At 40.7% G+C, this 124,503-nt stretch overlaps 1 protein-coding gene and 1 long non-coding RNA gene across 11 annotated transcripts in view; one reads left to right on the top strand and one right to left on the bottom strand.

Moving 5' to 3' along the window:
• LOC122563145 overlaps positions 1 to 4,889 on the bottom strand; it is an 8,367-nt gene extending 3,478 nt beyond the window's left edge. Inside the window, exons 1-3 of one of the 2 annotated variants that reach the window (XR_006315500.1) lie at positions 4,451 to 4,889; positions 2,901 to 3,004; positions 43 to 221 (exon numbers count right to left, since the gene is read on the bottom strand). This is a non-coding gene — a long non-coding RNA (uncharacterized LOC122563145). The remainder of the gene's footprint in view (positions 1 to 42; positions 222 to 2,900; positions 3,005 to 4,450) is intronic. The other variant, XR_006315501.1, reaches the window with a different exon arrangement.
• Positions 4,890 to 27,455: 22,566 nt separating this feature from the next.
• Positions 27,456 to 120,734, top strand: LOC122563144 (TBC1 domain family member 30-like). Of its 9 annotated transcripts, none has more exons than XM_043716603.1 (16): positions 27,456 to 27,684; positions 35,679 to 35,856; positions 38,183 to 39,513; positions 53,162 to 53,223; positions 53,373 to 53,444; positions 57,953 to 58,018; positions 62,010 to 62,135; positions 69,085 to 69,270; positions 87,702 to 87,870; positions 92,795 to 92,963; positions 102,959 to 103,055; positions 107,387 to 107,484; positions 107,580 to 107,701; positions 110,673 to 110,867; positions 113,659 to 114,397; positions 118,306 to 120,734. In XM_043716603.1, the coding sequence occupies exons 3-15, from the start codon at positions 39,348 to 39,350 to the stop codon at positions 114,369 to 114,371; spliced, it is 2,241 nt and encodes a 746-aa protein (XP_043572538.1). In that variant the 5' UTR covers positions 27,456 to 27,684; positions 35,679 to 35,856; positions 38,183 to 39,347; the 3' UTR covers positions 114,372 to 114,397; positions 118,306 to 120,734. The 9 variants fall into 9 exon arrangements, with proteins under 9 accessions (XP_043572538.1, XP_043572539.1, XP_043572545.1 ...); XM_043716605.1 differs by lacking the exon at positions 27,456 to 27,684 and having other exon boundaries at positions 34,286 to 35,856; positions 38,183 to 38,383; positions 39,342 to 39,513; XM_043716604.1 differs by lacking the exon at positions 35,679 to 35,856.
• The last annotated feature ends 3,769 nt before the right edge of the window (positions 120,735 to 124,503 follow it).

Raw genomic sequence — 124,503 nt, forward strand, 5'->3', positions numbered from 1 at the left:
AGATATACAAACAAATCTTTCTGAAACTTATGAGAGTCTTACCAATGGAAGCCGTTGTTAATGCTGAAACAAAAAACTAATGTTGATTGTTCTGTTGAAGGATTCCATTTTCTAAGTTCTTTATTTCTCTCCAACCCAGGAAATTAATGTTTACCCTGAGCAGACCTGTTCAAACCAGTTTGAGATGTTTGGCAGGCTCCAGAAGAGCCATTAAAAGTGATCTGTCCATATAGGAAAACATGTGACTCACATTTATTCATCAATGGTTAGGAAAAATCATTATAAGCAATTCGTTAAACGGTTGCAGTTTTTGTTATAAAATTGTCAGAGAGATAGGAAAGTTCCATTAACTCTGAGAGAAAACACATATTTCTTTTAAATGATTTTGTGTGCCAAAACTGTTCGGATATTTTTCAGCCAAAGTATATCTGATGATTTCTATGAAGCAGCTCTTAATACTTGATCAGTTTAGATTTGGAAATTGTACACGTCTAATTATCGTACTTAAGTTGCATATTTTACAGACCCTGACATTGATGCACGTATTTGGGTTGCACAAGTAAACATTAACAGCTCACAATACCCCAGCTCAAGAGCTGATTGAATCTGGATGTGGGATTTTATCTATTTTATTTTATGTTATCTTGTTACGATTTTTCCAGCTCAAATATTAAGCTATCAAAAGTGCATCAAGAAAGCATTACTTGGAACTGAACACTGTTAAAACCCAGATTTGATTTCAAATTGGTGTCACTGGGTATTGTATATAGTTATGATTCTGTAGCAGAGCGTTATATGCTATTGAAAATTCTGATATTAATGTTGGGACTTCTAAGCTGTAAAATTCATGAGTGAAAATTGCTGAGGTATCCATTGACCTTTACATTAGAAGCTCTAGTTTATTTTTATTGTTAGCTGAAACTGTAGATGGGATACCCAAATAACTGGTTTGCAATGGTATGTACTTGGGATATCTCAATTAACTGGTTTGCAATGGTTTGTACATGGGATATCTCAATTAACTGGTTTGCAATGCAAAGGGATACTAGCAGGGTGGGTTCAATTCCCAAACTGGCTGAGGCTACCATGAAAGACTCTCCTTCTCAACCCCTCCCCTTGGAGGCATGGTGACCCTCAGGTTAATCCATTACCAGTTTTGTGTGGTATCTCTCTCTCTCTCTCTCTCTCTCTACTAGGAGGTCAGCCCTATAACCTGGTAAGACTTTATCTTATATGCACAACATTTAAAAGGCACATAGATAAGTACACAAATAGGAAAGGTTTGGCCAGGAGCAAGCAGGTAGGACTGGTTTAGTTTGGGATTATGTACGGCATGGGCTGGTTTGACCGAAGGGTCTGTTTCCATGCTGTATGACTCTGAGACTCAATGATGGCATGCTACAGAGCAGCATATTTCAAGTGGCATTGGGTCCAATATCTTCATAGAAAACTAACAAAAGGTGACTGAGGTCACAGCAATAGCGCAAACTACTTAAGAGACTCATCTACATCTTCATTAAACCCTATCTCTACAACCACTTCGCAACATATTAACCAGGTTTCTCTCCACAGATGCTACCTGCCTTACTGAGATTTTCCAGTGTTTTTCCAACTTGGCTTTAAAATATTTGTTCAGAGTTCTAATTTTTCAACTTTGAACTGCAGATTGTTAAAGAGATAGAAAAATATCCTGTGCAGATGTTGGTACTGCTTGACATTAGTTATACAACCTCTAATTAAACCTATGTAGCACTTTTTAGCATCATAACACATCCCAAGGCACTTCACAGGAATGTTATAAAACAAGATATGATACTTGATTCACATGAGGAGATATTAGATCAGCTGACCAATAACTTGGCCAAAAAAGTACATATTGAGGAGCATCTTAAAAATAGAAAGTGAGGTTGACAAATAGAATAGAAAGTGAATTCAAAAGGTAGAGAGGTGTGGAGAGGAAATTCCTATGCTTGAGGACTAAGCATTGGAAAGCGTGATTGTCAATGATACAGTTAATATCAGGCTGCTAAAGAGCTCACTATTAGAGGAATGCAGAGGTCTTGGAAGGTTGTGGTTGTGGAGGTAGTTTCAGAGATAGGGAAGGGCAAAGCCATGGAGGGATTTGAAAGTAAAGATGAGAATTCATGGAAAGTTCTTCACAGGTTCAAATGTGATACTGAGTTTGCAAACAATCTGCTTTAAACTCAATGCTGCTAAGAATCAGTAGGGAGGGAATGGAGTTTTGAGCAATGACCAAAATCAATGGCTCAGTCTCTCTAATATACAATTAAATATGATGGCAATGTTTGCAGGGAAGTTATAGAACAAAATTGACAGGGATAAGGAAAAGAAATTGGAAATCTGAAGCAGCAAAGTGTGGAAATACCTAGCTGGTTAATCAGCTCTTTAAAAAAAAATCAACATTTTTGTAATGTATTTTTCAGCAAATTCTTCGGAGCATTGCTTTGGCACTACGGTAGTTCAAGCAGAGGTAATTTAACAATTTAATGATGATGAATTAAATACTGGAAGAAGAGGAAGTTACAATGCTAAAGAGAGAGAGTAAGGCAGTGGGGTGAGTCCCAAATCTAATGAACAGCCAGCTAAGATATAATGGAATGAACAGCCTTTCTTTGAGTGAGCAATGTCTATAGTCTACAAAATGAATACCTGAACATAGAATTCAAAGCCATTCTGTTGTTGCATTTATAGATAATTGGTAACACTGTCTAAAAGCCAGGCCAGGACAGACAATTGTTGCGCATTGGCACTGTCACGAACAGGAGATCTTGGTTTGAGTCCCACCTCCTCTGAGTAGGCTGTTTTTTTTAAAGAAGGCACTTGTGCTGCAGTGTTAGTGTCCTTATCTCTGAGCCAAGAGACCTGGGTTCAAGTCCTACCTGCTCTAGATGTGTGTCATGACATCTCTGAACAGGTTGATGAGAAAATATTTTCGAAACGAGCCAGAGTCGGCTTAATATTTTTCCTTCAGAACTGAATGATTCTATAATAACCAACAAAGGAAAAAACAAAAGTAGAAAAATAAAGCACAAATAAAGGTGTGAATGCTACATTTCCCAAAATAATCTTCCCTAAATGTCGATAGATGGAATGGTGAAGAGCACAACTGCAAATTTCAAGGTTTAGATCAACCTTTTATCCCTCACAGGAACAGAAATAGGCTATTTTACCTCTCAACATTGTTCTAGTGTTTACTCAGAACCTGGCTGAGCAGCCCATCATTAGATTCCTTTAGATCTCCATTGTCTGGTTCAATCATAACAAATTCAGAAGCAGCTTTTTGCTCCAGCCTCCCTCCCAGGAGTTGACATCTGAGGAGGAGGAGGAGGAGAGACTGACCAGAGATTGTCATCTGCCAGGATCTCTCTCCCTGCTGCTTTGTCTGCTGCTGTGAAGTCTCTCGGCACACAGTCACACTCACATCGCCAGGAGATCACACAGTCACACTCACATCGCCAGGAGATCACACACGCACACTCACATCGCCAGGAGATCACACAGTCACACTCACATCGCCAGAAGGTCTCACAGTCACACTCATATCACCAGGAGATCACACAGGCACAATGGGTGCAGGAAGCCAGTTTCTTCCATTCAACAGATTTTACAGGTCTTTCTACAATTCCATGCGTTTTGTTAACACAAATTCACTGTAACCTAGTTGACAAATTCGGGACACTGTTTCTAAAGCATAATCTTTTAAAACGTGTGTGAGCTGTAACACAATTTCATCACAAACACTTTAAGCGTTGTTTCTGGAGAGCGATTTTTCTATAATGTGGGGTTGCACAAGAGTGCAACCATTGTGTTATAGAAGAACTAGCTGTATTTCTTTCAGAAAGCACACCTGGGAGCTAATGTCAATGATAAGGACTCTTGACCCTTTATGCAAATACCCTGTGAATTTGGGACAGGTAGAGGTTGGGCGATCTATTGGCTAAAATTCCCAATCTGCCCTATTTAGGTGGCCATGTAGGCCTCGAGGAATTTTAGTTCATTTTGTCTCCCTTTTGGCTTTCAGGGTCAGTATAAAACATGTCTGAGCAGTTTCAGTTCATACAAGAATCTTCAAATGATTCTACAGACAGAATTTCCAGCCTACTGGTTATTTGACTCTAAGAAGTGACATCCAGTTGGTGTGCAACTTGAAAGTTTATCGCATTGAAGTTGCATTGGGATAGCAGCTTTGCCAATGCTGCTTGAATGTCTTGATAAGCCCTTGATACTGATATTTCAAGTGTTAATTCTCTGTACATCAAGAAATCTTACTGTTCATGAATTGACAACTTATAGACATTAGAGTCATACAGCACGGAAACAAACCCTTCAGTCCAATCAATCCACGCCAAACATAATCCCAAACTAAATCAGTTCCACCTGTCTGTGCTTGGCCCACATCCCTCCAAACATTTGTTATTCATGTACTTACCAATATGTCTCTTAAACATTGTAGAGTCGGTTCTGATATAACATGATCGTTCCGTTCTCATGTGATCTCCTGTTCAAAGAACATTGCAAAATAGCAGCACCATTTAAACTAATGGGGCTGAAATCATAAGTTTTGAAAGTTTGCATTTTACAAATAACAGCCTAAAATTTTCAATTGTGTTAAAGCCAATTTGCGTTGAAGAAATATGCATTATTGCAGAACAGACTGTAACTATACCCCCATTCATCAGTCCCTCTGGAAGTTCGTTCCACACACGAACCACTCTGCGTAACCTCATGTCTTTTTAAAACTTTCCTCCTCTCACCTTAAAAATATGCACCCAATTCTTGAAATCATCCACCCTAGGTAAAAGACACCTGTCATTCATCTTATCTACACCCCTCATGATTTTATAAATCTTTGTAAGGTCACCCCTCAACCTCCAACACTCCAGTGAAAAATGTCCCAGCCAACTAACCTCTCCTTATAACTCAAACCCTCCATTCTTGACAACATGCTGATAAATCTTTTCTGAACCCTCTCCAGGGCAACCAGAACTGGACACAGTACTCCAGAAGAGGCCTCACCAAAGTCCTGTACAACCTCAACATAAAGTCCCAACTCCTACACTCAAAGGTCTGAGCAATGAAGGCAAGTGCTAAATGCCTCCTTAACCATCCTGTCTACATGTGACGCAAACTTCAAAGAATTACGTAGCTGAACCCCTAGGTCTCTCTGTTCTAAAACATTATCTAGGACCCTACTTAAAACAAGGTGTTTCCTTTTCTTGCACTCAGTTCAATAAGTAAACTTAAAAATAACTTCTGCCCTCAGGCTATATGCCTGACATGGAATGCATATTGTAAATTTCAAGCATATTACAAGAGGTACCTTACAGTGAAACATGTTATGCAGAAGCAAATTGAATTCTATTGCATTTTCTGTAATTTTCGATGTGAACTTTTTTTAATGTAGTTTTATAAGTGTTAGGATTAATCCAAGATACAATCACCAGACCAAAGGGCTGCTCTGTCTTTAGAGAGAGATGAATGGTGGTGGTTTAAACTGAGGGTCACCACACCTCAGCTGAGGAGTTAAGAAGGAGAATCCTTTATGGTAACCGCAGCTGGCAAAGGTAATTGAACTTACGCTGTCGATAATCACTCTGCATTGCAAACCAGCCAATTGAGCTAAGCCAACTCCCTAAAATAGAGTATCCATCAAAACTTAAAGAAGTGTTTTTTCCTTAAAGGCCTGAATGAGTAGGATATCTTCTCCTGGCGGCCTGAAAATATGTTTTGAGAAGTATGACATGAAAATCCCCAATACTTCTAAAATTTCACTTCATCAGGAGAAGGGCTATGCTCTGAAAGCTTGTGATTTCAAATAAATTTGTTGGACTATAACCTGGTGTCATGTGATTTCTGACTTTGTCCATCCCAATTCAACACTGACACCTCTGCACCATGTCCAACATTTCAGTGAGAGCATTGTATTTTACATTAATTAGACTACTTCTGCTTTGCAAATGTTGGTATTGATTTTTTTCCCACTTTCATGTGATGCTGCATCATTTTAAATTATTCCTTAATTATTCCATGAAGATTCCTATTAATTAAGTTGTGAGCTTTTATCTAGTCAATTTATTTGTGATAATCTTTACTCCTTTCATCTCTTCACTATCCTTTTATTCTTAAAAGAATTATTCATTAAAGGTTTACCAGTGAAAATGTTACATTTTTGTATATGGTTATTCCTTTCATCTCTGCCTTATTCTTTCAATTTTAAAAGAATTCATTGTACCATTTGCCAATAAAGATGTTTCATTTATCTAACTTTATGAGCATGATTTATTGTGGTTTCTAATGGCATTCATCTGATAAGGATCTTTGCCATCCATATCAACTGGATGCTTCTATCACTTCTCCTGTAATTAACATTTCACTTTCACACCCAGGTGAGATGTTGCCATGAGATTTTTAAGCTCATCTTTTCTATTAATTGACTATTGGGCTGGCACGGTGGCTCAGTGATTAGCACTGCTACCTCACAGCACCAGGTTCCTGGGTTTGATTCCTATCTCGGGCAACTGTTTGTGTGGAGTTTGCACATTCTTCCTGTGTCTGCATGGGTTTCCTCTGGGTACTCTGGGTTCCTCTCACAATCCAAAGATGTGCTGGTCAGGGGAACTGGTCATGGTAAATTGCCCATAGTGTTAGTCAGGGATAAATATAGATTAGGAGAATGGGTTACTATTTGGAGGGTCGGTTGTTGGGCTGAAGGGCCTGCTTTCATACTGATCTATTGATTATACTTCTTGCTGTTTGTGTTGATTAATTAATTAAATTAATTTAAAGTTATTTAATTAATAGCAAATATGTGTTTCTTCCATTTCCTTTTTGACATTTTTTTCCCTGCGATGACATTTTTCATGGCTCATTCCTACATAAATATTTATCTTGAATTGTGTTTAAAATCTATGTGTGCCTTACCAAATTAGTTTATATTTGTTTCTCAATCAAACCTACTGGATATCATTAAATAACCATCAATCGTGCAGCACTGAAAATCAGGAAAATGCAAGAAGCCAGAATTGGAGGAAGACTGAATCCTGCAAAGTCGGTGATCTGGAGGAGGTCACAGAGATAGGAAGCAGCAAAAACATTTAGAAATTTGTACTTAAGGATAAAATCAATGTATTGCCAGATCAGGAGCCAACATAGTTCACAAAGCACAGGAGCTTTGGGTGAAGGAAGCAGACCCAATGAGTTAGGTCACAAGCAGCAGACTTTTGGATGATTACATTTAATAGAGTGAAAAATGCAAGGAATGTGTTGTACTAGTCAAGACAAGAGGTAACAAAAACAATGATGAGAATTTCTGCAGCAAATGTGGTGACGCAGGGATGGATTTGGGGGACGTCACAGAGGTGGAAATTGGCCATCACCATGACGGACCCAGTCGGCATTCAAAAGATCAACTTGGCAGTAGATGGGACACCAACATTGTGAACAGGCATCGATTGGTTGTCATTGGATGGGATGGAGTTTCTGGCTCAGAAATAGAGTTTACAATGAGTCCCAAGAATAATGCCTCATTAATCTCCAGAGGAATCTCGATTATCTGAAGGACACGAGTGGGGAGTATTTCGTTTGGTTAATCGAATTCTGGATAATTCAATGCCAGATAACATAGTGTAGCCAAGCATCGGGACCTTGCGATCTTGCCGGATAATCCAATATTCAGATAATTGAATGCCGGTTAATCAAGGTTCCTCTATAGTTTGAAACAATATTTGTTCATCGAACAGTGAACATTTGGACAAGTAGTATAATGAATCAGAGGTTGGAGAAGCAATGGGGGAATTGGGATAGCAAGGTACAAAGTTAAAAATCACACAACACCAGGTTATAGTCCAACAGGTTTATTTGGAAGCACTAGCTTCATCAGTGGGGTGAATTTATACTTGCAGAATTACATTGTACTTTGCTCAAAAACTGCTTGAATCCATGTAAGATTCTGTAAATCTGTTTTTTAGATTAGAATCAGTCTGACCATTGTGGCACAGACAGCCTCACAGGGAGCTAACACCTTCAATACCTTATCAAGGCCGACACAACACCAATTGTTAAAGTGCACTTGAGAATGTAACTTTTAAAAAAAGTTTTGCCATTTACACATGAAAGAACTGAAACCAACGTGATCTTTCTAAAAGATGAGAGACTTAACAAACAATCCGGGTCTTTTTCAATATATAATTTCAGTTACATCACACTGTAAACTTTTGCTATAAATTCTGTCTTACAATCTTATTCTCCACAATCACCCTGATGAAGGAGCAGCGCTTCAAAAGCTAGTGCTTCCAAATAAACCTGTTAGACTATAACCTGGTGTTGTGTGATTTTTAATTTTGTACACCCCAGTCCAATACCGGCATCTTGAAATCAAGTTAGGAGTATGCATGAAGAATGACCACCACATAGATGAGAAATAGAGGAGCATGAAGGATTGATATTTGAGCAACTCCAAAAATAGTGAAATAAAAGAGAAAGTGCTAGACAAACTGAACAGGTCCGGTAGCATCTGTGACAAAGTTAAAAATCATACAATACCAGGTTATAGTCCAACAGGTTTATTTGGAAGCACTAGCTTTCAGAGCGCTGCTTCTTCATCAGGTAACTTGTGGAGCAAGATCATAAAACACAGAATTTATAGAACAAGATCATAGTGTCATGCAACTGATACAACATACTGAACAAACCTAAATCGCTGTTGTCTTTCATCTTTTAGATGGGTTGCAGGTTTAGATTTATTAATATGTAAACTCCAGAACTTCTTTCAAGTCACATTCCTATGATAACTTAAAGTTTTATAAGAAAAGGTGACATCTCAGTTCAGACAATGCATTAAAGGTGTGAGGTAACATCTGTCTGTATTCCAATCTTCAGTCAGACTGGTTCTATTTCCATAGTAGAAATTTTAAAGATGTCACATGGATTGACTGCTGACAGATTGTGCTTTTTGAGCAAAACAGAATATATAAACAAATACAATTCTGCATATGAAAATTCATCCATAGACTTATATGTGTATGTACGTGTATGTGAGGTAGAAATAGAGTGTGTGTGTGTATGCATGCTTGGTAGAGTGTGTGTGAAGTATGACGGAGTATAAGCCTATGAATGGGTATGCATGGGTACGAGTGTGTGGGGTATATGTGTGTGTGTCTGAGAGACAGCGTGTGTATGAAAGAGGGTCAATGTGACTGTGTGAGTACATAAGGGCGTGTGTGTATGTGAGCTTGTGTGTGAGTGTGTGTGTGAGACAGTGTATAGTGTAGTGGGGTCACCTGTAGTGTAACATGAACCCCAAGTATTAATGAATTGAAACCTGCAATGAGTTCTAAAATATGAAAGACTGAACAGCAATTTAGGTTTATTCAATATATCAGTTGCATGACACTATGATTTTGTGCTATAAAATCTGAGTCTTATGATCCGGCCCCACTAGCTATCTGATGAAGGAGCAATGCTCTGAAAGCTTGTGCATCCAAATAAACCTGTTGGAATATAACCTGGTGTTGTGTAATTTTTAACTTTGTCCATTCCAGTCCAACACTGGCACCTCCACATCATAGCACCTGTGAAGGGAGAAAGAGAGTTAACATTTGAGTCCAGTAGAACTCTACTTCAGAATGTAGCATTTTGCTTTTATCTGATGGTAATCATGTGTGAGATCAAAAAGAAGCCATCACAGATGATTCTCTAGCAACACAGAAGAAGTAGGAATGGAATCTCAGTCAACTTGACATCAGAAAAGAGGCAATGGAGAAAGACAGCACATGGCAAAGCAACATTAATTTTGGGAAGGATGAGGATGGATAGGTTATCATGGTCACAGTCACAGAAGTTTTGTTTGAGACTTGAATACAGGCTATTTCAGCACCATGGCAGGGAAATAAAACTGTTTGGACAAATGCAAACTCAGAGATAGAGGAAAGAGGGACATGGAATTAGGGCGAGGTTTTCAGAGAGATGGGAGTTTGAAGGTGGAGCAAATACAAACATGAGGACGAAGATGGCAGATTTGAAAGATTTGAAAGTAAGGAAGGCAGTATGTGGGAAGAAGGAACTGAAAACAATATCAGCTCAGGTGGGTTATCAGCTCATAGCATGGTTACAGCACAGAAGGAGGCTTTTCAACCTATCTTGTTCATAATAGTCTCTGTAAGATCAACTCAGCTGGTCCATTACCCTGACTTTTCCACATATTCCTGCAAACTAGTTTGCTTTTGGAGGATCCTGAGAAAAGAAGATTTTAATTATTTCCGTTTTATTTTAAGTAGAATAATTCATTGAACATGTTAGTGGTTTGAATTAGATATAAAATTGGCTCGATGGCAGACACAGAGAGTGATGGTGGTGGAGTGTTGTCTTTTGGACTGGAGACCTGTGACTGGCAGTGTCCAACAGGAATCAGGACTGGGTCTACTTTTGTGTATCATTTATAGAAATGATTTAGATGTGAATATAGGAGGCATGGTTAGTAAATACCTAAGATTACAAAGAGATCTTGATCAATTGTGTCAATGGGCTTTGGAGTGGCAGATGGAGTTTAATTTGGATGAATATGAGGTATTGTATTTTGGTAAAATGGTAGGACTTATACAATTAATGGTATGGCCCTGGGTATGTGTTGGAGATAAGAGGGGCTGAAGGGTTCAGGTACACAATTCCTTGAAATTTGCATTACAGGTAGACAGGGTGAGTAAGAGACATTTAGCATACTTGCCTTCATTGCTCAGATCTTTGAGTATCGAAGTTGGGACATCATATTGAGGCTGTATAGGACATTGTAAGGCCTCTCCTGAGTATTGTGTGCGGTGGATATTATTAAATTGGAGAGAGTTCAGAATAGATTTACCAGAATGTTGCTGGGATTGGAGAGTTTGATATATAAAGAAAGGCTGGATAGGCTGGGACTTTTTTTAACTGGAGCATAGGAGGTTGACAGGCGTCTTTCTAGAGGTTTATAAAATCACAAGGGGACTAGATAGCAAGAGTCTTTTCCTCAGTATGTGGGAGTTCAAAATTAGGGGGCATATTTTAGTGTGAAAGGAGAAAGTTTTATAAAGGACATAAGGGGAAATGTTTTTACGCAGAGTGGTTCGTGTATGGAACGAACTGCCTTAGGAAGTGGTGGATGCAAGTACAGTTACAACATTTCAAAGACACTTGGATAAGTACACAAATAGGAAAAGTTTGGAGTGATATGGGCCAATGCAGGCAGGTGGGACTAGTTTAGTTTGGATGCGTTGGAACAAAGCGTCTGTTTCCATGTTGCATGGCTCTGTGACTGCATGGCTACAACTCTCCAAAAGGTTCTCTTTATGGTTGCTGACTGTCGCATTGCATTCATATAATTTTCTGTTTTTGACTCAAGCTTCCAGGATTTTTATCTTATTATTTTAAAAGTTACTTCAAAAATTCACCAAGTGACATTTATATAGAACCAACTAGCAACATATGTATGTTTAAAAACTGGAATGTAGTTCTTATTTGCAAATATTACAAACAGTGCTGTGTTAATAACAGCATTGTAAAAATTAGAGCATAATTGCATTTTCCAGTTTTCAGCAAAATGTTGTTCCAATGAAATTCATGGCTGGTCATCCTGTATGGCTTCTGTCAACTTTTCTCAAGCAATCTGCTCCTCAGTTCATTAATGAATGAGTGAGTGAGTGAAAATAAACTAAGGGCCATAGGATGCATGTGATGTGGGTATATGACAGGCGTGAATGATCTCATGGACAAAGCGGCCAGGCAGAACAATACAAGTCCTAAGTTCCCTAAGCTCCATAGTAAAGTCCTTGATGGATGAACTGATGTATGAGCTTATTCAAAAGCAGTCATGACGAGATGATTGGGATGGTGGTTTGGGAATGCACAGTTGTGTGGACCAAATATGGAAAAGGATAGAGTCTGTGGAGCATCTGGGGACATTGTGGTGAAGACAAAGTTGTCTGAAAGCCTGGAGAAGTGTGCAGTGAACTGCTGCTGCAGATTATCGCTTTGGCGTTCATGTGGGAAATTGGTGCTGACTAGTGTCTCAGGGAAACAAGAGGAGAATTGGAAAATGCACAGAAATGAAGTGAGTTTAGCTACTAATAAGATACAAATGCATTCAAATAAGATAATGACCATTCATTGACGAGATTTTGAGCTCACTGTTTAAAGTCAAAGGGGAAACTGGAATTTTTTTGCTCAACATCGAAAATCTGATTTTTCCATTTTTGCCATTTTTTTCCAACTTTGTCATAATTGCCCATACTGTTCAAGGGAGGGGGGAAAATTTGTTCTTTCTGTTTGTATAAAATTCAGCTGTTTTGTAAATAGCATTATTCTATATAAAGATGAAGAATAAGTCATTTTACAAACCTTAGATGTACGTATAAAATCCAAATTGGGCAGACTATAATTAGACTTGCAATTTTAGTTTCCAGGAATAATGATTTGCTATTCATCAATGATATCAGTAACCACAAGCTGAATTAGAAAATCATTATGAAGAGGAGTTCAGATTGTTTTCATTCATGTGCTGTATATTTATCTCTGACAGGCCTACAGTCCTAGAGTAAGCAACACCCAGATTTTATCAAACCTGGGTTTTATGATTGTTAATACTCCACTCCTGCTCAGCTGGGTGGGAACCTCAAATTGAATAGTTGTTGACTGCAAAGCAGAAGTGTGTTCAAAAACAACTTTCATAACTCCCAAATTCTGCAACTGAGCTCTCATTGTGAAATAAGTCACTGTGCTATACAGAATGCCAAATGGGGTCCTGTTTTCAATACAATAACAGTGTTTTATCTGGATCTGGTCATCTACTTGACAGCTCATACTATAATTGCGTTGCTGCACAATATATTATTATTTTTGGCTTTGTAAATTACCCAGTCTGAACATCCGGTTGACTTGGAGGTGATGTATCTTGATTAACGTAACAGTAAATCCACTGAAAAGCATGTTCTCTTCCTAGCAACTGACCAAACTTGAGAATTTAAGATTACAAGCATTGTTTTTCTCTATTATACAGTCCAATATAATATTTTGTTTGAAAGATACTCACATGTGACAGCAATGTCCTACAAGATGGTAGTGTAGTGGTAATGTCTCTGGACTAGCAATCCAGAACCCTGGGCCAACGTTTTCTGAAGAAATTGATTTTAATTCCACTGTGGTAAATGGTGTAATTTGAATTCAATAAGATCTGGGAAGAAGAGTGGCCTGATGGTGTCTGTGTAATTATTGTCGGTTGTTGGGAAATCCCATCTAGTTCACTAATACCCTTTAGAGAAGGAAATCTGTCATCCTTATCTGGTCTGGTCTACATGTGACTCCAGACCCAAAGCAATATGGTTGACTCAATAGTCCTCAGAGTCAATGATAGGCAATAATGGCGTCGCCAATGATTGAAAAAGAGCTGGTAGGCACTTATTGGAAGTACTCCTGCTGTACCCTGTTTAATGCACAAATCTTTATCCATCTTTGGATCCTGATTAGCATTTGAATTGAACTTGATTCGAGAAGGCTGCTCCAACCACGCAGGGGATTCATTGCCTCTCTATTTTCTGAGGAAGCATTTCTAAGTCAAAGGTTCTTGACAAACAGGGATCACGAGGGACAGGTAAGAATATGGAGTAGGCCACAGTCAGATCAATCGTGATCTTATTGAATGTTGGAGCAGGCTCGAGGGGCTGAATGGCTCCTTCTGCTCTGAATTTACAAATGTGCATGTGTGTTCTGACTGGACTGAACTTGAGAAATGTTGAAAAATATTTTCTTAATGTCAGAGCTATAAAGGCACACAATCATCTTCTGCAGAACTGTCTAAAATAATTCTAAGAATTCAAAAGGGCATGGCTAACTAATCTGAGTTCAGAAGGTTTTGCAACTCGAGCTGACTGTGCAGAGACAAGCAAAAACAACTTCTCCAAAAAGCTCGACAAATGCTCTCTTTTGCTGTTTAACCTGTATTGATGGCAGTTTAGATCCTTTGAATGGATGCACTAGAGACATGAGAATGCAACACAAAATTAAGGACTGAACTTGAGTTGTTATGGTTATTATGAATATGTTTCATTTTCTGTTTCTGGCCACCAGGAAACATCGTTGAGAATTATATTATCAAAGGCAAATACTTTAATGTGTTAAGTTTATAAGAACTTGAAATATATACACCCACATTCAATTAACTGACATACCACTACACACTAAGGTTGTGATAGTTCTTGCCGTGTAATAGATTGATATTTCTCATACCTATGTTGTATGTGGTGATAAATTCTAGGTAAAGGAAGGAACAACTTCTTTTTGACAAGTCTTGCATAAACTCTCAAATTACAGCAATTGTATTTATAGTCCAACAGAAATGTTGATCTAAACATATATTCAGACGTCAGCTAAAAATGTTGCAGCTTTAGATTTATTAGGGTCTGTGCTGAATTCTTCAATTAACATCAAAGGAGCAGCAGCACCAGTGAGATTTTTAATGAGCTGCCATCCCTCATGTAAATACTTTATATGCAGTAGTTCCAGTGAGTTAAAATTGCTGATTGACTGTTTTCAAAAGAAGACAATGAAGTATTGCTTGCCAATGGCACTACCTCAGAAATTCATTTGTAAAATTTTGTACCATTCATGATACATGCTGACACATAAAACAGGGGATCTTGATTCTCATTTTATCCATTTTATTCCTATTGCATGTTCTATAATTTTTAATTATTCGATAGATAGTCAAGTTAAATCTGAGGTAGATAATTGCTGTTCAACATTTGTTCTGGTATTTTGCCCTAGGTTTCAATTTGCAGTCTATATTCTGTATCGATTTTCCTGATTAGATACCCATTGATTCAACATACTAGATGGATTCATTATGTAACATTTTTTGCCATTTAGTATTTACAGAAGAGTTAATTCAAATCTACTTAGATGTTGGCATTATGTACAGTAACTATAGGCCTGTGTTATTGTACAAACTGAATATATCTAAATATCAGAACTTTTGACAAGAGTTAGCATATTCGTGTTCAAAAATGAAGTATTAATCATTTAGGGATGTGCCTAGAGCAGGATCTTCCCAGGTACGGGGCATTGGTGGGAAAGTTGGGAAAATCCCATGAGGTAACCAGAGGAACTTCTTAAGCTTTCCAATCAAGTATTGAATGATGAGATAGGATTCTCAGTAGTAAACAGTGGAAGCCTATTTGCAGGAACTAGCATGCATTAACATCTCCCTATTACCCAATCTCATTTCATTAATATGAAGTTTTTCATTCTTCCATTCACTGGATAGAAACTAGATGGTGGATAGTTCCAACATCGAGGCCAGAGCCATAACCTGGTGACTCCAGCTCACTGCTTGCTCCTCTAGGTCTCCATCTTGAACACTAGTCACCAACATCGCAGGGCACCCTACATGGGCAGTGACTGCACACACACCCTGTCCATAGACCTTGGCATCAGACACATGCCTGTTTCTCTACAGCCTCATGGTCCATCTGTAAGCTACTTAAAATGTGGTTCTGCAATGTAATGCTGCATTTTGGAGTGCACAAGCATCTTTAATTGGAATGCTGCTGCCAGGTCATGTTGTACACAGGGACAGGCACCTAGCTCATGGATTTGAACAGGCTGCATCTCACACGCCCTGCTCCCGCTTGGATATATCTGACAACTTTGTAGTGATTGTAACGGGATCAGCCAGCTGGCCATCATATGAGTTCCCATCATATATTATGATTCAGCTGTTAATCATTTCATAGTATCGTAGCGTTCCTACAGTGTGGAAACAGGCCATTTGGCCCACCATGTCTACACTGACCCTCCAAAGAGTATCCCACCCAGACCCATTTCCCTACCCTATTTCTCTACATTTCCCCTGACTAATGCACCTATCCTACACATCGCTGGACACTAAACGCAGTTTACTCTGGCCAATTCACCTAATCTGCACATACAGTCATAGAGATGTACAGCATGGAACCAGACCCTTCGGTCCAACCCGTCCATGCCAACCAGATATTCCAACCCAATCTAGTCTCACCTGCCAGCACCCAGCCCATATCCCTCCAAACCCTTCCTATTCAAATACCCATCCAAATGCCTCTTAAATGTTGCAATTGTACCAACCTCCACAACTTCCTCTGGCAGCTCATTCCATACAGGTACCACCCTCTGTGTGAAAAAGTTGCCCCGTAGGTCTCTTTTATATCTTTCCCCTCTCACCCGAAACCTATGCCCTCTAGTTCTAGAATCCCTGACCCCAGAGAAAAGACTTTGCCTATTTATCATATCCATATCCCTCATAATTTTGTAAACCTCTTTAAGGTCACCTCTCAGCCTCCGACACTCCAGGGAAAACAGCCCCAGCCTGTTCAGCCTCTCACTATAGTTCAAATCCTCCAACCCTGACACAATCCTTGTAAATCTTTTCTGAACCCTTTCAAGTTTCACAACATCTTTCCGATAGGAAGGATCTTTGGACTGTGGGAGGAAACCGGAGCACCCAGAGGAAACCAACACTGACATGGAGAGAATGTTCAAACTCCGTACAGATAGTCGCCTGAGGCTGGGTTGAACCCGGGTCCATGGCACTGTGAGGCAGCAGTGCTAACCACTCAGCCACCGTGCCACCCAAACCTAGTCCATTCAGGGAGTGCCAGTTGACATAAAGGGATGAATACCAGGGATATTGAGTCCCTGAATGACAGACAGTGTGAAAATCAGTGGTTTAGTCAGGCTATGCACTTGTAAATAAAGGGTGATTGGTGATGGAATGCTACCTTTGAAGGCTTATTTCAAACTCTGTCTGGCTTGCCTTTTTGTACTTTGTCCCCTCAGCCAGATTGTAAAGTACTTTTGTGTTGCCTTGCCTTTTAGTGCAGACACAAAGCTTGTTATGGTTGTCAGCAGTGATCAGTCAATGGGTGGACATGCTGCTCTACAGTACATATTAAGCTATATCAATCTCACACCTGCAGCAATGCCAGCAGGAAAACACGCTGGATGTGCTTCAAGTGAAAACTATACCCCAGTATCAAAGGAGAATAGTCCTCTGTCAGGTCCAGGGGGACTCTGTCAGTCAAGGCGTCTCAATGCACAAAGTCAGGGGCATATTCTGACCTCTGTGAAGGGGCTCAGTTAACCACTTAGTGTGCTTATGGTTGGGCAGTGCATGTCACTACAGTCTGGGGTCCAGTGTAAACAGACTGGAGGTTCATTGTCCGTCTAGGGGCTGCACACACAGCAATAGGGTGTGGTCACAGATCGGCCTGTGCTGTCTGTCAGTTGAATTTGGTCAGCGAAGTGGGCAGTGATCAGTCCTGGGGGAGGTCAGCTCAATGAAGGTCAAGGAGTGAGGGTGGTATCGGTGGGTAAAGAAGTGGGACAAGTTAATTTTGGGGAGTGGAGGCAGTATGCTGGCATGTAGAGGGGGTAATAATCGTGACACGGAGAAACACAGTGTCAAATTAGGGGAAACGGACGTATTGGATGACAAGACATACAGTGGGTGCGAGTGTCATCGATGGTCACCATTGCTCTGGCAAAAGTGAGGACTCCAGATGCTGGAAATCAGAGACCTTCAGTCCTGATGAAGGGCTTTTGCCCGAAATGTCAATTTTCCTACTCCTTGGATGCTGCTGGACCTGCTGTGCCTTTCCAGTGCCGCTCTAATCTAGGCCACCACCCTGGCCTCACTGAGGGGGGCATTGCAGCACGATGGTGGACATCACTAAATTGTGGGGCTAGTTCTTAGTGGGTGTTGCTGAGGACTGAAGACATACGTCCATGTGATGTGTGGGATCCTGTGGAGGTTCAGCACTGATCGACAGGCCAGGGAGGAGTCAGGAAGAAGGGCACATGGAGGTTTGATTGGCCCCCTCTGTGCCAAATGCAAACTGTGCTCACTTCTATACTTACGCAGGCTGTGAATACGCAGACCAGTTGGAAATGGCTGTGACCACACCAGAGTTCACAGTGAGTGTTTCTTTTCCTGACAGGCTCTACCTGTGAGTGGCGTGAGGTCTTTCAAGGGACAACTGCATTCATTAAAGATTTCCCCGGTACAAGTTGAGGTCATGTGTCAACACAGAATTGTGCATGTGAAGTGCATCCAACCACACAGGATACATTTCCTGGGGTTCAAGTCCCACCTTCACCAGAGATGCGTCTTAGCATCTCTAGACAGTTTGATTAGAAAATATCTACAATTCCTGGCCACAAGAAACCTTGACAACATAATTGGCTGTTGCAGATCGAACATCGTCATCTCTCTGAAGCAGAAGTGGTCACCTTAAAAGTGACAGTAGCGGGTCACAATTCACAAAAAAAATTGAATGATTCTTATCGGCTGCAAGAAATAAGGGCAAGGGACTGATTTCCTGTCAGCTCAAATTGTTAATATTCAACAACATTCTTTTATGTGCAATTGTAATTGATTGGGAATGTAAGACTTGGAGAACAGAGTCTCAGTCCTTATACAGCCCATGCAGTTTTTTTATTATCTCAGAGCAGCAATAATTCTGAGGCATTGATGTAAGGTTCCTGTGTAAAAGTTTTATGTCAATCATTCCATGGCTCTCCATGTCAGAGTCCTCCATGTCCCACGGTATGGAGATACAGGGTATGAATAGGTTCTGCAACTTAACAGACTGGAGATGAATTAGTTAATTATACCTTTGTCAATGATAATTCATTAATGAGAGATGGCTAGTCTACCTTTCTGGTCACTTCCTCATATCCTATATACCCAACCACTTCTAGAAGAATACAGCGCAGTACAGGCCCTTTGGGCCTCGATGTTGCGCCGATCCAAGCCCACCTAACCTATACTAACCCACTATCCTCCATATACCTATCCAATGCCCACTTAAATGCCCATAAAGAGGGAGAGTCCACCACTGCTACTGGCAGGGCATTCCATGAACTTACGACTCGCTGAGTGAAGAACCTACCCCTAACTTCAGTCCTATATCTACCCCCCCTTAATTTAAAGCTATGCCCCCTTGTAATACCCGACTCCATACGCGGGAAAAGGTTCACACTGTCAACCCTATCTAACCCCCTAATCATCTTGTACACCTCAATCAAGTCACCCCTAAACCGTCTTTTCTCTAATGAAAACAGCCCCAAGTGTCTCAGTCTTTCCTCATACGATCTTCCTTCCATACCAGGCAACATCCTGGTAAACCTCCTCTGCACCCGTTCCAGTGTCTCCACGTCCTTCCTATAGTATGGCGACCAAAACTGCACACAATATTCCAGATGCGGCCGCACCAGAGTCTTATACAACTGCATCATGACCTCAGGACTCCGGAACTCAATTCCTCTACCAATAAAAGCCAGTACGCCATATGCCTTCCTCACCGCACTATTTACCTGGGTGGCAACTTTCAGAGATCTGTGTACATGGACACTTCTCTAGTTTGTGTAGGAAGAATGTAAATTTCTTTGGAGCCCATATTTTGCTGTTTGTTTAAGTCATGAAAAACATGCGTCTGAAAAGTGGCTTGTGTAGAAGTTATCTCACTGCAGTTACTGAGTAAAGACAAAACCATCAATAAATAACAAATAATCCAACAGTTTCTTTCCAGCTTTAAAGTTTTATTTAGTGTTTTGCTGAACAGTCAACACACTGTCACATTAGGAAATAGATTAGAGGGAATGGAATGAATGCATGTAACCAAAATGAATTTGCTTAAAAATGTATTGCTGGAAAAGCGCAGCAGGTCAGGCAGCATCAAAGGAACAGGAGAATCGACGTTTCGGGGATAAGCCTTTGATGCTGCCAGACCTGCTGCACTTTTCCAGCAACACATTTTTAAGCTCTGATCTCCAGCGTCTGCAGTCCTCACTTTCTCCTACCAAAATCAATTTACCAACCAAATGCCCTGAATCAAAGGCTGTTTATGATTAATCTCAGCCTTTTACTGCATTTGTTTGGACCAATGTCTCCAATAATAGGATATTCCAGTTCTGTTCAGTTGCTGAATGTGCAGTTTGCACCCTCTGGTGGAGAAAGGAAATTCCACATCTCGTGGTTGAATTGCGAGATTGTGGACTGAGACTTGCCAAGTCTCCATGAATTGAAGATCAATTAGCAGGACACGATTGTGTAGTCCTGGAGAAATATCACAGGCACATGAAAAATCACGGGTAAACAGGGTGTTTAAAAAGGCGTTTTGGTTCTCCTGCCATCATCAATCAAAGTACTGATACAGGAGGGGGGACATCATGTTACAGCTGTACAAAATATTGCTAAGACCACATTTGGAGTACTGTGTACAATTCTGATTGCCCTGCTATAGAAAGGATGTTATTAAACTGGAAAGGATGCAAACAAATTTTACAAGCAAGTTACTGAGACTGGAAGGTTTGAGTTATAAGGAGAGGCTGGATAGGTTGGGATTTTTCCCCAGGAGTGTAGGAGGTTTATAAAATTATGAAGGACATAGGTACGATATCTAAGATACGGTCTTTTTTCCCAGTGTAGAGGAGTCCAAAACTAGGTGAGAGGGAAAACATTTAAAATAGACCTGAACAGCAATTTTCACACACAGCATACATGGAATGAGTTGCCAGAGGAAGTGACAGAGGTGGGTAAAATTACAACATATAAAAGATATTTGGACAGGCACTTCTGGCTGTAACAGGTTGTGCTTTTTCTAAGGTATTTTAGATGTTGGAGGTGATTTCCTTGAATTCCAGGAGCAGCAATTACTGTCTTGAATGCTGTTGCATTGTTTTGAAATACTGGAGTGAAAAAAAACGTCAAAACAACACCACTTTTAAAAGGGAGAGGACAAAGTCAGCACATGGTCAGGTCCGTGCAGGACAGAGAGAAAAAAACCTGCACTGCTAACTGACACATCAGTGAACCTGCACAGTTACTGCCTTTGCTGTTTGAATTCATGTATCACTGGACTTGGGCGTGCGTCTAGGAAAATTAACAAACAGTGAAATTCACAACTCATCTTGGAGGAACCTGTTTGGGAAAGGTCACAGCACAGAAACAGATAAGCGCATAGTTTTAAGTATCACGTTGCTGTAAATCTACAGTAGTGAACAGAGTGGGTTCTTTCTTGATTACATGATTTATTGAAATACGTCTCTTGATTGAACTTAAATATATAAGCTGTAAGTATTAAATTAGCCTGGAGCAGTGTTTTATAGAGGAATAAGACAGTGATATTTTCTAGGTCTGCAGATTGAAAGAAGCAAAAATGGCCCTTAGTAGAGTGATATGTTCTTCTTGTCAGATGTGGGAGTTTAGGGAAGTTTACAGGTTACTGAGGATTATATCTGCAATAATTGCCATTGGTTGAGAATCCTTTCAGATCAAATGGATTGGTTGGAGTGATAAAGAGAGGCAATGACAAATCTACAAAAGCAAAGGGGTGTGAAAGATGGCAGTTATAGGAAGGGAGAAAAGGCACAGATACAGTCACATAGATGGGTTAACTCCAGGTAAGGTAGGAGAGGTAGGCAGGTAGTGCAGGAGTCTTCTGTGACTATCCCCATTTCAAACAAGTATAGTGTTTTGGAAAATGTAGGGGGTGATGGATTCATAGGGCAATGTAGCATGAACAGCCAAGTTTCTGGTATCAAAACTACTCTAATGCAATGAGGAGTATGAGGGGTTCCGAGAGTTCAATTGTGTTCGAGGACTCTCTAGTCCGAGGCACAGACAGATGTTTTTGTCGCCAGCAGTGAAAAATGGTGTGTTGCTTCCCTGGTGCCAGGATCAAGGATGTCTCAGAGAGGGTGCAGAATGTTCCCAAAGGAGAGAGGGCCCAGCAGGAGGTCATTGTACACATTTGAACCAATGACATAGGAAGGGAAAAGATTGAGATTCCAAAGGGAGATTACAGAGAGTTAGGCAGGAATTTAAAAAGGAGGTCCTCGAGAGTAGTAATATCAGGATTACTCCCAGTGCAATGAGCTAGTGAGGATAGGAATAGGAGGATAGAGCAGGTGAATGCATGGCTGAGGAGCTGGTGCAGGGGAGAAGGGTTCACATTTTTGGATGATTGGAATCTCGTCTGGAGTAGAAGTGACCTGTACAAGAAGGACGGATTGCACCTAAATTGGAAGGGGACTAATATACTGGCAGGGAGATTTGCTAGAGCTGCTCGGGAGGATTTAAACTAGTAAGGTGGGGGTGGGTGGGATCCAGGGAGATAGTGAGGAAAGAGATCAATCTGAGACTGGTACAGTTGAGAAAAGAAGCGAGTCAAACAGTCAGGACAGGCAGGGACAAAGCAGTGAACAAGATAGGACTGATAAATTAAACTGTATTTATTTCAATGCAAGGGTCTAACAGGGAAGGCAGATGAACTCAGGACATGGTTAGGAACATGGGACTGGGATATCATAGCAATTACTGAAGTGTGGCTCAGGGATGGACAGGACTGGCAGCTTAATGTTCCAGAATACAAATGCTACAGGAAGGACAGAAAGAGAGGCGAGATCGGATGGGCAGTGGTGTTTTTGATAAGCGATAGCATTACAGCTGTACTGAGGGAGGATATTCCCAGAAATACATCCAGGAAAGTTATTTGGGTGGACCTGAGAAATAAAAAAGGGATGATCACCTTATTGGGATTGTATTATAGACCCCCTAATAGTCAGAAGGAAATTGAGAAACAAATTTGTAAGGAGATCTCAGCTATCTGTAAGAATAATAGGGTAGTTATGGTAGGGGATTTTAACTTTCCAAACATAGACTGGGATGGCCACTCTGTTAAGGGTTTAGATGGAGGGGAATGTGTTAAGTGTGTACAAGATAATTTTCTGATTCAGTATGTGGATGTACCTACTAGAGAAGGTGAAAAACCTGACCTATTCTTGGGAAATAAGGCAGGGCAGGTGACTGAGTTGTCAGTGGAGGAGCACTTTGGGGCCAGTGACCATAATTCTATTATTTTTAAAATAGTGATGGAAAAGGATAGACCAGATCTAAAGGCTGAAGTTCTAAATTGAAGAAAGACCAATTTTGATGGTATTAGGCAAGAACTTTCAAAAGCTAATTGGGGGCAGATGTTCGCAGGTAAAGGGATGGCTGGAAAATGGGAAGCCTTCAGAATTGAGATAATGAGAATCCAGAGACAGTATGTTCTTGTTAGGGTGAAAGGAAAGGCTGGTAGGTATAGGGAATGCTGGATGACTAAAGAAATTGAAGGTTTGGTTAAGAAAAAGAAGGAAGCATATCTCAAGTATAGACAGGATAGATCGAGTGAATCCTTAGATGAGTATAAAGGCAGTTGGAGTATACTTCAGAGGGAAATCAGGAGGGCCAAAAGGGGACATGACATAGCTTTAGCAAATGAAGTTAAGGAGAATCCAAAGGGTGTTTACAAATACATTAAGGACAAAAGGGTAACAAGGGAGAGAATGGAGCCGCTCAAAGACTAGCAAGGTGGAGCCGCAGAAAATGGGGGAGATACTAAACGGGTATTTTATTGTGGAGAAGGACATGGAAGATATAGAATGTAAGGAAATAGATGGTGACATCTTGAAAAATGTCCATATTACAGAGGAGGAAATGCTGGATGTCTGGAAACGCATAAATGTGGATAAATCCCCAGGACCTGATCAGGTGTACCCTAGAACTCTGTGGGAAGCTAGAGAAGTGATTGCCTGGCCCCTTGCTGAGATATTTGCATCATTGATAGTCACAGGTGAGGTGCCAGAAGATTGGAGATTGGCAAACGTGGTGCCAGTTTTTAAAAAGGTGGTAAGGACAAGCCAGGGAACTATAGACCAGTGAGCCTGATGTCAGTGGTGGGCAAGTTGTTGGATGGAATCCTGACGGACAGGATGTACATGTATTTAGAAAGGCAAGGACTGATTAGGGATAGTCAACATGGCTTTGTGCATGGGAAATCATGTCTCACAAACTTGATTGAGTTTTTCGAAGAAGTAACAGAGAGGATTGATGAGGGCAGAATGGTAGACGTGAGCTATATGGACTTTGACGAGGTTCCCCATGGGAGATTGGTTAGCAAGGTTCGATCTCATGGACTACAGGGAGAACTGGCCATTTGGATACAGAACTGTCTCAAAGGTAGAAGACAGAGGGTGGTGGTGGAGGGTTGTTTTTCAGACTGGAGGCCTGTAACCAGCGGAGTACCACAAGGATCAGTGCTGGATCCACTATTTTTCGTCATTTATTTAAAGGATTTGGATGTGTGTATAAGAGGTCTAGTTAGTAAGTTTGCAGATGACACCAAAATTGGAGGTGCAGTGGACAGTAAAGAAGGTTACCTCAGCTTACAATGGGATCTTGATCTAATGGGCCAATGGGCTGAGAAGTTGCAGATGGAGTTTAATTTAGATAAATGTGATGTGCTGCATTTTGGGAAAGCAAATCTTAGCAGGACTTATACACTTAATGGTAAGGTCCTAGGGAGTGTTGCTGAACAAAGAGACCTTGGAGTTCCTTGAAAGTGGAGTTGCAGGTAGATAAGGTAGTGAAGAAGGTGTTTGGAATGCTATCGTTTACTGGTCAGAATATAGAGTACAGGAGTTGGGAGGTCATGATGCAGCTTTACATGACATTGGTTAGGCAACTTATGGAATATTGCATACAATTCTGGTCTCTTTCCTATCAGAAGGATGTTGTGAAACTTGAAAGGGTTCAGAAAAGATCTACAAGGATGTTGCCAGGGTTGGAGGATTTGAGCTATAGGGAGAAGTTGAATATGCTGGGGCTTTTCTCCCTGTAGCGTCAGAAGCTGAGGGGTGACCGTATAGAGGTTTATAAAATTATGAGGGGCATGGATAGGATAAATAGACAAAGTATTTTCCCTGGGGTGGAGGAGTCCAGAACTAGAGGCCATAGGTTTAGGATCAGAGGGGAAAATATAAGAGAGACCTCAGGGGAAATGTTTTCACGCAGAGGGTGGTGCATGTATGGAATGAGCTGCCAGAAGAAGTATAATTGCAACATTTAAAAGGCTGGATGGGTATATGAATAGGAAGGGTTTGGAGGGATATGGGCCGGGTGCTGGCAAATGGGACTAGATTAGGTTGGGATACCTGGTCGGTTTGGATGTGTTGGACAGAAGGGTCTGTTTCTGTGCTGTACATCTCTATGACATAGATAGGAAAGCTTTAAGGGAACATGGGCCATATGCAAGCAAATGTTCCCTCAGTTTAGGAAACTTGGTCAGCATGGATTAGTTGGCAGAAGGGTTTGTTTGTGTGCTGTATGATTTTATGGATCTCTATTGTCATTTTCTTTGAACATTTCTCTTTGAGGAGAAAGTGAGGTCTGCAGATGCTGGAGATCAAAGTTGAAACTTTATTGCTGGAACAGCACAGCAGGTCAGGCAGCATCCAGGGAACAGGAGATTCGACGTTTCGGGCACAGGCCCTTCTTCAGGAATGAGCAGAGAGTGTTCAGCAGGAGAAGATGGAAAATGAAGTGTTGTTCTTTGAACTTGCGTTAAGGAACACTGCAACAGATCTGGGACAGAAATGTTGGTGTAGGAACACAGTGGTGTGTTGAAGTGGAGGCAGTGGGAAACTCTGGGTCATGTTTTACAGACAGAGTGTAGGTGTTCAGCAAAGCGGTCATCAAATCTGTGTTTCATCTCCCCCGATATACAGGAGACCACATTCTGAGCAGTGAATGAAATAAATGAGTTGAGAGAAGTGCAGGTAAGCTGCTGCTTCACCTGGAAGGTGTGCCTGAGGCCTTGGATACTGAGGTTGGAGGAAGTAAATCGGCAAGTAAGTCACCTTGTGCAAGACCAACCCCTTCCCACAAACGTCACTTCAATATATTACCACCTTTCCTGAGCTGTTAACAGTTCTGATGAAGAATCGCCAGACTCGAAATATTATCTTGCTTTCAAAGAACACAGAACATTACAGCACAGTCCAGGCTCTCTGACCCTCAATGTTGTGCTGACCTGTGAAACCAGCCTGAAGCTGAACTAACCTGCATTGTTGCATTATCATCCATATGTTTATCCAATGGCCATTTAAAAAGACATTAAAGTCGGTGAGTCTACTACAGTTGCAGGCAGGGAGTTTCACGCCATTACTACTCTCTGAGTAAAGAAACTACCCCTCTGACATCTGTCCTATATCTATCACCGCTCAATTTAAAGCTATGTCCTCTCATGCTAGCCATCACTATCCGAGGAAAACGTCTCTCTCTGCTAACACTATCTAATCCTCTGATCATCTTTCACATCTCTATTAAGTCACCTCTCAACCTCTTCCTTCTAACGAAAACAGCCTCAGGTCACTCAGTCTTTCCTCAGAAGACCTTCCTTCCATACCAGACAATATCCTCATAAATCTCCTCTGCATCTTTTCCAAAACTTACACATCCTTCCTATAATGTGGTAACCAGAACTGTACGCAATACTCCAAGTGCGGCCACACCATAGTTTCCTACAGCTGCAACATAACCCCATGGTTCATATGCCTTCTTAACAATCCTATTAACCTGGGTGGCAACTTTCAGGGATCTATGTACATGGACACGGAGATCTTTCTGCTCATCCACACTGCAAGAACCTTACCATTACCCCAGTACTCTGTATTACTGTTACTTCTTCCAAAATGAATCACCTCACACTTTTCTGCATTAAACTCCATTTGCCACCTTTCAGCCCAACTCTGCAGCTTATCTATGTCCCTCTGTAAGCAGCAATATCCTTCAGCACTGTCCCAGCCGGATCCCTCCAGCCCGGCACCGCCTTCCTGACCTGCAGTCTTCTTCTTGACCTCTCCGCCTCCATCCTACTCCGACCTATCACCCTCACCTTGACCTCTTTCCACCTATCACATTTCCAACGCCCCTCCTCCAAGTCCCTCCTCCCTACCTTTTATCTTCTCCTGCTGAACACTCTCTGCTCATTCCTGAAGAAGGGCCTGTGCCCGAAACGTCGAATCTCCTGTTCCCTGGATGCTGCCTGACCTGCTGTGCTGTTCCAGCAATAAAGTTTCAACATTTCTCTTTACCAGATTTAAATGTATGGAAAATAGTGGATAAAAGTCAAGCTTCATCCAATTGGATAATGAGTCTTATAACCTTTCCGATTGATGTAGGAAGGGACTGGGTCACCAGGGTGGATTTATTGGCTGATTAATAACTGGACACAAGTTGTGTGGTGAAAGCTCCAGGAATAAATTAAGTCAAAGTTAGCAATCCTTGTGCTATGACCATTTGCAGATGTACAAGATGCACAATGCCCGAATCTCTCCAGATAACGGCTCTTGTATCTTCTTTCACCAAAATGACAAGAACCCACCAGTGCCTCTGAATGTGGGTCAGTTAGACCACATGACAGAGCAGCAGAAATAGGCCATTTGGCTCATCCAGTTTCCCTCCGCCTTTCAATGAGATCATGGCTGATCTGATAGCCTTCAACTCCATTTTTCAGCCTTTTTTCCAAAGCCCCTGATTTCTTAATCTTTTTATTTCAATCTTCCTAAGGTTGGGAATCAGGATAGAGCCTATGGATCTGGGTTTGAAGATTATTATCTGGTTTGGAGATCTGGTTGGAACATTGGGGCATGGTTCTGAATTGGCCTGGTCTCCTTGACAATCCAGTAGGCTGCATTGCTTCCTGCCCTGTAGGTTGGAGCCTTTGTATCTGAACAGTACCCAAAGCAAGTGCTGCTAACATCTAGGCCTGACAGAAAGCTTTGGTAAGTAAATTCGTCACCTTCATTTTCTAGTATTAATGTTTGCTCCATTGCAAAGGATTTAACTTTCATTTATTTTACAGAAGGTCCAATGAATAAAAGTGTAGACATTGAGCAATAAGGGTGGGTTTTCGATCTATAATTGATCTATTCTAGCTCTGACCACTGGTGTACCCAGATAAAGTAGCTTTTTATTTCATACTCCTTGTGAATTGGATGTTGCGGACAATGCAAATAATTCATAGAGAATTCTATAACTATTCCTATTCTAAAAGAACAATATAATTCCTTTCTATATTATATATAGCATAAGGATCAAACTGATTCAGATCTCAGTGAATACAGCAGAAACTATTACTCGATTTGGATGTAACAAACCATCTGACAATGGTTGGTGATGTTGGGGGAGTGCACATCAGCTCCTCTAAGCCCCTTCCTGCAAGGAAGCAGTGTCTTTGACAAGCCAGGAGGGTGCTGGGAAAAACAGAATGCGAGAGGCCACAAGAAAGTGACAATGAATAAAAAATAGAAACGTCTGGACTTGAAAGGAAACCTCTGATGTTGGCTAGAGAATCGAGAAGGGGAACTTGAGCACACGTGAGCACCTACCCCAGCATCCCTGAGCAGGGCCTGAGAGGCAAATTAATTGGTTTTGCATGGTCATGGGACATCAGCAGCAGGAACCCTTCCAATAAACTCGTTACCAAGCTGATTAACGATCAAGAGTTAGGCTCTTCAACAACATCCTAATGAATCTCCAACATTAACTGATATCCATTGTTCACAGCTCATTCCTACAAGTTATGTTTTTTGTTAAACATTTATGAAGCTTAATTGCCAACAGAACAAGAAAATTCTGTTTTATAAACATCTAGGCAGTGCATTTGTCTAAATTGCCTATTACATCTCGGCGTAGTTGCTGTAATTCCACAACACAGATACCAAATCATAGTGGATGAAATGAAAAGGTATTTGGCAGAGATAAGTTGGAGGCTAGAAGATCTAGAACTGAGCCTGTCAATGAGGGAGGCTGATGTGTCCGTATTTCTAACTGAGGTGCAGGGAACACAGGAGAGAGTTGAGGGACAAAGTGACTGGGATTCCAATGTACTCTCCTTTGAGACAACTGAGGATGCTCAAACTCTCTCATCGCAGGTATTCTACCTACCAATGAGTAAAGGTCTGGAAAGATCTGGTGGATGTTGGGAGACATCTGATGTTCACTTGGCTGAAAACTGACTGAGACTATACTGCTGATCATGGCATCCAGGGGCCTCAATATGAGGGAGCACGTGACATTTGTGATGAAACATCCACGCAGGAAAGTCCATTGGGGAATACTGGGGAGATCTACAGATGCTCAAAGAAGTCACAGTGAACCTCTGAGCTACTGTCAAGTCTGTTGGCCAATCCCAGCTGCAACAGTGCTTTTCCTGAGTACAGGCAAATCTGGTCAAGCTGTTCAACCACATTGACCTTTTGGATCCTTCCTTCAAAAAAATCAGAGGCATATAGCTGGAAAATCATCTAGCTGAAGCAATGAACGATGAAGGTGTCCAGTTGGAGTTGGGGAAGCTTAACAGTGACAAACTACAATTGTCTTTGTTTGACACGGTGTGATTATATCATCACAGTCATGGAGATAGACTGCACTCCTAGAGGAGTGTCTGGTGGCATGGGTAATGATGGAGAGGTCAGCTTGAAGAGGTAAGTAGAACATGTTACTGCACAGGTCCTACGTCTATAGTTAGCAACAAGGCTGAGCCTCCCTGAAGGTTACCCCAAAGGGGTGCTGGAATTGTAAGGAAATTGGGCACTTCAAACGAGATTACTGTCAAAGTAGCTTTTTAAGATGGCTCAGGGAATCCCTGATGGATTCGGCCAGTAAGCCTCTCATGGTTCGTCCCGGAGATCATACTCTGTGGTAGATCATACTCTGTGGTAGTCTGAAATATTGGAATATTTTGGAAAAATGCAGATGTAGCAGGGTTGTTGTTATGGGTGATTTCAACTTTCCCAATATCGACTGGAACCTCCTTAGTGCAGATGATTTGGAACCATTTTGTCAGGTGTGTTCAGGAGGGTTTCCTTATTCAGTATGTCGACAGACCGACAAGGGAAGAGGCCATTTTGGATTTGGTGCTTGGCAATGAATCAGGACAGGTGTCAGATCTTGAGGTGGGAGAAAACTTTGGTGACAGTGACCACAACTGCCTCACATTTACCATAGCCTTGGAGAGGGAAAGGAGCAGTTACCGAGGGAAGATATTTAATTGGGGAAAAGGAAATTATGACACTATCAGATAGGAGTTGGGAAGTACAGACTGGGAGCAATTGATCTACAGAAAGGGCACAGCAGACATGTGGAGACTGTTTAAGGAGCAGTTGTTGCGAGTGATGCATAAATTTGTTCCTCTGAGACAGGTAAGAAGGGGTAAGATTAAGGAACCTTGGATGACGAGAACAGAGGAGCTTCTTGTCAAAAGGAAGAAGGCAGATTACATAAGGTGGAGGAAGCAAGGATCTATCACAGCTTTAGAGGATTGCAGGCTTGCTAGAAAGAAGCTCAGAAATGGACTGAGGAGAGCCAGGAGGGAGCACGAAAAAGGCTTGGCAAGAATAATTAGGGAGAACCCAAAGACATTTTACTCTACGTGAGGAATAAGAGAATGATCAGGGAGAAAGTAGGGCTGATCAGGGATAGTGTAGAGAATCTATGCGTGGAGTCACAGCAGATAGGGGAAGCCCTAAATGAGTTTTTTGCTTCGGTTTTCACGAAAGAAAGGGACCCTGTTGTGAATGAGAACTTTGAGGAGCTGGGATACAGGCTTGAACAGATCAAGATTGATGAAGTTGATGTGCTGGAAAGTTTGGAAAACATTAAGATTGATATGTCCCCAGGGCCAGACCAGATTTTTATCCTAGACTGCTCCAGGAAGCGAGAAAGGAAGTTGCTAAGACGCTGGTGAAGATCTTTGCCTCCTCACTCTCCACGGGAGTCGTACTGGAGGATTGGAAGGAGGTGAATGTTGTTCCTCTTTTCAAGAAGGGTAATAGGGAAATCCCTGGCAATTACAGACCAGTCAGTCTTACGTCTGTGGTCAGCAAAGTTTTGGAAAGAATTCTGAGGGATAGATTTATGACTATTTGGAAAAGCATAGCGTGATTAAAGGCAGTCAGCATGACTTTGTGAGGGGCAGGTCATGCCTCACAAATCCTATTGAGTTCTTTGAGGAGGTGATAAGTCAGGTCGACGAAGGTCGAGCAGTGGATGTGGTGTACATGGACTTCAGCAAGGCATTTGATAAGATTCCCCATGGTAGGCTCATTCATAATGTCAGGAAGTATGGGATACAGGGAGATTTGGCTATCTGGGTTCAGAATTGGTTGGCTGATAGAAAGCAGAGAGTGGTTGTAGATGGAAAGTATTCTGCCTGGAGGTCAGGGTTGAGTGGGGTGCCACAGGGCTCTGTTCTTGGGCCTCTGCTCTTTGTAGTTTTTATAAATGACTTGGATGAGGAGGTTGAGGGGTGGGTTAGTAAATTTGCAGATGACACAAAGGTTGGAGGTGCCGTTGATAGTATCGAGGGCTATTGTAGGCTGCAGCACAACATAGACAGGATGCAGAGCTGGGCTGAGAAATGGCAGATGGAGTTCAACCTGGATAAATGCGAAATGATGCATTTTGGAAGGTTGAGTTCAAATGCTTAATATAAGTGGCAGTGTGGAGGAACAGAAAGATCTTGGTGTTCAAGTACATAGATCCCTCAAAGTTGTCACCCACATGAATAGGGTTGTTAAGAAAGCATATGGTGTTTTGGCTTTCATTAACAGGGGGATCAAGTTTAAGAGCCGCAAGGTTTTGCTACAGCTCTACAAATCCCTGGTGAGACCACATTTGGAATACTGTGTCCAGTTCTGGTCACCCAGTGTCCAGTTCTGGTCACCCAGTATAGGAAAGATACAGAGGCTTTGGAGAGGGTGCAAAGAAGGTTTATCAGGATGCTGCCAGGAATGGAGGGCTTGTCTTATGAAGAGAGGTTGAATAAGCTCAGACTTTTCTCTCTGGAGAGAGGGTGGAAGACAGGTGACCTGATCGAGGTATACAAGATAATGAGAGGCATGGATAGAGTCAATAGCCAGAGACAGGGTAGGACTGACTGGCACGAAGGGTTATAGTTTTAAGATATTAGGAGGAAGGTGTAGAGGGGATGTCAGAGGTAGGTTCTTTATGCAGAGAGTTGTGAATGCATGGAATGCGTTGCCAATGGTGGTGGTGGAAGCAGAGTCATTGGGGACATTGAAGTGACTGCTGGACATGCACATGGACAGCAGTAAATTGAGGGATGCGTAGGTCAAGCTATTTTATTTTACATTAGGATTAAGCCTCAGCACAACATCGTGGGCCAAAGGGCCTGTTCTGTGCTGTACTTTTCTATGTTCTATAAAATTCTTCCAGACAGTTTAGTTTAAATTATTACCTTTATTTACCAATGGCACTGACACTCTAACAATCTAAGCCCATCACCTTACACTATCCTATCATCATCCATATGCTTATCCAAGGACTGTTTAAATGCCCATAATGTGGCTGAGTTAACTACATTGGCAAGCAGGGTATTCCATGCCCTTACCACTCTGAGTAAAGAACCTGCCTCTGACATCTGTCTTAAATCTAACACCCCTCAATTTGCAGCTATGTCCCCTTGTACGAGCAGATGTCATCATCCTAGGAAAAAGACTCTCCCTGTCCGCCATATCTAATCCTTTGATCATCTTGTATGTCTTTATTAAATCCCCTCGTAGCCTTCTTCTCTCCAATGAGAACAGACCCAAGTCCCTCAGCCTTTCCTCATAAGACTTTTGCTCCAGACCAGGCAACATCCTGGAAAATCCCGGTAGGTAAATAGATACCTACAAGCCAGGCTTGAGCCAAGGTTCTAAAACCTTTAGCAGAGTAGCAGTGCCAACTCCTACCCTTAAGAGCTCTCTCAGGCTACTCTTCTTATTGCTGCAAACAAGCTGTCTTTATACAGAATTTGGTATTAAAAGTACAAAAACACCGCATGTCCTGAATCAGATAAGCAGCAATAAAATAGCAAAAAGTTTGCAGAGGAAGAGAAAGTCGTTGACAAGTCTGAGTATGCTGACTAATTAAGCCACATGCACATCAAAGTGGGAAACCTTGATCAAGCCAGGCCCAAATGGATGATTGCTTTGGCTAGATGACCTTCCCTTTTAACAGTACATCATAACGAAAGACTAGTCTAAACTATGTGGGAAAGGTCATGAGGTAGCCTTGCTCAGCTAACATGTCCAGTTTCATTGTCCTACAAAATGACTTTTTCTTTTAAAATCAACTGAGATTCCCAGAATGCAAATTTAATTCATAACATCTCTAGATCTCGAACTCCAGCGAACAACACACAAACATTCAATCCATGACAAGCCTGTGTTCACTCAAATCAGACCACAAAGAGTTCATCTTTCCACCAGCTTCTGTCCTGTCTGTCTCTTTTTCTCTCTCTCTCTCTCTCTGTCCCTTTAACCCTTCAGTTAGTAAATGTAATTCACAGAAGAATGTTTTCTCATTCTCACATGAACATCTTCCAACTTCCCTACTATGTCAGTTTCAGCCTTCGTGTTTTCCCAGCCTGTAAGGGTAATGAGACATTCACATTCCAGAACAGTCAAGATGAGGGAGCTGAGCTTCACAAATTCAAATCTGCTCAGTATGGTATACATAAAAATGTATCAGGATTGTTCTATTATGTGCACATTCCACTCAGCTTATTAAATTACAAAGTTCTTTTCCGAAATGAGTATGAGTTTTGTTAAGAGTTTTCGACAGAACCAGAATTTTAGTTATCTGGCATCCTTCTGTGAAATATGCACAATCTTTCAGCCCCCGGTGTGAGAAGGAAGTACTGCCACACATTCCACAAGTGAACAAATGTTATCACCTTATTTACACCGACCCATTGACACTGAGAACAGATGTCCCCAATTCTCAGTACCCGAACCAATCACAGGCACCACTGCCATCAGGTTCAATCCAGCAGAGGTCCATTCCTTGAGGACTCGAGTATAAGAGTCGTGAAGTCTTGCCTTAATTATAGAATTTTCTATTCATTCATGTGATGTTGGCATCGCTGGCTGGGCCAGCATTTATTGCCCATTCCCTAACTACCCAGAGGGCAATCAAAAGTCAAGAACATTGCTGTGGGTCTGGAGTCACATGTAGCCAGACTGGATCAGAATGGGCACATTTCTTTATCAACAGGACACTAGAGAGCCAGGTGAATTTTATAAACAAACAACATTGGTACATGGTCACCACTGAGCTTTCTTTTCAATCCTAGATTTTTATTGAATTCACACTTCATCTTTCATTGTGGAATTTGAACTTATGTTTGCCTTGGCCTCTGAATTACTAGCCCAGAGACAAAGCTTGCTTAGACTGTATCTGGAGTAGTGTGTACAGTTTAGGTCTCCTTATCTCAGAGACAATATTATTGTCATACAGAGAACGCATTGAAGGTTCACCAGACGTTTTCCTGTTCCATGAAAAGAAAATGGATAATTTTGGCTGCAATCTCCAGAGTTTTGAAAATGAGAGATAATCTCATTGACACCAATAAAATACTCAAAAGTGTTAGACAGGTCAGATGTTTACCCTGCTTGAGCAGTCTAAAATAAGGGGACATAATTTAAAAATAAGGGGGATTCCACTTTGGTCAGAAATAAAGAGAAGTTATTTTACACTGAGAATTGTGAACTTTTGGAGATCCCCAACACAGAGGGCTGTGTAGGCCCAGACTTTCAGTGTGTTTCGGATACAGCTTGTTAGATTTCTGATTACCAGTGGTGTACATCTTTATGGGTAAAGATATTTAGGTATTTGAGTGGCAGGACAGACTCGATGAACTCAATGTTCCTATGTTCCCTCACCAGAGACTGGCATGGGTCATTGAAAACTGAGGCCCTCAGCCAGAAGACTGATCATAGGAAGCAACACAGTTTTTAGAGTTTAGTCAGAATTTCACCTGTTTGCAGGCTCAGGCCTCAAGCAAAATAACAGTATTCACAGCCATACCTCTGCAGGATCTGCACAGAGCATTGTCCAAGTATCATTGGCGCACTTATGAGGCAGATCCAAAATGAAGAAATTCTCTTGCAACAGTTGTCTTTGAGTTGGGGTAAGCATGTCTGGTGTCATGCCGTTATTTTGGAAGCTTGAATTATTTGATTATACCACTGAAGACCGGGCCTGGTATGCAGAAAGAATGGGATACTTTTTCAAGGCAAATGACATTGGGGCAAATGAAAAACAACTCGTAATTCCCCGACAGCTTGTGGATCTGCAACTTTTTCAGTTATTAGGAGCTTAATGTTTCCCAAGGCACCAGATGCTAAAGCCTTTTAAGAGTTGACAGAATTTAACTCTGTTCCACAAGCCTCCTCTAACTCTGAGATGATATTGGCTTTACTTGGCAGTTCGAAAACCAAGGGAGTCTGTGTCAGGACTTTTGACTAGGATAGGTTGACTTGCAGAGGCATGTGATTTTGGTTTAATTCTTAACGAGATACTGAAAGACCATTTGGTATGTGGGATTAATGATGTAACCAAGCAAAAACACCTACTAGCTGAAACTCAATTAGACTTTAATAGGCAGTATAATGGCTTTGTCATCAGAAAATGTGACAAGTGGAGCATATGAATTATAGGGTGTGCCAATAGAAGTAGACACCCTTGCCAGGCCAACTGATCTTGGGGACACCTCTTGAATGATAACAATTGTGTAGTCTCAGTCAGGATATATCCTGAACAGAGTAAGATCTGGCTCTGAGGAAGCCAGACCAGTGTCAAGTACTATTTGTGTGTAAATAAAGGGTGACTGGGTAATGGGACACTGGCCTCTGTGGAGTTATTTCACAAATGCAATTGCGAGTGGTGGAGTCACATATGGTTTCACCTTTGTTATCCATCACAACAGAGGACCTCAAGGATCTTGAATTGGTCGATGAGGACACTGGGAGCTTACACTTCATCTGAACATTAAGTAATGCAAGGTTGATGGCATATAAAGAAGGAGATCACTTGGGCCTGTACACTGCTGAGGTACCTGGGGAGGAAGGCAGCATTCCATATCGGTGACTCCATGACAACGTAAGGTGAGATGAAGCCGCTTGTCATTCCTGTCAAATCTCAAGCTTCGCCTGGTGGAGGCTGACCCACAAGCAGATATCAGAAAAGGCAGCTTCATTGGCAGGCCGGTAGTGTTACTGGCCAGGGATGGTTACCAATTTTTCCCATTAGCGACAGAACTGTCAAGAGATGTCCTTTGGACAAAGCAGGAAAATTCTGAAGCTGCCTCCTTAACAGTGCCTACACTATTTGGACTGCAACAGTGCACGAAGGTAGTTCACCACCATCTTCCTAAAGGAATCAAAGGAAGAACAATCACTGGGGGCCTAGCCAGCGAGGCCCAAACCCTATGAATGAATTTAAAAAACCAATCGCCTTGACCTGATTAAGATAGTAACATTGCCTTGAAATAAATGCTTTGTGTATTGTATGCTTTTCTGACAGTAACTCTAATTCCGTGAGTGTGCCATCACCGAGGGATACCAGCCTGCTGTAGAGGGGAGACTCCATTCCAACCTTCCAATGCCAGGCATATCCTTTGGCAGCCAAATTAAACTCTGTTCCTTTGTTACTAACAAGTATAAACAGCTACATTTGGATAGCATATTTAACACCTTTGGTGATTTTGAGTGCCCACCTGGCCCACTTGGCAATAGGTCACCTTCCAAGAGGCTTCAAATGGCACCATCCTGACGTGGTGCGCAGAGTTTCCTGAGACATTTCTGATCAGGAAGCGGATCCTCCGGCCATAATCCCTGTTTTTGGAGGCATTGCCTCCTACAAACTGCAGGTCTGCACTCCTCCCTTCTGTGCTGTGGAGCAGTGGGTCAGTGGAGTGGCACAGTGGTTAGCACTATAGCCTCACAGTGACATAGAACTGGGTTCAGTTCCTGCCTCAACAGACTGTCTGTGTGGAGTTTGCACATTCTCCCCGTGTCTGCGTGGGTTTCCTCCCGGTGCTCCAGTTTCCTCCCACAGTCCAAAAATGTGCAGGTTAGGTGAATTGGCCATGCTAAATTGCCCGTAGTATTAGGTGAAGGGGTAAATGTAGGGGAATGGGTCTGGGTGGGTTGCGCTTTGGCGGGTCGGTGTGGACTTGCTGGGCCGAAGGGCCTGTTTCCACACTGTAAGTAATTTAATCTAATCTAAACTTGCTGCTACTCCTGTTGCTGCTGCTGCTCATTCATCCCCTCATCTGAGGTTCAAGGTAAAGCTACATTAGGGTCACCCGAACTGACCAGAGGTTTGACAGATGGAAAATGTAAGTCAGACACACTCAACTCCAGGCAGCAGAAATGACCTCTAGAAGAAAAGAAATCACCTTCATAGCACAGATAGCATGCTCTTGAAACACCCTGTGAGGAAAAGCCTTTCACTCTGAACAGGAAGCGGCTCACTGGGGCCTGAGTAAGTTGAGGATTTTGTGCCCTTTGTGCCCCTCAATTCCTGATGTCTCCATGTCTTGCTTTCACTGACAAGTTCCAGGAAATACTGGGAAACCTGGAAACTCTAGGTACATTCATAAGGCCTAGTAGCACCAGCTGGTATTGGCCTTTTAACATACTCAAATTGGCTACTGTTCTCTTCCATGAGAGATAAGAAACTATTTTCTAATCAACCTGTTCAGAGATGTTATGACACACCTCTGGAACAGGTGAGACTCAAGTTGACTCAAGATAAGGATACTACCACTGCCCTAAAGAGAGAATTCTTCAAATGTATCTGAACACACTGCTGTTAAAGATGAAAGTTAGCAGGCTACAGCCAACTGACTGCCCATAAATATCCATTTGCTTCCAAAACTTTTGTCAGGTTAAAGGTCACTCTATCCAAGAACAAAACTAAAAAATTAAGCTTTCAGAAAACATAGACCAGACCTTGGCTGATGTGCTGTGATCCATTCTGGGCCTCACACTTTAAGCAGGATTGTGAGGATGTTATCGGAGAGTAGAGGAGTCGGTTTTGGGAGAGACTGGGGAAGTTGGTGTTGTTTTCCTTGCAACAGAGAAGGTTGAGTTGAGATTTAACAGAGATGTCAGAAATTATGAATGAACTTGATAAGAGTTAATTAGGAGAAACTGTTTCTGATGGCAGAAGGGTCACTAACCAGAGGACACAGTTGTATGTGTTTCTTTCTGTGCAGTGAACTATTGTGAGAATGCACTGCCTTGAAAGATAGTAGGAGCCTTAACAGATAAAAGGAAAACGCTTGCAACGAAAAAGGGTTCCGGAGTACAGAAAGCCAGCACAGCACAATGAGCTGATTGGTCTTTTTTTTGTGCACTGTGATAATCCACAGACTGATGCATGTTTGATTGTATTTACCTAAACTATAAATCTTCTGTTATCTAGAGCAAAATCCGATATGACGACCCTGAAATCTCCACCGACCGAACGCAATCCCCACAAAAATACCAAGAGCTCTGCAAATCCTCCTCCACTTTGGTGACTGCCGAGTTCTGCAATTGGTCGTTTTATCTCCAGTATTTACGAAGCACTTGTCATTTTCTATGAAAAGCAGGAATGAAATGAGCGCGGAAGCAACTCCTTGAGGTCGGTGCAAAAAGGTCTCCCCCAGGCGTTGCCTGAATTAATCTATCCACTTGATACAGGCAGAGATGATCTCTGTGTGGTCTTGGTACAGTCCACGCCCTACTGTGTAACGGCGCCTCGCACCTGGGGGAACATACCAGAGGGTCGTATCCACGTCTTAATCTGGGATATATTTCCCAGGTTGGCGATGTGGGGAAAGTTGGGGAGCTGCTGCAGATGAACCAAACCGCGACTTGATTTTGAAAAATGATTCATACCATATCTATTCGTTTCACTTCCAACATGCGGCTCGCCTACATTTAAAACGTTTTCAGTCAGTTTTGCACATAGTTAAATTAGCATTGATGTGCTCCAGTGTGAAATGTTATTTCGAAAAGAAACGAAAACATGCACCGCCCACGACAGTCGAAAGTGCACCTCCAGTCAATTCGGACTTTATTTGAGTTTTACACATTCTGACAATATGTCCGAGCTTCGGTACAAAGGAGTTTGTTACAATTCCAGTGATCAAGCGGCAGGCTTACCAATTGCAACAGTATCTATAAGGTGACATCTTCGGTCGACAATAGGAAACCGCTTTCCAATGCATGGAGGCGGGAGAATAATAATAAATGTTTATTGTGTGTGAATCCGACCACTCACAACCCAATGTATCTGTAACACCTCCCCAAAAGGGGGTGATGTCATGTAGCCAAAGTTGGTAATAAGGAGGAGCGATAGGCTTTTTTGTACATTGCTGCCTGACTGTGTTGTCTGAGGTACATTGCTCCTTCAGTGTGTTGTCTAGAGCAGACTATTGTAGAATTGCTTGGTTCTAGCTGTGCAGTTTAGGAGGGAGGGAAATATCAGTGACTGCAAAAAAACTAACGTCTGAAACTTGCATTGGCTTGTCTGGAGCTTATTTTACACTGTTTTGAAAGTGTAGATTTTCCCCTCTCTTGTGTTTTCTGCGAATTAGTTCTGCATGAACCACGATCAAATCCCTGTAGTAAATCTGAATGCAGCCAGACATGCTGGAAGGTGCCTTAGAAAAAGGAACCGCAGCCTCGGCAGTGTCCTCAGCAATGTTCTGCAGAAAAGGAAGTGCATTTCACGGTCTGCACCTCGATTGCTCTGCACCTTAGAATCAGGTACAGTGATGGTTTAATTTACTGGCGTGAAGTATGATGTTTTATTGTTACTTCTTAATGACCACGTCCTTTTCACGTATTTATGGATAATTTTCATAAACCACCTTTCTCGTGCACATTACATATACTGAATGCTAATAATTACTTAATTTATATGTGATCATCTTCATTTTTGGGACGCAATTTTGATTAGATTTTTGAGTATGTAGGTATTGTAGTCGTATTAGCCGGGTAATTCTTTCAAAGTATCTTTTTTTTTTGGAATTAATTATTTTACTTTATCACCTCCTCCTGCCTTTATTAAGGGCATTTTTCTATCGCGCTGCCTCTTGCAAAAAGTGAGACACTTGATTCCAACAGGCTTTTCACCCATCTTCAGGACAGACGAGAAACATTGCTGAAGGTGGAAGAATCACAATTTTTTTGTTTAGTTATTTCTGGCTTATTGTTAAGTGGCAGCTAAATTGCCCAAGATATTTATTAAGATAGCAGACAAATCAAACGTAATTTTCAATTGTCTGACTCAGTCTTAGCTCTGTACTGGCGAGCAAGTGAAAAATAAGGGAGACTGAAATTGAAGTTGGGAACTAGTTTTTATCTTGAGCTCCTATAAATTGAACATCAGGAGCTTAGCTGGTATTTCATATGTAGTAGCAGCATTAGCCTGTCCAGGATATCACAGGCATGCGTTTCAAGGGTCTTGCTTGTTGCTGATGAAGCACAGTGGCTACAACTGCCTGGGATCAATTGAGGCAGTGGACTGTGGCAGCAAAATTATCACATACACCCTTGCAGCTTTTGAGGTGACAGTTGTAAAACCTGTAGCTTCCTAACTCCAGATTTCTGCTTGTGGAACAATCGAGAATGAGTGGTCATTATTTTCGGGTAAGGGATAACAGATTTAAAACAGAAATGAGGAGAAATTACTTTTCATGAATCTGAGTCCCAAATCTGAAATAGCTGGAGAAACTCAGCAGGTGTGGCAGCATCTGTGGAGAGAAAATAGAGTTAGTGTTTCGTGTCCATTGACCCTTCTTCTGGTCCATGGATTTCACTGCCCCTGAGTGTGGAGAATGCTGGGACCCTGAAGAAATTAAAGTAAGCAATTGACAGTTTTTGATTAGTAATAGGTTGAAAGGTTATGGAGTGTGGGTAGGAAAATGCAGTTGAGGCTGAAATGAGGTCAGCCATGATAATATTAAATGGCTGAGCAGGCTCAAGGTGCTGAATTGCATACATCTGCTCTTAGTTCTTATCCCACACTCTGTCATATGATGGAGACTTCTAGTGAATATATGCACTAAAATGATCTTAACTGAGCAGGATGGGAGTGTTAACAAATCATTTTCTTCTCTGTATTAAGTGTGAGATTTCTAGGACAATCCTTTGAGATCCTCATACTTGGACATCTCAAGTTACTACACTGTCCCCAAAAGCAAAACTAATGATCTCAGTGGAATGTTTAAATAATGGTGTTTATAGTATTGTATATAGTTACATTGTGTAGTTGTTGGTTGCTGCATCACTGTTAAAAGTAACTTTCAATTTTCAATATGCATTACACGTTCGGAAAGTAAATGAATAGTTCCTGTACCTGATTAACAGTTTTCAGCCTGACACCAAATACTTCTTGCTTATGAGATCCTTATAATTAGAATGAAAAGTTGGCTCTATCTAGAGGTAGTTGTTGTGCCTTGGTTAACATGAAAATTTCCTGCTTGAAGTGCTAGAATGAGAATCCTCTTTCTGATTGTCCTTTCTGACTACTGGCTGATCTACCTGTTCACTTTTGCTCAGTACTGGTATAGGTGGTCATGAAGTTCATCACTTCTTTTAGAACCAAAACCTTTCAAACACACTGTTCCATTTCTCACACCTGAGATTCTGCATGCTTCATTGTTGAGTTAGTACCCACAGGGGCTGAATGGCCTGTTTTGTGCTGTAACCATTCCTTGATATTACACTGATTAGAGGCCAGGTTGACTTCCAATCTCTTCTCCCATAATGACCATTAACCAGAGAAGATTGGTGCTGTTGCTGTCATCCCAGTCGCAGTGCATATTATAAATAAATAAATGTGATTTATTTTGCTAATGATGCATCCTTAATTAATTTGGAACATCCAGTGGAGCATGTTCCAGTTTCCTAGCTACAATTTGTGCTGTTCATATAACAGATATGGAGCAATTGAGTCTGAATGTGAGAAAAGCATGGATAATGACTTCAGCTCCTGAGGGACCGAAGGAAGGAAATGGTGGTCAGTGTTGCAGAGCTGCAAGTAAATAGTCTTGGAAATAGATATGCAGCTAAACTCAGGATCCATCACAATGTTCAAGATTTCAAAATTAATTAAAACTGAATTATGCTTGGTTAATTGCTTTCAGTATTTGATATACAACTGGATTTACAAACCTTTTGTTCAGCAGTGTTAGGATGGTGCAAAGTTAAGCAGCAAGATAGAAAGGTACCTGATGTAAAGTAAGCTAAGAATTTTGTTGACTAATACAAATTGATACATGTTTTCATATTTGCAATTAAGTGCTCATCAGTATGTATCATTTGGAGTCAGTGCAACATGGGCAATTGGTATGGATCGTAGTTACAGAAACTCATACAGATCTTAGAGGGCACATTTTTTAAAGTGAATCAATTTTGTATTGTGAAATATTTACGACTTGCATCTATTTTCATAGTATATTTGGTATAGAATACTTCCCCAGGCTGTGCACAGAACCAATAGTATACAAGGTAAAAACAGAAAAACAGATTTGTTGATAAGTCATCGACCTCAAACTTTCCCTGTTGCTCTCCACAGATACTGCCTGAGCTGTTGATTATTTCCAACATATTGTTCTTCTTTCAGGTTTCCAGCATCTGCAGTACTTAACTTTGAGAGCACACATAAGAGTTAGGCTGAGGATCTTGAAGTCCAAAATTCCAGTTTAGGGAAAATGTATCTTCAGTCATGCAGGAAATTCCAATCGATGTTTGGTGCACCAGAACTGGGTAATTGAGAGTTTTGACAGCAATGAGTACAAGACAGTAATGGACCATAATGTGCTTTTAAAGTTACTGCTAATTAGGCTAATGATTATTTTTTGGTGTTTAAGTGCAAATGTTATTGCAGCTGCAGGTGATGGCTAACCTATGGTTAAATGTGGAAATCCAAAGCTAGCTGCCTGCGTTACACCAGTTCACCATTAGCTTTATAACACTGGCATCATGCCAACTTCCTGACTATTGGACATGCATCCATTGATGAGACATTGCTGCATTTATGTTGTCGATAGCCTTGTCCATTTTGGTCTATATACCCTTTCAACAACGTTAATAACTGCCAATTAACTAGCAGTGAAAATAAACTATTATAATTATAGTGTGACATCTCTTTCAGATTTTAGTTGTTAAGTCCTTGAAAGTGTAAAATTTACAATTAATATCTTTTCTTTACCTTTCTCTTTCCTGCTCTTTCTCTTATTCCAGTGTTTCTTTTGTTTCCTTTATTTTCCTTAATGTTACTGATTTGACATGAAATTATCCTCATAAACTTACAGTTCCTTCTTTGTACATGTGCTGCTATTTTAACAATCTTAAAGTCTGACTGGTTAAGAAGCTTGCCTTTTTCATTCAGGTCTCTCTCTTTTAGGGTTGTTATCAGTTCATTTTTAGGAACTTGCATCACAAAGTATTATCCCGATTGAATAGTCAAGTCTCACCAGTGGAGGATGGTGTTCCTTTGTCCTGTTATAGCAGGTTATGGCTCAATCGCACAGCCAATCTAACCTCAGAGGAACTTATGGTTCTGTGCTCATTTTTGAGTCCCTATTTCAATCATATTGACACCTAACACAGCTTCAGAGGACACTATCAGTGGTCTGATGGTGCATTTGCTGTCCAATTAAGGGAAGTGGAAGCTGTCAGGAAGTAGGGAAATTGAAAGGGTGAGCAACTGAGGTTATGTATGTCAGAGTCCCTGGAATGGCACTGAGCAGCAAAGCTGCAGGAGATCTGGCATCTAGAAATGGATGGTCCCATAATTGTTTGATGCCTTGCTCTTGATCATACAGGGAAAGAGAGCAGACACCACACGAGAAGGGGGTCATATTGATAATGGGGTACACAATTCACTAGCTGACATCCAATGAGGAGAAGACCCCTGGTATTATTAGGATAGCTACTTATTAGGACATCAGTGCTAGTGATAGGGATGTCCATCCAGGAGAAAAGACTGAACCATCTCCAGGTTCTGGGCTAGAGATTCCTCCTCTTTTACTTGTGCAAAGTCCACCTTTCTCTAGAGAACCATGTCATGAAGAGTGGAGTGCCATAAAAGAAACCCTTGAGGAAGTACACCAGGAGTGTACCCCATTGGCCATTGGGTACCAGTGCAGGCTCTCTGTTGCTGCCTCCACTCTTTCCTGGTGAAGGGTTGTTCTTCCCTCTATCACTGCACCCCATCCCCCCAGCCAGCCCCACGCATACTTGTAAGATCCATTAGGCAGTTTCCTCTGCCTCTCCTTTCTAATCTCATTCTGAGAGCTCAATTACATTGTTTGCATTCCCCAGTGATGCACCACCACTTCAGGCTTCCACTACTGACATATGGCAACTCCATCAGAGTCAGGCAGCACGGTGGCTCAGTGGTTAGCACTGCTGCCTCACAGCACTAGGGGCGCAGGTTCAATTCCAGCATCGGGCAACAATCATTGTGGAGTTTGCACATTCTTCCTGTGTCTGCGTGGGTTTCTTCTGAGTATTCCGGTTTCATCCCACAGTCCAAAAATGTGCAGGTTAGGTGGACTGGCCATGCTAAATTTCCCTTAGCATCTAGGATGTTAGGTTAGGTGGATTGATCATGGGAGGTGCAGGGTTACAGAGATGGTGGGGTGAATCTTGGTGGGATGCTTATCAGAGTCAGTATGGACTTGTTGGGCCAAATGGCCTGTTTGCACACTTTAGGGATTCTTATAATAAAAAGGAAACATCCATCAGGAAAGCAGGAAGCTGGAAAACTGAATCCTCTGCCAGGGAGGCTGGGCCCTGCCAGGAAGCTGGCACACTGCTTGGTTATCAGATCCTGCTTCTGCTCCCACCTTCACAGTGTTATGAAAATTCAGCCCTTTGTGTTTGAAAGTGCTCCACATGAGCAGTAATTATAGCTTCAAGTAATATTGTTCCTGAACCTCCCTTCCTGTTGAGATTCACAGACAATTTCAAACCAGATATCTGATTTTGCTATAGTCCTGGCATGTTTTCTACTCCGATTGCACTGGTACACTCAAAACCTTCAACTGGGGAATCTTCTCGTACCTTGAATGCGGTGAAGATTATGGTCACCCCACCTGAACAGTTGATCTTAATCAGCCTCTAATGCCCAATTTTTCACATGTTCAGTAATATCTGCCCAGGAAATGGAAAAATAACAATGGGCTGAATTTTACGACAAATTGGCTGTGGGTCTTTTTTTTAAGGTTTCCAGGAGGGTTTCTCTCTCTGACCCTTAGCGAGTTTCTGCACACTGTCTTCCCAAACTCACCTCATTCCCTATGTACCAAGACTCTTTGTAGCCCAGCATGTCATATTTCCCACTTGCCCCAGGCTGGGACTTTGGGATTCTAGGTGTTGGCACCATTTTAAAGTCCATCCATTCACCTGATCAAGTGCTGGCAGTCAGCAGTTGCTCTGGGTGGGTCCTTTCCATTGACACAGACATATCAGAGGGAAATTGGCAGCCCACTCTGCAGATAGAGTCCTGGAGGTCCTGGTGGATGAGGGAGTGTTTGCAATCATTGCCCATGGAGTGTGTCCTGACATGTAGGAGACTGGTGCCCAAGAGGGAGAGCTAAAGGAGAGCTTATTCTAACTTTCACCTTGGAATTCTTGTCCAGTTTCTATCTGGTGGTGGGAGAATAGGAAACTGCATATTAATGAGGTGAGCTGATGTAATAATGAAAATGTTAATGCGTGCTAATACATGCAAATAGTCATCTCTCTGCTCATTAATGAGAACGTCATCTCACTGTGGGAAAATGGAATATTTTTCTCTTGACATCAGGAATCTCTTTCTCATGTGATTGCTCCAACATTTTTAGCAATGCCCATCTCATTCAGTGGCTGGGAACATTCTTCCTAATGTTTCTGAACATTTTATTTGTTAAAATGTTTTCCGGTTACTAAGGCAGGATTATACATTTGGGCACGAATTTCTCCCCAGTAACAAAACTTAAATCCTTTAACACTAATTATGCTGAACTCCATTTTCCCTAAGAGGCAATCAGAACAAATCATCAGGTATTCTAGCTGAAGACAATGCTGGCAAACAATATGGAGTTCTCAGACTGTTGTGAAATTTGTTTTAATGTATCTGTTCAATTATGTTTGTTCCACTCTTTTGAGTTTGCATCTTCTTGGGCTATAAAATATTTAAAACGTAAGAGGTTGGTATATAGTTGATGTTAGGTTTGGAGCTGCTTTCACCTTGATTGCTCTGTGTGTCTACATCACGCTGTGTAGTAAATATCATCATAAAGTCTAGTGCCTCAACAATCAGTGAAGACCAGAAGCAAAATAGTTTCAGTGTCTGAAAAAAGCATGGCTAATGGAAAATGTTAGAAATTTAGTTTGACTATTCAAAACCATTTAATTCAAAAGAGGAAGATAAGTTGTCTCCAATTTTTTTTACACAGATGTAAATATGAAGTATTTTCTGAAACAGTATTGGTTTTGCAGCTAACTATGCATTAATCATTTTCACAAGAGCATAATCAATACTTTAGATGGAAGGTTTAAAGCTTTTATGTAACCATAAATAGGTATTTAACTAATATGTATAGGCTGTTGACCACTGAATGAGCCATCAGTAAAGTGATGGAAAGCACTATCAACAGTTACTTATTTATTAATAAACTGGTCACCAGGTTCCACCATGGCAACTAGACTTCAGATTTCATTACACCCTTGATCCAAAAGTGAAAAAGAACTACATTCCAAAGGCAAGAGTGACTGCCTTTATCATCAAGATTCGATTCATTGCAGAATCAAGGAGTTCTTGTGAAATGGTAGTCCATCGGAGCAACACCTTGTAAAAAGGAATATGCCTTTCGATTTTGAAACCCAAGAGATTTATCAGGAGTTCAGGATAGTGTGCTAGGTTCAATCATCTTCATCTGCTTCATCAGTGACCATCCCTCCTTCATTAGCTCAAAAGTGAGGATGTTCGCTGATGATTGCCCTGAGTTTAGCTGCATGTGCAACACCTCAGGTACTGGAATCAGTGACCCCATGGCAAGATTTGGGCAACTTTCAGGCTTAGGCTGATAACTGGCAAATAACATTCCTGTCACACAAGTGTCAAACAATGAGCACTTTTAGCCAGAGTATTGAAACATCTCTCTTTAACATTTGACAGCATTATCACTGCTAAATCTCTCACAGTCGACATTCTGGAAATCACTTTTGATGAAGCACTAATCAGTTACTTAAATTGTGGCCACATGAGCCAGTCCAAGGTTGAGTATTCTCTACTAAGGTGCCCATCTTCTAAATCTCTACCCCTTTCCACCATCTAAAAAGAGTGTGTTAGAATACTCTCCATTTGCTTGGATGATTGCAGGAGCAAAGATATTCATGAAACTTTGTACCATTTAGCTCAAAGAAACCTTAACGATCAGAATCCCTAACTACCACCTTAAACATTCATCCCCCTACCATTAGCACACAGTAATTAAAGTGTGCACCATCAACAAAGTACACTGCAGTGTCTTGCAAAGGCAGCATCAATAGCACCGCAAAAACCCACAACCTTTATGCCTGGTGCACTAACTGCAAGTTCTTCCCCATGTGCCACACAATCCTGATTTGGAAATAAGTTGCTGTTACTCTGTTGTAGCTGGGTAAAAATCCTGGAACTTCTCACCTCAGCGTACTACAGAAGCCCGTTCACCAAACAGACTGCAGAGGCTCGAGAGTGTGGCTGGCAACCACCTTCCAAATCTGGAATGGCAATGTGAAGATTGATGGTATGAATCCAAATTAAAAGGGAAAAGTGTAGCTGCAATATTAGAAATCAGTTCCAACATACTCAAAAAGTGGTTCAAAAACTGAAAAATCGAGACCCATCTTTCATCCTGACTAGCTTCTGGGTCCAGGCCTTTGTTTGATTTCTTCCTGAGGACTTGTTTAAACAGTAAAAATACGTCTGCATTGAAAACCTAATCAGATAGGCCCCTGATTTCAGTTTCGGCTTGTGCTGACTTAACCGATCAGTAAGGAGGATGGAAGAGAGACTACATTTAGCCCTGACATCCCGGAGGTGAGGAGTGGGAAACTAAGCCAGAACCCTGCAGCTCATCGCCAACTCACTTGGAGGGCATTAGTTGTGGGCAAGTTTGGCTTTGCCTATTATACCTTTTGAAATGTGATCAGCTGATACCAACCCGAGACTGATAGATGAAGGATGCTCACTTAAGTGAGATGCTTGTAGACGATCAGTACCTGTGGAAGAATCGTACTCAACATGACAACATATTCAGAAAAACAAACAAAATTTGCAGCGTTCTTGTTGGTGTTGGAGGATCAATGTCTTTAATTCATTAAAATGTATACGCCATTCTTCCAAAAGTTTAATTCATACATTGACAACCTTAATGAAGAATAACTTTGCCCATTGTTCACGCATAAAATATTTGCTTTTACACTGATTTCAAATCATGTGGCAGATTTCCCAAATTGTAAAATTGTTGACTTGCTCACAAGGGCCTGTTTGTAACATGGAAAGGCTTTTTCAAATCCTGCAATGTAACATCACAAGGGGATGCTTCCAGTAAGAATCATGCTAAAACAGCCTATTGGTGTGAGGATTTCCTAATGGACAGCAGCAATGTTTGCAACAGATGCTCGAAACCTTCTAATAGACTTCTGCAAAAAGTTGGAACAACTCATCTATTTTAACATCTGAGTACGGCAGACATTTCCACAGAGAAGAAATTGAACAATCGTTTCATAAAACATTAGGGTTCTGGCTTAATTTCCCACTCCTCATAAAGTATATTTGCTGTATATAATGGATTTTTTTTTTACTGCTTTAACAATGCTTACAGACAGTGAGGTATTTTGTATTTTAAGATGTGAAAACCGCTAACAGCAGGGTGACATCGGTATTAAATGCAAGTCATCTAATTTTCAGCAGCAGGTCTTTGTGTAGAGGCCCTGGGTAGTTTTTCAACTTGGCCATAAACAACTGTTGCTGATCACACATCCCTTGTAGAATCCAAAAGAAAACTGCAAGAACTGCTGATGCTGGAAATCAGAAACAAAAAGAGAAATTTCTGGAAAAGCTCAGGAGGTCTGGCAGCATCTTTGGACAGAAAACAGAGTTAATGTTTCAGGTCCAGTGACCCTTCTTCAAAACCCACATCATTTTCATGTTCATGGCTTTGAAATATTGATGTTTATATAACAACTAATTCACTACATAAAGTTTTACACTTGAATGACAAGTTGAATCATAAAAGGTCCAAAGTGGGTTCTGACAGGACAGAATGTATCCTCCTGTTTGACAATCTAGAATTAGGGGTTAAGCTTTTAAAATAATGGGTCACCCAGTTCAGACAGGTGAGGAGATGTTTGTTCTTACAGTCCTTAGCCAGCTTGGTCAAATGTGGTTAGCTCTGAAATGGTCGAGCAATTGTGTCTGATAGTTACCATGAATAACAAAAAGAATTAACGTAGATGGGCCACGAACATTGGCTAAGGCAACAGCAACCATGCACACCGCGAACCTGCGAAGCCCCCCCCAGGGGCTTCTGCTAAAGTCGGGAGATGATCGTGCTTGTTGGAGATCAGTGATTTCAGTTGTGGGACATCACTGCAGTGCCCTTGGTCCAACTATTTTCAGGGCATCTCCAGTTAAGACGATAAGCAGATATTTCTTCTCACAGATGGTCATGACTTTTCAGGACTGACTTTCTCAAATGGCAATAGAAGTAGTCTTTGGATTTTTTTTCAGGTAGAGATGAATCGATAGACCGTTGATAAGTAAGAAGCTGAAAGTTTGCCAGGGTTAGGCAGAAATGCTGAGTGATGATCTTCTTGGATTCTACCACAGGTCTGAGGGGCTAAATGATCCACTTCTGCTTCTAGGTCATACGTTCATAATCATGTGAATGATACTTATTTAGTGGTGCATATCCTCTCTAATGCTGTTGCGTAACAATGATAATAAAGCACGATTTATTAAGTTGCAATGCTTGCTTAATTTATTTATCCAAATGTACTTAAATTATAACCTTTGAAGAAATTAAGTAATTGTAATATGGATTTTGTCGCAGTTTCAAGCATTTTTTTAACCCTACAGTCCACTGGTATTTAAAAATCAAGGGCAACCTTACAATTCTGCATTTCCTGAACTGTCTTTGAATGTGAAGTTAAGTATCTGCCGCTTATTTGTGTTTAAAATATAAAGATAACCCACCTTGCCTTAGCCAAAAGTATTGCAACTGAAACGCCTACCATTATACTTCTGGTCTCCATATCACCAAAAGGATATGGAGGCACTGGAGAAGTTACAAAAAGATTTACATGGCCACACTAGAACTTGAGAGATTTGAGCTTTCGGGAAAGGTTGAGTAAGCAGAAGTCCTTTATGTCGGAGAAGAGAAATTTGAAGGGAATGTATTCTAAGTTATGAAGGAATGTCATAGGGTAAATGTTCAAAGATATTTCCACTTGTAGGGGAGTCAGAATAATGGTTGATCAGTGTAAAATGGGCACTAATGAGGATTTACAGAGAAACGTCTTTACCTTGAGAGTGGCTGGAATGTGGAACCGACTACCACATGGAACAATTGAGGCAAATCCCAAAGGTGGATATGGGGGAAGGTAGATAAACAGGTAAGGAAAGAAGAAGTAGGAGATTAGCAATTAGGGAGAGAGTAGGGCCCCTTAAAGATCAACGAGGATGTTATTGTGTTGAACTTCAAGAGATATTAAATGAATGTTTCACTTCAGTTTTTACTCGAGAAAGAGATGAAGGCTAGGGAACTCAGAGAAATAAATAATAATGTTTTGAAAACCTTTCACATTACAGAAGAGGACGTACCGGACGCCTTAGAAAACATGAAGGTGGATAAATCTCTGGGACCTGATCAGTCGTATCACAGGATGTCATGTGAAGTTGGGGAGGAAATTGTGTGGCCCCTGATAGAAATACTTGTATCATCTGTAACCACGGGTGAGATGTGGGAGGAGTGGAGGATGGCAAAAGTTGTGCCTGCATTTAAAGCCGAAAAGCATGGTGCTAGAAAAAGCACAGAGGTCAGGCAGCATCCGAAGAGCAGGAGAATTGACGTTTCAGGCATAAGCACTTCATCAGGAATGTGGAGTGGAAAGGGAGCTGAAAGATAACTAGTGGGGGTGGGTGTGGGACTGGGGGGGAAGGAAGGTGGGATGGCGATAGATGGATGTAGGTGGGAGGTGATTGTGATAGATCGGTGGGGAAGCTGGAGAAGATAGGTGGGAAGGAAGATTGGCAGGTAAGTCCCGTCAAGAAGACAGTGCCGAGTTGGAGGGTTGGATCTGGGTTGAGGTGGGGGCTGGGGAGATTTAAAAACTGGTGGTCAATGTTAATGCCATGTAGTTGTAGGGTCACAAGGCAGAAGGTGAGGTGTTCTTCATCCAGTTAGTGGGTGGCTTCGATTTGGCCCTGGAGGAGGCCCAGGATTTTCATGTCCTTGGGGGAGTGTGAGGGGGAGTTGAAGAGCTTGACCACAGGTGGTGGGGTTGGTTGGTGTGTGCAGACCAGAGATGTTCCCTGAACCGCTCCACACGTTGCCACTTGGTCTCCCTGATGTAGAGGAAACCACAACGGATGTGGTAAATCAGAAAGGCTGTAAGAAGAAGTCTAGGAATTCTTGACCTGTGAACCTGACTTTGGTGGTGGGTAAGTTGTTGGGGGTAACTCTGAAAGACAGGATTTACATGCATTTGGAAAGACAAGGAATGATTAGGCATTTTCAGCATGGTTTTGTATGAGGGAAATCATGTCTCACAAACTTGATTGAGATTTTTGACAAAGTTACCAAAGGCAGATTAATGAAGGCAGAGTGGTAGATGTTTCTTGGATTTTAGTAAAGCCTTTTACAAGGTTCCATGTGGTAGACTAATTAGTAAAGCTAGATCATGTGGGATTCAGAGAGAGCACGCCAATTGGATACAAAATTGGCTTTACAATAGGCAACAAAGGATAGTGGTGGAGGGTTTGATTTTCGGACTGGGAGCCTATGACCAGCAGTGTTCTACAGGGGTCGGTACTGGGTCCACTTTTGTTTGTCATTTATATAAATGGATTGGATGAAATATAGGAGGCCTGGTTAGAAAGATTGCGGGTGAAGCCAAAATTGGTGGTATAGTGGATAGTGAAGAAGGTTAACTAAGACTACAAAAGGATGTTGATCAATTGGGTCAATGGGCTTAGGAGTGGCAGATGGAGTTTAATTTGGATAAATGTGAGGTATTGCATTTTAGTAAAATAAGCAAGGGCATGACTTATACAGTTAATGATAGAACCCTGGGTAGTGTTGTAGAACAGAAAGGCTGAAGGGTTCAGGTTCATAATTCTTTGAAATTTGCATCATAGGTGGACAGGGTGGTTAAGAAGGCTTGAGCATGCTTGCTCAGATTTTTGGAGTATAGGAGTTGGGACGTTATGTTGAGGTTGTACAGAATGTTGGATGAGGTCTCTTTTGGAGTATTGTGTGCAGTTCTAATCGCCCCATTATTAAACTAAAGAGGGTTCAGAAGAGATTTGCAGGATGTTCGTGGGAGTGGAGGGTTTGAGTTCTAAAAATAGGCTAGGATTCTTTCAAATCATGTGTAGGGTATTGAGGAGTGACCTCATAGAGGTTTCTAAAATCTTGAGGGGCATAGATGAAGTGAATAGTAAAGGTCTTTTCCTTAAGATGAGAGAGTTCAAAAGTAGGGGGCATATTTTTAAGGTGAAGGGAGAAAGATTTAAAAAGGATATTTAAAAAGGGGCAGCTTTTTAAAACAGAAAGTAATTAGTGCGTGGAGTGAACTGCCTGAGGAAGTGGTCAATCCAGGTACAGTTACAACATTTAAAAGACATTTGGATAAATACACAAATAGGAAAAGTTTGGAGGAATATGGGCCAAATGCAGGCAGATGGGATGAGTTTAGTTTGGGAACATGTTTGGCATGGACTAGTTGGATCGAAGGGTTTGTTTCCATATTCTGTATTGTATGATTCTATTATGCTGAGTGGCGAGGTGGAATAGAGTAGATGAGGCTCACATACAACACAGACTAGGTGGGCTGAAGGGCCTGTTTCTTCTTCTGTAAAATTCACATATCTCCATAACAATCACCAAAACTGATGTCCCAGGACACCCAGTGCATGCTTGGCTTGCAATCCAATATGAAATGTTTTTCATTATTTTCAATAAGTTTTATGGAGATTGAGTTACTCAACACCTCGGCAAGGCATCTCCCACAAACTCGACTGAACATTTTCACTCCATACTTTCCGTGTCCTTCCCATATTTTTGAAAACTTATTTTGTTCAAATTGGTTTGGAGAGTTAAGTTGCTTTTGATTTAATCTGATTGTACTATGTTGTTTATTACTTTAATAGGCGCTGATCCACGAGTGAAGGTTAACACCGAATGTTTGCCTGTACAAAATGAATTTCAGCAGGTTTGTTGTCAATTTATTATTCAGTGATAACTATGGGCATATGTAAATACTGTCATGTCAACAGTGAATAATGACTGGATAACTGAACTGTTGAACTATGATATCCATTCCAGTCATACCCTTTCTCATTCTCCCTATTTATCATTCAGATCCTTATGAACAATACCCCATTTTTTGGACAACAGTATGGGACAGCAATCTGTTCTGAGATATACCATAAGGTATCATTTTGTGTTGCACTTGATGTGGCAATTTGTTGCTTCCTTAGTTATAAAGTCAGATAATTGTAGCTGAGGCTGCATGAATAATTGTGCATCTTCGTATTTTATCAGATCACCATCGAGCAGGGAGTTTGACCCAATGTATCAAAAACTGTACTCAACATTATTGTGGTCTTAGATCAAACTACTACAATAAATATAAATGTTGTAATGAAATCCTTTTGCATTTGGCCCAATGACTTCATGGAGAAGGGTAAACCTTTCAAGGAGTTAATGTATGTCAGAATCTAACAGAACCAAATGTTACTTTCTTCTGATGTCAATAACAGTAAAATGAATGATCAGATAACACAGAAGAGACAATGGTCCTTTGAAGTGTTCACCAAGTTCACAATTATAAGCATAGACTCAGGGGATGCACAAAGCCCAAGATGAATCATTAAGATCTTCTTAGGATTAGGTAATTAAATCTCTTTGATCTTGGTTTTGAATCGAGGCCAGAATGCGAGAACCAGGCTCTCATATCTATATAAGGTAAATTAATTTCAGCAACATTAACCCTAATGCATGCAGGCTGATGGCTCAAAAACTGCATGCATTTGGACATAGCTTGGCAAAGAAAAAGCACAGTTAGTAGTCGCAGAAAAGATGTAGGCATAGTTGTTGTGAGAACTGGAAAGCAACAACAACAGTGTAAGGTTTTCAATGATAAACAGCTGAAGAAGTGCTAATTGGCGAAAGCAAAATCTATATTGTGGTCAAATTGGAATTGTTTTGAAGGAACTGAGTCTTACAGTTGAAAGGACCTGCTTCGGGGAGGAGCAATGCATGGCAGATATTTTTCCTTTGTCAAAATGGCAGGTGGCACACTTAGAGCTGGAAGTGTGAATGTACTTCCTGATACTTTAATTGGGAACTGAATGGAACTGTTTGCATGTGAAAACCAGCATATTGAGGCCCAATTTATAGACCTATAAATCTGCTTTAAGCATCTCAGATAGAAATTGATTGCCATAACTATTTCCATTAATATAAATTCGATCTAAAAGTCCATTTGATGCTCTTTTATAACATGAATTGATTCTAATAGTCATGGTCAGGCCTAATTGTAGAAAAACGGACTCAGTGAAGCTGAAATAATGTTAATTGAATGAACAAAATGGCATTGACCTCACATTCCAGACTGTTAGTGTTAAATGGTTATAGACATTGACCATGAATAATGTCCTCTGTATTTGACTTAACGGTACTCAGCCCTGTTTAGACTTAAATGAATCATTGAGATACACTTGCCAGTTAGGTTGACAAGACTTGAGGAGACACTCTCTACAAAATGCCTTGCTCTTTCAATAAGGTGCCACATAAATGACACATATCAACGTCCGTGGAATCAGAGGGTAATGAAGCATTATGGGCTGAAAAGTGGCTACAAATGGAGTGTAAGTATTAAGAGAAGTTCCCAATCTTAATCAATGATTTTGATTGGGAGACTTATTGCAAATTAACTACATTTACAGATGATACCAAACTAGAATGGTTAATAAAATTGAAGGACACAGCCCAGAAACTACAAACAAAATATTTCACTGTACCAGAATTTAATACAGTTAAGTATAAAATATTACACACAGGAAAGAAAAATGTGCAATATGGATGCCTTGTGACTAATTTTGAAATGCCTGAGGAGAAAATTGAAAGAGAGCTCGGACCCTCGATAGACTCAACATTTAACATGTCCAGCCAGTGCAGAACAATAAAATTCAAAGCTAACAGAACTGAAACAAAAACAGAAATTGCTGGGAACACTTTGCAGGTTTGGCAACATCTATGGAGAGCATTCAGAGTTAATGTTTCAGGTCAAATGATCCTTCCTCAGAACTCTGAGGACTGTTCTGAGGAAGGGTCACTGAACACGACATGTTAACTCCGATTTCTCTCCAAGATACTGTCAGAATTGCTGAGCTTTTCCAGCAATTTCTGCTTTTATTTCTGATTTACAGCATCCCCAGTTCTTTTAGTTTTTATTTAGAATGTTGAGCTGCATGACTAATAGGTTGGAGTACAAATGATCAAACTGTGTAGTGCTTTGGTCAGACCACAAAGCAAGTACCCTGGGCAGTTATCTGCAACAATGCAAGCTGTGTCTCAGTACATATCAATTTTATGTCATGTCAGAAAATTGATGCTTCAAGTCCCAATCCAGCAATTTGAATATTAACATCTGTGTTGGCACTCCAGTGCAATCCCCATGGAAGTGTTTTGGTTTGGATAAAACGTTAAATAATTTTCTCTGCCAGGTGAATGTAAAAGATCTGAGAGCATAATTTCAAAGAAGAGGAGTGAAATTCACCTTGTCATCCTGGCCAATATTTCTCACTCAGTCAAGAAAAGATTATTCCGTCATTATAACATTATTGTTCATGGGAGTTTGCTGTGCACAAATTGATTCCCATTCTTCCTACATTCCGACAGTGAAGATTAGCCTGGAATGCTACTTTAAATTAAAGACTGAATAAGGACAAGAGAACACTGCATTTAATGGGAAAAAGGAGAAGATGTGCCTTCAGGCAGAGTAGTCAACACCTTGCATGGACTTCAGAACTGAATGGTGAAAGGAGCATCATGATGCAGCAGTGAAGGGACCTTGGCATTGTTCCAAAGTGAGATATTAAAATGAGCCAGTTCCTATGATCTTGTGAAGTTATCAGGATTTGGAGTTTCAAGTCCAAAATACAAATTTTAAAACATTATAATTTAGATTGTTTTATTTCTTATACATTTAAGTTGACCATCAGATTCATTATAAATAGATTTCTGCAACAGAATCTTTTCATTACTTTGCTTTTGCCTTTAAAACTATCCTGCTGTAATTCAAGCCCAGCAAGCCTGATTGCTGCAGTAATAAGTGACTGTCTACCTTTCGCTTTTAGCACTCATGGGTCTTTTTCTCAACCCTATATTGCGTGGGTTATAGATTATAATTGCCTTTGTCAACTAGTCTGAATAAATAAATTCCTTCAGTTGTATTTATGACCTATTTCTTTTCTGCATCCACACAAACCTTCTTTGTCAAGATTCTGTTTGTGGATTTCTCTACTTGTGTTGCTGATCCTGCATTATTATGAGGTTACCAGTTGACCTTCTTAATTAGTTAGATTTTTTTATGGGTGGATTTTCCTCCCTTAACAAAGCTGAGATTGGCAGAATTAGCATTTGCATCTTAAAATTAGAATCCCTACAGTGTGGAAACAGGCCATTTGGCCCAACAAGTTCATGTCGACCCTCCGAAGAGTACGCCATCTAGACCCATTCCCCTACACCTATTAATCTACATTTCCCTTATCTAATACACCTAGCCTACACATCCCTGAACACTATGGTCAATTTAGCATGGCCAAATCATCCAAAATTCACATCTTTAGACTGGGAAGAAACCAGAGCACCCAGAGGAAACCACGCACTCCACACAGGCAGTCACCCGAGGGTGGAATCAAACCTGTGCCCCAGACACTGCAAGGCAGCAGGCTAACCACTGAACCAGCAGGCCATCCAAAAGGATGCCAATTAAGTTTGCTCTTGTAGTTGATTGCAATGCAAGTAAATTGTAGCTGCTCATAATATTTAACAAGTGGATGCAAACTGTGATATAAACAGATGAATATGACTTAAATCTGCCAATGTCTACCAGCCAAAACAAATTAAATTTAGCACGATGTCATTTGCAGATTGTCTGTTACTCCTGCCTGTAAGGTGTCAGTGTTTCCACTTCACATGTAATTGACTAACTGTAAATTTCTTTGAAACACCCTATGAGTGTTAACGGCACTATATACCTGCACTGTATTTATTTCTTCAAATATCACCCAATAAAGCCTCAAGGCTGAATATTTAATGGCTATGACAGTGGCTCACTTCACCAGTTGGATTCAGTGCCCTCTCCTGCTGTAGCCATTCTCAGGAAGCCCAATGGGATTTTCTCCCGATCTGACATTTTGTTGTCTGCTGTCGGGGATCATCCTGTGGTCTTCAGGGCTGAGGTGCTGCCTCCAAACAGCACGTTGAGTGTTTTATAAACTTAAAGACACTGAGTAGTCAGTTACTGAAAGGACTGGAAGGCTTGGAAAAACGCTTCAAAAAGGTGAAATATCAATGGAAACAGCTATTGTTTTTATTCAAGTAACACATCATTAAGAGTATAATCGCTCACTGGAGGTTGGAGATGAGAAATCTTTAAAAAATGAGTGGGAGTTGAGGTGGGGGGTAATTAACTGAACGGAGTCTGGGTAGTTTTGGTGGTTATGGAAGTTGTGTTAGACTGTTAACAAATAACAGATAATAACAAATCCAAAACCTGAAAAATATGAATCTGCCTTTTAAGCTTAGACTGTAAAGGAAACTGCATTCGACTGGCTAGCATCCATTAGCTGGTCGTAATGAAGCTGTGATTTAAACTTCTAAAGTAGACTATCTCCAGTTACTAATTCTGATCCTAAATGTATTGCTTTTAGTGGTTTGAGACCTGTCGAGCTATTGTTTGGTTACCAGCAGGAATTCCCAAGCGGTGGAGGCCAAGGGTAAGTGAGGAATCTCTCAACAACTTGGACTATGTCTGTGCTCTTACTGCTGCCCCATTGATACCCCAGAGCATTTGCTGTCTTGTTTTATGCTCTGCATTTTACAAAGAGGCATACAGTCTGTCATAACCTTGCTGCGACTGTTATTTATAATAACCTTTGTGCTGTTTTTCTGTTGAAGAAACATTTGTGGAAACCACCACTTTAAGGAGGAGAGTAAAATGGCAAATGGCTTTCATTACTATTATGTTCATTCCCTCTGTTTCCAGAAGTATTCTAAAGTAGCTGGTTGTGATGCCAGAATGGCAAATGAACATGAAACTCTACAGGATAGAAGGGGGCTATTCAGCCTAATGCGCCAGTACTAGCACCTGGAATTAATTACTTACTAGTTCCCCCTTCCTCTATTCTTTCCGTACTGCCCACATCTGTTCAGAAGTGGCAGGAGTACAATGCCATTTTAGCTGCCAGCCCAAGCCCTTCAATGAGTTTGGAGTCTGGATGACAGTGACAAATAAGCTTATTTGCTGCACTGCCCGTTATTTCAGTTTGCAGTCAGAAGGATTTCACATTTGTGTGCCACTCAAGTCACAAGCTCAAGTCACACTAATGCAGTTCAAACTTTTGTTTTTAGTGATATTATACCACAGCAGGTTTAAAACACATGCAAAGCCAACCTGAGTGGCCGCGCCTCACTGAGTGCTCTCTGACAGTAACAGCTGACTGATGAAGAAATTAAGCTGTATCTGGAAATACTTGAACAGAATTATTTCCTGTCGAAGTCAAACAGATTCATTTCTGCTGAGCATTAAGAAGCAATGGATTAAGCAAATTATGTTGGTGGATTTAAAACTAATTTAAAAATCACCATTTCTAACACTTGAGGCTTGTCTTGAATAATCAAGCAGGGATTATCTTGTAGCTTTATATCCATGCTGCTTTGAGAAGCATTGAAAGTAGGAAGGAGGATTAAGCTGTATTTTCTGGATTGTTGCTTAACCTATTAAATGTTAACTTAGTTCACAGGAACATTGGTATGTTGGTTTTTTGCCAAATGTGATGGAAAGTTTTTGCTTTGCAAGTGTTGATGTGTTGAATATTCTGGAGCATTACAAGTTGCAGGATCTCCCTGTTCTTGTCATCCTAGCCTCTTGCATATTCCGGATTTATTTCTACCACAATACTGTGACTGTGCCTTCAGCTGTCCAATCGCTGAAATTTCTTCTGTAAATTTATCCCTACATCTATCTCCTCCTTGAAGAAACTCGTTACGACCGTTTGTTAATCAAGCTTTTGGTCACCTGTACTAATAAGATTTGTTTGATAGATAAAGATCCCCTGGAATGTCTTGGGATGTTTAATTATATTAAAGGCCCAATATAAATTTACTGTTATTGTCTTTTAATTTAAAAATTTCAGTTGGCAGCATTTTTAATAAAAGTGATTACTTGTACTTCTCTAAATCAGAGATTTAAAATTATTGCTTCAGGAGCTACAAAATTGTCAGTCTCAAAATAAAGAAAATGCTTAATGACCAAACATTAGCTTGTTATACAATATTTCCACAACTGTTATCCTCACTTAAAGTCTGCTGTTTCTTGATCTTTTCATCACAATCTGTTTTATCCTCCTGTATTTTATTAAGATTGTTGTTTGTTACAGAGGAGAAGCATAGCATGTGTGCATGAGAGAGGATGCTAGACCAGTAGCTAAGAGAGAAAGGGATTGAAGGATATATTCACGGGATTAGATGAAGAGGATTGAGAGGCTGGTGATGTGGAATGTATGATTCAGCCCATGTTGACCCAAGCTGATGTTTCTAACCTGTAAATACTTTTTTAACATTGTAATAGCATTCCTGTAATTGCCTCCCTGAATGCTTTGGCCTTGTTATTCTTAAATTCAAATCTCGGCATCCTGTACAGACTTCTTCTCCCCTGCATTCTTGCTTTGTTCAAATCAAGGCAAATTTTGTACCAAATTTATCTCCTTTCTCATTGGAGAAAACTGTAACTCTTATTTTCTTCAAGTTTCTCTTCTACTTGCAACCCTCTGGACCTTAATGTTTAACAGTATTTAAGTATTGTTTTATCTCACTTGTTCTTCTATTTTCAACCAGGGGTGTGCAATACAATAAACCACTTTTATTTGGTATTCTGCCAGAATTTAATATTTTTACTTCTTTCAGGCAGATAGGAATGTCAGCCTACATGCACGTCATATTCATTGCACAGTTTTGTTTGCAAGCGCATGCTGCACTTGTGTGGACGCATTCTTAATTGTGCTTCATCCTACTAATATCCCTTAAAAATGCTGAAGCTGCGATACAGGTTATATAGCACAGATCAGTCTATTTCAACTTGCACAAACCTTTAAACAGATTCCTCTAAAGCCACATTATTGTGTGTTTTGCTAGACTGACACTTCTGAGCACCTTTAACCAATGTCTTTGCAGAAAGATGACCTGCGCGGGTCAAAAGCAAATTCACACAAGTTACAAAATAGGCCATGATTATTTTGGAATGAGATGGTTAATTTGCTTTAAAAATGAAGGAATGAAACCTGGTACTGAGCTGATAAGATGAATATTACGGAAATGACTAAACAGTTCAATCCCCCCCCCCAGCCACCATCACCGAGACTCCTGTCCAGCAACATGTTAACATTTAGATAGATTAACTTAGAAATGTTTTCACAATAATTGTGGCAAAAGCGGATTTAATTTCTAACTGTAACGAAATGCCACAAATTATTCTTGCTGTATGGATGTGCATCCAATGAATTTGATTTACATATCATTAATATGGCAGAAAAATATTTTTAAAAATTGATCTGGTTCAATTTTCGGCCTTCTCGCTGACTCAGTTGAAGATTGTGGAGAATATAAAAGTAGTGTTTATTAAAACGTTCTCTTGTAGAATTTTCCATAACTCAGAACAAACTGCATTAAGGGTAACGTTGTATTAAGCATAATACAAAGTCCTGCAATATAAGCATTTTCATCCATCAATGAGCTAACCGCTGATAACCACAACACACAAAAGTGGACAAAAGACTGAATGAAGCTGGCTCCTACATGCACAATTATTTTTGTTTTTTGAAGTTGCAGAAACAACTGGGTCTCAACGTTCAGCTGACACACAAATTACTTGGCTTTATCGCTGCAGTTTGAGATTATCTGAACCCTTTGATTTGTTGACAGCATTGTACTGGTTCCATTTTATTGTCTACATGTTGGTGAACTCGAAGCAAAAGAGTTGGTACTATCCCTGAGAGTTCATCCCAAGTTGCAGTTGTACTTGAGCTGAAAAGTGCCAGTTCTCTGATTGACTGGCAGTGGGATCCTTATCTTCAAAACCTTGGGAGTTGCTGAATTGCGTTTTAATCTTGTTTGGCCTCCTGAAGAAAATTGTGCAGGTGATGCCATCAGCAATGAAGTGAACTGCACTGTGGCCATTAAATTCAGCCTATGAATTGTTTTGCATGACTATCCTAGACTGCAGTTAGAGAATAGCACTGTTGTTTTTTCCAGCTCCATTCTCAACCAGATGAAATAGCGTGAGCAGGTTACTGCCTGCCCAATCAGTCTTCTATGAAGAAAATAAATCATTCACGACAAAATGTGAAGTTTTCTGAGAAGGTACAGCTGAACCATGTAACAGTTCTATGCTTTGCTTCCTGTTTATGTCCAGTTTGAAAGCCTCACCACCTAGTTCCTGTGTGGATTCTACCTGATTGATGTTTCTTATGCTGCCTGGAATACTTATTAGAAAACAGATTGTTCAGTGTTGTTGGTTTAATATCAATGGCTTATAGTGACTTTATAGTTATTCTCTAATCAGTCTGTTTAGGGATGTTAATACACATGTCTGGTGCAGATGGGACTTGAACCTGGGCCTCCTACTCCGAGATAGAGACTTGTGCCGCATGAGCCCTTTGTTGTGACGTTGTAAGCTTGTTAAAACTCTGTTTATTAAATGCCCTCTTGTAGGTTTGGATAACGTTGGCAGACCATCACCTTCAAAGTATCTCCATTGACTGGGAAAAAATCAAGCATTTTTTCCTTAATGAGCAAAGAAACCCAAATGAGGATGCATTAGGAATCCAGATAGACAAGGTAAGCAATCAGTAACTGAACTTTGCCATAATTCCTAGTCATTAGTGTGAAGATAATTGGAGTTGAATGTAAATTAACATGAGACCAGAAATTAAAGGTAGACCTATTTAACCTCTATTGTAACATTAAGTTGTCACAAGAAGAAAATTGACAATGAAGTGGCTAGATCTACTGCTGTGCTGCACCACAGCGTGCTACAGCATGAGTATATAGTCAAATAAAAGTCAAGATTAAAAAATAAAACTTTCAGTCACTAAATAAAGAGTCATTTTTGACAGGAGCAACATTTCAGAAATGTTTAAGTCCACCCTCTTCCTCACCTCACTGCTGCTGATTTGATGGGTAGATTATTTCCAACAAAGTCCTCTTCCCCAGCTATTTCCCCACAAAAGAAACACAAAACAAACTTTGTGTTTGGCGTTACCCATTGATGTGAACAGACACAAGGAGCTGAATAGCTGCATTAAATAATGTACCAAAGAAAAACAGAAATTGCTGGAAAAACTCAACAGGTCTGGCAGCATCTGAGTAGAGAAACAGAATTAATGTTTCAAGTACAGTGATGCTTCTTTGGAACAGTTCTGAAGAAGGGTCACTGGACCCAAAACGTTAACTCTGCTTTCTCTCCAGAAACACTGCTGAGTTTTTCCAGCAATTTCCGTTCTCATTTCTGATTTCCAACATCAGTTCTTTAGTTTTCTTTGTGATTAGTGAACTAACTCCTCTTGAGGACCTTGAGGTGGTGAGCCAGCACCACTGTGACTGGGAAGCTTTCTGAAAGTCACTGTCTTCGGCAGGAGGGAAATGAGATTTAGCGGAGTTGATCCCACCAGTGAGAGCAGGGACAGAGCAGCAAACAGGGTGATTACAGCAGTAACACAGACCACCAGGATGGCTACAGTATTAGGCTACACAGAGGAATTATATGTTGCTTCCCTTGAAAACTATCCTCAACAGTATTAATCAGCAAACCTTGCAGACTTGAATGAGCAATTGGTGGCGGAGGGGAAGGGAGACATGGTGAGTGACTTTGGGGGTTGGGTGAGTGAGTGAGTAAATGACTGATTAACAAGGGTCATGGGTGAATGAATTACTTGGGTGGCTGTTGAGTGAGTGGTCATAAACCGCCCATTCCCACAAAACCACATCCACAAAGCATGCTGGGAGAGAAGGAAATCATCGACTGAAGGAAACCCACTTCCCACTGAAATTTTTACATGAATCCTGTCAGGGCCATCTCAGAGTGTGCCCCATTAGAAATGGACCAAGGTGAGTGTGGTTGAAATACTCCCTGGTCCTCACCCCTTACCTGCTGATCAGTACTAGGGTGCTGTGTCTTTTTCTGTCTCTAGTGCTGCTTCTGAGCCAAAAGGGAAAAACAAAGGTGCTGCTTGGCACTTTTTAATAATAATTTTGATTAATTACTCATTCAAAATACTTTATTGCTTTGGAATAATTTTTTTTCTGAAATTCATGTTAAGTCTTGTGGTAGATATTACCTTTCTAAAATTTGCTCGCTAGTTCCCGAGAAAAAGGAAAGTTGAAATGTGCCCCCCTCCCTATTCAAACTATTGAACAATCTTTCTCTAAGTGATAGAGGTCACTGGCTTAGAAGGTGCTTGTATGTCTCCAGGAGGGTCTTATGTGACCAAATCAGATTGTTTTGTATATCTGAACTTCATAGGTGGCTTAAGAGTTGCTATTGAGGCAAGACTGAGGGAGAGAATGGCTATTTCATTTGCTGACAGTGATATCTATCAAGTTTGTAAAGTTGGTAAAGCTGATTTTATGAATAATTTTAAAAGGAAGTTGCACAAGTGCTTGAAGATGAGGAAATGAGGTTTATGGATCTGAATTGATTGTTCCTTCAATAACCAGGCATGACTGGCCAAAGGGTTTTCTTTTTGCTGCTAGTTTTGCTGATTTTGTGAAATGGACTGTTCTGTCTTGGATGATGTCAAGGTTCTTGAGGGTTTTTTGTGGCTGAGTGCATCCAGCAAAAGCCCCGTTACTTCTGATGTCAATCAGCATCAAGGAATCACTTGGAAGGTATTGACCTACTGGTGTGACCTTGTAACCTTGGTGTTGATGTGGCCAGTCTATTAAGCATCTGATCTGGGATGAAAATGTACTGGGTTTTAAATATTTGGCGTCTTTCTACATATCTGTCTTCCTATGTCAAATGACTCCAGGGGATGTTGTCAAATATTTTTACTTGATCCCTGATAGCCTTGAACTCACTTTTACCTTTAGAGACATACTCTCGCAAATGTTGCCTTGAACTGAAGTGTTCTCACTTCTCATCTTTTGTCTGGCATTTGGTTTTCTTGAGAATCTGCTTGGGTTATATCTAGATCATAGCTGGGATCTGGGATTGGCAGCCTGTGATTCTGATTGGAACTGAACTGAGAATTGGTGAACAAATTATTGATGCATAGCTGTCCCTTGATGGAACAATGACTCCTTCCAACATCTTGCCTGGGGATTTGCCAAAAATATACAGATTTCTAATCATGAAGGGAATCAAGGATTATGGGGGATAAAACAGAAAAGTGGAGTTGAGGATTATCAGATCAGCCATGACTTCATTGAATGGTGGAGTCTCGATGGGCCAAATGACCTACTTCTGCTCCTATACCTTATGGTCTTATAGTCTGATGGGACAGTAGTTGTCTGTATTAGACTTTTTTGTTGCATACTTGCGTAATTGTTCATGTAGCTGGTTATATGCCAGTGCCACAGTTATACTGGAATGGCTTGGTTAAGAAAGTAACAAACTCTGGTGCTCGGGTCATCTCAATACAACCATACTTTACACCTCAGCCCATAGCGTTCATTGTATCCAGTGCCTGCACTTCATGAGGCATGAGCTAGAATGGCTGGTTATTGGTATCTATTGTGATAGGACCTCAGGAAGGGACTGAATAGTTCCTCTTGGCACTTTTGATGAAGCCAGTTGCCCTGTGTTTTACATGTACCTACTGGGCAACACCATAGTTAAGGATAGTTTCAGGGAGCTTCCTGCTCATACTTGTTGCTTAATTGACCACCACCATTCTCAACTGGATCAGAGAGTAATAATGAGATTTAGCTGATGTGTTTGTTGTAGAATCACTTAGCTCTGTTTATATTGTTTGGGTTCTGGTATTTAGCACGCAGCTATGTTATACTTTCCTGGACGATGGTGCTTCTGTCTAGCTTTGTCTGGAGTTTTTACCCACCCCATTGAATCAGTGTCATTTTCCATGCTTTGAGGTTACAGATTGTTCTGTATAACTTTGTTGCTGCTGATGATGATGGTGATCACCTGCACATGATCATCTGCACCTTATAGTGCCAAATGTGTCTGCAAGTTACAAAATATTAAGGACAAACATCTGAAAGCAGATTATCTGCCCCATTGACTAGATAACGATGGACAAGTTGGAGAACTGGCACAGAATTGTAAGGAATATACAGCACAGAAAGAGACAATTTGAACACTTAACCTCTGCCGTCTTCTTGTCTATCATCGATTCTAATGACCACAGCCATTCCTGTGGTATTGGGTTCCACATTTTCACCAGACTCTGTGCAAAGAAATTTCTTATGAATTCCCTATTTGGCAGGGGACTTTTGTGTGGATGGCCTCTAAATTTTTCCCCTCAAGTGTTTATCAAAAACTTACCTTTGACAATTGTAAAAATTTTTCTTAGATCCATTCCTCTTCAAAAGAAGAGTCTGTTTATCCTTTGCTGCTAAGCATGACTTTACATTTCTAGACCAAGACATTTTTAAAAAATTAGATCATCTCTCGTGCCTGTAGTATGGCAGCCAGAACCATACACTGTTCCTGATGGAAGAGGATGAGAATACTTAGCGCTTGACAGACTAAATCTCCTTAGCAAGTGTTCACAGGGTTTGGATATTCTTCGCCTCAACAATGCTCAACTCAGCACCAGCATCAAATGTAGCAAAGTAGATTGTGATAACAGAAATTGTGATGTTGTTTGACAACTGTACTTCCCATCATTATGAAGGATTGGAGACATTTTACAACTTTTGCTGGCTTATTCTTTTTGGGGTTTTATTTTGTAGCTTTTGGGGTTTTGAAAGTACCAGTCATGCTTTTAGGAAGGACCTGGATACATTAATTTCAGTGAATATTCTCAGTGTTACAAGTTGATCGAAAAGCTGACTTTTCAATGAGATGTCAAACTGAGGTCCCATTTGTCTGTCCAGTTGGAAGTCAAAGATTCCATCTCCAAGAAGAGCAGAGGATTATGCAGTGTCCTGGCCTATCCCTGATCTATCGCTCAATTAACAGTGAACAAATAGGTTAGGTGGGCATTACCATATTGTTAACTCCTTTCATAGTAAACAATGTTGGTGGAACTCTGATTTATTAATTCATAGCATGTGGGCACTGCTAGATGACCCAGTATTTATTGCCTATCCCTCGTTGCCCTTGAGAAGGTGGTGGTGACTTGCTGACTCCTCCACATGGGGTGGGCACTCCAGGATTTTGGTTTAGTGACACTGAAGGTATGGCAATATATTACCAAGTCAGGATGGTGGGGAACTTGCATGTGATGGTGTTCTCATGCCCTTGGCCTTCTAGATGGAAGTGGTGACATGTTTGGAAAATGCTGTGCAAGGAGTCTTAATGAATGTTTGCAAGATGGATATTCACCTGTACAGAAATACAATGTTTACCTCCCTGTAAGTCACATTCAGGGATTTTTGTACGATTGAATTATATTTATTTTAGATTTTTAGATCCCTCTAATGCTAACTTTGTAATTATAAATTTATATTTTGTTGGCATTTACCTGAGTGTCTCAGACTCTTTATTTCTGTTCAGAATTTAAAATTGATGTGACGCTGGGTGAGATTTTCAATAGTATGTGAACCCTCAGTGAGAAAGCAGTGGGCTGTGGCATACATAACCTTATCGAAGAAACACACAATGCCACTACAAGGAACCTTATCATTAAAAGATAAATAGAAAATGCTGCAAGTACTCAGCAGGTCAAGCATCGTGTGCAGAAAGGGAGAAACTATGTTAATGTTACAACTCGTCAGAACTGAAAGGTCACCAGCCTGAAAAATTATCTTGATATCTTCCTGTGTACACAGTGCCTAACCTGCCGAGTATTCCAGCTTTTTCCATTTAGCTTACAGATTCCCAGCATTGGTGCTATTTTGCTTTCACACCAAAATACTTGTTATCAGCAGTTTCGCACTCTGATATCAAGAGAGGATTGTGAAACATCAGTACATGCATATTTATTTTCCTTTATAGCCTTCAGCACTGTGTGACCAGAATTCAGATAAATAAAGCTGCCTTTGATAAATTGCATGTTGTTGAGGATTTTGGAGTCAGCCTGGAGGCAATTGTGTTTTGCTTCATTTGTGTTTGAATATATTAGCCTTTCATTTCACTCTGGAGTACCTGTGATTGTTGATAATCATTATAACTTTCCAGTGCAAGTGATGATTTTGTGATTTTTTAAAAAAAATTTAGAGTATTATGGAGGGAAAGCGAGGCTGCGGAACGAGATCAAACAACTGACACAAACAAGATGGGACAAAGGATTCCCTTCCATAATTCAATGAAGTGCACCATTTCTCTTAGCTCAGACAGGTCTCATAACAAGATAATACATCAAAAGATTGCTGTATCTCTGTGGCCTGGATTCATAAAAAGGCAGATGTTTCTACATGGTCGCTATGGTAACTGCCAAGCCCTGGGGAAGTTGCAGTCCATGCTGAGTGGCTCTGATGCTCCTAGTGGTGCAATTAAAGGAACATGTTTTACAATCACAACCCAAATTAAAATAATCACTCTCATCTGGTTAGCATATCCCCCCCCCCCCCAAAACTCCCTGTAAAGATATCTTACCCCCTCCTCCTGCTTACCCCCCAACCACTGACAAAGATTATTTCCCACAATTTGGACTAGCTTCATTTCCGAGGTGGAAAGCACACTGTACAGCAAATGGAAATAAAGAGCAGATGTTACAAAAAAATGAAGCATTAGCCGAAGAAATGTGAGTAGTGGAATCATAAGCATCTGAAATTAGAGGAAACAGATGAACATTGTAGGTCTGTGTGTATTTTCTGCTCTTCAGATCACACCTCTTCCTCAGCACATTATATTGCTTTCATTTTCATATTATGGTTTATAGTCTGCATAATGTAAAATGATTGGTGAAGGAAGGAGAAGCAGTGTGAGGAGAAACATCCTTAATGCAGCAAGAAGGAGTGCGGTTGTGATGTATTCAAACGTGACTGTCAAAAGGAAATCGGATGATTACCTGAAGATAAAGCATTTTCATGGTTTCAGTGAGGAGTGGGCTGAGCTGAGTTGCTCATGCAGTGCGCTAGTACAGATTTAATGGACTTAATGGCCGCTTCCAATGTTGTAACTAATCAATAAGACCAAAAGATGTAGGATTAGAAGTAGGCCATTCAGCACATCAAGTCTACTCTGCCATTTAATGAGATCATGACTGATTTGATCATCTTCAACTCCACTTTCTTGCCTTTTACCCATAATCTTTGATTCCATTACTGATTAAAAATCTGCTTATCTCAGCCTTGAATACACTAATGGGATGCCTTGACCACCATCTGCAGTATAGAATTTCATAGATTCACTACCCTCTGAAAGAAGAGGTTACTCTCATAACATCATTAATCTCACACATTCAGGCTGAGGCTGAATAGAAATGTATGAGTAAGAGGCATAGAGAATTTACCTTTGTATGTGTAAAGTTTGGAGAGTTGCAGGAGAATGTAGAGCAGAATTGGGAGAAGATGGGAGACTATCTCTAAAATCTGTGGCACTGTCTAAATTGAGGCAGAGGAAACTATAATGAACAACATGATAAGAGATAACCGCATTGGTTTGTCAGAGCTCAAAGAGAAAAACTAATTTTGTCTTCCATGGATTTCTTGATTCCAGGACCTGCGTCAGTCCAGCTTGAACCATTACAGTGGCACTGATGTGGAACAGTTCCACAGTGCACTGAAACGACTTTTACTCGCCTATGCTAACTGGAATAAAAGTGTTGGCTACTGTCAAGGTTTCCTAATACCAGCAGCAGTCATTCTGAAGGTGATGGAAAGAGATGAGGGCAATGCGTTGAAGGTAGGTTGAAATGGCTTATATATTTAGGAAAAAAAATCACATTTTTGTTAGCTTTTTTCCATTTGTAGCTCATTTCCTCTCCCCAGCTTGTGGTTATTTGGTATTAGCCTGCGTCTTATACTTGAGAGATGGGAATACCCCTCATGCTGCAAGCTAAGCACCATAATCATCATCTTACTAATCTGTACATCTCCTTGATGAGCAACAACTTAAATTTATACAGTGCCTTTAAAGTAACAGAACATCCCAAAAGTGTTTCATAGGCGTGAATACCAAACAAAGTGTTATGCAGATGTTCATATTTTACCCATATAAATATGTAGTTGAGTGACATCAACATTCATGAAACTCAGCACCATCCAGGACAAAGCAAATCCATAACTTGACCAGCTAGAAGGAGGAGGGTAGTCTATTCCCACAGTGCTGTTTGGAACAGATATTCCCACAGTGCTGTTTGGATGATGTTCTGGAGCTTTGACCCAGTGATACGGAAGGCATGGCAACATATTTCCGAGTCAGGATGGTGAGTGACTTGGAGGGGAACTGGTAGGTGTGGTCTTCCCAAAAATCTGCTGCCCTTGGCCTTCTAGATGGTAGTGGTCATAGGTTTGGAAGGTGCTGTCGAAGGCAATTTCTTTTAATTCAGTCATGAGATTTGTGTGTCATTACCTTGGCCAGTCCTTGGTTGCGCTTGAGAAGTTAGTGAACTGCCTTCTTGAAAGACTCCAATCCAAAAGTGTAGGTAAACCCACAATGTCATTAGAGAGGGAAGATGGTCTGTATATGTGCTGCTTCACTCGTCCTGGATCATAAACGTGGTAGTTCTTTCCTAATAGATAGATCTGTCTAAGTGACATGGAACTGCATCATAATTCGGGGCCCAAGAACAAATAAAAGTAAGGATAGATGATCTAAACTTGATCAAAGAGGACTTTAAAGGATGCAAGTACTGAAGAGTAGTGGGATCAAAGGTTACGTACATGTAGCATTCTCAACCTTTTAAATTTAGTTTACACGATAATTCAATATGGACGTTCTGATAGGTAGGCTATCACTGCACCACAAGATCCCATGTATGGAATTGCTTTAGCTGTCAAGTCAGACCTATGCCAGTCAATGAGACAGAAACCAAGAAATCTTTCTTTGTGGACAGAGTTTATTAACTTCTGGAACCTTCACACATCAGTCCCATCAGTTAGCCCTTTATATCTCTATATAGTCAATTAATTAATCAACTAACCCCAATCACCACTTAACAGCTTGCTGTATTAATATTTGTAATGTGACCAGCGTCATTGTGGTCAGCCTGTAATTCCTTCCAAAGAGGGGGCTCCTGTGGTGCAGTGGTAGCGCCCATACCTCTGAACCAGGCAGCCCAAGTTCAAGAATACAAAGACAGAAATTGCTGAAAAAGCTCAGTGGGTCTAGTAGCATCTGTGGAGAGAAATCGGAGTTAATATTTCGGGTCCGGTGACCTTTTCTCAGAGCCCAAGTTCAAGTCCCACCTGCTCCAGTGGTGCGTAATGATGTCTTGGAACAAGTTAATTAGGGAGTAAGTAAATAATTTAGAAGAATAATTCTTTCCAAGTGGCAGGCAGGAAGACCATGGGAATTTCCTAGTCAGCCTCCTTCAGACGTTAATAACAAACCACAGCAATACTTTGCTCATAAGCATGGACAAAACCGATAGCCCATTGCCCAACCTTTGGAAATGAAGATGGGAGAAAACAAAGTGTGGCAAAGAAATGCTTCAATGTGAATTACTGATTTATCTTGAGCGAACTGAACAGGGACTAGATGGGATAACATGATACATTGTTCAGTATCATCAACTGCTCATAAGGAATACCATTTTAGTTTTGTAAAAGTCCACAGTTCACAGATATACAGGCTGATAACTGTTTGTTTATCAGATGTTAACAGATCCCTGAAGGCCCCAAAGTGACAAGAAGTGGTAGACTTTTCAGTCTGGAAGTACAACAGGTGCCATATTGGGAAGACAAGGAATATCTTCTTATCACCACATTTACATAGGCATTTCAATTGCAAATGTTACAGCATGGGATAAACCTTCCTGCTTAATTTAAAACCAGCAACACAGAAAAGATTTATCCCATGCAATAATCTGTAAAAATTCGAGTGAGGACTACTTAAATTAAAATTAACAACTTTATATCTTAAAGTATAACAGAGAATAATTAACTAACCACTATTTACAATTTCTTTCTCTAACCTATCTTCTCCTTTGCTTCTATAATACTGGTCCGATAAAACTCCCAATTAAGATTTACAAAACAACACTTCTTATCTCAAAACCAGGCAGCTGTAGGTTCTTGTCTTCGGATCTTTGTGTCTTCTTTTCCCCTTGTTAGGAATTTCTGTATCACAGGTTACTGATTGAAAAGGTACTTTTAAGAGAGATCGTTTTTCAAGCAGTCTGGTATGCTAGGATTGGCAGTTCTCATCTCAACTGTTCAATTTTCCGCCAGTCTTATATCCCAGAGCACTGGGTTATGTCATTGCCTTTTAAGATTGTCAATATACTCAATTCAAACTTTATTGGTACTTGGTATTTTTATCGGCGTATAATTTAAATTGATTGGCCGAATTTGAATTTGTTTTTGTCTTCAGGCAATGAACTACTCGAATTGTTCAACCCAGTGTTACATGCATTGTTGCCTTATTGAGAACACTTGGTGCTGTGTCCGGTAGTTCTGCTGCTTTTAACTTTCTTAAAGGTAACACAGATAAGATCTTTAATTCCTGTTTTAGCAGTCCAACCCCTCCCTCTCTCCAAAATGTTGATTTGACTCAGTAAAACCAGTTCTGAATGTGGAGCCAGGGTGAGCAGGCATATACATCAACAGGAAAATACATTTAAGAGTGCTCAATTGTATTCGTTTGCCACTCCAACCTCTCTTCATTCTCCTAGCCACTGACTCCTCCAACTTCACACCTTCTTGAGTCCCAATTTTACAGCTCACCCCAGACTCCATGCTTTTAATGTAGTCCTCAGATCCTGGGACCTCTGGCTCCTAATTGCCTGATTTTTATTCACTTTATAAGCCACTCCATTGCAATAACTTTGGGGTGGTGGAGGACCCCTTGATTCACACCATTCCAATATAGAGTTGTGCTCTAGATCACATGAAGTGAGAAGTGTGGATTTTTACCCTTTTAATATTTATATATATTTTTGCCAGTATTTTTCTCAATGAGGATGCAGCATCTTGTGGAATTCGACTGACAAAGTTGTTTATTCAAATCACCACTGAACTGCATAGCTAAGGACTTTGATCGTCAGTCAGACTGAGAAATTGCCAATGACGTGTTCACGAACTGAACTGATTCCCTGCATTGCAGTTCTATCTGTAAACCAGTCCCAAAGCAGACCCCTGCAACGTACCAGACTGCAGCTCTGCTCTCATTTATTAAGACATTGACTTTAAATCATATAAACTGTCAAAGCCATATTTGGCTATGGTTGTGACTGTTTTGCTAAAAGTAAATTTGGAAAAGAAAATTATTCTGGTCAGTTTTGTGGTAACATGGGCTGTTCATCCCTTTGAGCATGTTTTACCATTCCATGAAGCCATGGCTGATTTGTGCATTGATTCTCTTTGGTCACCTGTGAGCCATTCCTTATTGCTTTCATTTGACAAAAATATATCGAGTAAGTCCTGAAACTTCAAATTGACCTCACATTTCAGCCTTTTTTCTGTCTGAGTTCCAGATTGTGTTATGTGAAATAGATGTTTTCTACTAATACCCTTGAATGCCCTCATGCTGATTTTGAATTTCAGTCTTCTCATTCTGAACATCCACACTGAGGGAAGTCAATTCTCTGCATCACTTCTATCGAGCCTCTTGTCTCTTTGTCTCCTTATTGAATCCCTTTACCATTTGAAATGCCTTGGTCAGAGCAGCCCGTCATTTTCTAAGGTCAAGGACATATAAGCCAAGGTTTAGCAGTGTGCTCCCATTACTTACTGAGCAGCACCATTCTGATGAATCTGTGCTGTACCCACTCACGATTCAGGATAGCATTCTTGTGGTAGAGTACCGAAAGTTGATTGCATTCTCCAGTTGGGGTTTGATGAAAGTTGTGTACAGTAGAGCAAACATTGTCTCCATTGTATTCTGAACAGTTGAACTAAGGCCAACATGCCACACAGCTTTCTGATATACATTAGTGGCCTGAACTTGGATATATAGGGCAGAATTTCAGAGTTTTCAGATAACACGAAAATGGTGACACGTTTTAGTCAAAGAATAGGAAAAGCAATGTAAACCGAAAGGTAGAATTTAAAAAGGGTCTAAGAACTGAGAAACTTTGAGCTGTATGTACACAAATCCTTAAAGGTGTCAGGACACAACAAGGAAATAGCTAAAGTCAGATATTGGATCTTTGGCTTTCTTAATAGAGGCATAGAGCACAAAAGATAGGAAATTATTCCAGAACCTGTTTCTCCTCAGCTAGGATATTTGGTTATTTCTGGGCATCACATTCTAGAATGGCTTTCAAGGGCTGTGAAAGGATGCACACGGTATTGACGAAAATGGGCCCAGAAAAGAAAGTGTTTAGTTATGAGAAGAGACAAGAGAAATGTTGGTTTTTCTCCTTAAAGCAGAAAATTCAAAACCATGTAAGCTTTTAATAGTGCAAATAAGCAGAAACTATTTCTGGTGGCAGAACAGTCAATAACCAGAGGGCACAGATTTAAAATAAGTGGCAAATGTTCCAGAGGCAAGACTGGAGAACTTGTTTTCTTCAGTGAGTTTTTATGAGCTAAAATGCATGATGTGTAAGTGTGCTTAAAACAGATTTTGTCATAATTGTCACAAGGAAATGGAAAAATACAGATACTTGAAGGCGAAGAAATAGCAGGTCCACAGGGAAAAACAGTGGAGTTGAACTAATTGGATGATGCTTTCAGAAACCTGAAACAGTTATGACAGGATGCTTGGACATTTTCTGCGTTGTATCATTGTGTGGTCCTGATTGTCTGATTACCTGTACTCTAGCTTCTAATGATTTATGTACACCGTCATGCAAATCATTTCACTTCGCTACCTAATCTCCCCATATTTAGAAAAAAAGTTCCAATTTCTTGGTCTTGGATCCAAAGTGAAGAATTCTGTACTGTATATTGAACTTCATTTTTAAAAAAATAATTTCATGCCATATGAACATTACTGCCAAGTCTAATATTTATTGCCCTATGCATAATCGCTCAGGAATAAAAGCTACTAAGAGGCCACCTTGAACCACTGAACCCTTTGTGGTGCAGGTACATAAACAAGTGTTGTTCAGGAGTTCTGTGATTTTGACCCAGCAACCGTGAAATAGCAGTGCTATAGTTCCAATTCAGAGTAGTGTCATTTGGAGGGGAATTTGTAGCAGGTGATGATTCCATATAATTGCCGTCCTAGCCCTGGCTGGTAGAGGCCACAGATGCTGTTATAGGAGCCTTACCAGTTGCTGCAGCCCATTTGATAGATTGTACACATTTTGGTCATTATGCAGCTGTGGTGGGGGTTTAAGCTGCTGGAAGTACTGGTAACGAAGGGTTTTTGGTGCCAGATGGTGTTGAGTTTTTGAGCTTCTTGGGTATTGTTACATCTTAGCTAATATAACTACAGAAATATTCATAACTGCAGTTTGTATCATTTACAAACTTGGATGTGTGCATCTAACTGTTTATTCAAGTCATAGATATATATGAAGAAGATCTGACATTTCAATTTGAACATTACTTGTCGTGTTTGACAGTATGTGGACTCACCTTTTTTTCTCATAATCACGAGTGGAACATTACCTAAAGCCTAATGGCAGTATCGAAAGATACTTTACTGTCAACTATGCTGGTGATCACATCAAAATCACAAACTAGATTATCCAACCGTCACTTAGCTTCCCAAATAAATGTGACCTCTCTGCGTAACTCCATATTAGTCCAACTGCTCAGTCCCTCTCCCCTTGATGACCTATTGTGGTAACATCCCAAGAGGTGATGTTAAATTAACAGATTTGTAGTCAATTGACTTCTTGCTCCCTCTTCTTAAAACATTTTAAAATTTTCTTTTAATCCAATGACATAATCTCAGAATCTAGAGATCTTTAGAAAACTGTTTTATCTCGCCACAATTTCTCACTTTGTATGGAAACCATCTGGTCCTGAAAATTTATTGATCTTAAAATCCATGATTTTCTTCATTTTTTTAAATAAAGCATTACTATAAATTCAGTAACTTTGAATGGCATCGTGGTAATACCACTGGGATGGTAATCTCGATCCTTAGACAGATGTTCTGGGGACATGGGATTGAATTCAACTGTGGGCACTGGTGAAATCTGAATCTGAAAAAAATACCAAATGAAAAGGCAGCCTAATGGCATCCATGGAACCACTTATCAAGTGTTGCAAAATTCTATCTACTTCAGTAAAGTTTTTTAGGGAAGAAAGTCTATCATCTTTATCTCGTATGGCCGACATATAATTCTAGATACCAGAAAATGTGGTTTGCTCTTAACCGCTCTCTAGACAATTGGGGATGGGCAATAAATGACATTGACTGGGCAGAGAGACCCACATCCCATAAATAATTTTAAAAAGCATTTTATTCTTGACTAGTTTAATTGGTCTGCCATTTACTTACATTGTTATCTGAAATGAGCCCAACATTATCTTTTACCATTTTATTGACTTAACTCCACTTAAGAGGAGGTGATGGCCTAGTGGTGTTATTGCTGGACTGTTAATCCAGAGAGCCAGGTCATGTTCTGGGGACCCAGGTTTGAATCCTGCCACAGCAGATGGTAGAATTTGAATTCACCAAAAAAAAAAGCTGGAATTATGAGTCTAACAATGACCATCAATTGATTGTTGAAAAAAACCCACCTGCTTCACTAATTTTCTTCAGGAAAGGGAATTGCCATCCTTATCTGGTCTGGCCTACATGTGACTCCAGACCCACAGCAATGTGATTGACTCCTACCTGCCCTCTGGGCAATAAATGCTGCTTAGCCAATGATATCCTCATCCTGTGAATGAATAAAAAAAATTTGTAAAATCTTACAGTGTAATCTTTGAAATTTTTGACAAATTTTTATCATATTCTCTTTTTCTAACTCTTGTTACCGCCTTTATATTCCTTTGCTGTTTTCAATAGCCTTGGTAATACTTTTCATTCGTAAAACTCCTTGCAGTTTTGTAAACCTGTTCTCTCAGATTGATACTTGTCCCTTACCGTATTTGTTGACCAAGGTTCTTATCTGCACAAGCCTGGGGCTATGGCATTTGAGGGATGTTGGTTTTGTATTGTGCCAAGAAATTCTTTGAACATTTTCCTCTCTGAGTTCCTGTAATAATGATGCTACGCCCATGGTATGTGTAAGCAATTTGAATGCTTCTATTACTAGGGTTTTAGTTTTATCTTACTCATCTCTTTCCTAAAATAGATTGTTATTTTTCTTTGAGTAAAGCAACTCTTCTGGCAAATAATTCTCAGAAACATTGGATTTTCGATTTAACCTGGATTTTGAGCAGAGTTAAGAAAATCCCTGAGCGTTTGAAATTTGAAATGATGACAGAAAATACTGAAATTGCCTGTCCATCAGCTTCCTAAAGAGAACGATGGCTAAATGCATTAAGTGTGATCTTACTTCAAAATTGGCTCATTCAGACTGAAGGTCTCACCCTAAATGTAGCCTGATTTTCTCTTTCAACTGCTGGCTAACCTGCTGTGAATTAAGTTTTTCATTTCAATGGTGAAGCCAACAAACAAATATAAGCTTATTTAATGGTCACCATGAAGCTTATGTCTGGGTCGATAATCAAAGTATATAATCCTTTTCATCTTTCTTGCAAATGGTGCAGGGAACTGGAAAAGAAGAAACAGTGGGATTATTCTTGTTTGAAACATGGGATGTAGGTGACATGGTCAAGGCCAGTATTTGCTGTCCATCCCTACCTACCTTTGAGAAGGTCATGGTGAGCTGCCTTCTTGAATCATTGCTGTCTATGTGTAGGTACATGTGTAGTACTGTTAGGAAGGGAGATCCCAGATTTCTAAGCTACGATGTATAGGGAGAAATCAGGAGCAGGAGTAGACCATTTGGCCCCTCGAGCCTGCTCTGTTATTTAATAAGATCGTGGCTGATCTGATTTTGGCAACATCGAGGGTTATTGCTAAATCTGCATTACTTTTGAGTCATTTGATGTTTGAAAGAGGGCAGAGTGTATCAATTTAAAATGATTCAGAGTGAGACAATGACCATTTTCTGAAACGTGGTACTGTTCTTGAATCATTTACTGTAGGATCATTCACAGCACTTAATGTGCTGGAGGTTATTTTGCATTATTAGTGTCCTCCTGGTTATTATGATGTAATGAGACTGTCTGTCACACTGGTCCCACTAGAACACTTTACACCTTTGGATTTCAGTGGTGGCACAAATCCATTCCATGTTTCAGGGAACCACTGAATGTGTTTATGGGTGGCACGGTGGTTCAGTGGTTAGCACTGCTGCCCCACAATGCCAGGGACCTTTGTTCATTCCAGCCTTGAGTGACTGTTTGTGGAGTTTGCACATTCTCCCCGTGTCTGCATGGAGTTTCCTTTGGGTGCTGTGGTTTCCTGCTACAATACAAAGATGTGCAGGTAAAGTGAATTGGCCATGCTAAATTGCCCATAGTGTCCAGGGATTATGCATTAGTCAGGGGTAAATGTAGACCAATAGGTTAAGGGAATGGGTCTAGGTGGATTGCTCTTTGGAGGGTTGATGTGGACTTGTAGGGCCTAATGGCCTGTTTCTGCACTGGAGTGATTCAGTGATTTGTGCCTGATGTTTCTGTATTTTTACATCCATACATCTCACTTGAAGAGTCCATTGTACTTCAGATAGTTACTTACGTCAACTGACCTTGACTAATGATCTTTATGCATTGAATAAATGTGAAAGTGGGATGCTATGATCATGTGGTACCTTAATACATTGTACTGTTCTGCAGAATGATATGGTGCAGGCTTATGTCCTGAAAATGCACACAATAGAGGAAGAGAAATGTAAGAGAAGTATAGAAATTTAATTTGCTGTTATTCACCCACAAATAATAGTGTGAACTTGAGGGAGAATCAACTCTTCGTCATTTGCAAATGGTGCAGGGAACTGAAACAGAGGAAGCAGTGGATTACTCATGTTTGAATCATGGGGTGTGGGTGACACAGGCAAGGCCAACATTTGCTGCCCACCCTACCTACCTTTGAGAAAGTGGTTGTGAGCTGCCTCCTTGAACCATTGCAATCTATGTGACGTAGGTACTTGCATAGTGCTGTTAGGAAAGAAGATCCAAGATATTGAAGCAGTGATGATGTAGGGACAAATGAGGAGCAGGAGTAGACCATTTGGCCCCTCAAGTCTGCTCTATCATTCAATAAGATCATGGCTGATCTGATGTTTGGTATTAAGTCCAAATTCCCATCTACCTTTCTTGAGCTCTGACTCCCTTACTTAGCCTTAACATGACCTTGTCTCTGTTAATAGAAGATCCCTAATTTTTAAACAATGGTCCAGAGTTCCCTATCTGTCCCACAAAGGAATATATTCTTTCAGCACTTGCCCTTATCAAGTCCTTTCAGGATCTTATGTTTCAATATGATTGTCATTTTTCTTCTTAACTCCAGTGGACTCAGCCTGGCCTGTTCAGTTATCTTCATGAGATAGTCCCACTACTTCTGTGCCAGGAATCAGTTGAGTGAACCTATTCTGAACCTACTTCCAATGAATTTATATATTTTCTTAAATAGGAGACCATAACAGTATCTCACGCTTCAGGTGTGATCTCACCAATGCCCTGTAGTAAAATATCTGTACTTTCATATTCCATTGCTTTTGCAACAAATAACAACATTTTACTTGTACCAGACTACTATATTTTATTCACGTACAAGGTCATTCACCTTCCTCGTTTCGTCAGAGTTCTGCAATCTGTCTTCATTTTCTTTCTCCCTGCCAAAGTAAAATAGTTCACATATTCCTACGTCATACTCCATCTGCAATTTTTGCCCACTTATTTAACCCATCTGTGTTCCTTTGTAAACTCCTTCAAATCCATCAACTTGCATTATCACTTGCATTAGTATGCAGATTTAGCAACCATACATTCGGTTCCTTTGTCCAGATTATAAATACTTGAGACCGTGTCCCTGATCCCTGTGACACCCCCACTCGTCAGATCCACCCAACCCAATTATGCCTACAATCCATTCCCTATTAACTAACCTTCCCCTATCCATGTATTATGATACCCTGTATACCCTAAGCTCTTGGTTTGCACAATATTTTTTGATGTGGCAACTTGTGTCTTTTGGAAGTCTAAGTATGGCACATCACAGGGTTACCTTTATCCAAACTGCTTGTTACTTCTTCAAAAGATTGATACTTTAGTCAAACATGGCTTCATTTGTGGACTCTGTCCAATTATATTGAGATTTTCTAGGTGGTCCCATTATATCTGCCTTGGTAAAAGATCCCAGCATTTTAATGATGATATATGTTAAGTTAATTGGCCTGTAGTGTACTACTAGCAGAAACTGAGGACTACAGATGTAGGAGATCAGAGTCAAAAAGTGATGTGCTTGAAAAGCACAGCTGGTCAGGCAGCATCTGAGGAGCAGGAGAGTCAACGTTTCGAGCATAAGCTCTTCATCGGGAATGACCGGTTGACTTTTCCAACAGCACACGTTTTGACTCTGTAGTTTACTACTTTCTGACTCCACCTTTTCACAAATCTGGGAGTCACATTTTAGGTTTTCCAGTCTTATGGGACCTTTCCAAAATCGAAGGAACTGGAAAATTATAAACAATGCAACTGTTATTTCTGCAGCCACTCCTTCCAACAGAGCAGTGGGACTTGTCAGCCTTTAGTTCTAATAATGCTCACAGTACCCTTTCTTGGACAGCGATAGAGTTCAAAGTCAGCATGGTATGTGACTTGGAGGAGAGCTTGCATATGGTGTTGCTCCAATGCTCTTATTGCCCTAGACCATGCAAGCCAGGAATCGACAACTATTTGTACCTGAAGAGTCTTTTAAGGGAAGCCACGAGTTTTAAACTTCAGCGTTTCTAGCCCAAATAATTGGCCACTTTTTTTTATTCATTCTTGAGATATGGGTATCACTAGCTAGACCATCATTTATTGCCTAACTCGAATTGCTCGGGAGCTAGTCAAAAATCAACCACATTGCTGTGTGTCTGGAGTCATATTTAGGCCAGACCAGGTAAAGATGGCAAATGTCCGTCCCTAAATGACATTAATAAACTGGATGGGTTTTGTTTAAATTAACGTGGTTACCATTAAGCTAGCTCCTTTATCTAAAATTTCATGAAATGTAAATTTCACCAGCTGCCATTCAAACCATTATCCCCAGAATGTTAACTTGAAGTTCTGGATTATTAGTGCAGGACATTACCACTACACCCTGACTTTCCCTGATATCTAAATGTCCTAGTATCTGTGGAAGAATACACATTTGCAAATGAAATGCAAAACATGTATATGACTTTTGTAGCAATAGAAAATAAAATTTAAAATGGAATAGACCTAACTTTGAATAATCACATTTATTTTACTTTTTTGTTACAGCTTTTGGGAAAGTCATTTGTGAAATAGACTTTAACTGATCATCTTAAATTGGTTGCGAGTGTATCTTTTGCGAGAATGGGATGGTTGAGTGCTGCCTGTCATCCCTTCAGCTCTTCCTGAGTCCAGCATTCATTAAGTACATATCTCCTGTAATTCTATTTCCTACACATGGCCCATAGCTTTGTATGCTGTGGCATTTCAAATGTTCATCCAAGTACTTGTTCCGTGTGGTGATGGTTCTGACCTCTACCACCCTTGCAGGCACTGAGTTCCAGAGTGCCCTCTGAATGAACAAAAATTGCCCTTAAATTCATTCTAACCTTGCCTTAAGTCTATGCCCCTTGGTAATTGACTCTCTCTATTAAGGGAAGATTTTGTTCCTAATGATTCTATCTATGTCCCTCATAATTGTATAGGCATCAGTCAGGACCCCTCTCAGCAAGTCATTGGAATTTCCTGCCTGTGTACCTGGCATTGCACCACCACTGAAACCCATACAAGTTGCTCAGTCTGGGCTAGAGCAGCGTCCATTTGGTGGAAGATATGACTTGCACCACTGTTGGATAGTAGGAGCATAAAACTGCTCACAACAATGTATGGGTGAAACCAAAAGAGAAAATGTTGGAAAATCTCAGCAGGTCTGGCAGAATCTGTAAGGAGAGAAAAGAGCTGACATTTCTAGTCTAACTGACCCTTTGTCAAAGCTCTGACAAAGCTTTGACAAAGGGTCGATTAAACTTGAAACGTCAGCTCTTTTCTCTCCTTACAGATGCTGCCAGACCTGCTGAGATTTTCCAGCATTTTCTCTTTTGGTTTCAGATTCCAGCATCCGCAGTAATTTGCTTTTATCCAATGTATGGGTGAATTTGTTCTATGCAAACTGAGGAAATATATTCAAGCCTCATGCCGTTTTTAATTTGCATGGGAGCTTTAGGAGCAACCATTTTCCTCCTGTAGTATTTTGTGAAATTTGACATGTTTGTGTTTGTTCTGATGAGTGCTAGACAAAAGATATGGTAACATGCTTCTCTCTTCACCAGTACTCAAGTTCTCTACTGCCAAGTGGCTATTGTTGGATAAATTTGCAATAACAGTCTAGCGTTAATAATAGTAATCATGAGACTGGATATTAAAATTCATCTGGGAAAAGAAATCTGCTGCCCTCACTCATTCTGGCTGCATACCCATGACAATGTGGTTGACTCTTAACTCTCCTCTGAAAGGTCTGAACATTAATTCATTATGAGCAATGGGCCATAGGTTCATGCCTTTCTGGCACTCCTATGAATGAATTAATAAAACATGTTGCCCTTTAAATGTCAGGAGGAGATGTTGGACATGACTGTTAGTGCAGGGGAAAGGAAACTGCTTTACAGAAGCACTGTTCAGTGAGCTGCTGAAGAATTCTGGCTGGCGGTAAGTTCAGGAGCCTTTTTACTTCCTCAACAAATAAGGTCATTGATGTCAACTTCCTCAGCAATGTTAAGGTTGTTTGCAGTAGTGACTCTGTGCGTCATCAACAGAAACACATCCAGTGGTATAGTCTTGGTGGGTGGCCTGTATTGCACGCGTACGCGCACACGCGCACACACACAAACACCCTCATTTGTTGAGCAAGGGCAAAGAGTTGGAGGACCATTGTGTAACTATTGTAGCAATGGTCAGAAAGCCAGGAGAAGGCCCACAAGATGCAATTCTAATGATCAACCAGTGGACACATTTGAATAAGGTGGAAGATCTTGTGATTTTTTAAAGCATTGGGTTGTCTGAAGGAATTTGTGAGGAAACTGGATGGAAAGCCTGCAACCTGTGTGAGCCAAAAACTGCTCTCCTCCTGCTCCTTCTTCCCAGTGAACAGTGTTCACTGTGTAAACATGTGAGCCACTGGAGACTGACTAATATCTCCTCTGACAGCTTCAAAGGAGCTCAAGGCAAACATGAGAGCTGCAATGACCTTGACTGGAGCAGAGTATTCAGTGTTGCCTGTGGCATGTGGGTTGTGCATCTAGATGCAGATGTCAATATAATGCAATGACAGTAGCCCAAGAGAATTACACCCACCTTATGCACTGCTATTCTGAGAATTGCAGTTATGATGTCTGGTTACTACATAGCCCAGTGGGAATGCTTCATTTCTCCTGTAGCTGAATGTTACCTGCTACTTCCTCCTGCTCGTTGTCTCATGGTATACTGCCAGAGTTGAATTTCCAGAGGGATCTGTCCCCAAAGAATGTGTTATTGAAAGCCACTTTGTAAGGATAAATAAAACAAAATCACCACAAGTGGCAAAATATTTGCTCAATTAACTAAGACAAACAATTATATAATGGCTATATCAAAGGAGGAGGACCCTTCAGTTTGTCATGCCATGCTAGCTCTCTGCCTGAGCAACTCAGTCAGACCCACTCCTCAGAGCCTTGCACTTGTTTTGCCTCTGGATTTAATTATCAAATTTCCCTTTGAAAACACAACTACCCATGTCACAATCTCAGGCCATGCATTGCAGGCCCCAACAACCCACTACATAAAAACATTTCTCAAACTGCCTTTTGGTTCTTACACTGTAAATCACTGTCCTATGGTTCTCAACGCTTTTCCTAGTGGGAACACTTTCTCCCTATCCACATTGTCCAGACTCTTCGTGAAAGTGATGATCCTTTTACAAAAAACAGATTCCTTCTGAATTATAATAGAGCTTGCAGGTGGATGATGGACTGTTGGTATCAGAGTGGACAGAGTTGAAAACAATTCTGGAGTCCTGGCAATCTAAATTTAATCTTAATTTGCTCAAATTAATGAGTCTTGTGCCTGTTTCTAGTTGAACTTCCAGTGGTAAGTCAGCAATTAATCTTTTTCCTGCAATTTTGGTTCAACCTGCTACTCCATTTTAGCTGGATATAGCAAAACGAAAATTGGCCTCAGTAAATTCATTGGCAGAAACAGAGAAATCATTTGCAGTTACTTATTTGCAAAATATATCTTTCTGCGTTTTTGCTTTAGCAGAGATTTGCAAATTGCCTACTTCATCGGCAGTATTCAAGCATTTCCTCATCAACCAGTTGCATGTTTTTCAGATCTATTTCTATTTAAATTCTTTGTAGGGCAGAGAAAGATTTCGAACCTTAGTAGAGAGCAGGGGTTTTTTTAGTTTTGGCCAGTATTCTGTGTTTCTCATTCCTTTTCTGCCATTTTCTTTGCTTGTTCCTGGGCCTCACCATCACTGGATTGAAAACTGAGATAAACAAAGTGACTGAAAAGTAGGCTAATAAACTGATCCCAAATTTTTCCGCTGATGAAATTTTCATTTGGACACGGGTAGCTCAAAGTGATGATCTGTTTCTGTAAGTGGAACATGTCAACCGTATTTTAATTTGACGATCAAATTCCGCTGCTGGTTTATTGATAGAAAATTCTTCCCCAATGATAAGTCAGTATTTTCTTCAGTTGGAATGTGACATATCTTTACAATTGTTAGCCTCGAAAGACTATCTAAGACTGAAGTCTAAATAAAGTTTTGGGAATCAAGGAATGTAGGGTTAGGGCAGGAAAGTGGACATCATCTAGAGATTCATCCATGATCTTATTGAATGGTGGAGCAGGCACGAGGGGTCGACCCCCACTGTTACTTCTTATGTTAGCCACTGCCTCTTAAGTCCTCCAACAGAGGATACAGTCGCAGAATGAAAAGACTGTGAAAATGGACATGAAGTGTCTACCAGGTGCTATGCTCACATAGGATTCTGCACCCCAACACTGCAAGATTACTGCACAAACAATTTTAGTTTCCTCCCCACTCCCTGTACAATGGCAGTAATGAAATAGCTGAAAATGTGTTGCTGGAAAAGCGCAGCAGGTCAGGCAGCATCCAAGGAACAGGAGAATCAACGTTTCGGGCATAAGCCCTTCTTCAGGCTTATGCCCGAAACGTCGATTCTCCTGTTCCTTGGATGCTGCCTGACCTGCTGCGCTTTTCCAGCAACACATTTTCAGCTCTGATCTCCAGCATCTGCAGCCCTCACTTTCTCCACTAATGAAATAGACAATTCTCAGTGAGTAATAACCTGATTTGATTCCTGATGTTAGCTGAACTCAACAGGATCCTTTGTAGACTGAAAATGCCTTCAATGAGTTAAGGGCATGACAATTTGAAACAGGAGATATCATTGAATCAAAAAGTATAACAGTCTAGAAGAACCTCTTCAGCTCACCATGGTAATTAATCACCTATCTACTCTAATTCCATTTTCTGGCACTTAGGCTTGTAGCCTTGTATGTACAGTGTTTCAAGTGCTCATCTAAACTATTGCTTCGATGCCTTGAGTATTCCCACCTCTGAGACTCTTTCAAATTTCAGATCCAGTAACCCTTCTGCAGAACCCTTCTTGTTTTTGTTTGAGACTTCCAGCATCTTCACTTCTTTGGTTTGCAAGTTCCAGATATCCACCACATTTTGGTGAAATATTTCCTCTTAAATTCCTTCTAAACCACCTGCCCTTTACGTTAAATCTCAGCTCCTAGTAAATGAGCCCTTTACTAAAGAGGAAAAACTTTTTCCAGTCAACCCTATCAATGCCATTCATAAGTTTGTAGACATCAGTCAGGATCCCCTTCAGCCTTCTCTGCAATCCTAGTCAATGTAGTGTCTTTTCAAAGCTGAATCACTCCAGCCTCGGCAACATCCTGGTGAACCTCCTCTCTGCCCACACTAGAGCAATGACTTCCTTCCTATAGTGTATTGACCAGAACTGCACACAGTACTCCAGTCGAGGCCTAACCAATGTCCTCTACTAATAAAGGTAAGTATCCCTTAAGACTTCTTAACCATGCAATCCATTTGTCCTGTTGCCTTCAAGAATCTGTGTAAATGCACACTAAGGTCCCACTGATTCTCAGTATTATCTAGGGTCATGCCATTTATCATGTACTCCCTTAGCTTGGTAGGCCTCTCAAAATCCATCACTGCACACTTTTCAGGATTGAACTCCATCTGTCATTGCCCTGTCCATCTGACTAGCCTGCCATATCTTCCTGAAGTCTAAAGTTTTCCTCTTCACTATTTACCATGCCACAAATTTTAGTGTCATCTGCAAACTTACTGATAAATCAGTATGCAAATCAGTAACTTGCATTACAAATAGCAAGAGACCCAGCACTGAGCCCTGCAGTATGCCACTGAACACAGGCTTCCAGTCACAAAAACAACCTTCAACCACACAGTTAATTTGGATCCAGTTTGTCTGGATGACAGGATATTTTTATAAAAAGTATAAACTATCAGATCGACCCAATTTATATTTCCATTTTCTTCAACAGAAATGAAAATCTGGAGTGATGACTAGCACAAAACATTGGACTAGGATTACACCATTCAGTCCCTTGTGTCTGTTCTGCTGTTCAATTAGATTGTGTTTGATTTCAATCTTAATTCCATCTTTCTGCCTTTGTAGTGGAAACCAAAATAAACTTACCTCATATCTTGATTTTAGTTGACCTAGTCTTAACATTTTGGAAAGGACAAATTGTTACCATTTGTGGGTGAAAAAATGCCTCCTGATATCTCCCTTTAACAGCATCACTGAAATTTTATCATTATTTCTCCTTGTTCTGGGTTTCCCATCAGAGAAAATAGTTTTTCTTTCTCTGCAATGATAAACCCTTTAGTTATCTTCAGCACCTCAGTCTTTCATACAAAAGGGATACTTGCTTCATCCGTTAGAATCATTTAATCTTTCTAGTGAATCTGTACCCACTCCATTAGCCAAAAGCTAGTGCTTCCAAATAAACCAGTTGGACTATATCCTGGTGTTGTGTGATTTTTTAACTACCAAGACCAATATTGTGTATAAGTTGATCTTTAAAGCCTTGAGAAATCCTTCAATAAATTGAGGTGAAGTTAAATTCCAGAATGTACAATGCAAATCACCAGAGTTGGTTTAGCTTGTGGCCATTTTGAAATGGGAAAATAAATGGAACACTGGTAACTTAAATTGTATCAGTATGACACATGTTACTGAAGGCATTGATTCTACAAGGATTAAATTAAGTGCAATCAAAATTTCTAAAAATGCATCAAATTCATTGCCTTTGGCATCCAATGCAAAGAGTTTATCAAACTCATTCTGAGTTGCATTTCAATTCAATACAATTATTGTGGCTCTGTTCTACGTGTGTGACTGGGGGTGATACCTGTGATATCGGGGCATAGAAGAAAAGAGCTGTGAGACTAGGGAGAGGGAATAGTAGATTATAGTCCAAAGTTAGAAATTCTCCCTGAATGTCAGATAAAGTTCCCATTTCTACCCATTGTCCAGTGAATCTTTCTGGAATGTGCATGGCTTTGAGATTTGAAGAGGTCTCAGCTGTGAAGCTGTCCATAGTTGAATTAGCTGAATGACACACATTGCTGAGGCCCACACAATGAGAAATGGCCACTTGGGTAAAGTACTGGAATGTGGCCAAATAATGTTGAATTGTACTCCAGTAAAAATCAGCTCTTCCAGTGCAGAGACATGGACTGCTCATACACACTGGTGCTTGCATTTGAGTAAAGTGTTATAATGATGTAATTAACTTACAGGTTTTTCATTGTTGACTGAATAGATTTCCAGTTTTCATGTGTGTTTGATTCTCTAATTGGAGAGTGAAAAACTGAATGTTGTCAACACAGACAGATACACACACGAATATGCAAATTCTGTAGTGTACCCACACACTGTGTGCGAGAGATTTCAGTTTTGGCATTAACTCTAGTCATATGCTCTTTGTTTTTCATTTTCCTCCAAGGTCCTGGTCTATCTACTTGACAGAGTTCTTCCAGACAATTATTTTGCCAGCAATCTCAGTGCTTTGACCGTTGATGTTGCAGTCTTCCATGATCTGTTAAGAATTAAACTCCCTGAACTTTCACAACATCTGGACCGTCTTTGCACAGCAGCCAAAAAACCCAATGATGGTAGGTTCCCAGATATAATACTGTATTGGTTATGTATGATAGGCATTATCAGAACAATTCATTGGATGCTTTCATAAAGTATTGCCAGTTTAACAAACTGTTTCATTTGGCAAACATTAAAGTAAGATTATAGTGCAAGATTTTCAACTTAACCTTTCTGTATTAGCATCAGCTTTGCTGTGTATGTGTGTGCATGTGTGGTGTGTCTATGTACCTGTGATGTGCATGTGTGTGCATCTGTGTGTGTGTGCATGCATTTTTGTATGCATGTAAATGTATGTGTGAGCATGTATATTATATATATGCTCATGCAAACGTTTGAGTGTACGTGTGTGGTGTGTGTATATATATCTGTGTGTATCTACGTAAGTGCCTGTGTGTGAACATGTGTTTGTGTAGGTATATGTATCTTTGTGTTTGTCTGTGAATGTGTGTGTGAGCATGTTTGTGTATCTACACATGTGTATGTCGGTGTGCATGCATGTTTGTGCACGTGTGTATCTGTATGTGCGTTTATGTATATATGTGTGTGAATCTTTGTGTATCTGTGTTTGTGAATCTGCATGTGTGCATGTGCATGTATGTGCATCTATAATTGTGCATCTGTAATTGTGCATCTGCGTGTGTGCGCATCTGCATGTGTGCATCTATAAATGTGCATCTGCGTGTTTTTGGTGGGAGGGCAGCAGTGATGCCTTGCTCCATTCTGTTCTGAGACCACTTCTGCAAAGGCAGGATGGATATGATGTGGAGTATAGCCAATCCAACTCGGCAAGAGCTTAATAAGGCCAATGAAGGAGATGGTCTCCGGCGGAGAGACTGAAGAGCACTCCAAGAAGGTTTAGAGGCTCAATCTGCCTGCCAACGAGATCCATTTCTGTACCAACCACTTGACAGCTTGACCTGGCCATTTTTCTATATTCAATTTTAAACAATTTGTGAAAGAGGGCCTATATCTTGAAGTATTCTCTCTTGGTTGCCCTCTGGTGCTGCTTTATTTTAAAGTGAAAGGTGTCTGATTGTTGCTCCAGTTTTGAGAACCCATGTACTGTCCATCATTGGAAGTGAGCGCTCCCTCTGGTTATTATTTGGCTGCAGAAGAGAAACCCATAAAGAGTAACCAATTCCTCAAACGATGCAGAAACCTAACAATGGAATTCAGAAGCCAACAGGCGAAGTCCCCAGCCTCTTAATCTCATGGCTGCAAGTGGTGGATTCCACAAGTTTCTGTACACCAATAGATCTCAATCCAGTTTGCTATCTCAATTATACTGTGAAATTAACTGGAGACAATATTGGATGAAGATGAGGTTTAGTATCCATATTATACCCTCAACAATCAAATGTTTTACCCAAACTCCCTGCAGACTTACACATGAAGAATATCTATTTGGACCCAATGATAGTGAGCTCAACTTGAGTCAGCACTTTTCAGCAAGGAGAGGGAAAACTTGTGAAGGGATTGGAACAAAGCATTTGCTGGATTGTGCTCTTAACTCCAAATCCCACCCCCCCGACCCTGGATTATCTTGTAAATCACAAACGTGACTAACTCTGTGTTGAATATATTTAATGACCCAGCTTCCAATGCTTTCTGAATTATGGAATTCCAAAGATTAACAGCTCTCCAAGACAAGAAATTCCTTCTTGTTTCTAACTTAAAGACAAGACACCTTCAGTTTGTAACTGTTCTCTTTAGCTGTATTTTGCTAGTTTTAAGGGAAACATCCTCTCAACATCTACCCTATCAAGTCACCTCAAAATCTCATCAGTATCAATCAGTTCTTCTAAACGCCAAAAGATATAGCTCCAATCTACAGACCTGTCCTCATTATACAAACCTTTTTTCCACAAAAATCAACCCCACTGAAAGTTTTCTGAACTGCTTCCAATGCAAATATATCTGTCACTAATTAATGAGATCAAAGCTGTACGTGTTGGTCTCACCTTCTTAGTTTTATACTCGATAACCCTTACAATGAAGAGCCCTAATCCCAAATCTTGACCCACATAGTGCAATATTTCAAACATTTAGACAATACACATTCAGACCCACCAACACTTTTTTTTCTGAACATGATAATTCGCATGCCATCAGTTCTGCTGAGTATTGTATTCTAAAACCTTCATTTTTTGAAAGTGATGACTCTTCCTGACATAGCAGCTTCTTGCAACAAGGAATTTAATTATTTCTTTTTCCTTAAATTTCCGTCTCCACATTATGTTCCTCCTGCTTGTCCTGGGTTTTCATTAGTGCAGTTTTTGTAGTTGACTTCCAGCTGTTTAGCCATCTGAGGGATTTTCCCTTCCCTTCCTGTGTATAAATATTTAGAACCTGTTCTGTGTCCCTGTGACAGCATGGTTCCTAACAGGCTGTCACTGAATGATTGATTGCATGAGCTGCTTTTTCAGAGATTTGCTGTTTTATCTGCAATTTATAGAATTCCAGATTTAAGCAGAATATTTCTTGGCTAATGAGCTGCGTGTTTACCAGGTTTCAATTGTGCTTGGATTCACTATGGCAGGATGCCAGCTGGCTGAGGTCTAGTGGTTTGTTTATTGCTGTGCAGTGACACTACATTGGCGAGATTTCCAGAAGTTATTGAAAGATAAGAATTGATTTGCTTTCTATTTTTTGACAAGCCTTGGTTCAGGACTGTACCAATACAGTTATTTTGCTAGACACTAAGACACATAAAGTGACTGAGGGTGCAAACGTGGAGCTGCTGTTTTTCCATTGTGATATAGTATTGCCATATAGACCACCATATAAACCAACACATCTAATAACTTCACCAAAAGTGTCTATGACACTTAGAGAAACAAACTGTTAACAGCTAAAAAAAGGCAATTTTTCTTTAATTAAGTTGGTGTTATAACTTAACTAGCACGGATTTACTAATTGTTAAATCTGTAAGCAGAATTAGTGAGCCTGTTTAATATGCTATTTAAATGCTGCATTACAACAGTGACTATACTTCACAAACACACCATTGGCTGTTAAGCACTTTGGAACGTATGCTGGTCATGAAAAATTCTCTAAAAATACAGTTGTTTCCTTTCAAAACTGACACATTTTCTACTTGTCAAAATTATTTCAGAAATTAGAAGTACAGTATTTTTTCTGGGAACATAGGAACAGGAATAGGCCATTCAGCTCCTCATGCCTGTGCTGCCATTTAATGATATCATGACTGGTCTGTTTTTGGACCATATCCTTCAATACCTCTCCTTAACAAAAAATCATCTATCTCAGAATTAAAAGTAGCAACTGATCCACACCCATTGCTATTTGGGAGGGAGCTCCAAACCACCACCACCCTTTGTGTGTAGAAGTGCTACCTAACATTCTCCTGAATGGTCTAGCCCTAATTTGTCTGCTACACATTCTAGAATAAACTATTTCCATTCTAGAATCCCTAACTAATGGAAATAGTTTATCGTTATCTGCCCTGTATGTTCCTATTAATATTTTGAAGACTTTGATTAGATCACCCCTTAACCTTCTAAAGTCTAGAGAAAATCTAATTTGTATAATTTCTCCTCATAATTAAATCCCTGAAATATAGGTATCTGTCTTGTAAACCAAGGTTGTAATCCCTCCAAGGCCAATATATCCTTCCTAAGGTGTGGTGCCCACATCTGCTCACAGAATTCCAAGTGGGGTCCCCCCATTAATTTTCCCTGTAACTTAATTTCCTTACTCCATCTGATCCTTCTCAGCTGGGAATGTGTATGGATGGGATTCCAGGCATGTCTGGTCTCAAACCAGTTTACATTGCTACTTTGAGAGAAAAGGGAGTATAAGGAATGAGTTTGCATTACCCAAAGGCTTTGTGTGGTGAGAATCTTAAACCGAATTTTTGTATTCACAAATCCTTTTTTGCAACAATGGTTAGGAAGGACTTAGACTTGCATTATTTATTTCATGCAGTGAATCATGAATTTAGGTTTGCTCGCCGAGCTGGTAGGTTCTTTTTCAGATGTTTTGTCATCATACTAGGTAACAGCATCAGTGAGCTTCCAGATGAAGCACTGGTGGCATGGTCTGCTTTCTATTTATGTGTTTAGGGTTTTTTGGGCTGGTGATGTCATTTCCTGTGTTGACATCATTTCCGGTGGTGATGTCATTATCTGTTCTTTTTCTCAGGCGGTGGTAACTGGGATCCAAGTCAATGTGTTTGTTGATAGAGTTCTGGCTGGAATGCTATGTTTCTAGGAATTCTCATGCGTGTCTCTGTTTGGCTTGGCCTAGGATTCCTCGAACCAGAACTCTTACCAAAAACACACTTGGATCCCATTTACCACCCCTGGAGGAAGTGATGTCACCACAGGAAATGCCATCACCAGCCCAAGGAAACCTAAACATGTAAATAGAAAGTGGGCCATACCACCAGTGCTTCATCCGGAGGCTCACTGATGATGTTACCTACTATGGTGATGAAATGTCTGAAAAGGAATCTTGCACCTCAATGAACAAACCTACATCCAGAACCTCAACCTGAGCTACAAATCTTCTCAAAATTCATCAGCAGTGAAACATCACATAAGGGCAGACTAACATACGTGCAGACTAACATACTGGGGTGGATTTTGGGATTGAGATTTGCTGTAAGGTGGTCAGTTTTGATGTTTCTGAAGTTGGAGAAAGTTGCCATAAAATATAAACTGAGTTCCAAAGAAGAGTCATATTGGACTTGGAATGTGAATTCTGAACCTTGCTCCATAGATGCTGCCTGACTTGCTGAGTTTCTCCAGTACCCTCTGTTTGTATTTAAGTGTTCCAGTATTCACACTATTTTGCTTTGGTGGAGGAAACATGATGATAATGAACATAATCGCTCAACTTCATGCTGTCACTGTTTGAAGAATTGTAACTTTGCTGGAAAATCCATTTCATATCATTAATGTTGTTTCCTAACAGGGAGATGCATGCTACCACTTACCAGTGTCATCACCATGCAGTGGTTTCTGACTCTCTTCACTTCCTGTCTTCAAAAAGACACCATCCTCCGGGTTTGGGATGCCATCTTGTTTGAAGGGTCAGAGGTGCTATTTCGAGTGGCTCTAGCGTTATGGACTCAACTTGGAGAGTGAGTAACTGGCATTGTTTGCTTTTCCATAAATTCCTAAACTGGAGCAAGCTGAAAAATTGAGAGGAAATTGTTAGGACAAAATAGACTGCACTTAGAGTACTCTGTGCAGTTCTAGCCAAAATGCGTGGCACTGGAAAAGCGCAGCAGATCAGGCAGCATCCGAAGAGCAGGAGAGTCGATGTTTTGGGCATTATGCCCAAAATGTTGACTCTCCTGCTCCTGCGATGCTGCCTGACCTGCTGTGCTTTTCCAGCACCACACTTTTCCACTCTGACTCTCCAGCATCTGCAGTGCTCTCTTTCTGCTTGTGTGCAGTTCTGATAAGTTAGAATGCTGTTTAGAGTGCTGTGTGCAGTTGTGGTCATCATGAAAAGCATACAGAGTTACTGAAGGGAGAGCTGAGAAGATTTACATGAATGCTACTAGAAATCTATGGGTACACATATCAGTGACCATTTGACAGGCTAAATCTGCTGTTTTGAAAATGAAGGTTGAGAGGTGACCTAACAAATAATCCTAGGACAATACAGCACAGGAACAGGCCCTTCAGCCCTTCAAGCCTGCACCAATATATTTTCCACTTCCATATTAAAACTGTCCTCACTTACAGGATCCGCATCCCTTTATTTCCTTTCTATTCATGGATTTGTCCAGGTGCTTCCTGAATGCTGCTATTGTGGCTGCTTCTACCACCTCCTCTGGTAGCACGTTCCAGGCACTTATCACTCTTTGTGTAAAAAAACCTGCCTCACATATCTCTTTTAAACTTCTTCCCCTGCATCTTGAACCTGTGCCCTTTAGTAATTGACCCCTCCATCCTGGGAAAAAGCCTCATACTTTCCACTCCATCCATGTCAAGATGTGCAGGTTAGGTGAATTGGCCATGCTAAGTTGCCCATAGTGTTCAGGGTTAGGTTAGGTGCATTAGTCAGGAGTAAATGTAGAGTAATAGGGTAGAGGAATGGGTCTGGATGAGTTACTCTTCAGTGGGTCGGTGTGGATTTGTTGGGCCAAATAGCCTGTTTCCACACTGTAGGGATTCCATTAAAAAGAAAATGCCATTCACAATCTTATAAACTCCTATCAGGTCACCCCTCAACTTCCTGCGTTCCAGTGAAAACAAATGCAATCTATCCAAACTTTCTTCATGGCTAAAATCCCCCATACTAGGCAACATCCTGGTAAACCTTTTCTGTGCCCTCCACATCCTTCTGGTAGTGTGGTGACCAGAACTATATGCAATATTCCAAGTGTGGTCTAACTAAGGCTCTATAAAGCTGCAGCATAACACGTCTGCCACAGACCTTTTTTACTAACTTATCTACCTGCGTTGTGACTTTCAGTGACCTGTTGACCTGCTCACCCAGATTCCTCTGCACGTCAATACTCCTAAGGGCCTATATTCCTGATGAAGGGCTTTTGCTGCTCCTCGGATGCAGCCTGAACTGTGCTTTTCCAGCACCACTCTACTCCAGAATCCTAAGGATTCTGCCATTCACTAAATAAATGTCCACCTGTACTTGACCTTCCAAAATGCATCACCTCACATTTATCTGGATTAAACCCCACCTGCCATTTCTTTGGCCATGCCTCCAGCTGATCTATATCCTGCTATGTCCTCTGACAATTCTCCTCACGATCTGCAGCTCCACAAATCTTTGTATCTTCCGTACACTTACTAATTAGACAGGCTACATTTTCTTTCAAATCTATTATGTAGACCAGCAGAGGTCCCAGCACTGATCCCTGTGCAACACCACTACACTCAACCCTTCATTCCAAAAAGCATCCTTCCACAGCTGCACTCTGTCTCCCATGACTAAGCCAGTTCTGTATCCATCTTGCCAGCTCACCCCTGATACCATGTGACTTCACCTTTGGTTCCAGTCTGCCATGAGGGACCTTGTCAAAGGCTTAACTGAAGTTCATGTTTTCAAAATTACAAAATGTTCTGAGACTGGATACAGAGAAGGTGTTTCTGGTCTGTGGAATAACATAAATAGAGACCATCATTATAAGAAAATCACCTAAGAATTCAATAGCAAATTCAGTAGAAACATCTTTGTACAAAAAGTGGTGAGACTGTAGAGCAGCGTGAAGAACGTGGATGCATTTAAGAGGAAAATACCGTATATACTCGAGTAATAGCCGATCTCATGTAGAAGTTGACCCCTATATTTGGCCAAAAAATCTGGGATTTTCCATATATCTCGTGTAAATACGACCCTAGTTCTTCACAGATAACAGATCAACATTTATGAGTCAGTGTGCTGGTTGTCGCGTTCCACTCCAGGTTTTCAGAATTACCATAATTCGTTGTGTTTTTGTTCTTTATTCATTTAGAGATCGGAGTTGGGCTTCAGCTAATGATATGGTTTGAATTTCAGCCCCTCAATAGTAGTATCCATGTAATAATTGACTTCATAACCTTAACCTTAAAAAGTAGCCAAAAAGATTTGATTATTACTCTAGTATATATGGTATATAAGCACATGTAGGAGAAGAGAATCAAGGATTACAATGATGGAGTCAAGTGTGGAAAGGTTGAAGAAGACATGAGAGTAACATAAATACAGCACAGATTAGTTGGGCTGAACAGCCTGCTTCTATGCTGGATACCCCTGTATAATTCTATGAAACTGAATATTTTATCTACCCATATTATAACTATTTCTTCCTTTTTCAGCCTCCTTGCTCTTTCTGTCAGCATGACTTGGTTTGCTGCCTTTTCAGCCTTCTCTACTGCCCTTAGAGAAAGGAGCTGCAGAGTGGTAAAGCTGTCCTTGCCTGATTACTTCAACTGTCTTGAAGTGCAAAATCTAGTGACTCAACCAGAAATCAGTGGAAAGTGTCTGTTGGGGTATACTTTATATGGTGAATAATAGGAATTCTATTTTAAGAACCCTAATTGAGAGGCAGTTTCTGTATATCATAAATTCTTCACCTTCTCGTATTGTGCAGTGCTTTGTAGGAATATCTGAAGAAGGGAACTAACATTGTTGTTAAGAGTACATGGAAATGGAAATGTTTGGAACATTCATTAGAAATTTCAGAGTGCAAGTCCAAGATACTCTGGTTAGGGTTGCTAGGTAACCCAAAAACCTAAGGCTGCCTCAGGTTACAAAGCCCAGAAAAAAAAATGGTGGGCTGAATCATTTGTCGGGGGAGGCCTATGTCTCAACTAGGGGCGAAAGCAAGAGCTTACCCACTTTGATGGTGTCACAGTGGTATAGCGGTTAGCACTCCTGCCTCACAGCACCAACAGCCCCAGGTTCAATTTCAGTCTTGGGACTGTGGGGAGTTTGCACATTCTCCCGTGTTTGTGTGGGTTTCTGCCAGATGCTCCGGTTTCCTCCCACAATCCATAGATGCGCAGGTTAGGTGAATTGACCATGCTAAATTTCTCCATAGTGTCCAAGGAATGTGCAGGTTAGGTGGATTATCCATGTAAATGTGGGGTTTTAGGTAGGGGGTGTTGGCGCTGGGTCTGAGTGGGATGCTGTTTAGAGAGTCCGTGCAGGCTTGATGGGCCGAATGGCCTGCTTCCACACTGTAGAGATTCTATATTCTTTTGGAGGCAGTAGGACCCTGGGCAACACATTGCCAGCGTAGCCAATAAACAGGCCACTTGCAAAACTCCCAGATGGAGACCGAGACCGCAGACAGAGGGCAGCACAAGGAGTCTTTGCATTGCCAGTGCTAAGGGTGGTCAGTGCTGAAGCTGCAGCTCCTGAGAGAGGGTGTCTCAATGACAAGCCCCAGACCATGGTGTTTAAAGTAGGGATGGGTGTTTTTGATGGCAGTGCTTTGGGGGCAACAGTGATCATTGCTGCTTGAGGACCCCTCCTGGTGCCCACTGGAATAGGTGGTTCAATTGGCTGCCCACTGTCAATACTCCCACAGCTGCCGATGTGCCGTGGACTCTCCTCCTCTTACCTTCCCACACCACCTGGTCAGCCTTTGCAATTCTCAGTCCTTCTCCAATCTGGTGGGAAGATTCAGTCCAAAATCAGCCTTACAATGAATGGTCATTTTCCAGAAGGGAAATATCCCACGCACCATTATAAATTTAATAGGAGAGCCACAGAAATCCTGGGCAAGTTGATTTTTCTGCTGTGCTTTGGTAAATGTCACCATGGTAACCTGTAGAACTGATAGGGATTCACTCCCATTGTCTTACATCAAATACTTGACAAGACAAGAATTACTTCTTTAACTAATCTAATCTTATTGGCCTGTCATCTCCAATAACTTGATTAACTTCACTGTATCATATTTTTTAGACTCTGTGCAGGATGATTTAACATTAATTTATTTTTCAATCTCCATAGCATCATGGGATTTGATAACATTAAATATTAAATTGCTATCTTAATATGATACTGATAGTTATGAAATACCTTGTATTTTTTAATACTCGGTATTCAGAGGATTGCAGTGGGAAGAAGATTACAGAATATATTTTCTTATTCTTACTGATTGAAATGTTTTCCTTGATACCGATAGATTCAAAATCAAACACACATGCGTTTGCATATGATCTTCTTAAGGTGGATTCAGAGTTTTCCAAAGCCTTCTTTCATAAACTCTTACTTCCTTAATTATAGGCAACCAATAATGTTTACCTAAATGTCACCTCTGTTGGGTAAGGAACATTAACTAGAAACAGGAGTACGCCCTTTGGCCCTTTGAGCATGCTCTGCTATTGAATAAAATTGTGACTGATCTCATTGTGGCCTCAACTCAGTTTTCCTGTCTGCCTTCCGGAACCGAAACGTCGGCTTCTCCATCTCCTGATGCTATCTTGCTTGCTGTGTTCTTCCAGCCTTCTGCCTGTGATTAGATTAGATTCCCTACAGTGTGGAAATGGGCCCTTCAGCCAAATGAGTCCACACCGACCCTCCGAAGAGCAACCCACCCAGACCCATTCCCCTACATTTACCCCTGACTAATGTACCTTGCACTATGGGCAATTTAGCACGGCCGATTCACCTGACCTGCACATCTTTGGACTGTGGGAGGAAACCAGAGGAAACTCACGCAGACACCGGGAGAATGTGCAAACTCCACACAGACAGTTGCCTGAGGTGGGAATTGAACCCGGATCCCTGGCTCTGTGAGGTAGCAGTGCTAACCACCGAGCCACTGTGCCGTCTAATTTGAATTCCAACATCTGCAGGTTTTTTTGTCTCTTCCATAACCCTCAACCTCTAACTTTTCTAATTTCCTTCAAGGTCTATGTGTGTGGCAGCGCTTTTCAAAGCTGGAAGTCAGCTGTGTTTGCACACTGATTGACATGTGTGAACCTTGGATCAGTCGTACAGCTTAGAAAGAATGTTTCTTTCAGCTCCCTTGTGGATCAAAAACTTGTCCAACTCAGCCTTCCGGACATTCAATGACTTAGGCCATTCGCTATCTCGGGCAGAGGTTTCAAAATGTTATGATGTTCTGAGAGAAGAAATTCCTTCTCATCTTTTTTTTTAAGTTGGAGATGTTTTATCTCGAAACTGTGCCCGTTGAACTGGAAACTTGGTTCCCTTGAGAGGGAAAGCATCCCCTCACCAATATCCTGACAAACACCTTCAGAATCTTTTATGCTTCAATTAAATCACCTTTTATTTGGACAAACTGCAATGGTCATAGGCTCAAGCTGCTTGATCTTTCTCATAAATCAATTACTTCATCTTAGGAATCAGCATAGTGACCTTCTCCCAGTGCAAGTAAGGAGACCACAATAGGATGTAATCTTCTAGGTGCAGCTCACCTAAGTCCTCTACAGTCATACTAAGGTTGGTGGTGAGATCCTGGAAAATATAAGCCATTTTTCTTAGGTATAGAGGCTTCCAAGCAGGTACAGATGGTGAAATTTGTCATCACCTCCAGTGTGCCAGCTCAGGGTTCAGCCAACTGAGGAAAAGAGGACCTGGATCTCAAATTCGAGATGGAATTCCTGAAAGCAGTGATCTATTTCAGAAGCTTGAACAACGTCCAGCAGGCACATCGAAGAACTGGAGAAGTACCACTCGCAGAAACTGTGGAAAGAAAGGCTGTCCAACAACAATATCCTGTCCCTAGACAACTTTCCTCGTATTGAGGCAATGATTTTGGGTGAGACATATTGTTCGTAAGTCTCATGTCAAACTCTTGATGCTCTTGCTGTATTATGAGCTTGGTTGTGACAGGAGACACCCAGCAGGAAGCACTTAAGGTTGCCCAGAGATCAGACATCGCCTCTGAGTCTCGGGCGACCCAGACCTGTCATTGAGCTTATTTCAGGAAGGCACCGGAAACATCAGATGATCTCGTTGGGGCCGTGCAGAAGTGGCTTTGAAGCATTGGACACAAACAGTTTGTCTTTCTGACCCTTCAAGCTCCACTTGCCCCTGCACGTGGCAGAATCTGCGGATCACAAACATCTCCAAACTCATCAAACCCAAGTGGAAGCGAGTCACCAACGACCCAGAGTGACAGACTGAGAGGGAGACAATTGTAGCAAGACATCCCTCCACTCACTTGCATCCCTTTTGCACAACAGAGAAACATTTCATTTGCCTTCCTGATTACTGTCTGAACTGCATGCTTACCTATTGTGCTTCATGTATGAGGATCCCAGATCCCATTTTACTGCAGCATTCTGCAATCCTCTGTTCACCAAATGAAACATTGATACAACTTGGCAGACAGTTCTACAGGCCACTTCTGTGCACCACTTTCTCATTGTAACAATATCGGGACATAAAGGAATATTTCCTAATCACCTGATATTAGCCACATAATCTCTGAAATCATTGTACATGTCTAAATAGAAAAGTCGTCATGCCAAACACAGAGTCCTTTCAATTTGTACATAGTTTGTACATTTCTGCCACTAAATTTTGTTCATATTATGTGAGTCAGTCAATACCAATCACAATTAGATTATATATGAGTGCCTTCTGTGGTAATTCTCTGAGCTGGTAATAGCTAATTATACTGACACTGGTAGATTTCAGTGTCATAACAATTTTTGTATGCTGGAAAATTGTAATTAACCACTTGGGCAAATTATCTTAATTTTCTGGGCATCTAATTAGTGATGGAAATCATTGTCTACCATATGTAATTAAAGCAAAAAATACCTTGCAAACAAGAAATTTGATTGTTGCAGTGGAATTTATTGCACGTATTTGGGTTCAGATAAATTAAAATGGGCACCTCAGCTATTTCGCTCTGTAGAGTCATAGAATCCCAACAGTGTGGAAGCAGGCTGTTTGGCCCATCAAGTCCTTGAGTACTCAACAGAGGTAGAATGAGTTGGTTGGAGAGAAGAAAGATTGAGGGCAACATTTTCACACAGAGGATGGTTCGAATGTGGAATGAACTGCCAGAGGAAAGATAGATGCAGGTACAATTACAACATTTAGAAGACATTTGTACAAGTTCATGAATAGGAATTGTTTAGAGGGATATGGGCCAAATGCAGACAAATGGAACTCGTTTGGGAAACCTGGTCGGCATGGAGAAGTTAGATCGAAGAGTCTGTTTTGGTTTCGGTATGCTCTATGATTCCATACAGTAGAGTCATAGAGATGTACAGCATGGAAACAGACCCTTCAGTCCAACTCGACCATGCAGACCAGATATCCCAACCTAATCTAGTCCCATCTGCCAAGCACACGGTCCATATCCCTCCAAACCCTTCCTATTCATATACCCATCCAAATGCCTTTTAAATGTTGCAATTGTACCAGCCTCCACCATTTCCTCTGGCAGCTCATTCCAAACCTGTACCACTCTCTGTGTGAAAAAGTTGCCCCTTAGGTCTTTTTTATATCTTTCTCCTCTCACCCTAAACCTATGCCCTCTAGTTCGGGACGCCCTCACCCCAAGGAAACGACTTTGTCTATTTATCCTATGCATGCCCTTCATGATTTTATAAACCTCTATAAGGTCACCCCTCAGCCTCTGACGCTCTAGGAAAAACAGCTCCAGCCTGTTCAGCCTCTCCCTATAGCTCAAATCCTCCAACGCTGGCAACATCCTTGTAAATCTTTTCTGAACCCTTTCAAGTTTCACAACATCTTTCCGATAGGAAGGAGACCAGAACTGCACGCAGTATTCCAATAGTGGCCTAACCTATGTCCTGTACAGCCGCAACATGACTTCCCAACTCCTGTACTCAGTACTCTGACCAATAAAGGAAAGCATACCAAACATCCTCTTCACTATCCTATCTACCTGCGACTCCACTTTCAAGGAGCTATGAACCTGCACTTCAAGGTCTCTTTGTTCAGCAACACTCCCTAGGACCTTACCATTAAATGTATAAGTCATGCTAAGATTTGCGTTCCCAAAATGCAGCACTTCATATTTTTCTAAATTAAATTCCATCTGCTACTTCTCAGCCCATTGGCCCATCTGTTGTAATCTGAGGTAACCTTCTTCACTGTCCACTACACCTCCAATTTTGGTGTCATCAGCAACTTACTAACTACATCTCTTATGCTCACATTTAAATCATTTATATGATGAAAAGTAATGGACCCAGCACTGATCCTTGTGGCACTCCACTGGTGACAGGCCTCCAGTCTGAAAAACAACTGTCCACCACCACCCTCTGTCTTCTACCTTTGAGCCAGTTCTGTATCCAAATGGCGAGTTCTCCCTGTATTCTGTGAGATCTAAACTTGCTACCCAGTCTCCCATGGGGAACCTTGTTGAACACCTTACTGAAGTCCATACAGGAGCAGGTTAGCTCTGGTGGTTAACGTATGATTTAGAATATCACCAGCAGCATTGGTTCAGTTCTTCCTGTGGCTGGTGTAGACTTGGGATCTGCTTTCTCCTCTGCCCCTGCGAGTGCAAGCTAATGCAAATCACCATTAACAAAACTGGCACTGGAGGTGCCAGACACCTGCCTTTGGCAGTGCACTTATGGAATGGAATGGTGAGCTCCTGAACAAAACCTATTGCATACTAGGAAATCATTTTCCACATTTGATTGGTAATGTTGAACTGGATTTGACCAGCCCTCTCGAGAGGGGCTGGGAGGTGGTGGGAACTGTAAAATGGTAAGGGAAGGCATGGGCTGGACTGGTGGTGTCTTGCCTCTTGTTTTCACACTGCCATTGATAGGGAAGGTAGAGGATGACACTCCTGTCCAAAGCCCAAAGTGTGATTTAAGTAGCTGATGGGAGGCCACTTCATGCCATTGCTGGGCCCTCTGCCCTGTGGGGGTACCACCTGGAAAACTCTGGGACTTGGGGTGGGACCCTGTGAATGATCATGAAGGCTCCCATGCCAATGGTCACCACATTGAAAACACTTGACCTCAAAAGCACTTAACTGGACCCACGCCTTTCTGGGAGCAGTCTGTGCTTATCCCTGCTACCTTCGGTAACCAGACTGTACACATTGTGAATATTACAATTGGAAGCAGTTGTGAAGATTTTGTGCACAGTGGGTTGTCTTTAAGGTGCACTCAGAGTAATTGTACCTCGTGCAAGACTTTCTAAAGCTGAATCCATCGTAGAGGATGTATGGAGCTGCTTTGCTATGTTGACCAAGGGTCCAGTCGGGAGCAATTCATTGATATAGAAGGGCAAGCCCATGAGAACAATGATTATTTACTTTTGAGTCAACCAAATGAACTTTAAAGACATAGTGCCTGTAAACAGATAGAAGTGGTCATTGGCCTGAAGAGGCTTTCTGTGGGCAGAACTGTACCGACAAAGGAACTCTGAATTTGGCACCTATACTTTAGTCATGCTGCATGAATTAATGAGTGCACCATGTGAATAGATATTCCATGTATTGTAACTTTTCTGATGCTTTCTTTTCAATCCTGAAAGGAATGGATGGTTCATTTATCAGTGTTCTAGGTTCACCCCACTGTGACTTGAAGGGGGTGACTTTGTTAATTAAACCCAATATTATCTTTGCCGACGAAGTTGGAATAGCTGCTTTTTGTTATTATAAGTTGGTTTCTGTTAACAGCATGTTGATTGTTACAGGTGGATCAAGAAGTGTCAGAGCCCTGATGAGATTACAAAATGGCTGAATCAGGAGATGATGGAGACTAATTTGATGGACTGCAGTGAGTTGATGCAGGTAAGAGCGTAAGACCCAAGAGTAATTTACTTTGATGTGAAAAGTGTTAATCCCAAGGTATCTGATCTAATGATTCCCTTCTGCAAGTTAAGTGCCAGCTTGTGATACTCAGCACCATTCAGAAAGACTGCAGCCTGGCCTCGGTACTGATACATGTTTGAGAAAGGGTCACTGGACCCAAAACATTAATTCTGATTTCTGTTCATAGATGCTGCCAGACCAGCTGAGCTTTTCCAGCAACTTGTATTTTTGTTTCTGATACATGTCTATTTCAGAAGACAGTGAATTCAACATTATTCCAGGGGCTTCAACCAGGTAATCTAGGATTCACAACCTGGAGAATACAAGGCTTCAAACAGTTTGCCAAATCAGCATTGTACAAGAGTAAAGTCATTTTAAAAATCCCATTGAGGAATAAAAATTCTTCTGTATTATTCCTGACTTACACTGTGAGCCCAATTCATGACATTACACACTTTCAGTAAAGGAAGAAACACAAAGTGAATGTGAACATTTAAAAGTATATTTGTGCCACTGTCCCTGGTGTTGACTGAGGAGAACCCATTAGCCACATGTGTTAGTGGCAGCAATTTCATTTCTCAGCAGATTGTGTGCTAAGGAGGCTCTTGGCTGCCATGTTTAAATCAGGGAAAGTGAAACGACAGACTGATGCAGGGTTCTAACCCATTTTGTGGGATAATGACCTGAAAAGTAATGAAAGGGGTTTGCCTTTTGCCAAACTTCACCTTTTGCCCCTGATGTGATTGACCACTGATTGTCATAGCAGCTATCCACCGCCTGGAAAGGCAGCCCAGGAAAACCTCGCAACTTCCTTCTGAGCTTGGAGCAGGGTTCCCTTCTGAATGGGGGCATGTTATGGTCCATGGAGGAGTCACTAGTGGCAAGGAACAGCCCCTTTCAGAGACGCCCTCTACCCACATGAGTTCCCACACTTGCCAGGGTTCAGACAGTTGGTCTTGGCAAATGCTGACCCCACTAAACTCCAATGTCCAGGCTTCCTCAATGGTGTCTTGACTATGACTACAGCAGTTCCAGCATTGGCTTGCATTCCTGGTGGTGCTACTGAGTCACTTTGATTGGGCTGCCTCCAAAGGGAAGAAACCATGATTATTGATATTTTCATTATGGAAAGCATTAAGTTAATTTTCCTCAGAAATCATTTGTATGAAAACATGCCTCTTGTGATGGAAAGTAGGATTTTCAAACCCCATTACAATTGAATTATATCTAATTAACAGTGACTGACTGTCCCACATAATATCAGTATTATATATGACTCTGACAGTTTTGAATATGTTGCTGGAAACAAAGCAATTACTTAAGTTAAGGTCAAGTACAGACTTGCTGGCACATTGCAACACTTCACAATGCTGGCAGGACCCAACCAAACTCAAGGTAATCTAGTATTAGATTTATGTCCTGACTACTGGAACCACTAAAACTCTCTATCACATTTTTCACATTAGTGTTGACCTGATTATTTCACAGAAATCAATTGTGCTGTCTGTTTACAAACCATCTCATTGTGGGCAAGACAGAACAGGAGTGTTCCTTTTGGTCGCTGGTGAAAATGATACAAATGTTGGTCTCAGTTCTGCACCCCACACAAAACATTCTTCAGGCAATGGACTCACTCACGAGGCAGCAGAACTGTACTATCATTTGGATATTTTGCTTCAAGCACACTTGAATACCTGTAAATTGTTTCCTGAATTGCTTTCACAGTCAGCTAGTTCCAGGGAGTGGCTGAAGTTGTTAGCAACAGTTTATCCAGAATCAATAAAAAATGAAAATCTATGTCTCGTTCAAGCAGCACCAGCTAAAGGGCTGCCAAGTGGGGAGCATGATTTAAGTAAAGGGGAATGTGCATTTTTGTGTGATATTCTTATTTCACTGTGATATGACTTGGAGCAAATTACCTGCAACTCCACCCAGCAGGTAATCACTGCATCTGGCCATTAAAAAGAGAGTGCGAGAGATGGAGCAAATGGCATCCAAGTGGACAGACAGAGAAAAATGGGAGAAAAATAGTGATTGATTGCAAGCCTGACAGGACTGACCTTCAGTTTAACACAAGAGTATTCCTCCAAAAATCATAGACCAGAATAAGATACAGGATGTGTGGGGCCCTAGACCCCATAGGATCAGCAAGGCAAGACACAGAGGCCACATTCGTACTGTTGAACCAGTGGCTTTGGGGGGAAACCTCATGAAAGGGTTCACTGAAGAGGAAGGGGAATTTCTTGATGCCAAATTTCTGGTGGATCCTGTGGAGCCTGGCATCTCAATCATTAATGTTGCAGAACCTGAAGTGTCAGTGTGATGATCCCAGTGAAGCGGAGTCAGGTAACGGTAAGGAATTCTGGAGTGATCCTGGAGTTTTGGAAATTCACGGGGTGCATCCAGTGTGGGGAGCCCTACTGCCACCCTGGAAAATGTGCAGAGAGGACATGTCTCTGGAATAAAGCAACAAGTGTCACTGATCACATGACTCCTGGAGACCTGACTGATCCTGTCCCCAATCTTGGTGATGCCATAAAGCCTGGATCCCTTGGAATGTACCCATATGAATAAGGGAAATTCCTCTTGAACAACTGCTGGATATCACCTCAAACCCTAACAATTTGTCCAGATTGGCGATGGAGGAAGTGAATGCAGACACCAAACTGGACTTGCACATTTTGTCCTCATGCACATTTGAACCTGTTAATCATGCACCTGTTTGTAGTTGTCTGGTTGGTAAGTCTCAAACAGGGAAATGTGTACTGGAACTTCCAGCACCTGGTGGAATGGTGGTGGAATCTCTCCTTCCAGCTTCTTAAGAACAGTATTGACAAAGGCAGAAATTGCTGTGAAAACTCAGCAGGTGTGGAGAGAAAACAGAGTTAATGTTTCAGATCCAGGGACCTTTTTGCACATCTGAGTTTTCCCAGCAATTTCAGTTTTTGTTACTGATTTCTAATATCCACAGTTAATTGGATTTTTTTTTTTGTTCAATGTTGGCAAAGGCCTGTGGACTGATTTGGTTAGCTAAGGAACAGTTTCTAATGTCAAGATACTGCAAGAGGGGTGGAAATATTACAGCAACCTATTCCAACCACAATGACTCCAGGTTCCCTTTATATAAACATGTGAAACAGGAACAGAAATAGACCATTTGGCTGCTTGAAAACATTCCACCATTTGATAAGATCATGGCTGGTCTGTTTCAGTTTCAAATTCCACATTCCCACTTAAGTCCAGGTAATTTTTCTCCTCCCTGATGGCTTGTGGTGCCTGTTGTTCAGCCTCCAGCTCATAAGCTCTGAGCCAAAGCACCTTAAACTTCAAACTCTTACAGCAAGTAATCACTGCATCAGGCCATTAAAGAGAGAGAGAAAATGGCATCCAAGAGGTTAGAGAGAGAAAAATGCAGTCACATTGTCCTGGATTACAGTGATGTTTAGGAGCTCCAACATGCCACAGCCTTGGCATTTCCCGTCATTAACCCTTTTGAGATAAAAATTGCTGGAAAAGCTCTGGCAACGTCTGTGAAGAGAAATCAGAGTTAATGTTTCGGGTTGAGTGACCTTTCCTCAGAACTGGTTAATTCTTTTGAGTTAGCTGTTTAATTATATTATACATTTACTTATGTTGCTATTTATATATTTTACATTTCATTTAAATCAGGCTGCAGTCACATCATTTTATTACTTGTTTTAGATTAATGACTTGGGATAGAGGAACACCCAGTTTTAGTTTAATGAGTTGGGAGTGAAGAACACCTGGGAACACTCCAATCCCAAAGCCACAGCCTGCTTTTTGGTATGGGAGATGGTGTGCTTCCATATGGAAACCAATCCTTCAGGTTGCTCCTGTTATTCCTGATCACTTGGAAGCCACCAAAGAGCAGGCAGTCTGCAGGAAATGCAGATATACCTCTGGTGAACGTTAAAGATAACACTAAAAAAAGTCTACAATGATTGACTTTGTCATTGATCAAATGAAAATACATTTTTATAGCCAGTGCTTTTCCCATATGAATGCCTTTTACAGTCGTGCTGACTTCTTTTTGACAGGGATTAGTTAAGCTTGGGTCAGCATGGACGAGTTGGACCGAAGGGTCTGTTTCTGTGCTGTATGACTCTACAACAATAACTCATGGCCCTCTTGCATTTAAATAGCAACAACAGGATTTTGTAAATGTACTTTATTTGCTGGTTCAGAGACATCACCAGTCAAATGATACAGCCACCCCGATGCTTAGAATTCATAAACTGGAATTATTTTGTGGTTTTATACATGTAATGGCATTGTTATGTATCTTGCAGGCTGTGTATTCAATGGAAACTTTTCCCTTCCCACAAGTGGTTGAACTGAGAGAGAAGTACAGTCCTTCCTCATTCCAAGCAAGGGTCGATGCCTCAAGGTATTTTTCCAATGTGCTAAAAAGTGTACACTTCTTAATTTCAAGTTCTTCCACTGCAGTAATTTGATTTGATCTTCTTTTGTTTTTACTTAAAGCCATCAGTTGAAGGAAGCTCAGTGCAAGGGAAAAGCATCAAATGAAATTCATGGAATTGACACTTTCCTTTCTGCAGTGGGCTGCCCCCGGGCACATAATCCATTACACTGTCAGAAAACAGGTAAAAGACCAGGACTCTTCAGGGGTGTTACTGAGGTGATCATACGGAGAAAGTCTGAGGAGGATAAGAGAAGGGAAATGAAGACCACAGAATATCAGAATTAAAGATCAAGTAAACCATGGGGAACATCTAGTGTCATAGTGGACGGTCATTATTATCAGCATTTCTGGAAATGCTTTTTCAGACTGAGTTACCTGAGCAAGGCAGTGTGAGAGTGTTGCATCAAACATTGAACTGATTTTATTTTATAATAAGTGATTGGAGTTTGGTGGAAAACATACCATTGCTGAGAATAGACTGGGGAGATGGGGGAAATAATCTGAAACATCTTAAAAGGAAAGAGACCCTGGGTTAAATCAGGCATCAGAATGTTGACTATAAACAACTAATCTGGCAGAGGAGCCTCTTCCTCCAATGAGTTGTTTAATTTTCCGCCACCATTTACAGCTGGATGAGGCAGAAATGCAGACCTTAGATCTGACCTGTTGTTGTGTTGATCCGTTAGCTCTAATTATTGCATCCTGCTTTTGCTGTTTGGCAAACAAGTGGCCTGATGTCGGTTCTCCGGGTTGACACCTCACTTTTAGATATGCCTAGTACAGCTGCTGACGTGTCCACCTGCGCTTGTCATTGAACCAGGATTTCTGCTGGTTTGGTGGTAATGTTTAAGTGGGGAATATGCCAAGCCATGAGGCGAGATTTGTGATGGAACAGTTCTGCAGCTGCAGATAGCCTGTAACTCCTTTTGGATGTCTATTTCAAGTTGCTAGTTCAGTTTGAAGTCTGTCCAATTAGCACAGTGATAGTACCACACAAGACGAAGGAGGATACCCTTAACGTGAAGCTGTCCACAAGGGCTGGACAAACATTGTTGCTGTACTGGGTCTGCTGCAGGGTTTTGAGGGAACCAAAAAGAGGGAAAACCATACTTGATCTCATGTTCACCAATCTGCCTGCCACAGATATGTCTGTCCTACTGATACAGTCACTTTCAGGACTCAGCCAGCTGGGCCATTCATGTTGCTGTTGAGCCCATCTTGATGATGGACATTGAAGCCCCCACCCAGAGTACATTCTTTCCCCTACCACTCTCAGTGCTTCCTCCAAGTTTGTGTTCAACATGGAGAAGTATTGATTAATTAGCCAAGGGGAAGCAGTAAGGGTAACCAGTAAGACTTTTCCTTCTTGATGTTTGGCTTGATGCTGCAGGACTTCATGCAGAACAGAGTCAATGTTGTTGACTCCTAAGGCAACTCCATCCTGACTGGAATGCATTGTGTCACCACATCTGATCATTCTTTCCTGTCGTGGGGCAGGACACACCCAGGGACGATTTTGGTGTTGTCTTGGACATTGTGTGTAAGCTGTGATTCCATGATTATGACTATGTCAAGTTGTTGATTGAACAGCGCTCACAATTTTGCCACACGCCCCTAGACATTAGTAAGAATGATTTTGTAGGGTTGAGTTTGCCATTGCTGTGTCCGGTGCCTAGACCTATGTTGTGTGGCCAATCTAGTTTCTTTCCTTTCTTTAGACCTTGTAGCAATTTGGTATAATTGGTTGCCTTACCTGGTATTTCAACGTTCAGATAGGAATCAACCACATTGCTGTGAGTTTGGAGTCACATATGGACCAGACCGGGTGAGGACAACTTTATCTAAAGGGCAAGGGGAAGCAGAGTTTTTTTTTGACATTTGAAAGTAAATACATAGTTTGCAGAGACTAGCTTTTAATTCCAGATTTTTTTTAAGCAAATTCAAAATTTCCCATATGTCATGGTGGGACTTGAACCCATGTTACAAGAACATCATCCTGGGTTCTGGATCATTTGTGCAGAGACATTACCAATACACTGCCAGCTACCCAAGTGTGCATATTCCAATTAAATAATTGCAGCAGCAACTTTTAAACTAAAGGTGATTTATTCTCACACATTTACCCTAAATTTAACACTATTTCACACGCTGTCGGACATACACATGAAAGTAATGTGCTGTTACATTTCCTAATTATCACAGTTTCTAGTTTACCATCACCCAAATCCCATAGGCCAGCCTTATTGGATTGCTCTGACAAGTTAAAGCAAGGATTCTATAAAGTGAAGGATTCTTAGCAGGCAGTAATGTTTTCTTGTAATGGAGTGTCTAGGAGGTTGATTCTCAGGTGAACTTACAGTTAGAACAGGTTCTTCTCTCTGTTGCAGTCATCTGCTTTCAAGACTGTTGGTCCCTTGTTGTCTTGCAGCTGACTCAGGATTGGCTTATTGACCAGTGAAGTGCTGGCTCGATCAATATCTGGTGGAATTGTGTGCAGACTTTGCTGATTTTCGACAGCAGACAGAAAACGTGGTTTTCTCCCTATTTGATTTTGCTCAAGTTCCAAATCCCTTGCAAGTAAAGGGGGAGTGTTCATATTGATTTCAGCATCCTGTATTGTCTAACACCTTTGAGAATATGTGATATTGAGTGATTTGGTTTTTGAATGTCCAGTTCAATCAAGTTAAAAATCACACAACACCAGGTTATATTTCAACAGGTTTATTTGGAAGTACAAGCTTTCGGAGCGCTGCTCCCTTGTCAGGTAGCTAGTGGGACAGGATCGTAGGGCACAGAAGTTGTAGTAAAAGATCAAAATGTCATACAACTGATATGAGGTATTGAACAAACCTAGATTGCTGTTACTTCCAAATGAACCTGTTGGACAATAACCTGGTTTTGGGCAATTCAATCCAAAGTACCACAGTGTGTCTCAGGAGGAAACAACGGAAACATTTAGATTGGTGTGAATCAACACCCTTTGCCGGGACTGTTAAGTTTGAGGAATGACAGACATGTCCTAAGTGCAAATGTCTGACATACAAATATTTTATGTTTTACAATACTGATAATTTAATAAAATTGTGTATGTTCAAGGGGAAAAATAATAAGGCAATTATTTTTGTGTGTTTTGGCCCTATGCCTTTTTCCAGCTCAAAATGAAAAGCGAAAAAGCAGCTGTAATGTGGGAAAGACTGTTCCAGCCACAATTGCTGAGAGTGTATCACAGCCTCAAATAGCAGTAAACAACACAGAGTACACAGCAACGCATACACCCGTGTTGAAGCAACAGTACTCAAAAATGACCAAGAGACAGCAACAAAACCAGTACCTAACTCCCAGACATGGTAAGGTGTTATATACCTAGCAACTATCAATGCTTACAAAATGTTATTTCAAAGATGTAACTAAGATACAAAATAACCATATAATCCATATGATTGAAACAATGGCATAGTAGTACCAGTGTCTCACAAACTTGATTGAGTTTTTTGAAGAGGTAACAAAGGATTGATCAGGGCAGAGCAGTAGATGTGATCTATGTGGACTTCAGTAAGGCATTCGTCAAGGTTCCCCGTAGGAGACTGGTTAGCAAGGTTAGATCTCATGGAATACAGGAAGAACTAGCCTTTTGGATACAGAACTGGCTCAAATGTAGAAGACAGAGGATGGTGGTGGAGGGTTGTTATTCAGACTGGAGGCCTGTGACCAGTGGAGTGCCACAAGGATCGATACTAGGCCCACTTCTTTTTGTCATTTATATAAATGACTTGGATATAAGCATAAGAGGTATAGTTAGTAAGTTTGCAGATTACACCAAAATTGGACAGTGAAATGGACAGTGAAGAAGGTTACCTCAGATTACAGTGGGATTTGATAGATGGACCAATGGCCTGGGAAGTGGCAGATTAAATTTAATTCAGATAAATGCAAGGTGCTACATTTTGGGAAAGCAAATCTTAGCAGGACTTATACACTTAATGGTAAGGTCCTAGGGAGTGTTGCTGAACAAAGACACCTTGGAGTGCAGGTTCATAGCTCCTTGAAAGTGGAGTTGCACGTAGATAGGATAGTGAAGAAGGTGTTTGGTATGCTTTCCTTTATTGGTCAGAGTACTGAGTACAGGAGTTGGGAGGTCATGTTGCGGCTGTACAGGACATTGGTTAGGCCACTGTTGGAATATTGCGTGCAATTCTGGTCTCCTTCCTTTCAGAAAGATGTTGTGAAACTTGAAAGGGTTCAGAAAAGATGTACAAGGATGTTGCCAGCGTTGGAGGATTTGAGCTATAGGGAGAGGCTGAACAGGCTGGGCTATTTTCCCTGGAGCGTCGGAGGCTGAGGGGTGACCTTATAGAGGTTTACAAAATCATAAGCGGCATGGATAGGATAAATAGACAAAGTCTTTTCCCTGGGGTGGGCGATTCGAGGACTAGAGGGCATAGGTTTAGGGTGAGAGGGGAAAGATATAAAAGAGACCTAAGGAGCAACTTTCTTCACACAGAGGGTGGTACGTGTATGGAATGAGCTGCCAGAGGAAGTGCTGGAGGCTAGAACAATTCCATCATTTAAAAGTCATTTGGTTGGATTTGTGAATAGGAAGGGTTTGGAGGGATATGGGCCAGGTGCTGGCAGCTGGGACTAGCTTGGATCGGGATATCTGGTCGGCATGGACAGGGGGTTGGACCGGAGTGTCTGTTTCCGTGCTATATATCTCTATGACTCTATGACTGTACTGGACTAGTAACCCAGAGGCCTGGAGTAATGATCCAGAGGCATACTAGTGGGACCACAGTTTTTTAACTTAGATTGCTATGCCCCTCCTGGACCAATGCTGCACCCATGCTATCTCTGCTGCAAACTGTTTTGAAGAAAATAATTCTCCCCTGTTCACTAATCACTCACAGTGCTGGTGCCATTTGGATGTCCTTCTTGAGATGATTGAACACTGCCTGAACACTGCCTCAGGTTTTGCCTGAGTCCCTTTCGGAAGAGCTGGAGCACAGAGATTGCTGTGGTGACGTAGCCCTCAATGAAATCACGGTTGTACCTTATGAGCTCCAGGGAAGATCTGGCCCTGATAATGTGCTTCAGCAGTGCTACCTCCTGTGCTGTCTTCCTCCTTGCCTCCTCTGTGTAGCGCTTGGATGGTGAAACGCAGAAAGTTTACTTTGGCCTGACTTTCCTGGAATTCACCCTGAAGTCCAACTCCTTCACTATCCCCAGTTGCTTCTGATAATAATGGCCCATGCTCCTCATCCCCTTTATGAAAAGAGGAACAGATCATCCACATGTTGGCCTAGCTGGTATGCTGAGTGCCTTGAGTGCATTAGTCGTGCTGTGGTGGAAGGTCGACATAGCTCTGGGGAGACAAGTCCATGTCCAAGTCAATTCTGAAGAAGTGTTAACTCTGCTTTCTGTCCACAGATGCTGCCAGGCCAGCAATTTCTGCTTTTGATCTAAGTATCCTGTTGGCCTTTAAAGGTGAAAGCCAACGCTTACTGGATCATCCAACTTTAAGAGAATTGACCAGAACCCATTTGAAGTATCCAGCACCGAAAACACAGTTATGAAAACGTAATATCACTGGACTAGTAATTCCAAGAGCAAGCTATTTTACATGTGGAATTTAAATTCCATGTGGAATTGAAAAATCAGAAATTGAAAACTAACCTTGGTAATGGTGACCATGAAAGCACCATCAATTGTCACAACAGCACATCTAGTTCACTCATGTCCTTCAGGCCGACAAGTGACACCAGGTCCACAGCAATGTGATTGACTCTCAACTGCCCCTGGAATGACCCAGAAAGCCACATTAGGGATTGGGGACAGGTAGCAACACCCACATCCCATGAAAGATGACACCATAATCTCAGATAATAGCTAGTGACTAGTAACACTTGGTAGCTCATAAAATATGCAGCTTGGAAACAAGGGCATTTGGCCCATCCTGATGTTAATGTCACCTGCCGCTCCTCTGTGTCATTATGAGTTCAATCCAACTAATCCTTTTAATTTATTTTAGACTTGTAAAGATTATGTGTATTTCACCTAGAAAGAATGAGTTGAAAAATCAAATTATAAATTGCACCTGAAAGAGCAACGAGTAACGTATAAAATACTTCTCTGTTTTTGCAGGTAACAATGAATCTTGCTCTCCTGGGACACCACTTCGTTCCAAAAAGTCTAAAGTTATAAATCGATTCCTTGGTGGAAAAACATTAAAGAACAGCAGCAAAAGTAACCGAGTTCACCACACCCCAAATCCCAGGACACCTCAGCCCATACAGAAACAACAGAAAAATAAGATAACTGTCCCTTGGTGTTCTCAAAACAGAGTCCCCCGGAACGTCTTGACCAGGAATCTGAAGGTTAAGTCAGGCTGCAGTGATACAGTAGGCCTGCTGGAAGACCAGACAGATAGCACCAAGGCAGAAGTTGTCAAAGTTGATGATCCAGTCCATAGAATAATGGAAGAGAACAGGAAAGGTTCTCAGTTACACTGTGAAGCCAGAATGAATTATGGTGAACAATTGGCCATTCAATTGTGCAAAAGGGAAGTTGACAATTTGGCCAAGGTTGAAAATTTACTCAAGACACTTCAGATAGGGGAGCCAAACCATTCTTTATTTGCAGCAGAATCCAGCAACCAGCTCGGGGTCCATGATGGTTGTGTGGATTTGAGAAAGGATCGGTTCAGAGCAAAGAATTTCACAGCTCAGTCTATTACCAAAGCGAATACCACAGACAGTACTCCACTTGTTCACCTCTCTGGAAACTCTCTTAGAACACAAAATTTAGGTTTATATGGATCTTGCAGCAACATCCAGATATCGCCATTCAATAAATGATTAAGAAAAGAAATGCTACTGCCTTGGTGAGGAGAGGGCATGGGTAAAAGGGAAAGGACAATAATTTTAGCCTATTTCATCTAGTCTATTGGACAACAAGCTTGTTACTAAATGTGAAGTATTGTGATGCTTAATTTGCACAAATAGTTTAGCACAAGTTGAATAATTTGTCAGAAACCACTCGATTTTAATGACTAGTATGAGTTTAAAATCCCATTTCGCAGAATCATCTATTACTTTGTGGATAGTTTTGTGGATAGTTAATATGTGTGCCCTTTAGAAACCTCTAATCTGAATGCAATGCTTACGTCTTTGCTTTGGGAGCCTTTAAGAATTACACACTATATGTAATTGCCACAATATCACAAACGTGTCTAATATTGATAACAATGTGATTCTTCAATCAAAACTAGTTTCATGATTAACGTCAAAGCTTGTAATATTAATTTTAAACTTCTAACAATGTTATCAGTTAGTTATAAAAACCCACTGTTTTAAAAAATTGTATGTTAAAATATTTTTTATATCAAAAGTTTGCCATTTAAAAGGAAAAATGTTAACTTTTCACACAACCAAATAAAACCTCAAATCTAAGAAAACAATCTGATACCACTAACATAAAAATGCTGAACTTTCATAAGTTAAATAGCTGTAGGGCACTAAGTGCAGAGAGGAACTTAGATCAAGCATGATGTTTTCCAAAATGAACAATACCAGTCATAAAATCCTCTAATGCCTTCCTATTTTAAACAACATACCCCTCTATCCGCTCCATCCTCCTGTCCAACCTATCACCATCACCCCCACCTTCATCTACCTATCGCATTCCCAGATACCATCCCCAACCCCTCATTTATCTCTCAGCCCCCTTGGGCCACCCCCTCATTCCTTATGAAGAGCTCATGCTCAAAACATTGAATCTCCTGATCCTCGGATGCTGCCTGACCTTTTCCAGCACCATACTTTTCGACCCTGATCTCCAGCATCTGCAGCCCTCACTATTTCCTGGGAAGTACAACCTGACAGACTTTACCTACTCTCGCTGTTTTGTTTATTATTCTCCTTGTTCCTTTTTTTCATGGAAAAGTAGGATAAGTACTTGTTTGTCTCTAAACTTAGCAGTCTGCTAATGAAGTCACAGGAACACACAGTTTTGAAGCTCGTTATATCAGTGAACATTCATTACAGAGGAAAGCAATTATGTCAGTTATTGAAAAGAAACTGGCTATTTCAGACATCATGAGTAATGTGAAAATATTGACGACTACTTCATTCTTATGTACAAGGCACCTTCAGGCTTGCCAAGCTAACATGCAGGTCGCATGTCTGATTTACTCTGCAGTCAGCTGTCCAGTCTTGCACATGCACGTTAACAATCCCAAACTTTCGGAATCCTCATGAAATTGTGCCCAAGACTGTATTTGACTGGAAGATCAGGTCACTTGCGATAAACTTGCAACAGTTGGAATATATGAACCTTGCAAATAAGTGAATATTAACAAAATATTTCTGAAATATGGTGAGAACAGAAAGATCACTTTCTGTTGGAGCTTGGAGTAATTGCAGCATCTTCTTTGATTGCAGCTGACTTGCCCTAAAATTTTATAACTAACCACAAATATCTGGGAAGAACAAAAACAATTTGAAATGAATACATTTTTTTTCCGCTTAGGTGCAATGGGAATTTGATAATCCAATCCAATGTATTGTGATAAAAGCTCGATCCACTAATAATTCAGATTGAGACACGTACTCATTACATATCTTAGGAATAGGTATTTAAAGTAATAACCATTTGGCTACCTTCTCATTGTACTTGGTATGATTTCTACCTCAGAACCTTGGGCATTTTAAAACTTAGCATTTCCCTTTTAATAATTACACATTATTAGTACATAGGAACAGGAGTAGGCCATTCAGCCTGTCAAATCTGCTCCAGCATTTAATATGATCACGGCTGATAGAACACGTCAGTGAGTTTTACATTATTGGTAATCAGAAATCCATGTTGACTTTAAATATACTCAAAGACTGAGCTTCCACAGCTCTCAAAGTAAACAAATTTCTCCTCTACTTAGTCCTAAGTGGCATCCTCATTATTTTTAATTGTGCCTCCTGGTTCCAGGAGAAACATCTTACCTGGATCTACCCTGTCTATCTCTTTAAGTATTTTATAGGTTTCAAAGAGATCACCTCTCATTTTTCATAACTCTAGCGAATACAGGCCTAGTTTGCCTAGTCTCCCTTCATAGGACAGATCTACTATCCCAGGAACAGACCTGGTGATTCTTTGTTGGTCTCCATCTATGGCAATAATATCTTTCTTGAGAGAAGGATCCAGAACTGCACACAGTACTTCAGGTGTTGGTCCAACCAAGTTTTTACACAATTGAAGCAAGACTTGTGATAAAGGCTAATGTTGCATTGGTCTTCCTAAGAGCTAGCTGCAACTACATGTTAGTCTTCATTAATTTATTGCCAAGGTCACCCAGGTGCCTTTGCACTTATGCACTTTTCAACCTTTCTCCATTTAAGAAACATTCTGCACATCTATTCTTCCTACTAAAGTAGGTAACCTCATGTCTTTCACATTATATTCCATCTGCCATGTTCTTGCCTGCTCACAAGCTTCCTTTACATCTTCCTTGCATCACATGTTCCTGCTTAGTTTTGTATGATCTGCAAATTTGGAAATATTTCATTTGATCCCCATATTATTTTATCATTGATATTTGTCAAAGAATAATAGAATCCCAATAGCATGAAAACAGGCCATTCGCCCAATGGATGGAGTCTATACTGACCCTCTGGGAAGCATACCACTCAGACCCACCCTATCCCTATAAACTCCACATTTCCCATGCAGCCATCTAGCCTGCACATATTTGGACACAGGAAAAATGTGCAAACTCCATGCAAACAGTTGTCCGAGGCTGGAATTGAACCTGGGTCCTTGGCGCTGTGGGGCAGCTAACCACTGAGCCACCATACCGAGCCATCATTAATAATGGGGTCCAAGTACTAGTCCTTGTAGTACCCCACTAGGGACAGCATGCCAATGTGAGAATGACCCATTTTTCTCTCCTTTCTGTTTTCTATCTGTTAGCCAAATCTTAATACACGTACAGTGTGCTTTAATTTGCTATCACAAGCCTGTGTTGTATATTTCTGCACACCAAGATAAATGTAATTGATATTTTCTCATGTCAACATACTTATATCAACTTAACAGTAACCATTGCAGTTTGCGACATTGTACACATAATTTGTAATGTTGTACAGGCAAAACAGTGCATAGTCTGGGAAGAGGTATATTTGTCAGAAAATTTCTATTATTCTGAATAGTATTCTAGGTGTTACAAAGTCTTGCTTTAGCTACTAAAAACACAGAAGTCACTGATGAAATACTTTGTTTTTTTGGTTTTTAAGAACAATTAACCTAATAGTTCAAGAGCTCAATATTGTTTCTATAGCAATAAAAGCAGAAAATACTAGGAATCCTCAGCAGGACAGGCAGTACCAGTGGAGAAAGGTAAGAAGTTAACATTTTGGGTCATTGACCTTTCATCAGAATCCAGCAGAGTGCAGTCTCTGCAGTCCTTTTGTGTAACCAATTTTAGAGATTAGGAATCCATATTAAAAGTAGATGATGGAAAGACCCTTTAGCTGTAGTATCCTTGGCAAGTTTTGTCAGCACAGTATTATCCATGGTAACTTTTATATCCATTCCTGCATTGTATCATTCAGCATAAAAATAAAAGCAATTTTCGTCTTAGAAGTTCAGTCACTATATTTTTATTACCACTGATCTGTCCAATGGAAAAGTACTGATTACTGGTTGATTTTGTGACTTGTACAGTTTTCTTCTTTATATTTTCCCGTTTTACTCTTTGACAATTTTAAAAACAAAACTGTTTGTTTTGTACTTGCACAGGTTTCTAATGGAAGACTGTTCAGTATGGACCAGAGCCCAGTCTCAGGGTTCTCATAGCAGAGAGGTCAACTGGGTTTTGTGTGAATGTTACCCTTTCGGTGGGTGCTGGCTGAGAAGTGAAGAGCCATCTGGTGCATGGAGGAACTGCCACCACCATCTGGATCTGGAGCAGCTGCACGGATGAGTCGCCGAAGTATAAGCACGACATTGCTGCAGGGTGCATCTGCTACTAAAGATGCATTGCTGCAAGTGATCAGTCAAAAGAGAGACAACAGCTGCTACAAGAGACTCAGACTTAGGGAAAGAGCAGTGTATCATAAATATCTCAACTTTGATAGAGGGACTACTGTGAGGTACCCAGCCTGGGACAGACCAGACATATGGCTGTAGCATTTGTAGACATATTGTACATGGAAACACTACTGTTTTGTGTAAAATAAGCATACTTTTTAGAGTCCAGTATTATCTTACTGGCAGTACACATTTTCTGATATTCGAGTCTGTTGCAAGAAATGTAACCTAACGTCAGAATACTGCAGTTAAATCCTTGGAGAGAGTATGCTACAGCATGCTTTTCAATTGACAGAATGTGTGCTGTATGAATTCCAGATCAGGCTGAGTTAGGAATTCCCATTAGGATCTGTGGTTTGTTAATTTACTCTTCATTGCAGTGTTATTAAACCTATCCATTATTGCAATTTACTTTCAAATGTTAACTGGTGTATCAAACAATAGAACAGCAAATACTGCAGATGTAAAAATATTCCATAGCTTTATAAAGATCCAGAGTTCTACTTAAACATTTGGAATCAGATTTATATTTTTAAAGTTGTGGCAACAGAAATGGTTATTTTGAAAGTCATACAAATTTTGAAGGTCTCACAACATTCGGTGCTCAAAAAGTTTAATAAAACTCACGACTGTTAAGAGGTGCATGCTTCCTACGTGAAATATGTAATTTTTCGAATTGATGCCACTTTTAAATATTGGTGCATGCAGTAGAAGAGATCCTGTGTCAATTATGCCTGGAATACTTCAAGCTTACTCAGAAAGACAATAGCCAATTGCTATTTCCAACACAAATAACTACTGGCATCAAATAGCAATTAGATCATGTAGATCAACTGGTTTTGATTTTCCATTGAAAATTCAGAACTTAACAGCAAAATCCCACAAGCTAGTACTTTGCAAGTAACTATTGCTTTCATGATGGAAGTGCCAATTTAAGAGAGAAGGGATTAAATACAATTTAAATCTAGGTGTTAGGAAATACTTGAATGTTTTACTGGTTTGTAAATAAATGAAACACATTAATCTGCTAAGTCTTGCAGATCTAGTCGTGATGTATCGTATTGCCAAATGTTGCTTTAATTCTTGTGGAAGTGTTAAACAAACTAAAGCCATATATATATTGACCAGGAATGAATGCATTGTAGAGGTGGGTGCCAACACCTTGTAGAACAGTGCATCTTTGTTTTGAGACATTGGTTTGAAATTCAACTCAATACACATGAACACTTCTTCTGTTGAATAGGTGTTTACAGTCCCTCGCAAACTGATTCTGGGTAACCTTAGCCCCATTACCATTAGATATGAATCTAATGCAAAGATTTTGTCAAAATTCATTTCAAAGAGAAACACTGTTCTTAACTGCTTTCCTAATCTCTGGACTGCAGCACAGTGTTAGTCCATTGTGAGGGGAGCATTAAATTGTTTCTGTCTTGTGCTATTGTTGACCAATACCTATTTAATACTACCACAAAACATGTCTTCCATTTTCTAATATTGCTAATCTTTACATCAGTGATTCAAGAGTCATTTTTCATCTGCATTCCAGAAACTTTGACTTTCCCAATTCAACTACCATCAAAATGTTCAATTCTAGGAAGTAGAAGGTAATTACAGAAACAAGAAATAAGTATTTCATACCATTTACAACAGCTATCTGAGAAGGAAGCATAATAGTATTAAAAATAAGCATTAGAATACAAAACAGAAGTTCATATAGGAAAACCAAGGACAAGGATTAAAATCTCAAAGCAAAATGAAAGGCAAAATGTGAAATCTAAGAGATGTGATTCACTTCTAGGAAGCCAATAGTATAGATAATTGAGAATTCAAGTGGAAGATAATACAGAAAACTACTATATCATTTGATTTGTTGATCCAGGTTTTGCCACAGAGAAATAGATAACAGTGCTTCTTGAGAAGGTAGGCAGTGGGAAGAAAGGCCCCAAACTAAATAACTTAAATGAAAAATGACTTATTGTCTGAAAGAATTTGAATTAATGCATGAAAAATCATCCATAAATATGGACCATAACCAACTTAGAATATTGAATGAAGATACATACTAATTCAAAGTTTGTGAGAAGATTTGTAGCTCGGCTGCTCGTTGTTGTGGTTCTGTTCACCGAGCTGGGAATTTGTGTTGCAGACGTTTCGTCCCCTGTCTAGGTGGCATCCTCAGTGCATGGGAGCCTCCTGTGAAGCACTTCTGTGATGTTTCCTCCGGCATTTGTAGTGGTTTGAATCCAGCGGACAGCTAGAACTGACAACCAGAAGCGGCAGATTCAAACCACTACAAATGCCAGAGGAAACATCACAGAAGCACTTCACAAGAGGCTTCCAAGCACTGAGGATGTCACCTAGACAGGGGACGAAACGTCTGCAACACAAATTCCCAGCTCGGCGAACAGAACCACAACATACATACTAATGAACAGAAATGTATCTCTCCATGCCAACCACAAATAGGAAATCCAAAATGTTGCGTTAAATCAGTTGTTAGAACGTACTTGTGAGGGCATTCCTTTTTAAAGAAAACAATTTTTTAAGAGATTCAGAGTGCAAGCCAGGAGACAGGGCATATCATTTAGGTAAGTGGCTGTCCTCATAATGGAGGAGAACTGTCCTTTCTGCTTCCTTGTTCTGCTAATTGAATCTGAGTTAATTGGTGTTAAGAAGAATTTGAAGGTGATATACAGCTGTGTGCCATGTTTGAGAAAGCTGAACTGCTCAGTAGGAATCTTCTCAAGTTACAAATAACAGCCAGGTAATATCATACAATTTGAGTGCAGGGAAATTTCAAGCTCTTGTTAAAATGACTTTAAAGGATGTGAATGGTCTGTGCATTTGATTTGTCAGACTGTCTGGAATATTGAAGGGATTTTGTGAAACTGCACAATGGGGATGATTTTAACCAATCTCACCAGTTAGGAAACTGACAGGATTGGGTGCAATGCTGGTTTTACACCCCACACAACTTCACATTGAAGTCAAAAAGTAACATTGAATAGGGTATAAAATCCATGTTTCACCTAATCCAGTGAGTTTCCCACCTGAAGAAATAGCTTATTACTCCCCAATGTCGATCAAATAAAACAGCATGTCATATTGACATTAAAATTCAGTTAATCTTATTAGACATTGTCATAAGAATAGTGTCACTTGGTAATACAGAGTGTTTTACTGAACTGTTGCTTGTTTAATTCAGCAGACAAATCACATTCACTGCTTTATATGTACATGGCTTGTCAGTTGTAATCCAACTGTTTTCAAAAATAAAAAAAATGTGTTTGATGTAGAAATGTAATTTCTGGAGGATCACTGAATAAGTTACAACTTTTTCCATTAGACCGCAATATGGTTATTCTTTTCTATCTGATATTTCCATATTTAAATCTGTTCTCCATTGCCAACTTTTTTTAAAATGTTGAAACAGGTAAAACTTTATTAGAATAGATTTCCCCTCCTTCCTAAGTTGATAAATTCTTTCTGTAAGATGTTCCCTGAAATGCCAATAGCAGATTTATAGCCATGTTCTTACTTAGATACATTACCAATTGAAAAGGCAATTGTTACAATCATAGCTGATGGTGATACTGGCAAGTCAAATCCCAGAACAAAACCTGGCCTGATAAATCATAAGCTCAATTTTTGCAGTTAGTGATCATACTGGTAGTCATCTACTGAACATGTTCAGACGAGGCCTCGTTGTTCTTTCAGAGCAGAACAAAAGTTTAATGCGCAATAGAGAAAAAGCTATAAATAAAGCAATGGACATTCTGACTGTGTTCATTCTTAGCACTCAAACACAATGAAACTCAAGCCACATGCTAGCTAGCAGAGAACAGGAGTTGCATTTGGTTTTTAACCCCATTACTTGAGTATTTTGTGAAGATAAGGGTATATCTTTCACACACAACTATCATTCAACTAATATGTCTGCAGTCTGGACACAACTCACAGGAGATGGTTTTCTGCTGAGAAGGGATAATCAGCCTCTATTTACCCCTGTTGCCAAGGGAGATCAGTTCACTTTGTTTTTGAATGGCATCTCTCCATTTGAAGTGATGCTGCCTAAAATTCCCTCAACATTCTTAAGATGCAATATCCCAGAATTCCTTGTGATAATCCACACAAGAACATTCTGGACAGCCAATGAATTTATATCCTTAGCCTTTATTTTTGAAAGAAATACAAATGTCATATTTAAAAGTTCAATAATTTGGGTCATGATCCACTGTCATGACAATAGGAAAATGAGTCATACAGCATGGAAGCAGACCTTTCAATCCCAACTCACCCATGCCGACCAGACATCCCAATCTGACCTAGTCCCATTTGCCAGTATTCGGCCCATATCCCTCGAAAGTCTTCCTATTCACATACTCATCCAAATGCCTTTTACATATTGTAATTGTACCTGCTTCCAACACTTCCTCTGGCAGCTCATTCCATACACATATCACTCTTTTAAATCTTTCCCCTCTCACCTTAAACCTATGCCCTCTAGCCTTGGATTCTGCCACCTTAGCAAAACATGTTAGAACATAGAACATGACAGCGTAGTACAGGGCCTTCAGCCCTCGATATTGCGTCAGCCTGCAAAAACAATCTGATGCACATCTAACCTATACTCTTCCGTTACTATCCACACGCATGTCTAATGCCCATTTAAATGCCCTTAACATCAGCTAGTCTACTATGGTTGCAGGCAGGCTGTTCCACACCCCTACTACTCTGAGTAAAGAAACTACCCCTTGATATCTGTCCTAAATCTATCAAGATAGCCTTCACCATCTGAGGAAAAAGGCTCTCACTGTCCACCCTATCTAACCCTCTGATTATCTTATACGTCTCCATTAAATCACTTCTCAACCTTCTTCTATCCAACGAAAACAATCTCATTTCACTCAGCCTTTCCTCATAAGACCTTCCTTCCATACCAGGCAACATCCTAGTAAATCTCCTCTGAACCCTTTCCAAAGCTTCCGATAATGCGGTGACCAGAACTGCATGCAATACCTCAGGTGCAGCCTTACCAGTGTCTTATACAGCTGAACCATGACCTCGTGGCTCTGAAACTCAATCCCCCTACCAATACATGCCAACACACCATTTGCCTACTTAACAATCCTATCAATCTGGTTGGCAACTTGCAGGGATTTATGCACCTGGACACCAAGATCTTTCTGTTCATCTACACTGCCAAGAATTTTACCATTAGCCCAGTATTATGTATTCCTGTTACTGCTTCCAAAGTGAACTACCTCATACTTTTCTGCATTAAACACCATTTACCACTTCTCAGCCCAGGGGGATTCTGAGTAATCCAAGATGGAGGGCGGGAAAAATTTCTGGCTATAACAGCTGTTCCTTTTTTGAGGCATTTTAGGTGCTGGAGGTGATTTCCTCAAATTCCAGGAGCAGCAATTACAATTTTATATGCTGTTGCATTGTTTTGGAACTTTGGAGAAAAAAAGAGTCAAAACAACAGCACTTTTAAAAGGGAGAGGTACAGACAAACAAAGCAGATGGTGAGGTCAGTGCAGGAGAGAGAGAGAACAAGAAACCCACATTGCTAACTGACAGAGTGGTGAATCTGCACAGTTACTGCCTTTGCTGTTTGAATTCACGTATTGCTGGACATTCCCGCCTCAGGCGACTGACTGTGTGGAGTTTGCACATTCTCTCTGTGTCTGTGTGGGTTTCCTCCGGGTAGTCCGGTTTCCTCCCACGGTCCAAAAGTGTGCAGGTTAGGTGAATTGGCTATGCTAAATTGCCTGTAGCGTTAGGTGAATGGGTGAAATGTAGGGGAATGGGTCTGGGTGGGTTGCGCTTCGGCGGGTCGGTGTGGACTTGTTGGGCCGAAGGGCCTGTTTCCACACTGTAAGTAATCTAATCTAATCAGAG

This window comes from Chiloscyllium plagiosum, chromosome 26, assembly GCF_004010195.1.
Source record: "Chiloscyllium plagiosum isolate BGI_BamShark_2017 chromosome 26, ASM401019v2, whole genome shotgun sequence".
Taxonomy (NCBI): domain Eukaryota; kingdom Metazoa; phylum Chordata; class Chondrichthyes; order Orectolobiformes; family Hemiscylliidae; genus Chiloscyllium; species Chiloscyllium plagiosum.

Excerpts from the sequence above, each read along its gene's own strand:
- LOC122563144 (XM_043716603.1), top strand. The coding sequence starts at position 39,348 with ATGAACCACGATCAAATCCCTGTAGTAAATCTGAATGCAGCCAGACAT. Across the intron at positions 92,964-102,958 it reads TTATGGACTCAACTTGGAGA|GTGGATCAAGAAGTGTCAGA; the intron begins GTGAGTAACTGG and ends TGATTGTTACAG. Across the intron at positions 107,485-107,579 it reads GCAAGGGTCGATGCCTCAAG|CCATCAGTTGAAGGAAGCTC; the intron begins GTATTTTTCCAA and ends TTTTACTTAAAG.